This window comes from Ptychodera flava, chromosome 21, assembly GCF_041260155.1.
Source record: "Ptychodera flava strain L36383 chromosome 21, AS_Pfla_20210202, whole genome shotgun sequence".
NCBI lineage: Eukaryota > Metazoa > Hemichordata > Enteropneusta > Ptychoderidae > Ptychodera > Ptychodera flava.
This window is the reverse complement of record NC_091948.1, coordinates 32,497,204-32,616,038: the sequence shown is the minus strand read 5'-3', so window position 1 is coordinate 32,616,038 and position 118,835 is coordinate 32,497,204. Positions and strand designations below refer to the sequence as shown.

Below are 118,835 nucleotides of genomic sequence, written 5' to 3'. Positions count from 1 at the left end.
TAGAGCTTCCAAAAGCAGTTCACTGATTGGCTAATAAGTTAACTCATGAATATTTAAGTAGCTTTCCTTTTAAGGCGTTGTCGTAGACTGATCTAGAGAACATAAGAACAATCTATAGACATTGATATGGTAATTACTATTCAAAAAATATCTTCACTTGCAGTAAACAAGACTAATTGAATTCAAGGTCTTGGAGGAGAACGATCTTAATAAAGCTCTGGACTAATTAAAAGCAGGTTATAGGTTGGGAGAATAACCTATGTCACCGAAAAACTAGTTCATATGATGTTTTAAACCCAATTCCTCTATTAATTACGTTCAAAATGACTGTTCAAAAAATATCTTCACTTGCAGTAAACATGACTAATTGAATTCAAGGTCTTGGAGGAGCAAGACAACGACCTTAAAAATGTTATAAACTAATTAAAGCCAGGTTATAGGTGGGGAGAATAACCTATGTCACCGAACAACTAGTTTATATGATGTGTTAAACCAAATTAATCAATTACGTTCAATATGACATGTACAAAATTGCGGCCAGAATTATCACACGTTTGAAGCGTCATTTTCATATTATTCTACTTTAACAGGGATTGCATCGGTTACCCGTACGCCAATGTATTAAAAACATTATTGGCTTTGGACCGCCAAACGATTGATCTGAACGTCGTTTAAACTGTCCGCACTTATCAGTTTTCACTGTCTTGGGGTCTAATAAAAGTCAACGCAAGAATTCTTTCGTAATTGATAACATCAGCTTGTCCAGACGCTTGCTATCAAAACAATGAACAGGAAAACATTAGCTAACGCTACACGAAAATCTGGTAGGAAACAAAAGACAGCTGTAGTTTTTCATGTGATTTTTCCTTTCAAAGGATCAAGTGCAATGTCAGTATTCAGGTGCGAGTACAATATTTGATTAGCATGTAATTTGTCAAGATTCTCACTTTTATTCCGTCGTTTTTGCTTGCAAAAATTAATCTGGTCGAGATTAAGTTTCATGTTTTTCTCACTTCGTGATGCATAGTAATTTAAATGACGATCAACACTTACACTTAGAGCTCCTCATAGGTCTACCCGTTCCCCTTGGCGCATTTTGGTAGGCCCAATTAGCTTGTGACAAGTCAGGCAATTTATACCACATATGGTCATGTGGTACATTGTTCTCAGCGTACGTTTATTATCGCAACACCAATTGTTCTTATTCAATATGATATGGAAATTAGTAAACCTTAGAGTTTAATGAAGACTTCATTATCATATGAATACAGACGTAAGGTTTACTACTTTCCATATCAATGTACGCGTAAAGGTTTACTTATCTACATACAAACGAAAATCAAGCATCTGGCAGATTACACATGTGGCAACTTTTAAGGTATACAGTGACCTGTAATCTAAATACGACCATATAATGGTCAAAGGGGCGTTCCTTGGTATTCAAAATACCCGTGTGACGGCGCTGTTTTTAAAAAGCGGCCACCTGCTTAAAATCTGTGATTGGTTGGATTTTCTCTTTCAATGGTAACTGTGGCAAAATTGGAACAGGTGACAGTATACCTTTAATGAACTACCGAAATTACACTTCAATGACAACTTATCACCGTGTTGATTTTGAATGAAAATATGGCCTGATGAACTTGTGTACCGAGTTATTAAACGTAGTGGTATCTGACGAGCAGCACGGAGAATGGTAGCTGCAAAATTGTAGCGCTACGGTGAGGCGGTCGGTGATTTTTGGTTTTTGCGACTTCGCTCACCAGTAGCGCTACAAGGCCGATGGCCCTGGGGAGTATCATATAAGCGCGTCGTACTCGACCAGGCGTTTTGATGTGGAATGCAACATATTTACTGCATTTGGTCGTACCGATTTATCACTACTGAAGACTAAACAGTATACTGCACTAACTTTGTCATTTATGGGGTTTGGAATTTGTTCAAACACGACGATCGCGTTCCGAAACATTTCTGGGAGCCGTCATTACCAACTTCCGGTAATGGCGGCTCCCACAAACACCGACGCCCCACGCTCAATGTTTTCAGAACGCGATCGTCGTGTTTGAACAAATTCCAAACCCCATAAATGACAAAGTTAGTGCAGTATACTGTTTAGTCTTCAGTAGTGATAAATCGGTACGACCAAATGCAGTAAATATGTTGCATTCCACATCAAAACGCCTGGTCGAGTACGACGCGCTTATATGATACTCCCCAGGGCCATCGGCCTTGTAGCGCTACTGGTGAGCGAAGTCGCAAAAACCAAAAATCACCGACCGCCTCACCGTAGCGCTACAATTTTGCAGCTAGGAGAATGGTACTCTTCAACTTTTACATCAACTTTTGTAACAGGTTGTGGGGGCTATAAAGCGTTAGACACGGTTTTCTGCTGGAAATTGCTGATACGCAGTGTACGTGCGAAATTCTTCATCAGGGCGATGACAAGTGCATTCTTTAAATAGTTGTTCATCGAAGCCGTTATACATACAAAGAAGTTGCTGCAGCAACCTGAATTTAATGAAAGTAATCAATAATTGAAAAATATTGCCGTCGAAAAGGAATGACATTTGAGCGGAAAGTAATGGAATCCCACACTTGAAACTCGGTTCAAATGACAACACTCGGCGGGCGGGATAGACCCATTGCATCGAACGTTTCAAATATTGTCATGTCACATTAAACTGGCCTTTCAAAAACACGATGGAAGAAGCAATAACGATAACAATCACGCAGGGAAAATGTAAGAAAATAATTGAAACTACCCTGCCCGAATGGCCAGTATGATGTCCAGATATTCCACACATCCACAAGTGAATATTTCGCTGCTTTTCACTGGAGTTGTTTTAAGTTTCTCGCTTCGGGTAAGTCTCCATGCACCCGACACTGACACGCTTGATCCGGTAGACTTGCGTGTATTTTGAAGTACGCGACATCCTTGTATTTCAGTCAATTGTGCACTGTTCACGGCAGCAGTAAATCTTTCACTTTCATATTTGCCGTTAGGTAAAATCCTCTCTGTCATCCAGTTGTATAGCGTTATCAAACTGCGAGCAAAACCGTTCCACTTCGCTTGATTAAATTGTGTAGGAGATATACAAGTATAGGTCCATACTGGTGGCGTGGCCGATGCACAGTGACATGCACATGCATCATACCACGTGGCAAATTGATATGCACCTGGATGAGTGCAGTCAGTTTGTTAGCCAACGAGAAATTTGTATTAAACTATCTATTGTGTCAGAATTTCAATCCCTAATGACACCAGGTGTTTTAAGGCGCAATGCAAATTGATCATTCTTGAACTAGGTCATGATATTCAGGTGCAGCCAACGGAGCTATTCATCGGAAAAGCTATTCCAGGAGCATTTTTGAGGGCAGGGAAATTTAATTTTGCTAGGGCAGGGGACATGTTTTTAGGTGGTAGGGGAGCAAATTTTAGGGGTTTTTTGTAGGGCAGGGCGGATATCGACTGATTGTTTTGGGGACAGGGCTTGGCGAAAAACTTTTTGAGGGGAATTGTTTCCAGGGAAGGGGAAATTGGCAAGGTTTTTTTTCACCTCAGGGCGAGGGAGCTTCAAATATTTAACAGTGGGGAGGGGAAACAGGCAAAAATAAGTGGGGAGTGGGTAAAAATGAAAAGCTATTCCAGGAGCATTTTTGAGGGCAGGGAAATTTAATTTTGCTAGGGCAGGGGACATGTTTTTAGGTGGTAGGGGAGAAAATTTTAGGGGTTTTTGTAGGGCAGGGCGGATATCGACTGATTGTTTTGGGGACAGGGCTTGGCGAAAAACTTTTTGAGGGGAATTGTTTCCAGGGAAGGGGAAATTGGCAAGGTTTTTTTTCACCTCAGGGCGAGGGAGCTTCAAATATTTAACAGTGGGGAGGGGAAACAGGCAAAAATAAGTGGGGAGTGGGTAAAAATGAAGTTTGAGTGTGGGAGGGTAAGTCAAAACATTTTCTGTGGGAAGGCAAATTATGAACAGCTAATTAATTACCCTCTTGACTTAAAATTAGTCAGTTCACATTATTTGTCATGCACAATATATCTTATCATAGTAAGGACCTTTCTAAAAGTGCATTGTTCGTTGGCTGCACCTGGATATTTTTTCAAATTTCCTCTTTTTTTCGTGGTATAAGTAGGTAATTGTACAGGTTCTCTTGTGTTTACAATTCTAAACCTCACGGCTTTAGCTGGCAAGATGTAAACCGTACTCGGCCTTCCGCCTCGTGCGGTTTACAACATAGCAGCTAAAGCCGTGAGGTTTAGAATTGTAAACCCACTCGAACCCGTACAATTACCTATACATATCACACAAGGTGACATAATATTTTTGGTCAGATGTAAGAGATGTACAGCAATATTTTGTGTACTCTCAGTTGTAGTAGAATGTATCAATCTCTCTGCGCTACAAGGTCCGTATATTTCATCAGGTCAAAGCTCCATCAGGGCAAATCTTGACAACATAAAAATGTTTTGCTTATCGATTTTTCAACCGTGCAGGGTGACAAAGGTCAAACCTGTTATCCGGGCAACTTATGATAATACATATTAAACGAGTCTGGCTTAACAAGTATTCAACCGTACAGTGTGACCCCTTTACTGTTACTCGACCCCTTGCTCCATCAACAATGTTTTCGATATTAATTACATTGCAAAACTCTCTTGAAAAGTTTGAAAATTGTTCGGTTATAATTAAACGGTCAACTTCTCAAGATTACTACAGCCATTTTCACATAATTATGACCGGTCCTATTTGCTCTGTGGCTAGAAGTTTAATCACAACATGAACTTAGGAAAAAACGGTGTTGAATACATGTAGATACCAATCAATGCCTGTCAATCAATCCACAGATGAACACATTTGTTACTTCAAGTTGAAAGAGCATGTATTCAAGCCGTTTCGATTTTAAGTTTTTGATTAATTATGTTTTCGTTCTCGAGCCACCAACAACTTTGACATTTACAAGTGGCTTACATTAAAATGATTTATATTCTAGGCGATACCACTAGTCGACTCTTAAAGGCACATATCCCCTATAAAAGGGGGCAAGGCAATGGTGACATTCATTAAAAGTCACATTTACTTACAAGTTATCATCGTAAGTATTTTTGCAATCAAGCGATGCACTTACAATCAAAAGCTGATGAGACCTGGGGGAAAATGTTTTAGAATTTTCGTGCGTTGGTGACGAAACCTATGCCAGAAATGGCCGTTTGCGGGTTGAAACTCGCTATCAATCAAACACTAGCCTAGTGTAAACTTGACACCCCAATTAGGCGAGTGTTTATATAGTCCTCGTAATGTTGTCATTGTACATAGCAATCAGCACCTAGACCTAGTAATAGACGCCTAATATTAGACATTGTATTTTAATGACGCACCATCTCGTGATACAACGAATTGCTGACTCATCGTTATTTGTTGACTCTGCAAACTTATATTCATTGTCGGCAATGTTATTGCCACCCGGATTGCCATGTTGAAACATCACGCGGAATCACTCGTACATGTGTACAATCACGTCACTTTCTTATATTAAAGATACAGATGTGTAAATTGCTGACGTGGGAGATATTACAGAATAACTTAAATTAGAAAATAAACATCATAAAATCCTGTTCGTGTCATTTTGTACTAGGTGGAAAATATACGTTCGTTGGATGTGAGAAATTTAGGACTGTAACAATAGATTATCGTTCCTTTTTTCTTTTGTACGTTTCAAAGTCAATTATAATTTTATCGTTAGGGTATTTTATAATTGTCAAATTGAATGAATGAATGAATGAATGAATGAATGAATGAATGAATGAATGAATGAATGAATGAATGTACACAATCGATGCTATGGACAATTTTACTAATATGCAGTCGCCAAATCGTACTCAATTGATGTAAAGTGTGTAATGTTGTTCAATAGTACTTCGTTTCAGTCGATCGGTTGCATTGTTTTCATTTCGTTCCATTAAAAATGTATAAGTAACAACTATTTGAGTTTTGAAAACAGACTTTTAGTGCAGATTCGTAATTACTTAACTTTCGTTTTTCATGAAATGTGTTGTGATAAAGTATCGCAAGGATCAGATGGTTGACTCATTGACTCTTGGCACGAATGTAAGTATGAACGTATGGGGCTCCAGTGTGATTGAGTGTATGCTTGTATACGGTGTGTATTACTTTTAGAGTAAAGGTATTTCGGTATATAACGAAATCGAATGTGGCCTAGATAAAATGCGTGCCCTATTACCCGACCTACTCTGGTTCAAATCTCCTGACTCTAGGCTATTTCTCTTGATTGCAAACAAATTCGGGGACCCGAAAAAAACAAGCTTAAAATTGCGAAAATTAGGGAAATTGGTAAATTTCCCTCATTATAAAGCAAAACAGTGGTGCACTCATTTTGGGCAAGGTCAAAAAATTAAACCGGGATCAGGCCTAAAATTCGTTTCTGTAACATGTCCGTCAGCAATAGGGTATGTATGTCTGGCAGCTTTTTTGTCTTTTTTGAAACGAGAAAATATTTTCAAATATATAAGTGATTTTGAGCTTACCACCTCATCTCGGTGTAATCAAAATCACTACCTTCTTAAGCGCTACAATCCCTTACATCCTGGAATATTCATTTAAAATCCAATCATGTGAATCAACGTGTTATTTAATAACCGTGGAAGCGCTGTTATCTGTTATGGAAAGGTGAGGTTATACACAGGCGTACGGAATGTTTCCTAGATCGTCGTCGGATGGGAAGTGACTGACACTGTACTGTGAGGCCGAAGGCCGAACCTCGGTACTGTATATAAGAATACCGAGGTTCGGCCTTCGGCCTCACAGTACAGTGTCAGTCACTTCCCATCCGACGACGATCTAGGAAACATTCCGTACGCCTGTGAGGTTATGTAAACCCGCTACAACCTTTTGATGATCTGTACAGTAACGAGGTCTACCCCGCCACCTACATCTGCTCGTTCACAACCACATATTTCAAAGCATTGTTAGACGACAAAATTCCACCAAATATTGTACAAAACCAAAACTGCTGCTTCATGAGAAATCCTGCATAGTTTTACAGCAAGTGGCCCTCCGTAACTACCACAAAACAATACACTGAATGGAGGTACTCTACCGACGGACGCTCTACCGATCGGAAAACAGCGAGGAGTCGCTCCTTGTCTCTGCATGGATTCTAATAGCCAGGAATCCCACAGACTTTGACTTGCAGTAGGCCTAAGCCCTGTTTAAGAGTAGCAGTTTTCAAGATGTTGTCGTCACAAGATGCGGATTTATGCATGTATGCGCGACTTCCCTTGTCCGATCTTTGTATCCGAATACATTCAATTGGGTACTGTAATCGTGATCCGAATTTTCCCAGGATACTGTACACGTCAGAAATCGCTGGGTATAGGCATAGACATTCTCTCTCAGGACTACATACCAGACTGCCCTTTTCAGGGCCACTAGATTTTCAAAAGAGAGAACACATAAGGGACTGTTCGGAATCTACTGGGGGGGGGGCAGAGGATTTTCTATTTTCCTGGTGATTTTTTTCATGATCCTCTGGTAAATTATGGAGAGAATCTATGGTCCCCTCATCTTTCCTGTTTTTTCTATGTTCTCCGCAAATATATACATGCATGCTTACACACTAAGACATATACAGTCTGGCAAATTTACCACACTTTGCAAAAACAATACAGAGGTAATTTAATCAATGATATAACATGTTACCAAAATATTTCAGAGTTACCATTAAGAGGCCATAAAAAGCCTGTTTCGAAGGGACTGCTAGAAGGGAAGCCAAAAACGATAAAATGAGGTTATAAATTTCTGAAGAAAGGTTAATTATTCAACATGAACACCTCTTTTGTTATGTCCGCTATAAATGATCCATTTTATAGCCCTTTCCGTGATTATTTTGACGATTACTTTGTCCCAGATGTTGTATTTCAGTGGTCTATATCGCATATATATAAATGTTGCCAAGTTGTTTTTAACATTACATTAGCAAGAACTCAGAGGAAGAAATAATATACTAATAAGATACAAAGTAGCGTGTGTTCACTGACTATTTAAGTCGTCTCACTTTTTAAGAAGTACTCTCATATCGGTGGAAATGAATTGAAAAAGTTGACAAACCGTTGACTGTGACAGGTACAGACTTTTAAGGTGGGAGACTACCCGATGCCAGGAATATTGTAATTTTCTAGAAATCACATATGTTGTAGCTTGTAAAATGCGTGTTCGAAACAAATGTTATCTTGCTTAGTATTGGGTAGTCCACCGCCTTAAAGGCCTGTGTTGGCTCCAGATTGTCTAATCATAAAATTACCACCAAATTACAATTTCAATGGAAAACAAAAGACTATCACATCTCCACCATACTCTTACAGACTAGAACAAAGGCGATCCCAGGGATTGCGAACAGTTAAAGGGAAGTAAAAGGACCATGACCGTACTATTGGGGATTACTGATGACGCAGCCATTTGCATACACAGGGCGGGAGCTTTTGAATTCTCATAGCATCGCTTTGACCATATGATCAATATGAATAAGCATGATGGGCACTTTTGTGACATATGCAAAGAGGGGTCAAATAGTCGTACAGGGAACACATTTTGAAACATATGCGTTCTCCGAAAAAAAAAAAATATTTTTTCCGTTTATTTTCGACTCAAGTTTAGTCGCTCTATATTGACAGACATCATATGCAAGATTGAATGACAATGAACGCCTGAAAATGGCAAAATTATGGGATTCTGGGATCAATTACGGCACGTCCAATCTGTAGCGTGGCTTTTTTACATTTGCATACTAGATTTACGATAATCCGGCTTTTATAGGGTAACTTCCTGTTTAAAGGGACATGTGCTGTAACTTTTGGCATTTGTTCAGTGTTTAATTTTCTGTGTATCAACAATTGTTTCTTATTCTATCCCTACATAGAACACCCAATTGCAATGCTGTATTTAGCAACATACCAGTACAAATATACATAAATGACAATTGTTATTGTTGACAAATAAATTCTAGTCTGGACTTGATTCGAGATCTCTTTTCAACAATAACAAAGCTAACTGTTCACTGTATGGTCTGTGTTGACATGCTAAATACTGGACATTTCTTGAAGCTTCAGGGAGGAGAACAAGATACTGTAGTAGATGCATAAAACAAACCACTGTCAATATAACCAATTTTTGCAGATAAAGGAGTTTATACGCTTGTAGAGTTTATCTGCACGCTTGAGGAGTTATCTGTCACCCAGGTAGCTACTATAGTTCTCTTTCTTTATAGGCCAGGACTTCTAGGCAATGATCGAATTGATTTGTGATTTTTCAATGGTTTCCCCTATACGATTGTGGTATTTTTGTCTGGTCCATCCTAATTTTTCTATAGAGAAATGTGTCGTCCACCCTGAAAGTCCTCCGGGTCCGCCTGGAAATAAATTCGGAACACTCCCTAATACCTATATCTTAGTCCCTCCGCACGGAGGAAATTTAACCCTGTTACAGTCCCTTCCCGTGTGTGGAGGGACTGTGACTGTATGTAAAATTTCGTGACACTGTGCAGGAATGTTCGTGGTCGTATTGACAGTAAAGATACGTACGTGTTCAAGCAGATGGTTGAACACCAGAAGCGTGTAATTTGAATGGGGTACTTGTTTTATTTGACTTACAGAGATCCGGTTGTCGGTGTGTTTAGACAATCATAAGTTGCAAAATCACCTGTACAACCATCTCTATTAGCTCCCATGTTTTTGCACGATAGCAAGATAAGGCGATTTAGGTGTTCATTGCTATGTACAATGACAACACGACGAGGACTATATATACACGCGCCTAATTGGGGCGTCAAGTTTACACGAGACATTAAATCTTCGCTCGCCGATGCTGACATGTACACCTATTCATGACGCATGTTAATCAGTTGCGAAAAGCACTATCTATATGTATTTCGTGGCGAAGTGTAAATTAAGTTAGTTTGCCCACAGTATCAGATATTGAAGGGTTTATTGACGATGTGTTTTCTGCCCATCATTATGGTAATGCGGTGCTCACCGTCAATCCTAGACTTGCCCCCAGTCGCTTAGCCTGCCTCGTCAGAGCAATACTGTCCGGCTATCTTAGCACCAGCCTACCACCTAGCCTGACAGTCTGCTGAAGTCCATTCCTTCAGTTAATTATGTTTTGATATTTATATGCACACAGACTTGGAGCAAGTCTAACTCAATCCCTCAACATATAGGACTGTGGCTGACCCTTAGCTCCATGGGTTGTCCACATTCTGTCTCAGTGAAAAGATCGATACAGGTTTTGGCCCTGCAATGCAAGAGTACATCGGCACTTGACCGTGTGTACCTATAGACGTGCAAAGAGCATCAACGGCACGTACGGAAAGGTACAACGTTAGAGTGTAAGATTGCGACTCTATTTTTGACTGACTGCACTGGCAATGGTCCAAATCAAACAGTACTACAGGAGAAACTTTATAGGGTATATATATATTTCCGTTGACTTGTTCTTCTTTGAAGTCATATTATACCTGCACTTATCGTGAGGGCATATTTTCCAACCGTACTAGTGTACTAATAAAAGCCACAGGTTTTCATCTCTGTGACGTGTGCAGGTGCGCGATTTTACTGTAGCTAAAGAGTGTCGATCGACGTCGCTTTGCAGTGAATGCTAAGACACTTACCCGAGCATTGCAGCATCAATAAATAACATTATACTAGTAGACAGTGAAGTAATATCCCCAGAAGATTACTTTCTAACATTTGGATGCTGCACACCATCAGTGCGCTATAAATGGTCAATGTATTTCGACGTTTTGACTTTAGCGTCGGTTACGCTATTATGGCAGATTATTTGCAACACGCATGGAATACTCGTGTTGGCAAGCGATGAAGCAAACACTCGTCCTTCTGTTCACCATAATCTCGCCCCAAAACCGACTAAGACAGGTTATTTATTTGAATTTTTCAAATTTTCATTGGAGTACGACAAAGTAGATCAGTATTCATATAATTTTCTGGAACTATCAAGCTATGATCACTTGACCCAATCATTACTCGTTTTCCAAACGATCTCTTGATATTATTGTAGCGTGTCATGATCAAAGTCTCACTTTATAACAATGCTGCATTTCTTTTGCTGACGAAACTTAGAAATAAAGATAGACTAGTTTTACCATGCGTATACGTCAACGAGAAGCAGTCGTTTAGCAGTGGCAGTGGGTCATGAATGTCTTCTGTGGGGATTTGAGTGGGGATTTAGCCGAGCGGTTCTGTCTGTTGCTTCTCTGCCAGGTGACGGGATACCGTATGTTGTGAGTTCGAATCCGATTGGAAACCCCGTATATTCTGATCTGAATAAAACGTTTGCATCTTCAGAACGCACTAGCTGGATCGTCTTTGTCTCGAGACCAAGCGAACCGAAGTTGACCACGCCATGCATTTCACATTTCTCCTTCTTCCAGTGATATGCATTTCGACATGTTCGAGTGTCTGTTTTCATATGGAACGAACTTTAGAACTTCTCCACCGGTATTTCCCATTTGTATGAATCATGAAATGGCATTAGGTAACAGACAGACAGACAGACAGACAGACAGACAGAAAGACCGATAGATAGATAAATAGATAGATTGGTAAATTGTAGAGATAGAGACAGAGAAGATAGACAAGGAGAAACAGGGGAAAGGACGTAAAAATTGTTTGTCGCGTTCGTTCAGTGAAGTTTAAAATCGAAGGCGTTTACCAAAAGAACTAAAATGCAAACACTAAATTGTGAAAATGGAAATTCGAACTTTATTGTCATTGGTTTAGCCATGAAATGGTTTGATTACAATGTGACATATATCCCTTAAAAATCAGCGATATTTCAGCTGAGGCATTTTGAAGGCACGTCTGCAATACAATAGAATGGGGATATTGGCATTGATCGCCTTTCAATGACACCTCGCAGTGGGAGATATCCTTGTTTTTTGTGAAAATGGTCTTCCTTCAGTCACAGTCATTGCCACTGTGTTTCAGCTTAGGGAGATCCTTTCAAAAATTACATGTACCATTGGTAAATTGCAGTTAGTAAGCGATGTTAAAAGAGGAACGCAGTCGTCGCTACTAGCGTCTATTCTAGCATAAATATAATGTTTATCTAATTTGAATAGAAAAGGCTTACAACATGAAAGAGAGCTCGGCTAAAAAGCACGCGAATAACAATAGAGGTCTGGAATAATTTCGACTCTTTCTTTCGTTTCATGAATCCATCAACATCAATCAAATGTTGTTTCAACAAATTTCGCGACGTTCATGTCCATCAAATGTTGTTTAAACAAATTTCGCGACGTTTTCATCGCATTATTTAGGCAAAAATTGATCTAACCTTTCGCCAAGGGAGGTAGGCAGATCTCGTGACCCAGTGCAGGCCGTGGGATTCAAAATTATGATCAAGTGACTGTGGTTTAATGACCAGGCTAGTAAATACCTTACACTTAACGCACTTTAGTGCAGCAAATACTGAGTCTGAATCCTCACAAATTCATGTAAATCGAAGTCCGAATCTAAAATCTTTATCTGTGACTGAAACTGAACATCATTGAACGGGGTCCCGTCCCCTCTCCCTCATAATCACCAGCATGAAAAATTGGCGTCACTCCGAGACCTTCAATTCGTATCTTTTATTAATTCGGAAATAACTTTATACCTACACTTGGAGTATTTAAAATTGTTTGAATTCATTCTCTACTGCTTGATATAGATGTTTTGCTGGAAGTGGTTGAAGACTGTGAGAAACAATCACAATTATGGCCTGTGTTGTTTACTGAATTAGTAACCTCAAAACCTACAAATTTTCATGACGATTTTTTCTGACGAAAGATTTTGCCTGATTTGAAATGTTTGATGGTACGATTGTGATTAGCGAGGCTACGTCTGGATGCAATGCATTTGCACAAACTCTCGATCTTCATTTATGTCTCTCAACTGTCTTGAACAACCACAGCAACAAGACGTAAAGTTTCTCAACGAAGGATTGCCTGTTGGTTTAATGATGTTAGTGCCGAGGCAGCCAAAAACAGCGTCTGCGGGTAGAGAGACAGTGGCTGAAAACTAGACTTACAGCCCACAAACAAATATATAACCATGCGAAGAGAGCTGTAACAAAACTTGTTCATTCAGCAAAAACCACTTATTTCTCTTATAAGGTTAGTGACAGTCGTACATCTTAAGCAACTGTTGGGCATCACGCATAAATTACTTGGGTCCAAAAAAAGCATCCCCCAAAAGCCAACAACTTTACCTGCAGTACAACTTCCAAGGCGTTTTCTATACTTTTTTTCGTGAAAACGTTGAGACAATCAGAGCTAGTCTTGATTGTCAAAATATCTCCCAGCCTGTGAGCTCTGAAAGTTGCTTTCGATGTCTGCTTCTCAGTAACTTTAATGATGATATTGTAAAAAACAATATTCTAAGTTCCACCGCAAAGACAAGCAACCTAGACGCCATACCAATCGATTTGTTGATAGAATGCCTAGATACCGTGTTACTACACATCACACGGGGTATCAATCATTCCCTTGCATCTGGCACATTCCCTAATATCTTCAAGACTGCTCTTGTCAAACCACTGATGAAGAAACAATCTCTCGACCTAATCAACTAAAAAACTATAGCTACCTGTCTTAAACCTGTCTTCTTTGTCTAAAAACAGAATAATTCTATCACAATCTCACTTCACACAAACCTTTTGAAACCTTTTCAGTCTACATATATATAAACCACACCACAGTACTGGAACTGCTCCATTGAAAATAGTCAACGACATTATGACCTCCTTGGATTCTTCAAAAAATACCCTTCCCACTCTTTTAGACTTATCCGCCGCATTAGATACGGTCGGTCATGGAATCCTTCTCCACCATCTTGAACACCCTTTTGGAATGTCTGGAACAGGTCTACCATGGTGTTATTCTTACCTCTGAGGCAGAACTCAAACTGTAACTATTAAAAATAGCACCCAATCAACTACATGTATTTATTTTGGTGTCCCGCAAGGCTTAGTTCTTTGCCCTGTCCTATTTGTTTTGTACACAGACCCTCTTTTTGACCTTGTCAGACAATATTCATTAAATCACCACATCTTTGCCGATGACAACCAATTACACAAGGAAACTAAGCTCGATCAAATCACGTCAACCGTTGAATCTGTGCCAAGTCGTATCACTTGCATCAAGTAGTTGATGATATCTAATAAACTCCAATTGAATGACAGTAAAACAGAAGGAATACTTACATCTTCCACCAAGACCAACTGCGAAATCATCTCTCCGCACTTGATCTGTCTCTTTTGGATTACTGCAATTGTCTCCTTTCTGGTCGACCTAAACAGCTTGTAGACAAGTTGCAAAGAGTTCAAAATGCTGCCGCTCTTCTCGTCTGCGATACTAAATGTACGATCATGTCCAACCCCTTTCGCAAAAACTACACTGGCTGCATATTAGTTCTCGTATCCACTACAAAGTTGTATCTACTTCAGTTATGGGTACAGGACCGCAATATCTCTCTGAGCTTCTACATCAATAAGCTCCAAAAAGACAACTCCGCTCTTCCTCAGATTCTCGACTTCTCAGTATCCCTACAGTTTCCACAAAGACTTTTTGCGAGAGATCTTTCTCTTAAATTGGCCCTGCTTCATGGAACAAATCTCCTTCTGACCTTCGCAACTTCAAATCTGCCCTTTCCTTCCGACATTCCCTCGAGACATTTCTCTTTCATCAATAGTTTAACCTTTCTCGTTTGCCCATTCTCCAGTCCCAATGTTTCAACATTTCCTCTTACATACTGTACTTTGTCATTTTACGCCTCGAACTCTTTGTCAGATTAGGCGCATTACATGAGTATATTATTATTATTATTGTACTTGGGCCTCAGCCCAAGTACATTTGTTTTCATTCCGTGGGAAAAAACTCTGTAAGGTATAACCATTTCTGGCTGAGACCAGGGAGGGCAAAATGTCTTGGCTTCATCTTTCTTGGCATAATCAATGGCGTAATGATGCTAACTTAATGGAAGTGCTGCTCTCAGCCAGTCTTGAATAAGTGAGATGTGAATATTAATGCTTCTCTATCTGAGTTTTTGCCACAAAATCTTCTGAATATAATCAAAATGTGCATCGAAATGCAACAATTAATGCACCCTCCGTTTCCTAGGCGATGGCACGACCCTTGCTACACCCACTGGACGAGCCAAAGTGGGAGGGGTAATTTCAGTTTGGTCGAACAAGAGGGCTCGAGACCAGAATTTAACATTTAAACTTGAAACATGTTTAATCACTGACAAGATGTGGACTAGTGTTAACCGAAGTAAAATTGTGAAAAGGAAAGGTTTATATCCCGGACACAATGAAAAACATTACGACTGGAAACTGTACCCCAGTTGAGAATAGTAATGCCCACAGCGATGGAGAACACTTATCCTTGAGCTGAGAAAACCAGACCATCATTTCGAAATAGAGCTGCAGATTCGAGAAGTCGTTCAAAATAGCTAGGTACACCCCATAAAGGGGTGGTTTCGAGTTTTGAGGGCAATTTCGCCTCCTTCATATAGAAATCGTACGTTTGTTTTTCCAGGAGAACACACCATTTGACACAAAATTTGCATGTAAAGGGGTCTCCACTAAGCACGTGGTCAAATCTGGCATAAGAAACAATATGAAATGTTGGGTAAAGCCAGTCCAAAATAAACTGATTTGAACTTTTGTGTTTTGTAATTTATACCACTGCAGTAACATTACCTTTTTTTGACAACATCACACAATGTAATACGTTTTGAAACTGAATACTCCGACGTATTCTGTGTCTCCTTTGCTAAAAAATACGGTATGCCGATTACCATGTAAGGAGATGATGACGTCAAGACAGATTTGTAGTGTGTTTGGTCCTGGATGGTGCACGAAGTTTTGTCAAGGTAGCTTGTGTATTTATTTCCTAAATGGGAGAGATTAGGGTCGATCTAAACGAAGGCCGAAGAATGTTATGATCCTCTAAGCGAGCTGAACTCTAACGCGAATGGTTGGATAATTTGGAGGATGTCTAGAATGATCTCGTCTCATTAAGATTATTTGGCGGTCAGTATTGAATTTCAACTGCGTCACAAGTTTGCGAAATGAGTATTCCGTCGAACGGTCAACGAACGATATTTTAGAAATCTGGAGACATGGCACATCGCATTTTTATATTAATATTTTATATTTTACAAAAGATGTAAGAAGCAATGATTTTGTCGAAAATTCTGAAAAAAATATAGGAAGATTTGATCGCGAACACATTTTCACTTGGGGTCAACTAGCTCTGCGTACGATGCTGTGTGTTCCGCTACAGCTAATCGCCCCGCTCACCACAGCCCTGCAAAGACCCGTACGCGTACGTAGGGTCGGTGACTTCAAATCCATTTTGGGACTTGACGTAAAAAGCCAAATTACTGCCGAAATTCAGCGTTCTTGGGCCCAAGTCGTATCCCAGCCTACCTCAGCTACTCGATCGCTTCCAAAAATGACAGTCTTTTATTCACTTCTCGTATTACCGTCGATGTCGGCAACTCTCTCGCTAGCCCTGCGTACGCGTGCTGTGTGTTAGCTGTAGCACATAGCATCGTACGCAGGGCTAGGGGTCAACATGGGGTCGCAGCCATGTTGCCTCAAAACTTATTTCTGTCTGCACTCAAAACTCAAAAATGTCGGATATGAACCTGAAAAATCGATGCAATTTTGTCAAACTTCGGCGAAATTTCAGCATATAGACAAAATTTAATCTAGGTAAGCAGGGCTCGAAATTAACTTTTTACCCTGGTAGTCCCAGTGGGCTACCATTTTCTGAAGTTGGTAGCCCAGCGACAAGGTCTGGTTGGTAGCCCATGCATGAATGAAGAGGTTTTTTTTGTAAAGAATATTTTATTTATATCTAGACAATGAACGATTTATTTTCATGATTCTATCCAGTGAGTGAATTTTCTAGTCATTTGACATCAATACCTGCTGATCATGGCCTTAGGAGAACGGTATAGCATGTGTAGTGGACGACGGTGACGCCTCAAAGTTTGACGACCTATTCACACATACGCAGAGCTTTGATGTTCGCAATGACAACGACTTTTCACTCATACGTGTAAACATAACATGGCTAAAAATAGATTGGCTATGAATTTCAGGATGACAACTTGGTACAGTCATGTTCCTAATACTTTCGTGGCAATTTTGACTATTTGCCCCGGAAAGCTAAATGTGTGGATGGCCCGACAGCTTTTTCTTTGCAGTTTGAATAATTTTGTGTCCAATTGTGATTGATAAATTGTGACTAAATAAATATGAAAATGAATTTTCATTGGCCATCATTTCTCGAGCCTGTTATCCAAGTACATCAGTTCAGATATAAATGATATTTTATTGAAAGTTTGTCGCAACAAATTCGACATGTCCTTTCTGTGTCCAGCTGGGTTGACTGTATGATCGTCGTATAGCATGTGTAGTGGCGTCAGCGATCAACATCATGTCGCCCACTAAGTAATTTCCTGTCCCAGGCTTTGGTAGTCCGTGTGGGCTACCATTTCATGGACTTTGGTAGCCCCAGGGAAAAGTTGGTAGTCTGTGGACGCGGGACTACCACTAATTTCGAGCCCTGGTAAGGTAAATTTACTGAAATTTGATCGACAAATAATCCTGAGCTTGAACGTGACAGCTCGCCTTCTCCGGAAAGTCAAGCATCCAGCTGCTCATACCCAGTTGCCCATATGGCCAGGTTTATGAGATTGTTTTCAAGCGACGGCGGCAGACCGTACGGGGCTCTGGATATGAACCTACCGCCGGTGTAGCTGTAATAACTGTTGCGTTGTTTTTAGTGCCCACGGACGAAGTCCTGGGGGAGTTATAGGTTTGGTCATGTCAGTCCGTCCGTCCGTCCGTTCACGCAGATATCTCAGACATGCCCTAGTCAATTTCTTTCAAACTTTGCACAAGAATAGTACCCAACCCCATACAGATGCACGTCGATTTGTTTCACAATGCGATCGAATTTGGCCGTGTTAGAGGACTTTTTAGTTTACACCTCCATAGACTCCCATGTATAAGGCAGTTCTCCATAGACTTTCATGTATAAGGCCAAGAAAAATAAAAATTTAGTTTCTCATCGTATTCATATTGCCTAAAGGATGCAGTGACACAGTTTTTTGTCCCCACGGATAAAGTCCAGGGGGCTTATAGATTGGGTCATATCCGTCCGTAAGTCCATCAGTGAGTCCATCGGTTCACGCAGATATCTCAGACATTTTGACAAAATATCATGTGACCTTGGTGACCTTTGACCTCAAATATACATTATTGTCCATAACTCAGTAACCACAAGTGCTAAACCTTTCATATTTGGTATGATGGGACACCTTATGACGCCACATATTGTACCTCATTAATTATGCGCATATCTAATTTTGAGCGAGCCAATAGAGCTAGAGGTCTGATTTTTGGTATATAGGGATAAGTTAACAATATAATTTGTTTGACAAAACGTCACGTGACCTCAATGACCTTTGACATCAAATATACATATTTGTCCACAACTCAGTAACCACAAGTGCTACACCCTTCATATTTGGTATGATAGGACACCTTATGACACCATATATTGTACCTCATTAATTATGCGCATATCTTATTTTGAGCGAGCCAATAGAGCTAGAGGTCTGATTTTTGATATATAGGAATAACTTAGCAATACAATTATTATGACAAAATGTGACGTGATCTCAATTACCTTTGACCTCAAATATATATATTTGTCCACAACTCAGTAACCACAAGTGCTACATCCTTCATATTTGGTATGATAAGACACCTAACGACACCACATATTGTACCTTATTAATTATGCGCATATCTAATTTTGAGCGAGCCAATAGAGCTAGAGGTCTGATTTTTGGTATATAGGAATAACTTAGCAATACAATTATTTTGACAAAATGTCACGTGACCTCAATGACCTTTGACATCAAATATATATATTTGTCCACAACTCAGTAACCACAAGTGCTACACCCTTCATATTTGGTATGATGGGACACCTTATGACACCACATATTGTACCTCATTAATTATGCGCATATCTAATTCTGAGCAAGCCAATAGAGCTGGATGTCCGATTTTTGGTATATAGGGATAACTATAGGGTAGAAATCTAAATATGCCCATCTAAATATTAGGCATCTACCATCAAGAACAAAAGAAATTTGCTGTAATTTGAATATTTAAGGAGTTTAAGCAATTTCACTATAAATAAAGAACCCCTGCCTCAAACTCCACAAAAGTTGCTAGACATATTTTGCCGTTGTCATGCCATTGCTTCGTTTAATAACCAGTTAATCAAATGCCTAATTGACAGGAGGAAATTCAAGACCATATTTGAATAGTAGTATATATTGTCCTCAAAATTACTCTATCAAGGCCCAAGTACTCATTGCCTTCAGCAATACTGCCTTGTTACTATTATTATTATTATTATTATTATTATTGTTGTTGTTGTTGTTGTTGTTGTTGTTGTTATTTGAATAAACAGACAATATGGCCTTTGTCGTTCTTGTGAGGTGAGGTGAGTTGACGTGAGGTATGAAGCATACAGCTTTATCATAAGTACGGGCCGAAAGTAAGACTTATACTAGTAAAATGTGAATTTTAGTTGCAGTCAATACAGGAAGCTATAGTGATCGTCAATCGAGCGAAGTCTTACGCACTGAACTGGCTTCGACCATTTTTAGCTTCGGTGTTTGCACAACGAAGCGTCTTTTCAGTCCTGTAGTACAGTAACGCTCTCCCCAGTAGAGATTTTATGTCGAAGCGTCCCTCTCGTGGCCAAGGCGTGCGAAGGTCATTGACTCAGATCGTACGAGAAGCAGATAAGATATATTTTAATAGTTTAATTAATTATTGGTTAAGATTTCAATGAGAATAATAGAGAACGGGATATTCCATGGTGTGATCTTATTTAATCTTAAGAAACAATCAACGACTGGCGGGAAAATAACCGCGTGATAACCATTGTAATTATGTAAGATTTAGAGACGTATTTAACTTTGTAGAGAAGTTAGACTAGATGATTACAGATCAGACTTTTGACGGTGAACGACACGGTCGCCTCCTTGTAATACAGTATACGGTTGTGTTACAATCTACATCTTGCTGTGTCAGCTTTAGTTACTGAAAGCAATACGATCTAGACTGGTACCTCAACTCGTAATTCCCCTAAATCCAAGAGTGATATCACCGATGTCCCTCGTGGACGGACTGTGGCGAAACTAATATCCAATCAAACTTCATGAGGGGAGATAGTCACTGTTTCTACATGCCAATGCTGTTCGAGTAGTTTGACTCTAGTATTATCAGTGTCAACGTGATTCACATCATCCGACCGGCTAAGCATATTCATTAACTCCCCGAAATTCTGGGATTCTTTACATTGCGAGTTAGCATCGGCAAAGTTGTAACGGTTTGATTGACAGCATGCAGTTTCAAACAACAAACGTTCATTTCTGGCCAAAATTTTCGTCACCGACCTACGAAAATTCTAAGAAATCCTCCTAAGGGAGCCTTCAGTAATTACAGGGGGGTGGGCCGGGGGAATTTCGCGAACACCTGTACCGTAAAATGTGACCCTCCCCCCAATCCTCCTGTCTAAAATGTGACCCTCCCCCTTGTCTGACATTCTAAAACTTGACCCTCCCCCCCCACCCATGGCGGTATTCTCCCCGGGAATAATTAAAAAAGTATCAGCTAATTTACATAACAATTGGTTCAATTGTTATGTTAGGGACAAATTACAGAGGGGAGGGCTGCTGTTTTTGGAGGGACAGTCGCAATTTATCACGCAAGAATTTTGAAGAGATATGGTATTTCATACAGTTTAGGGAGGGTCACCATATTTTGTGCAACTATAAGAAGGCAAGATGTAGCTAATTTAGTGCTTCATCCAAAAATATCAAATCATAATACATGGAGTCTATCAGGCAAATTATTGACAATTTACCCCCACAAAACATGCTATATCTGTATTTTATAAATGTTTGATAATGTATTTAAATGTACTTTGCTTGAATAGGGAAGTAAAATGTGCATTTGTGTACAAGAAATTGATTTCTGAATTTCATCTAAAAATTTGGTTCACTATCCATGGTGTTTATCATGAAATTATGAATAGTTTTTTACAATAAAAAAATAGGTAAATCTTTGCATTTGTGTACTCTTGATTATTGACATTAATTTGCTTGATTAGACTAGAGTGGTTACAAGTCTATGGTTGTGTAAGAAATTTGATTTTGGGATTTCACCAATGTCATTCAATACACTATGCATTGGGGTATATGATGAACTATGAATAATTTTTTTTCAGTACAAAATTAGATAAATCTGTGCATTTATGTATGCTTGATTATTCACATTATTGTCCTTTATTAGACTAGAGTGGTTACAAGTCTATGGTTGTGGAAGAAATTTGATTTTGGAATTTCACCAAATGTCAATTCACTATACATGGCGGTGTGTGCGTATATTGTTGGTGATTTCCTATTTAGGAAATATCACACGGACAATCAAAGTTTTGGCCATAATATCAGCTTCTGTCAAAAGTGACCCTCCCCCTAAGATAGGTTTATAAAAAGTGACCCTCCCCCTTGAACTGTTTTCTAAAAAGTGACCCTCCCCCCAATTCCCCCGGCCCACCCCCCTGTAATTTCTGAAGGCTCCCTAAGGTCTCATCAGTTTTTGATTGTAAATGCATCGCTTGATTGCAAAGATACTTACGATGGAAAACTTGTACGTATATATATGTGACATTTTGCGTTCGATCAAGGCACAAAAGCCGCATTTACTGGAGCGTGAACCTGTGTGTTACCTCTTCCGCGCCCTCTTACACAATGAATGCCGCAATTGCCTTGCCCCCTTTTATAAGGGACATGTGCCTTTAAGGCTGCATTCTAAAAATGTTGATGATGTGTTAAAGGTATTTACAAGGATAGTCCTAAAATCACATCCTATAGAGGAGGGGTTGGGGAAGTGTAACACATACATTAACATTACTATGAAAATATCATTGGCTATAAGGTTCGACAATAACATATAACTTGCATTGTCGAACTTCGCAACACTTTGCGACACTCATACCTACCATTAACAGGTGAGTAAGCCATTCGAGTGTTACATATTAACAAGGAAGCCGCGGGGAGTGCTGCAATACACGACTTATTTGTAACGGCAGCTGGGATCTATTTGATGACCTGAAGAACGTTTTGTACATAGTTGGTCAAATCAAGAACCGAAGATACAACAAAGTATATTGACAGCACGGTAAGCGACAATACCTTGATGATTGGCACATTTACTAAATCTGACTTTAATTTACCAGTAAGAAGCTATTTAGAACGCAAAATAAGACACGGTTTTATGAGTGGAACAATAGATTTTGAACATCCGGAAATAGTTGCATGAACTTTGATTATGTATTCCCAAGTGATTGTCGGGATAAAGTGAAAACAATTTGGAATGACCTGGACAACTTACAAATACGAGCATTATGTACAGGTTTTCTATCATTTCTAAAATCGAATCAATCTGTCTAGAAAGTTTACAGATAAGCCGACCTGACGACCGTCGCTGATAATTGTAAACAGAAAGACGAGAAAGAGAAACTCGAATGCTTTATCATTTTGTTCTTGATTTTTTTCAATCTCATGGAGGAAATCGTTGAGATAGTAAAGAAAAATGTATCGAAATTCTGACATTTATATTGTTTGCAAAGCGGTTTACGCCAACACTGAAGGATTTAGAGTGTACGGCTACCATAATGAAAGCCTGGGAATGTGTGACTAAGACGAAACTTGGATTTTGTGAAATTCGACCTGTATGCAAATTCATTCCTACCTAGATTTACCGCTGCCAAACCCGCGGCTGCGTACACAAGATCGTGTCATGAGGACCGAATTTTGTTCTGTGGTTACGAGTTTTGGTTTCGTGATTCGTTGTGTAGAGCAAAAATCTATTGCACCACAAATTTTGGCCACCGGAAGGGCTCCATGACGTCATAAATTCAAAATGGCCGCCATTATATTACTAAACATATTAGAATACACTTCATTTAGGTAGTTATCAATATTTATGAATGAACTGACGCAAACATCAAAAATTACAAATATAAACATTAAATTGACGTAACATTATTATCATGATGACGTCATAAACCCAAAATGATTAACCAAATTTGAAATGTCCGACTTTATATTGTCTGATAATGTTAAAATACTGTTAATTTGGCAAGTTTTCAATATTTATCGCATAATCTGAAATTAGCACTCCAAATTACAGACAAAACATAACATTTGTACAAGATATTTATTACGATGACGTCATAAAACCAAAATGGCAACCCAAAATTACAAAATGACCGATGGTGTAGTTAAAGATGCCTAACACATTTACAAAATGATAGTTTGACTTTTTAAGGTGATATTCATTTTGTATTGATCATCCCTAAACTCAAAATAAAAGATACATGTAACAAAACTGAGCAAATAAACTCAACATAAGTTACGAACTATAATGAGATTATTTATTATTCTAACAAAGGTTTTGTTTGAAAAATTGAATCGATATAAAGGAAAAGAAGGCAACTTAACACATTCGTTATTTGTTAGTGATACGATATAGTGAGTAGATCATTGAGATCTCATGATAATGGGAAACATGGCGAGACACCGGATAATCGATAACCCTTTGACTTTGGCCGAGTGACCTGGGTCCCCGAAAAAAGGTTTTAACACGATTGGAACTAATTTGGGATAATCAGATTTTCATATTTTGCTAATTTCTCGAAAGTGTTAGGTGCCATATAGCTGAATGTTGCAATATCATAAATTTATCATGGAATCAAGTGTCTAATATAAAAAGAAAAGCAAATGAGATATTATTTATAGATTAAATCGACATTACTTCACCCTCCAATTATCCCAAATTAGTTCCAATCTTGTTTTTTGTGTTTGTGATTTGTCCCAACGGTGTTTCTTGACCAAAGTTGGGTTCCTCCATCAGTCACTTAAATGGTTTTGTATGAATGTTTAGTTTGATGGTAGCCATTGTTCATTAAAAGAGATACTAAAATTGTTATGTTGTTGTCTGACGTTGGCTTGGATTGTTGATCTCTTCGACAAGTACACAAAGGTTTATTGTCGCAGTACACCATAGACACTCGAGAAAAAAATTTCTCAAGGGTCTATGAGTACACACCAATTCTAGATACGTTTGTCAAACTACAGTGACCTTACACTTGAAATACAACAGAGGAATTGGAGTGCTCTGACATACAAATTGTTATATGAAATAGAGTTTACTTATCAGCAGACTACTGAGACTGCTCTCAATGACCAACGACTTTCCACGTACACTTTATGTCTAAGCATGACATTATTTCCAATTTTGTTTCTGCTGCTTTTAATACTGGTAAAATTACCATAGGTGAAACTATTAATATATTTCTCTTTTTTTGTTTATGATGTCAACTATAGTTATTTGTTTATTCAGCTAAGCACATTACCATATACTGTGTTGACAAGCTAAATCACGGCCCCTCATAAAGTTGTGGAGGGACCGTGGCTAAATAGTATGTTTCGACACGCTATAGGGATTAGAACAAGAACTTGCAAATGATATACAAACAAAAATTAAGAAGAAACCTTCAAACATTACTAAAACTGTCCCTGTAATCTCAAACTTTTGTGAACTTTATCGCAAGATTGCCCAGCTAGGCTTGGTGACTTTAAATCTTACCTGTCTGATAGAAAAGACATTTAACTCGATTGGAACTAATTTGGGATAATTGGATTTTCATATTTTTCAAATTTCTCAAAAGTGTTAGGAGCCGTATAGCTGAATGTTGCAATATTGCAAATTACTAATAAAAACAAGTGTGTAATGTAAAAAAAAAGCAGATGAGATTAAATTTGTAGATTAAATCTACGTTACTTTACCATCCAATTATCCCAAATTAGTTCCAATCGTGTTCATTTTAACCTAAAAGTGTGCTGACTGCATAATCACAAAATTATATACAATGTCGCTCCCGTCTGTAAACCTCAGCAGGCAGCCATGATAATAACTGGGGCACAAAAAACTATAATTCTTGCCCTGTGTTACGCAGAGGATTTTGAGTTGAGAATATATATAGGGGAACTTTACTCCTCAGCTTTAGCTATCTCGCTTGGTTAAGACTGAGCTGAGAGGTACCTACATAGAATCATGCTGACGTCCGAATAGATAAAACATTGAACGGCTTAAATTTAGTAAAATAAGCCACCTCGAGCACTTACGTTCTAACTAGTGCGTAGCTGAATAATGGCCTTGTTAACAAACAGAATGGGGTAGCGGGAACCAAAATGTCTACGACGTGGAGGAGTGGTGTGCCGAGGGGTTGTCTGATCTTGCATGGCATTCAGGTCGTCAAGGAATCCCCTCCAACGTCGATTCCTTCCTTTTTTTCTCAATTCTTTTCATCCTTATTCTCACCTATTGTTTATACCCGCATGTTTGCGCTAGTCATGTTATGAATACTTAATTGGTATGGGCTGTGACGTCAGCGCCGTTTATCTCCAGCATGATGGGGAATCTTAAGTATGTGCAAGTTAGAATTTGGCTTGAATTTTGATACCACAGCCCCTATCCAAAGTCAGATTGATATTATAACACCTGTATCAGGCACACGTCTGGAGCTACCCTTGATCCTTGTCACAATGAAGCCCAATGTTACTACCAGAATGTTCGTTCTTTCATGTTTTAAATTCACCGTATGTTCGTTCTTGGACATATGTCTAAGGCTGCCATCAAACAACTAGATCATTCGATGTTTTGAACTCAATTACACTATAAATAACATTCAACATGTACAATATGTTGCGGCCCGAAGTATCAAACGTTTGAAACGTCATTTGCATATCACTCAACTTTTACAGGAATTGCACTGGTTACGTATTATTATGCATTTATTTATTTACATTATAGTTATATTAAATGTCTTCATGATTCTGTTTGTCCATATCGTAGTGAATTTGGCAATCTGTATGTCACAGAGCCAAGTTTACATTCTGCTCATTATTTTAAACTTGTAAAATTACAGCTACGACGAACACAATTATGCTAAAACTTAATTGTTGCTTCCCAGTTTTGTGAAATGACTTCTTCCACGGAATCCATCACTTAGATACCCAGAGTGGACAAAGCACACTGAGAAGTATTTGGATAGGTGCAAGAGGAGTTAGACAAGTAACTGAAGCCCAAAAGTCAATAGTAGACGAGATACTAGACTTTTCAAGGGAGGGGTACACAATGTGTAGCGGTCAATTGATTAGATCCAATATGCGTTGCAGGTGTTTTTATGTTGACATCTGTTCACAAATCTTCATATATTTCTCCAACAAGTACAATTTACTATGCGCTTGGAAAGTTTAACTTGGCCGCTCGGCCAAGTACAAGGTAAAGAGTTGCCTAGATGGCAAAGTTTGGCAGGTGGTCGGAGTAAATTAGGACCACGACCTACTTTACGCAGACATCTAGCGATAAAGTTGTCACTCAAAATCACATGGCTGCACATGCCTTGTCACTAATTTCACATGACTATTTTTAACATCTCATTGACCTACAGGAACGTGTTGACCTCAAGACTTTATTCTGTATCTCAGATTGTTGTACTTGTTATATATGTATAATTACCGAAATCGACCAAAGTACCTGATCTACAAATCCTTGATCAAAACATGTCACCGCAAAAAAAATATCTGCGTCAAATGTATCAATTGATCAGAATCGGTATGTCTCATGAATTAGCGTGAAACGTTTGTTCAAAACACGTTTTCCTGACACACTGATCGCAGATGTTGACGTGATTCGTTCTTGGCTTAAACTGGAAGATGGCTCAAAATACCTTCCAGTTCCTGTATGTGTATTATTTGAAATAATCAATAAATCACGTTCCTCGAGACAGAAAAACAAGATGTACAACAATATTGTTTGTGTACTCTCAGTCGTAACAGAATGTATCAATCTTTCAGCTACAAATTCCTTATACTTCACAGGTGTGACTTTTCAACAGAAATAAGGTTAAATCTGCATCCAGGCAACTCGTGACTGCATAAAAATGTTTGGCTTATCGATTTTTAACCGTACAGCCTGACCCCATACTGTTACTCGACCCCTTGCGCCACCATTTGAATCTACAAAATCAACAATTTCTTCGATATGAATTACATCGCCACATGCTCTTGAAAAGTTTGAAAATTCTTCGGTTAGGGACGGACCATTAGATCTTGGAGGGGGTGGTCAAAAACAGAAAAAAAAAAATTTTCAGAGCAGAAAGTTAGGAAAAAAAAAATCTTCAAACTAGTTTGCAAAATAAAAAAAAAAATAAATAAGAAGACAAAGGCGTAAAAAAAAAATCTGCAAAAGTCTTTAAAATTTTGAATTTTTTTTAGATTTTACTGACAGAAAGCAACTTTCTGTATTTTTTAGTACATCCTCCCGGCACATTTTTAATTTTAATTTATACATTTAGAGTGACTGTATCCCTTATACTGGAAGTTGTGATTATCTTATCTTTTCAGGACTTTTGTATTCTGATCACTTGAAAATTATGAAATTATAGAACCTGTTTTCTACTTGTTTCCTGCGTACAAACCAAGCAGGTACACTAGGTAAAACATTGAAACTATGGTATCGTTGTCAAGACAGAAAGTTGTATTTGCCTTTTAAGATCAAGGTAAACAGATGCAGGCCAGTTTCATTTTTTTCACAGCATTTTATTGCAATGATGAATGCAAGAATGGGTGAACAAGTAGAAACATGTCAATAATGATAAAATAACATATCAAGTCATTATGTATTATTTTGCTTTTAAAAAGGCATTTTCTCAAAAAACAGCCTCAAAAAACAACAGCAACACATGTTTTAACATTCAACAATACACTACGTAGAATGCCATCTATCCAACAAATCCCAACAAAAAAACACACAAAAGGGTTGAACTTTGAAAGTTTCTCGATAGCAAATACTGAATAAATCTGCATGAATAATCGTTTTTGTGTAGCAAATTTCAAAGAAATTGGACAAGCCCTTTCAGAGAATACAGATTTTTTGACCATGAATGGCATAAACTGCCCTAAAAAGACAAATATTGAAATTTCAACACATCTATACACATCCAATCATTTGACATGCTGCTACAGAGAAATAGATGTTTTGATCAAAAAAGGGCAACAATTGCTCTAAAAACACAAATATGCAAATTTCACTATATTATTTAGCTTATTTTAGCTTCTCAGCTTGTCAAAATCAATTGTAAATCATGAGATATGCATGATGCTTGGTGGGTGAATGTAGGCATTTCACCACGCAGTAGAAAGGGAAGCCAGGAAACCAAAATAGTCAATTTTCAAAACTATAGGAAGCTACTGAGGAGCAAGAAGACCATGTTTCAGAGGAAGATGTGTAATCCGAAAAAATGTTCCCAAAGTGCCACCAAATAACACCATTTTATCTCTATTTTTCAAAAGCTCCAACAGCAGGAGGGGGGACACCCCCCTCCTGACCTCCCCCCGCAAAAATACTCCCCAAGTGCCACCAAATAACACCATTTTAATCTCTATTTTTCAAAAGCTCCAACGGCAGGAAGGGGACACCCCCCCCTAACCACCCCCCAAAAATACTCCCCCACCCCCCACAAAAATACTCCCCAAGTGCCACCAAATAACACCATTTTAATCTCTATTTTTCAAAAGCTCCAACGGCAGGAGGGGACACCCCTCCTGACCACCCCCCACAAAAATACTCCCCAAGTGCCACCAAATAACACAATTTTAATCTCTATTTTTCAAAAGCTCCAACGGCAGGAGGGGGACACCCCCTCCTGACCTCCCCCCGCAAAAATACTCCCCAAGTGCCACCAAATAACACCATTGTAATCTCTATTTTTCAAAAGCTCCAACAGCAGCAGGGGACACCCCTCTCCTGACCTCACCCCCCCCCCCCGTGGCCGCTTGTGGTGCTTGGCACCACATCTTTGCCCTCTTTATCTTCAGACAGCAACGAACTAAAAAAAAATTATAAATCTGAAAATTTACTCTGAAAAAAAAATTTGCACAGCTAATCTCAATTGGAAAAAAAAAATTCAGAATTTACAATAGTAAAAAAAAATTTTCACAATTTCATTGTGACCACCCCCCCCTCCCAAGGTCTAATGGTCCATCCCTTATAATCAAACGGTCTACTTCTCCAGACTAGTGCAGCCATTTCTACATTAGAATGGCTAATCATATGTGCTCTATGGCTAGAAGTTCCTTCGTAACACGAGCTTAGTAAGAGGGGGCGTTGAATACACGTAGATACCAATCCATTCATACGTGAATAACTTTAATACTTGAAAAAGCATGTATTCAAGTCGTTTCGCAAAGCTTTGTAAAGCTACTCAGTACACAACTAAACTGCCCATAAATAGAAGACCATCAGATGTTGATGGCGCATTTTGGAAGGGTTTTTTAGACCGCTGACGACATTTACAGTTGAGGCCATCATTCTTCGGTGGGGGAAGTTGGTATTTACCTACCAATTTAGCTAGGGATATTGCAATATACCAAGGGAACTTCCTAAGCCAAACTCTGTTTTCCTATCTAGAGAGGCAAGATGAGATCTAAACAAACACAGCGGGTAATGAGATTTTACAGCTGGCAATGGTGACCTGATAACTGGAATGAACCATTTTCATGTAGGTTCGTTAAAAGGAGACTGGATTGGGGAATGAAAACTACAAGGAATAAAACACGATGTTAAGAGATCATATCGTGCCTTGTCTTCTTTTTTGATAAATATTACACATAAGTAGGTTTCAAAAAGCTGCATGAAGTAACATCATTACAGAACATGGTATTTTGTACAGATCACCCCATGTACATTGATCATTCAAAAGCCGATCTTTACTGTGTGGTTCACAGGAGTCTAATTCAAAAGCACTCAGCGACTCATAAAAAGTCAACTTTACAGTCTGTCTTGAAAGCTCCATCGAAATTAAAGACAAGATGACAAAATTGTACAAAGCTACATGAAGTTGAAACTATAATGATAAATCGTTCAGAGAATAAATGCACCACAGACGGCACTTCAGCATGTCATCGCCCATGTCATTCTTAGTACATTGCCCAAAACATCCTGGAAGGCCACAATCAAACAGTTTGACATGACCTTCACAACTAGTAGCTTAATTTTTTGTGGGTGAAGAAACCTTTGACAGCAGCCAGTAAAATATTGACAAAATACCTTTTTAGAATACTTGTACTGTAAAAAACCAGCCGACAATCAGAACAGTGTTCAACATACTACACATTGAACTGAGCCACACATACAAATTCACTACCAAAGTTCCCTCTTACCAGCTAAATTACTGAAAGATAAAGCAGACAGTGGAGTACATTATGGTTCATCCCGGTATCAGATCACCATTGGTGACTGTAAACTTTGTTACCCGCTGTGTTTGTTTAGATTTCATCTTGCCTCTCAAGATAGGAAAACAGAGTTGGTATATTTCAATATCCCTAGCTAAATTGGGGTAAGGCCAGAGAAAAAAAAAATATTGTTCATCGGACTTTTTGGACCAAGTTCCAGGAGCGACGAGCGATTTTTTTTAGGCCGAAGGTAAACGCGGTTCTCTGGCATTTTTGCACAAATGCATACAAGGCAAGATAATTGTTTCCCTTTTTACCAGAAATATCTCAGACAAGAAACACTGATACTGGTAACTATATTTCTCAACAATAACATAGTGTTTGCACAACATATTCTGAGTATTTCAACATTCTCTCAGAATAAAACTGAAATGTACAGCAAATCACTGAAATCCAACAATTCAGTACTGTCCTTTAATATTGTCCCGGTTGAACCTAGCATCTGAGTTTTTTCATTTTACTTTGGCCCCATGTTTTGGCCTCTTTACCACTGTCTCTACACATTTTACACAATGGTTTAACAACACTGTACTGTGATCGGAGTAAGTTATGTAGTCACCATTCAGAAGGCTGTCTTGTACTCCACAATAGAAACAGCAAGCTTCAAATGATACTTTAACATCGACACAACCATGTGTTTTGTCATTGCCGCAAATTTTTATACTTTCGATGCAATTTTCATTCAATCGGATGCACCGTCCATCTGCTGTCACGATCTTGTTGAACAAATCGCCGAACGTAATATCAGGACAAACACTGAATAGCGTCTTTGGAACTAACTGTTGGCCGTCACGTCGAATGTTGGCGATCAAATTAATACTCATGATGTGACATGTACTAACCTTTACAAAACGAGGAAATTTCTGGCCAAATCGACCCACTTTGCGCCGTGATTCGCCAAATTCAGACGTCACAACAACGAGTTGGCGGTCAACTATTAAAGTCCAAACACGTCGGAAGTCTCATTCAAAATACCATGCCCGCGAAAACCCGACAAAGTGTAGGGCGCCACCAGCGGCAGTACCATAAATATTTGTAATGCGGAAGTAAGAATTTGCCGCGATCAAAAAAAAAAATCCAAATATTCCAAATTAGAAGAGGCGATTCCGATGAACAATTTATTTTTTCTTCCTTGCCTTATATCTTCTTTATGCTGTACCGGACGGTTGTGATTCCCATGCTGTTATCATTTTTAGAAGAAGAATGACAATTAAGAAATTCATTATCAGTCCGGGTCATTTCCAAAATTGGCGACGCTATACCATAATATCTTCCCCTATCATTAGCCAATCAGCGGCAAGCGCGCCATCAGTAATGCGTCCTTCGTTACGTACGCCATACTGTGTCGAACTCTCGCGCCGTATTCTGTCATAATGTCGAACAGTTGTGTGGCCACTCTGTCAAAACACATTTTCAAAATCGCGTACCATTTTTATTCTGGCTTAGACAACCAAACCCCATACATCGCTATGATTCCTGGACTCTTGCCTGAAGTCCTGCGAAATATAAATCGTGTATCTACACAGAACGTTCAGTAAACCCCATTTGTATCGGAGATGGCAGCGGTCACAAATTCTACCGTATGTCGAACAGTTGTGTGACCGCTCTGACAACACATTTTCAAAATCGCGTATCATTTTAAGTCTGCGTAGGACAACTACAAAATAGGTATCATTTTAAAACTCTGACATCGCTCTTCCTTCTTGCAAACCGCCATACGCGTAGCTACACAAATAACCTTTTAAAACAATAAGTTTTTAATTTCCTGAGACGAGGCGTATCTGGTAGATTCAATTCGCAATCTACAAGAGTATACAATCCAGCAGCCGTACTCTGAGGCTTCGCAGACCAGACAACGTCTGGAAAGGAGACGGCGGCTAACTTTACCAAATTATCACCACAGTCGCTTGGTGGGCTATTCAGCTCTGGGACTATTCGACCCATAGACGAGTGTACAGAAGCGAGAAACACCTCAAGTCAGGAAATGAAATGGCTATTTTCGTATAGGGATTGTGCCACCATGTCATCTTCGACGTTTGATTTTACCGTGAAAAGTAGCAAGTTCATCTATCTTGTAACCGTCGACCGTACCCTATCATTCTCAAAATTCATACCTGGTATTTAAATTGCTTCACAAACGCTCGTTTCGTGTGAGTTTCGGCCGCATTCGACGGACACATCGCTAAAACATAAGCGTGAGCAACATTCCGGTCACCTCACAGTGGACGTTGGGCACCTCCACTTTACTGACGTTAGCGCCGCGAACCCATGAGGGGTGACTGGAAGGCTGTTCATGCCTTATGTTTTGGCGAGGTGTCTTCTGAACTCGGCCGAAAATCACACGAAAATTCATACCTGATACTTCATCTGCTTACAAAATGCTCAGTTCGTGTGACTTTCGGCCGAGTTCGAGAGACACCTCGCCAAAACATAAGCGTGAGCAACATTCCGGTCACCTCACAGTGGACGTTGGGTACCTCCACTTTACTGACGTTAGCGCCGCGAACCCATGAGGGTGACTGGAAGGTTGTTCATGCCTTATGTTTTGGCGAGGTGTCTTCTGAACTCGGCCGAAAATCACACGAAAATTCATACCTGATACTTCATCTGCTTACAAAATGCTCATTTCGTGTGATTTTCGGCCGAGTTCGAGAGACACCTCGCCAAAACATAAGCGTGAGCAACATTACAGTCATCCCTCATGGATAGGCGGCGCCAACATCAGTAAAGTGGAGGTACCCAAGAGGTGACCGGAATGTTGCTCACGCTTATGTTTTGACAATGTGTCCGTCGAATTCGGCCGAAAATCACACGAAACGAGCGTTTTTGAAGCAAATTAAGTACCAGGTGTGAATTTTGAGAATGATAGGGAACGATCGACGGTTATACGATTGATGAACTTGCTAATTTTCACAGTGAAGTCGGACACGGAATATGACATGGCGTGGTTTTTATAGCCATTCTGTTTCCAGACTTGAGGTGTTTCTCGCTTCTGTACACTCGTCTATGGGTCGAATAGTCCCAGAGCTGAATAGCCCACAAAACGACTGTGTTATCACCTGGATTTCTGGGCAAAGATACTCATTAAATTCATTAATCATTTTTTTCTTTTATGCATTCTAAATCTAATGACAAACCACATAAAGACGTAAGAATCACATGAACTGATATAATACTAGTACATTCCCTTCAAATAGGTTGTTATTAGTTCAATTTTGCGCTCGTAAATATATACGGCTAACTATACCAAGAGTTCATGCGTGCCTTCAGCTGTTAATGCTCCTGTCCCTAATAGTATAAAATAGTAACAGACCATTCATCTATACGAAACTTGCACTTTTTACAAAGCCACTCAAAAAGAGAGCTTAGAAACTTGTAAGTGAATCTGCGTTCAGTGACATCTCTTTGACAGGTATAAAGAGGTTTATTGTCGCACTACACAGAATTTCTAGATACGTTTATCAAAGCGCAGTGACCTTTGCACTTGATATATAACGGAGGAATTTGAGTGCGCTTGTTTACAATTCATATTATGAAATAGAGTAAAGTTTACTTATCAGCAGACCACTGAGACTGCTCTCAATGACCAACGACATTCCACGTGCTCTTCATATTCTAAGCATGATATTTTTTTCCCAATTATGTTGCATCTTTATGCTGCTTGTAATACTCTTCAAGGTATCGTAGGTGTAACTTTTGATGTATTTTTTCTGTTTTTGTTTGGAATGTCAACGACAGTTATTTGTTAATTCTGCGAAGCACGTTGAGATAGACAGTATTCAGCTTGCAAACTACACGTGTAGACTGCATTCTTACGTGAATTCTGGGGTCCAGACTAGACTTCATCTTTAAACGGGAGCAATGCATTTTTTAAGTGTAAACACTGTATTGACAAGCTAAATAGTATGTTTCGACATGCTTTGGGGAGTTAACAAGAAATTGCAAATGATATAGAAACATAACATAATAATAAAACTCCAAACGTTGCTTTAACTATCCCTTTAATCTCATACTTTTATGAACTTCATTGCAAGATCGCCCAGCTAGGTATTACTGGAATTGCATTTTGGTGACTTTAAGGCTTACCTGTCTTATAGAAAAAACATTTTAACATAAAGTGTGCTAACCACATGATCACCCCATTCTATACATTGTCGCTCCTAGCCTCATGACTTACAAACAGTTCCTCACAGTATACCACCTAGCTACCTCCTTACTCTCTCTGGCTGTGTGAGAAATGACACGTACCTTATGTGTTCCCAGGACACTTCTTCATATTTTGTTTTATTCATTAATATTTATGAGTTCACACCTGGCGGAATATTTTCACTATATGATTGGGCTTTGAGTACAGTAATTCACTCTAAACGTGACCTTGAATTGAGTTCTGTACTCCGATACTTTTCCCCCTTGAGAAAGCCATAGTCAAAAATGGGATTTACATGTCAGATTTTCAGTCAACAAATACCAAGTTGCAAGTGATTATTTACTTCTCCTGCAATCAAGTCGTGAGGGGAGACTTAATTCTTCCAGCCATAGCTGCTTCTATAGTAGGAACAGGCGATTCCGATCCATGTCTGGGGCGCCCTCTAGCTTACTCATGTAAAAGTTGTCCGTCGCTGAATACTGATAAACTGTATATTGCATCTCAGAGTTGGGAATGCCAAACCGGGAAAAAGGGGAAAGAGCCCTTGTAAAACCTACAGAGGGCACCCCAGACAGAATCCCACAAATGGCAGGCAGCCGTGACTCAACGGATTTTGGTAATCCCCCCTGTCTAAGGGAACCACTACCAAGAAATGACAACATGTTATTTATGATGATGATGATGATGATGATGATGATTGTACTTGGGCCTCAGCCCAAGTACATTTGTTTTCATTCCGTGGGAAAAAACTCTGTAAGGTATAACCATTTCTGGCTGAGACCAGGGAGGGCAAAATGTCTTGGCTTCATCTTTCTTGGCATAATAAATGGCGTAATGATGTTAACTGAATGGAAGTGCTGCTCTCAGCCAGTCTTGAATAAGTGAGATGTGAATATTAGTGCTTCTCTATCTGAGTTTTTGCCACAAAATCTTCTGAATATAATCAAAATGTGCATCGAAATGCAACAATTAATGCACCCTCCGTTTCCTAGGCGATGCCACGACCCTTGCTACACCCACTGGACGAGCCAAAGTGGGAGGGGTAATTTCAGTTTGGTCGAACAAGAGGGCTCGAGACCAGAATTTAACATTTAAACTTGAAACATGTTTAATGGCTGACAAGATGTGGACTAGTGTTAATCAAAGTATTAAGTGTGAAAAAGAAAGGTTTTATATCCCGGACACAATGAAAAACATTACGACTGGAAACTGTACCCCCAGTTGAGAATAGTAATGCCCACAGCGATGGAGAACACTTATCCTTGAGCTGAGAAAACCAGACCATCATTTCGAAATAGAGCTGCAGATTCGAGAAGCTCGTTCAAAATAGCTAGGTACACCCCATAAAGGGGTGGTTTCGAGTTTTGAGGGCAAATTTCGCCTCCTTCATATAGAAATCGTACGTTTGTTTTTCCAGCAGAACACACCATTTGACACAAAATTTGCATGTAAAGGGGTCGCCAGTAAGCACGTGGTCAAATCTGGCATAAGAAACAATATGAAATGTTGGGTAAAGCCAGTCAATATAAACTGATTTGAACTTTTGTGTTTTCTAATTTATACCACTGCAGTAACATTACCTTTTTTTGACAACATCACACAATGTAATACGTTTTGAAACTGAATACTCCGACGTATTCTGTGTCTCCTTTGCTAAAAAATACGGTATGCCGATTACCATGTAAGGAGATGATGACGTCAAGACAGATTTGTAGTGCGTTTGGTCCTCGATGGTGCACGAAGTTTTGTCAAGGTAGCTTGTGTATTTATTTCCTGAATGGGAGAGATTAGGGTCGATCTAAACGAAGGCCGAAGAATGTTATGATACTCTAAGCGAGCTGAACTCTAACGCGAATGGTTGGATAATTTGGAGGATGTCTAGAATGATCTCGTCTCATTAAGATTATTTGGCGGTCAGTATTGAATTTCAACTGCGTCACAAGTTTGCGAAATGAGTATTCCGTCGAACGGTCAACGAACGATATTTTAGAAATCTGGAGACATGGCACATCGCATTTTTATTTTAGTATTTTATATTTTACAAAAGATTTAAGAAGCAATGATTTTGTCGAAAATTCTGAAAAAAATATAGGAAGATTTGATCGCGAACACATTTTCACTTGGGGTCAACTAGCCCTGCGTACGATGCTGTGTGTTCCGCTACAGCTAATCGCCCCGCTCACCGCAGCCCTGCAAAGACCCGTACGTAGGTTCGGTGACTTCAAATCCATTTTGGGACTTGACGTAAAAAGCCAAATTACTGCCGAAATTCAGCGTTCTTGGGCCCAAGTCGCATCCCAGCCTACCTCAGCTACTCGATCGCTTCCAAAAATGACAGTCTTTTATTCACTTCTCGTAAATAACCGTCGATGTCGGCAACTCTCGCTACTTTTAGCCCTGCGTACGATGCTGTGTGTTAGCTGTAGCACATAGCATCGTACGCAGGGCTAGGGGTCAACATGGGGTCGCAGCCATGTTGCCTCAAAACTTATTTCTGTCTGCACTCAAAACTCAAAAATGTCGGATATGAACCTGAAAAATCGATGCAATTTTGTCAAACTTCGGCGAAATTTCAGCCTATAGACAAAATTTCATCTAGGTAAGGTTTTCAAGCGACGGCGGCAGACCGTACGGGGCTCTGGATATGAACCTGCCGCCGGTGTAGCTGTAATAACTGTTGCGTTGTTTTTAGTGCCCACGGACGAAGTCCTGGGGGAGTTATAGGTTTGGTCATGTCAGTCCGTCCGTCCGTCCGTTCACGCAGATATCTCAGACATGCCCTGGACATTTTCTTTCAAACTTTGCACAAGAATAGTACCCAACCCCATACAGATGCACGTCGATTTGTTTCACAATGCGATCGAATTTGGCCGTGTTAGAGGACTTTTTAGTTTACACCTCCAAAGACTCCCATGTATAAGGCCAAGAAAAATAAAAATTTAGTTTCTCATCGTATTCATATTGCCTAAAGGATGCATTGACACAGTTTTTTGTCCCCACGGATAAAGTCCAGGGGCTTATAGATTGGGTCATATCCGTCCGTGAGTCCATCAGTGAGTCCATCGGTTCACGCAGATATCTCAGACATTTTGACAAAATATCATGTGACCTTGGTGACCTTTGACCTCAAATATACATTATTGTCCATAACTCAGTAACCACAAGTGCTAAACCTTTCATATTTGGTATGATGGGACACCTTATGACGCCACATATTGTACCTCATTAATTATGCGCATATCTAATTTTGAGCGAGCCAATAGAGCTAGAGGTCTGATTTTTGGTATATAGGGATAAGTTAACAATATAATTTGTTTGACAAAACGTCACGTGACCTCAATGACCTTTGACCTCAAATATACATATTTGTCCACAACTCAGTAACCACAAGTGCTACACCCTTCATATTCGGTATGATAGGTTACCTTATGAAACCATATATTGTACCTCATTAATTATGCGCATATCTTATTTTGAGCGAGCCAATAGAGCTAGAGGTCTGATTTTTGGTATATAGGAATAACTTAGCAATACAATTATTATGACAAAATGTGACGCGACCTCAATGACCTTTGACCTCAAATATATATATTTGTCCACAACTCAGTAACCACAAGTGCTACATCCTTCATATTTAGTATGATAAGACACCTTATGACACCACATATTGTACCTCATTAATTATGCACATATCTAATTTTGAGCGAGCCAATAGAGCTAGAGGTCTGATTTTTGGTATATAGGAATAACTTAGCAATACAATTATTTTGACAAAATGTCACGTGACCTCAATGACCTTTGACCTGAAATATATATATTTGTCCACAACTCAGTAACCACAAGTGCTACACCCTTCATATTTGGTATGTTGGGACACCTTATGACACCACATATTGTACCTTATTAATTATGCGCGTATCTAATTCTGAGCAAGCCAATAGAGCTGGATGTCCGATTTTTGGTGTATAGGGATAACTATAGGGTAGAAATCTAAATATGCCCATCTAAATATTAGACATCTACCATCGAGAACAAAAGAAATTTGCTGTAATTTGAATATTTAAGGAGTTTAAGCAATTTCCACTATAAATAAAGAACCCCTGCCTCAAACTCCACAAAAGTTGCTAGACATATTTTGCCGTTGTCATGCCATTGCTTCGTTTAATAACCAGTTAATCAAATGCCTAATTGACAGGAGGAAATTCAAGACCATATTTGAATAGTAGTATATATTGTCCTCAAAATTACTCTATCACGGCCCAAGTACTCATTGCCTTCAGCAATACTGCCTTGTTATTATTATTATTATTATTATTATTATTATTACACTTTATTTATAGTGCGTATTCTGATTACAGTAAAGTAATTGTAATTTCCATCAGAGCCCTCATGAAAAGAGAGGCAAAATATACAAACAAATAATCGAATAAACAAAAACGTATGGAATAGACGAATAGAATATGTCGAAGACAAAGGGAAAATAGGCTAGTCTAAGTCAGAGCCTTCATTACAATATTTCATGAAGAGATAACAATGCACTTTTGATTTAAACGTCGACAAGGCTTCACAGTCACGGTTAGTTTGGGGAATGGAATTCCAGATTTAAGTAGCTCGATATACAAATGATCTTTGACCCTTGCCTGTCCCAAACATTGGTGGGTAAAGGTTACCATTACGAGAACTACGAGTATTTAAACGATCCATTTCTGAGAGAGGTATGAATAGATCACTAATATAGCTTGGTGCGAGACCATTTAGGGACCGTTCAGTTTTTACGGCCGGGGGGCCGGCAAAATCCAGGGGGGGGTTCATCGTAATTTTGGAATCCGCAAAGGGGGGGGTCATCGCTTTTTCACTGGTAGGAAAGGGGGTCACCACATTTTCAAAAACATAATACCAACAATAAAGTTCACTTTATGCCATGGCCATGATCGACCCTCTTTACCGGCGGGCCGCCTTCGGCGGCCCACTACAATAAATATACATTATGTAATACCCATGACCCTCTTAACGGGCAGACGCCTTTGGCGGCCCACTCCAACTAGGTTTACTTCATGCGATGGCCATGATCAACCCTCTTTACCAGCGGGCCGCCTGCGGCGGCCCACTACAATAAATTGACTTTATGTAATACCCCACGGCAATCTTAATGGCCGCACGCCTTCAGCAGCCCTGTCCAGTAAAGTTTACTTTATGCAATAGCCATGATCGACCCTCTTTACCGGCGGGCCACATTTGGTGGCCCACTAGAATAAAGTTGACTTTACGTTATGGCCCAGGACCCTCTTAACCGGAGGGCTGCCTTTGGCGAACCACTCCAATAAAGTTTACTTTATACAATGTCCATGGACATAAGTTGTCTATGGAAATGAAGTTAAAAATTGCCTTACAGTCGTCCTAATTAACAGACGTTTCAATGGATGTGGCTGAGAAGTTTGTGCACTGGCCTTTCTGCTACACGAATAAAGTGTGCCGCGTACCGGAGTTCAAATCCAAACCATGCGGGTAAATTTGACATATGGGTTTTGGTTATTTTTCAGGGCGGGGGGTCATCAAATTTTTTCATCTGACAAAGGGGGGGTCATCTTTTTTTCACGAAAAATGCAGGGGGGGTTCTATATTTTTTTGAACACCGCCGACAAGATTTTGCCGCCCCCCCCCAGGCCGTAAAAACTGAACGCTCCCTTAAAGCTTTGAAAGTCATAACTGCACTAAAGTATTCAATACGTAAATCTATTGGCAACCAGTGCAAACTAACAAAAACTGTTCGAGAAGGAAAAGTCGTGTCAACTCCGAGAATTACCTTATCAGCCCTTTTCTGGAGTTTGTACAATCTTTGGAGATTGGTCTTAAACGTACTAGCCCAAACAATACAACAGTAGTCAATTACAGCAAGAACAAAGCGTTATAAACTAGCAAAAGAACACTCCTTTGAGGAAAGGGGCGTAGTCGTCTTATAACACCAATTCATGCAGACAAAGTCTTGCACAAATTATCCATGTGGTCATCCCAGCATAAAATGTTGTCTAATTGAACACCAAGTAGTTTGTGAACAGCAACACTGTCAATGAGAGTATCATTGATCTGAATGTGAAATGAAATATCAGAGTCGGCTAAGTGATACATTTTGGGGAGAGACGCAACAATCATATAATTATTTTGTTCCAATGGTGTTAATTGCCATGCTATTGTTATGAACCCAGTTTGAAATTGGAACAAGATCTCCATTCAGTCTCCCTCGACTTGTTCAATGTCAATTCCAGAAACACACAAAGTTTCGTCATCGGCAAACATATCTAAGCTTTCCATGTTGAGGCCAAGGGGAAGATCATTAATGAAGATCAAAAAAACAGAAGTGGACCCAAAATGGACACCTGAGGTACACCACACGTAATCGACAAAATATCGGAGTTTACACCTAAATAGATTACAAATTGGCTTCTTCCTGTAAGGTATGATTGAAACCACTTTAGTGACAAATCAGAAAGCCTGTAAACAGAAAATTTCTCAGCAAAATGTTATGATCAACAAGATCAAAAGCTTTACATAAATCTAAAAACAATACACCACTATACAATCCTAGATCCATATTCTATAAAAGCTGGTCAGTTAACTTGACTAAAGCAGTGTGACAATAGTGATATTGTCTAAAACCAGATTGCGAGCTGACAAAAAGATCGTTTGAATGCATAAATTGTACAGACTAATACAAACATGTTTTTCTAGTATTTTAGAGAGAACAGGCAGAAGTGAGATAGGCCTATAGTTGTTTACATCACTCTTAGAGCCTCCCTTATGAATCGGAACTACTTTAGCACATTTGAAATTTTCGGGAAATGTACCACTGGTAATTGACAAATTAAACATTTCTGTAACAGTTTCTGCAATACAAGAAACACCAATTTTCAAGAGTTTGGGAGAGACATTGTCATTACCAGCTGGTTTACATTCATTCAGTATAGAAAGCTGCTCTGTGACAAAATTAACAGAAATCGGAGGAATCTTAAAATTGTGGTAGCACCAATTTTTGAACTAACCCAGTTATCAATAAGACCCAGGTCAGGTGAAGCATTGAGGCTGGAATGATACTTATTAACAATACCTGTAAAATACGCATTAAAAAAGCTTGGCAATATTCTTATGATTGGTTAGCTTTTCACCCTTATACAAAATACAGGGACTTTGTGAACGAGAATTATCATGAAAGAGAATATCATTTATACAACGCCAAATAATAGACGGATTTTTAGAATTGTTCCTGAAAATGTCACGATAGTGCTGACGTTTTAGGAAATAGTGTGTACAACTCTATTTCTTAAAGATCTATAAAGTAGCCAATCATTGGGAGACGTGGATCAGGTAGCCTTAACAAGATGAAATTCCCGGACATGAATGAGATCAAGAATGTCCGGAATGAACCATGGCGGCTGTCTGAATTTTTTCACACGTTTCTCAACAAAAGGAGCATGCGTATCACATACCTGGTTGAAACAATTGATCCACTTATCAATGAGTACATTCACATCATGTATCTCAGAGAGATGTAGTCAATGGGAAGCATACAAATCACAAATAAATTATGTGTGGAAAAATTACCAAACTGTCTGCATTTTATAGAAATATGAGCACCTATAGTAATGTTGCAGGCATGAAAACGCCTCACAACACACACAGGATAGTGATCGGAAGTACCAACTTTGGGAACGCACACATGAGCAATATTCATTTGACAGGTTACATATATACTGTCAAGAAGAGTACCGAAGGATTGACGAGTGGGAACAGTGACAAGTTGCTCGAAAATCAGAGATTCCATTGCTTTATGAACATTGTGTTTCTTCCCCATGGGAGTAAGAAGATTTATGTTAAAATCCCCTAAGACAATGATATCTTTGTTTTCAAAATAGACTGATTCTATCACAGATTCAATATCTTTATCAACAGAGAGTGTTGAGCTGGGCGGTCGATATACACCGATAACAAGAAGAGGGAGTGCATTTTTCACAGAAATTTCAATAATGCTAATTTCGAGAGTACTAAGTTCTAAATCTGTTCTTCGGATACAGGAAATGTCAGAGTTGATAAATGCAAGAAGACCCCCGCCCGCTCCAGAAATCCTGTCTTTCCTTTGCAAATCATATCCCGACACAGTAAAGTCAAGGTCTTTTTGAGATTCAGAGAGACACGTTTCACCTAAAATCAAAATATCAAAAGGCTTGTTCACGTGAGAAAGCAATAACCTAAGTTTGTCGATCTTGTTAGTAATATGCTGAACATTCCAGAAGCCGATGCGTAGACCCTTGACATTGGTTAGTTCTTGGAATAGAAATGCACGAGTACACGTGGGTGAACTGATGTCGACTGTGTCTTGTCGATCGTTGCAAACGGCACTACTTTCTTGGCCGAGTTCCTAGGCATGAAAACATCACTTGGATTTATGGCCAGGTTCTCCACAGGTCCAACAGCGAATTTCTTCGCCATGTTTACACACTCTGGCAGTATGGCCCTGTTCGCCACAGTTGTGACATCTGATTTGTTTGAACCAATTCTGGACGTTATCCTGTCGGAAAAGACATCTCGATCTCACATGGCCAAATTTTCCACACTCGAAACACTGTGGATGTGACTGTCTATATGAACTTTGGCGATTGGTGTATCCATCGGTGACATTGCTGTTAGAGTGATTCCAGTGGTTCGTATAATTCACTCGTCGATTTCCACGTCGAGCCATCGGGCCTGCTGTGTTGACGTTACGTCGTGATACTGCCATGATTGATTAAACCAATGGATGCTGCTGAAACAATGCGTACGTTTATCCACCGAATATATCTGGCTAAGATGTGCATTCAGAAGCATTCGATGCAGACCCTTAAAACTCAGATGAATACCATCACGGTAAAGCGCAGAGGTGTCAATGGTGTTGTCTCGGAATTTAAAGGTGTTGTCGTTGTTAACAAAGATAGCGTTTTCTCCCTGACAAAGCCGTGACAAGAGCAGAGTTGACATCATCAATACATATTTGTAGATTTGGATCGTCCGTCCGAGGAGGAATACTCAGTACAGTAACGTGGTCATTCGATTTGGAGTTTGCAAATTTTATCAAGTTCTCATAGCTGGAAACTATATCGCCTGTTGACTTACCGTTGTTGATATCAATTGTCCCGACTTGGACAATGATTTCTTTGAAGTTATTGTTATGGTTTGCAAGTTTGGTGTGAATATCACCGACGGTGGCACCGGATATCGACTGAATAGCAGCTCGTTGGTTGGAAGGCGATATTAATCGCAGTATTAAGAATCACCAATAAGTATGAGTGTCTTTTTGGACGGAACACTGGTCTGATTCATCTGCATTACGTTCTTGGTGTACGACATCATCGATTTGTGTAGATGAGCATGTTGTTGCTGTAGGAACTTCCCGGGTTTGAATAGGTGCATTTACGCCTAAAAATCTTCCGAAAACTTGAAGAAGGAGACAATACCCTTGAGAAATTACACAACAGTTCTGAACAAATTTGTGCAACATTCTACCTTTTGTTTTACACTCTTTCGCCATATGCCCAATAACACCCAGATATAGCACTTCAACTGAGGTTTTGACGTACTTCTTTCGGGTCGGAGATGGCTGCGATAAGGAGTAAACAGAGAATTTGTGTACGTTGGAGATATTTGGAAACTTAAGCGGCAAATTCCTCTTCCTCTTTGTTGCAGAGAAGTAAGAGGATGAGATGAAAATGTTGATTTCAAATTGAGCGGGCATGGCTCTAGGCTGAAATCGATTGCTACAAGAACACATATTACTCATCCAAAATTGCGGTCAGGTATTCCAAAACGGAAAACGACTTTTCGGAGAGCATCTTCTACAGATGATGTACTAGCAGACTTCTCCAGCTCGTCAAACTTTTTTCTGTAACTCTGACAGTTGCAGTCGCATCTGTAAGCACATACAGGAAAGGCAGTCTCAGAATAGCACAGTACCTCAAATTTCTACAAGTTTCCAGTTATAAAAACTGCAACAGTGGGCATCACCTGCACCACCTTACTAGACTTTCCATCCCTCACAGGGAGAAATTCGTCCCACGTGGCCATGATCGTGACCACAGTTACTACATTTTCAATTCCCTCGCAGGGAAGACAGGGACACAACTGTGTCGGTAGACATCGCATGCACCACCTTACAATACATTGCATCCCTCACAGGGAATAATTCATCACACAATTCGTCATAATCATAATATAATCATTCTCAATTCTCTCGCAGGAAAGACATGGACACAATTGTGTCGTCATGGGCTAAAACAGTAAATGTATAGCTTGCTGTACGACTAAAATAAGTAGCCCACTGCAACACAAATTCTAATGGTGGAGAGCTATGTTGTGGTCTCTGTGATGTCTTAATCTTTACGGCCCTGATACGGGTTTTGCGGACCGAGGTTGTACGGCGGAAGGGCCCGAGCGTGCGAGGGCCCGTACGCTGTACGACCGAGGTCCGCAAACCCGTATCTGGGCCGTAAAGGTTTTATCATATACCTTATTGAACGGTTGTGATATGTTTCAGTATTTATCAATAAAATTTTGTTAAAGTTATGGGCGTAAATTAAAAAAAAAATGAGCCACGCAACTTTGCGGATTAATATGTACGATGTTGTCATTTGTTCTGTTGTGGAACGCGTCACGAGCTTGTTCTATGCGAACGCCAATGTCACTACAGAATGAGCACAGATGAGTAGTTGATCCTGCTCGTTAAAATACACTTTCTCAGCAAAACATTGAGAGGAGACTATCAAGCACTTGTTTTAAACCAATTTTGATCGGAATAAGATTCGAACTGTCTACAATTTGCTTCAAAACTACGAGCGAAGCGCATAGAAACGGGTTTGAATCTCGCGCTGACGTGCTTTCGAATGGAATGTACGTGGATAGCAACGCGCGTAGCAACGACAACGAAAAAGTTCGAAAAAGCGCGCACACTACCTTATTTGGGCAAAGTGTGCCTGGGCGTGATACGACAACTTATTACACACCTGTAAGAGCGCCTTTTCCCATAGGTTTACATGGGTACATGAAACTAGGCATATGATAAGACACAAAAATGCATCCACAATACGCGGCTCAGTCTGAAAATACACGTACCTGATCGGGGTTTTTTTGCCTGCGGTTTGCACATCTCCACTAACGTTGGTGGGCGCCATACCTGCAAAAGCACGTGTAGGGGAGCTGAGGGCCCGGTAATAATCTGTTCTTCCTGGTTGATGCATGTTTGGCTGCGAACGTAGCGACTGCTGGAGCTGGTTTTGGATTTCGGCACCATTTTACAAGTGGTATAGCTACAAACTGATGACGTCAAAGATATGCGTACTTATGGAAATGAGGTCAAAGGTTACGTTCTAAAAGGGGCGATAAATTATTTTAGGGGTAAGAGTTAGGAATGGGGGCTTGGAAACTTAGGGGGAAATGATTGAAAAGAAGGGTCCCAATTTTTTGCTATCTTCACTCCTTTCCCTCATTTTGTAGTATCCTATTACTCTATCCATGTTTTCTTCAGCCAGCCTGATACCTATGAGTAAGGCAAGGGTTGTTTAATAAGGAGAGCGAAACGTTATTTTTTAATTACGTTTTTTTTCACACAACAACAATTACCAGCTGCCGGGGGTTGAACCCAGAACCTCCAGCATGTGAACTACTACCTGTAACCTGTACTCCACGAGAACAAGTTGCGAGAAAGGGATGCAATGTTTCATATTAACGTTAGGATGATAATGCTAAGCAGGAACTGATTAATTTATAATGTTCACTTGTAATGATTTGAAAGTCTTTTACGTATTTTCCTTCTTTTATTGAATTTATGCCTCTGCATTGATTGCTTTATTGCCTGTCTTTATTTTTTTCTCTGCTTTGTCGTGTTTGTTGTGCAGATTTGTTATTCTTTGAATATTTTTCATATTATTTGTTGTATTTGCACCTTGAAAGTATAAAATTGTCACTTGTTTAGGATGTTTTATGTGTTGAAAACTTTGTGTTTGACATTTATTATTGAATTTGTCATTTGCTGCCTTTTAACGAAACGAAAGGTGTGTGTTCCGTTTTTGACAGGATACACTTTTATATAAAAGTGGTTTATCACTCAACATGTATGAAATGCAATATTTCATTGCTATTGTAAATGAAAACGTGAACAACAATTCGTTGGATATGCCACGGAAGTAACATAAAAATTGCACCCATCGACGAAGTGAATTAAGTACAAAAGCAAACGAAATTTGCTGCTAGTATAATGATTTAGAGTGCATATATTGTCACTAGCACGAACTTCGTCTGGTTTGTGCATTCCCAGTGTCACACATCAGCGGCAGTGGCCTCCCGAGTTGTAAACTTAGGCGTGATATTAGTTTTTAGACCGTCTCAAAACATTTGGCATAATATGGTGTTATGTGCAGAGTTGCAATGAATCGATGAAGGGGACTGTAAACTTGAAGGACAGAGAATTGAAATATGTTGAACGAGTAAAATCCACGCCTTAGCTTTATCGCCGAAACGCCTCCGCTACATGAACTCATAATAGTCTATAAAGACAAGTTGGAAATAAGTCTGAAGGTGTGAAGCCAATCCAAGTTCGCATGGCATGCATCCACATGCCTTCAAAGGTGTTGGTGTGGGCGAAGGTTTGAGGATCCACAAAATGAAGACAATGATTAGCGGTGAAATGTGAGAACTGAGGAGACTTGGACAACGAAGAATAAGCCCCCTACCATTCATCGGAATAATATTGGAACCTGTAGGAACAAATCGATAAAGCATTGGCATTACGTACGCCGGTCGACAGAAATTAAAAAGCAAGCACAAATATCGCGACCAATGACTCCAATCACCAAATGTCTGTCACTGTGTCTACTCAAGCTGCATGGACTTCCGGAACTTGAATTCATTATAGATGGTTTTTTGTTTACATCCGTGTATTCATAAATTTCCATAATACAGCCTGGCTAAAAATCTATTGGGAGGCATATGCAAAGATAAAGGAAACAATTTTATGGACAAAAAATTAACCAATCAATAACAGAGTTTGAACTAATGTACAGGTGTGATTTTCGGTCTGTAGAAGAAGTAATGCAAATGAAAACATACAAAGATTTTTTGGCCGTCATATTGATTATTATTTGCATTTGAATGAACTCTGAATTCTGTTATGTAACTATGTGCCATCTTTGGCAACGGCTATATTGAAGGGGGGTCAATATGGCCATTGCCGTCGGAGTCAGTTTGTACATGACAACAAATTTGATGAATAAAACGTGAGAGGGGACATATTGTACCCGGAATGAGACGGAATTATTTATTGCCGCGATCACATGAACTAACCTGTGAGTGTCTAATTTTGTCGGTTGCCTAAGTACAAAGTTAAGTGTTGCCTACTACGGCAATGTTTGACGGATGAAAAAAGTAATTTTTAATGAAAATGAAAATGAAAATAAGAAGCTTGCAGTGAAAAAAGAGAAGACTGTGCCTACTCATCATTACATTTTCCGTGTTTCCAGACCATGTAAGATATAATGCATTTAACGACGATAAAGTATGATAAGATTAACCACGGTCCCTACACAGTGGATTAACTCTCATATTCTTCTGCATCCCTGCAGGCGCATTCTTGCTGGCCCAATTAGCAAGTGACGAGTAAGACATCATCGCATCTGACATAATATTTTGGGTAAGATGTGCGCAATTTCAAAAATCTGATGATTAAAGTAATATTTTTTTTGTGTTTCAATTCGTGATCTCCAGTGTAAGGAATCTAACCGCAAAACTCTAAGGCTTTGCAGACCAAACAACGGCTGGAAGGAAGACTAGGACCTATTTCACCAACTGTTATGGGAATATATTGGTTCAGTCGACACAGTTCCTATAAAAACTGTAGGAGAAATTAACATATTCTATGTAAGAAACGGTCTAGAACTATTGAAGGCAAGAAAACTCAGAAAGTTCTAAAACTAAAAACTCAACTATAAATTAATCAAAGCTCAAAGTCAATGATTGTTTTAATACACACCTCCATTCCTGGGTTAGGGGTGAATTCATGTGTTATTTTGGCATCAAAGTACCACAACGATGTTGAGGCTTGTACACGTTTAGGCGTGTACTTATTCTATTGTATCAAGAGAACATGATAATGATCTTGTGTTTCAAGGTTAATGTAGAGGGTGCTCTAATGCAAACTACTTCAATTCAGTTCATCTCAATGCAGTGTCCATTGTCATTCGTTACATGGCTCCCCTTAATTGGAAGCAATTTACCTAAACTTATCAAAAGGGTCCCTAACTAATAAGGAAAAGAAAAGGTAAAGTGTGTCATTTTGCTACTTTCAAAGTTCACTATACTATCGAGTAATCGACTCAAATAAATTCAAAACAAATCAAATCAAATCATGGCTCCTCGACGGGGCTGCCTCGGTTAACAAGTTGCTTGTGGATTGGTATGTTGATTGTCCAATGCGCAGTCGAACTTTTGTCACAAGGCCGTCTTCTCCTGGAAAGGTTTCCACAACACGTGCTATTGGCCCCTGGCATCTGGGTGTTTTCTCATCAACAACCAAGACAATATCATCCTTCTTGAGATTTGATGTGGTAGCAACCCACTTTTTTGCTGTTGCTGGGTTGGTAAGAATTTAGTTTTCCATCTTCTCCAAACTTCGTCTGCAAAATACTGAACACACCTCCAACGACGATGGCAGTACATATCTGCTCTCTGTAAATTACCTGGAAGGGGAGGGGTAAAACCACCTTCGGCTTCAGTGTCAATTATTAATTGGCTTGGAGAAAGGGGTTCCACTGAGTTAGCTAAAATCACATCGTCGTAAATCAGTGGACGACTGTTGACTACCGCTTCTGCTTCTACGAGGAGGGTTCAAGTCGATAGGCGTGCTTTACCATTAGACTTGTCAGGGCGTTTCTCGCTGATCTGATCATTCTTTCCCAAACTCCTCCCATATGACTGGAGTAGGGAACGTTCATTTCAAATTTTTATCCAATCGCAGTTATCTTTCAGTATCTCTTGTCTAATCTTATCTTTATCCATCTCTGCTAGTGCGGCTGCTAGTTCTCTTTTTGCACCAACAAAGTTTGTTCCTTGGTCGGATTGCAACGGTACACATTGAGAAATGAATCTGTGCTCAATTTGTTTGCCGTTTCGATGTAGTTGGCGCATGAATTCAGGCAGGTGAATAGCACGCCATATCTCTTCTCTTCTTTTCGTTTTTCCTTCACGTAGAATGGACCAAAATAGTCCACTGCACTGCAGGTGAATGGTGGGGCTGGTTCTAGCCTGTCTTTCTGTAGATCTGACATTTGCTGTAATTGGGTAGGTCTCCGCAGCCTTCTGCATCTTACACATGTCCATATATTGGATCTCATGGCGACCGTGGACGCAATTAACCGATACCGAACTAACGTATTTCATTTTTGTCATGCTGCATCCTGGATGGCCTATCTTCTCATGGTAATGAGAAATCACTAAATTTATGACATTTTCTAGTTTTAGCAGCAACACAGGGTGGGCTATTTCTCGTGGAAGATTTGCTTGTCGAATTCTACCACCAACTCTAACAATTCCATTCTTGTCGAGATATGGATCAAGGTGATAGAGGGGGCTCGTCTTCTTCACATGATATCGAAGAGTCTTTGCTTTGTCCTCTTCCTTTCTTTTCGGTGAAAGCTTTCTTTTGCACCAATTTTTTTATGCATTGCTCTGCGTAGCACATAGTAGTCACAAATGGGATTTACATGTCAGATTTTCAGTCAACAAATACCAAGTTGCATGTGATTATTTACTTCTCCTTCAATAAACTTATTTAAGTTTCTGAAGGTGAGGGGAGACTTTACTTCTTCCAGCCATAGCTGCTTCTATACTAGGAACAGGCGATTCCGATCAATGTCTAGGGCGCCTTCTAACTTACTCATTTAAAAGTTGTCCGTCGCTGAATACTGATAAACTGTATATTGCATCTCAGAGTTAAGAATGCCAAACCGGGAAAAAGGGGAAAGAGCCCTCTAGCTTATTCATTTAAAAGTTGTCCGTCGCTGAATACTGATAAACTGTATATTGCATCTCAGAGTTAAGAGCCCTTGTAAAACCTACAGAGGGCACCCCAGACAGGATCCTGCAAATGGCAGGCAGCTGTGACTCAACGGATTTTGATAATCGCCACCTGTCTAAGGGAACCACTACCAAGAAATGACAACATATGGTGCATTTACGCTCAAAAATCTTCTGAAAACTTAAAATAGGAGACAATTCCCTTGAGAAATTACACGACAGTTCTGAACAAATTTGTCAACATTCTACTTTTTGTTTTACACGCTTTCGCCATATGCCCAATAACACCCAGATATCATATATCACTTCAACTGAGGTTTTGACGTACTTCTGTCGGGTCGGAAATGGCTGCGATAAGGAGTAAACAGAGAATTTATTTGTGTACGTTGGAGATATTCGGAAACTTTCTAGGCAAATTGCTCTTCCTTGTTGTTGCAGAGAAGTAAGAGGATGAGATGAAAATGTTGATTTCAAATTGAGTGGGCATGGCTCCAGGCTGAAATCGATTGCTACAAGAACACGTATAACTCATCCAAAATTGCGGTCGGGCATACCAAAGTGGAGAACGACTTTTCGGAGAGCATCTTCAAAAGACGATGTACTAGCAGACTTCTCCAGCTCGTCAAACTTTTTTCTGTAACTCTGACAGTTGCAGTCGCATCTGTAAGCACATACAGGAAAGGCAGTCTCAGAATAGCACACCTCAATCTACAAGTTTCCTCTCAAAATACTGCAACAGTGGGCATCGCCTGCACCACCTTACTAGACATTCCATCCCTCACAGGGAGAAATTCGTCCCACGTGGCCGTGATCGTGACCACAGTCACTACACTTTCAATTCCCTCGCAGGGAAGACAGGGACACAACTGTGTCGGTAGGCATGGCATGCACCACCGTACCATACATTGCATCCCTCACAGGGAAAAATTCATCACACAATTTGTCATTATCATAATATAATAATCGCAATCATACCAATCCATAATCCAATGACAGTAGGTCAGAATTCGTAAGACAATAGTCGTAAACATAGACACCAAACAGCACAGAACAGATAGTAAATAGACGGTCCACAAACAATGTCATATTCATGAAAGAAAAATATATGTACCTCTGCCCAGAAGACCAAGAAGTGATGTCAGGTGTTTCGAAAATAGTAAGCGCATCCTGCCTTAAATGTGGCACCCGCCATATATCAATCTATAAGTCAGATAGGAAGTGGTCACTAACTACGGCCCAATGACACCGATGCCATCAGTGATCTTTTGTCGAAGAGATATTGTATTTATCTACCAGCGTGCGATACCTGCCAAAAAGCATTTCAATGTAGAGACAAGTCTTGCTCTGGTGTAACCTTGATTTAACAGTTTGTACGAGAGATGGCGATTTCTCTCTACAAAATCACCATATGAACTGCATGCTCTAGCATATCGAATAAGCTGGGAAATCTATACCCCATAAGCTGGTGAGAGTGGAATATTACTTATGAGGTGAGGAAAATTGATGATACTAAAGTTGAAATCATCTCTCTTGTCATAAAGCCTAGTAGAAAGATGACCATTAGAGTCAAATTCAAGTAAAATGTCCAGATATAAGGTAGAAAAGGCCGTTTCTGTAGTTTCTTTAATCTCCAATTCTGGAGGATAAATCATAGCGAGATATTTACTGAATTCAGAGTTATTCATTGAAATAACATCGTCTATGTATCTATATGTTAGATTGAAAGTTCGAGCTACAGAGACCTTTTTCTGTTTGATTAGGTTCTGGATAAATTCTGCCTCGTATGAGAACAGAAATAAGTCTGCAAGAAAGGGAAGACAGTTAGTGCCCATAGGAATTCCTATACACTGCACAGTAAGTGAGGCTACTCACAATTCTGCATGATCACTACACACGGAGATCACTCTCTGAACTGAAGCAAATTTCTTCTGTACACAGAACAACTCGGTCCATATTTCAAAATTCTGGCAACATAGTTCTGATGATTATAACATTCTGATTTCTCACTGTGAATAATGAGAAGATCAACCCCTTTTCCGCGGAGGAGATAGCAATTTCGTAATTTTGTCGACGTAAATTTTTGACAGCCATACACAATATTTTCAAGGAAACTAAGGGAATAAGTTGCATCTGTGTTGGCAAAAGAAAGAGTATTGATTTTTTTTAATGTTCGTAACAAAGGAAATTTGCATGTCTGACAGATGGTATGATCAGACCATCTTAGTTGCTGATAACTTTATCTTGACAAGTGTGCAATTTTTAGCACCTCCAAACATCGACTTCTCATTCAAGTTACTCTTGAATTTTAAACATAATCAATAATTTTGGAACATAGTTTAAACAAATAATCCTGAACTTAAATTGTAAGTTAAAAATTGTTAAGAAACTGATAAAATTGGAAAAGCCTTTAGCAAAAAATGTCTGAGTGAATAAATCAAGGGGAATTGTGGGTAGCCTCACTTACTGTGAACTGTTGGCAAATGTGTCCTCCAAATTCTACAAATATGTTGTCGATGAGGAAATCAAGCATACTGATAATGTCTTTCTCGGTATAAAACAATTTAGCGTTAGTAACATTTAGAATTATACCCTAATACTACATATTTGTAACGGCATGAACCGTTTTTGTAGAGAAATGCTTGGTTGATGATGTTTTTCAAGCGTTCTTTCAATTTATTATGTGGTATTGTGGTATACAATGTGGATAAATTGAAAGTTTTAATAGATGTTATTTTTGAAACAGATCTTGATTTCAAATTTTTCAAGAGTTCCTTTGAATTTTTTAATATCCACATTTGATTTATACCACTCTGAGAAAAGACAACATCAGAGTATGCTTGAAGTCCCCGTTTAACAGTTCAAAGAACAGAAGTCAGTATCTTCGATAACTCTGTTGTTGAACATTTTGAAGATCCTGCGATAAACCTAGCTTTGTAAGGTGTTTTGTGGAGCTTTGGTATCCAGTATAAGCTAGGCAACTCATTATGGTCATCCTTTGTTGAAATATTATAATTATCCATGAATGACTTATGGTTTGCCAAAACATCAGATTTGCTGAACATTGATTTTCTGTAAGTGGAGTTGGTGGAGGTCTTAGTTACACCAAGTTTGTCTATAAGACATTCAAAATAATACTCCTTACAGACAAATACAATGTTATTGGCAGCTTTATCAGCAGGAACGACAACATATTTATCATGGATATCATTCAAATACTTAACAGCATCAGGATCTTTAAAAACAGAATAGGGTCTTCTGCAAACATGTGATCTTCGTCGACCAATACGGCCTTGCACTATTTTCCTCACAGATTTGACCCATTCTGACAGTGTGTCCAGCTCTACATCCTCCCTTTTAGCCCATTTTCTGGCATATTCTTCAACAGAGTCAATGATGATCTTAAAATTATAGTTCAAGTTGATCCTGCGAGGTTCTCTGAACTTGGTTCACAAAATAATATCTTACGAAGGTGATGATGTTTAACTAAGTTCAGTGATGACATGGCCAACTGGAGTATATTTGAAGGGAGATGTAGAGCAGTCACAGGATGCCGGTGTTTGAAGGAATTCATCAATTTTTAAGTGCTGCAATGCCTTATTGTAATTGAATATTTTATTGGAGATTGTCTTTATGTATTGATATGACAGAATAGGTACAGACTGGTTCTTAGAGTATACAGGTATAGTTGATGTAACCTTTTTGTTGTGAAGTATATTGCTGATATTAATGGCATCAATTCCTTTGTTAGTAAATGGAAGATGTATGAAATGACGATGATCATCAGTCATAGGTTCAGCACGAACAGGCTTGTATAGTCTGTTTAGTGCAATATCACCAATAATACTGACCAGTCTGTACGGTTGTTTGTTCGGATCTGTCAAAGACAATCCCAATGCATAGGCATGCAACCTTCTCAAGTCCTTGATGGAAAGAGCAAATAATGAAGTACGAATGTGATGGAGACCCAAAGGCTTCTGCAATAAAAGAAGCAGTTCATGAAATTTGTCATGGCAATTGGGGGTATATGCGTCAAATTTAGGCCGATGGTAACGCCTATATGACTACATCTTCTACGGACAGAAGACTCAAAAAGGCCTTTCTGAACAAGCAGGACTTGAGAGATGGCCTATATCTTTGATGTTGTCATTACAACCATAAGGCATTGCGGTACCTAACTGTCTAATCCAGTGGTATTCTCTCTGTCTACGGAATGGTGAACTATGTGTGGGGCTGTTGGTTGGATGGTATATTTTTTAAAGAATACGGACACGCATAGACAATGTGGAGTGATCGTCCTGGTTAAAATGCGTATAAAGTTGCACATCCAAAGATCGATTCACATTTTTTCACATTTCTTTAGAAAAACTTGGATTAAACGTCAGAATTCCATGGTTTTTGCATACATATGACGTTAGTAAGCATCGAAACGATCTGATAAACTTAGTTTGAGTTCAATCGGAATCTCGGAAGCTAGAAACCCTAACCCTAATTTTAGGGTAAGGGTTAGAATTAGGGTTGGGTTTTAGTTGACCTACCTGAACTCGTATCTTGTTTAAATTCCACAAAACACTTTATCTACCAATTACTAAGATATCCTAAAATATTGGACGCAAAGGTCAAAGGTTGTCTTCAATAACACCGGAAATGTGCAAAACTCAGATCTCTATGATGGAAGTGTCTTTCGGCAGCCAGTTTCTATACGCAGGAAGAATACTTGATTCTTTGGATGTTTCCGCAAAAAAAATGAAATAAACTTGTTAATTATGATTTTATTAGCATAAACAAAAATAAAAATGATGAATTTCGTGTGCGGACGATGTTCCACACAAATCCTATGGCAGAGAAAATTTTAAATAACTTTGGTAATTTTGGGGGGATTTTAGAAAAAATAAAGCCTTTTTGAAAAGAGTACACAATAGCAAACAATCCTACGTGGGGAAAGGAAAAACTCTTTCATCGTTCTGAAAACCCTAACTTAAAGGCGCCCTTCTCAATCCCTGGTTCTCATATTAGCAAATATGTCAACAGCCCATTAACAGTTTGTCATTCTTTTGTTTTCAATTGAATATTTTATCTAGGAAATAATATTTATATTAGATAAATCTGATAATTGAGTGGGGGCTTTAAGCCTAAGCCTAACCCTAACTTAAGCCTAAGCCTAACCCTAACTTAACCTTACCCTAACCCTAACCCTAACTTAAGCCCAGCCCAAAACTTAACCCTTACCACAAATTAAGAATTAGATTCCGAACCCTAACCATCGGAAATACATTTGAACAAACAAATAAACAAAAAACAAATATATAAACAAGTGAATAAATAAACTGCTCTTTATTGACAAATAAAACAAAACAGCTTTTCATTGTTATTTTGTTAAAATTAACAACTAAACAAACACGAACATATACTCACAAACAAACAAAGAAAAAAATATACAAGCAGGAAGAGCTCCCTCTCATAGAAGGAAAGACTTACGTCTAACCCTAACCCTGACCCTAACCCTAACTTAAGTTATAGAATCCTGACCCTAACCATCGGAATTACATATAACTCTAACTTATTCCTAACCCTCATCCTAGCCATAACGTGAACTTAAAAATTATATTACGAACCCTAACCATAAGAACTATATAAAAAACAAACAAACAAACAAACAAATATATAAATATATAAATAAATAAATAAACTGCTCTTTATTGACAAATAAAAACAAATAGGCTTTCGCTGTTATTTTAATAAAAAAAAACAAATAAACAAACACAGACATATACACACAAAGAAACGCAGAAAAAAATATACAAGGAGGAAGAGCTTTCTGTCAGAGAGGGAGAGACTTGCGTCTAACCCTAACCTTAACTCAACCCTAACTTAACCCTAACCCTAACTTAAGTTTTAGAATCCTGACCCTAATCATCGGAAATACATAGAAATAAGTACTACCAAAGTCACATTTTTCGATCGATTTCTGCAAATTTTGCACTCATCATGTCTAAATTGAATCAATTGAAGTTTACTGAGCAAATTTTGAGTCATTCCCGTCATGCAAAAATGAACTTTCAGAACCTTGAATTTTGGTATCCTAACACGTGCCCAAATTTTTGGCCCAAATATTGATGTTGTTAGGGTTGTGTCCACAGTTCGCTTTATGAGCAAGGAGGTCAACCAAAATTACCGAACTGGTTGCTAAGTTATCAATGTACAAGATATGCAAATTTTGAGGTCAAAGGTCAAAGTTCAAAGAGCCCGGTACAGGCTAAATATGAGTCATTTTTCACATTTGTTAGAAAAAAACGTGGATTAAACGTCAGAATTCCATGGTTTTTGCTCACCAATGACATTAATAAGCATCGAAACGAACTGATAAACTTAGTTTGACTTCAATCGGAAACTGGCAAGCTAGAAACCCTAACCCTACTTTTAGGGTTAGGGTTAGAATTAGCGTTGGGTTTTAGTTGACCTTCCTGAACTCTTATCTTGTTCAAATTCCACAAAACACTTTATCTACCAATTACTAAGATATCCTAAAAAATTGGACGCAAAGGTCAAAGGTTGTCTTCAATAACACCGGAAATGTGCATAACTCAGATCTCTATGATGGAAGTGTCTTTCGGCAGCCAGTCTCTGTAAGCAGGAAGAATACTTGATTCTTGGGATGTTTCCGCAAAACAAATGAAATAAACTTGTTAATTATGATTTTATTAGCATAAACAAAAATAAAAACGAAAGAATTTCGTGTGGGGGCGATGTTCTACACAAATCCTATGGCAGAGAAAATTTTAAATAACTTTGGTAATTTTGGGGGGTTTTTAGAAAAATAAAGCCTTTTTGAATAGAGTACACAATAGCAAACAATCCTACGAGGGGAAAGGAAAATTTCTTTGATCGTTCTGAAAACCCTAACCTAAGCCTAACCCTCACTTAAGCCTACCCTAACCTTACCCTAACGCAAACCCTAACCCTAACAATAACCCTATTCCTACTTAAGCTATAGAATCCTGACCCTAACCATCGGAATGACATATAACCCTAACTTATTCCTAACTTTTACCCTAGCCATAACCCAAACTTAAAAATTATATTGCCAACCCTAACCATAGGAAATATATATAAACAAAAAACAAACAAACAAACAAATATATTAATAAATATATAAATAGAAAAATAAACAGCTCTAACTTAACCCTAACCTTAACCTTAACCCTAACCCTGACCCTCATCTTGATCCTGACCTTAACGTGATCCTAACCCTAATTTTAGGGTTAGGGTTAGAATTAGGGTTGCGTTTTAGTTGATCTTCCTGAACTCGTATCTTGTTCAAATTCCACAAAACACTTTATGTACCAAATACTAAGATATCCTAAAAAATTGGACACAAAGTTAAGGTCAAAGGTTAACTTCAATAACACCGGAAATGTGCAAAACTCGGATCTCTATGATGGAAGTGTCTTTCGGCGGCCAGTCTCTGTAAGCAGGAAGAATACCTGATTCTTGGGATGTTTCCGCAAAACAAATGAAATGAACTTATTAATTATGAGTTTATTAGCATAAACCAAAATAAAAAACGAATGAATTTCGTTTGGGGGCCATGTTCGACACAAATCCTATGGCAGAGAAAATTTTAAATAACTTTGGTAATTTGCAGGGATTATAGAAAAATCAAGCCTTTTTGAAATGAGTACACAATAGTAAACAATCCTACGTGGGGAAAGGAAAAACTCTTTGATCGTTCTGAAAACCCTACCTTAAACCTAACCCTAACAATAACTTAAGCTGACCCTAACCCTAACTTACCCTAACTCTAACCCTAACCCTAACGTAATCCTAACCCTAACCCTAACTTAGGCCTAACCCTAACCCTAACTTAACCTAACCCTAACCCTAACCCTTACGTAATCCTAACCCTAACCCTTACTTAAGCCTAAGCCTAACCTTAGCCCTAACCCTAAACCTAGCCCTTACCCAAACTTAAGAATTATATTTTGAACCCTAACCATCGGAATTACATATAAACAAACAAAGAAAAAACAAACAAATTTATAAATAAATGATAAAACAAACTGCTCTTTATTGACAAATAAAAACAAAACAGCTTTCGTTGTTATATTAATAAAAATAACAAATAAACAAACACAAACATATACACACAAAGAAATGCAATTAATTTCAAGCAGGAAGTGCTCCCTGTCATAGAGGGAGACAATTACATCTAACCCTAATCCTAACTTAACACTTACCCTACACTAACCCTATCCCTAACTTAAGCTTTAGAATCTTGACCCTAACCATCGGAAATACATAGAAATCAGTACTACCAAAGTCACATTTTTCGATTGGTTTCTGCACATTTTTCACTCATCACGTCTAAATTGAATCAATTGAAGTTTACTGAGCAAATTTTGAGTCATTCCCGTCATGCATAATTGAATTTTCAGAACCTTGAATTTTAGTGTCCTAACACATGCCCGAACTTTTGGCCCAAATATTGATGTTGTTAGGGTTGTGTCAAGAGTTCGCTTTATGAGCAAAGAGGTCAACCAAAATTACCGAACTGGTTGCTAAGGTAACAATGTACAAGATATGCAAATTTTGAGGTCAAAGGTCAAAGTTTTAAGACAACGTTAAAGGCTAAAAATGAGTCATTTTTCACATTTTTTTACAAAAACGTGGATTAAACGTCAGAATTCCATAGTTTTTGCACACGAATGACGTTAGTAAGCATCTAAAAGATAAGATAAAGTTACTGTGAGTTCAATCGGAAACTGGCAAGGTAGAAAACCTTACCCTAATTTTAGGGTTAGTATTAGAATAAGGGTTGGGTTTTAGTTGATCTTCCTGAACTCGTATCTTGTTCAAATTCCACAAAATACTTTATCTACCAAATACTAAGATATCCTTAAAAATTGGACACAAAGGTCAAAGGTTAACTTCAATAACACCGGAAATGTGCAAAACTCGGATCTCTATGATGGAAGTGTCTTTCGGCGGCCAGTCTCTGTAAGCAGGAAGAATACCTGATTCTTGGGATGTTTCCGCAAAACAAATGAAATGAACTGATTAATTATGAGTTTATTAGCATAAACCAAAATAAAAAACGAATGAATTTCGTTTGGGGGCCATGTTCGACACAAATCCTATGGCAGAGAAAATTTTAAATAACTTTGGTAATTTGCAGGGATTATAGAAAAATCAAGCCTTTTTGAAATGAGTACACAATAGCAAACAATCCTACTTGGGGAAAGGAAAAACTCTTTGATCGTTCTGAAATCCCTACCTTAAACCTAACCCTAACAATAACTTAAGCTGACCCTAACCCTAACTTACCCTAACACTAACCCTAACCCTAACCCTAACGTAATCCTAACCCTAACTTAGGCCTGACCCTAACCCTAACTTAACCTAACCCTAACCCTAAGCCTAACCTTAGCCCTAACCCTAAACCTAGCCCTAACCCAAACTTAAGAATTATATTCTCAACCCTAACCATCGGAAATACAAATAAACAAGCAAAGGAAAAACAAACAAATTTATAAATAAATGAACAAACAAACTGCTCTTTATTGACAAATAAAAACAAAACAGCTTTCGTTGTTATTTTAATAAAAATAACAAATAAACAAACACAAACATATACGCACAAAGAAACGCAAAAAAAATATACAAGCAGGAAGAGCTCCCTGTCATAGACGGAGAGAATTACGTCTAACCCTAACCCTAACCCTAACTTAACACTAACCCTACACTAACCCTAACCCTAACTTAAGCTTTAGAATCCTGACCCTGACCATCGGAAATACTTAGAAATCAGTACTACCAAAGTCACATTTTTCGATCGATTTCTGCAAATTTTGCACTCATCACGTCTAAATTGAATCAATTGAAGTTTACTGAGCAAATTTTGAGTCATTCCCGTCGTGCATAATTGAATTTTCAGAACCTTGAATTTTAGTGTCCTAACACATGCCCGAACTTTTGGCCCAAATACGGATGTTGTTAGGGTTGTGTCAAGAGTTCGCTTTATGAGCAAAGACGTCAACCAAAATTACCGAACTGGTTGCTAAGGTAACAATGTACAAGATATGCAAATTTTGAGGTCAAAGGTCGAAGTTCAAAGACACCGGTGCAGGCTAAAAATGAGTCATTTTTCACATTTTTTAGAAAAACGTGGATTAAACGTCAGTATTCCATAGTTTTTGCACACGAATGACGTTAGTAAGCATCGAAAAGATAAGATAAAGTTAGTTTGAGTTCAATCGGAAACTGGTAAGCTAGAAAACCTAACCCTACTTTTAGGGTAAGGGTTAGAATTAGGGTTGGGTTTTAGTTGATCTTCCTGAACTCGTATCTTGTTCAAATTCCACAAAATACTTTATCTACCAAATACTAAGATATCCTAAAAAATTGGACACAAAGGTGAAAGGTTAACTTCAATAACACCGGAAATGTGCAAAACTCGGATCTCTATGATGGAAGTGTCTTTCGGCAGCCAGTCTCTGTAAGCAGGAAGAATACCTGATTCTTGGGATGTTTCTGCAAAACAAATGAATGGAACTTGTTAATTATGATTTTATTAGCATAAACCAAAATAAAAACGAATGAATTTCGTTATGGGGCGATGTTCGACACAAATCCTATGGCAGAGAAAATTTTCAATAACTTTGGTAATTTGCAGGGATTTTAGAAAAATAAAGCATTTTTGAAAAGAGTACACAATAGCAAACAATCCTACGTGGGGAAAGGAAAAACTCTTTGATCGTTCTGAAAACCCTAACTTTAACCTAACCCTAATCCTATTTTAAGCGTAACCCTAACTCTAACTTAACCTAACCCTAACCCTAACGTAATCTTAATCCCAACCCTAACTTTAGCCTAAGCCTAACCTTAACCCTAACTTAACCCAAACCCTAAACCTAGCCATAACCCCAACTTAAGAATTAGATTCCGAACCCTAACCATCGGAAATACATATAAACAAACAAAGATAAAATCAAACAAATTTACAAATAAATGAATACATAAACTTTTCTTTATTGCCAATTACAACCAAAACAGCTTTTCACTATTATTGTATATAAAATAACAAATAAACAAACACAAACGTATACTCAAAAACAAACAGAGAAAAAAATATACAAGCAGGAATAGCTCCCTGTCATAGAGGGAGAGACTTACGTCCAACCCTAACAATAACCCTAACTTAAGCCCACCCTTACCCTAATCTAACCCTAACCTTAACCCTAACCCTAACTTAAGCTATAGAATCCTGATCCTCACCATCAGAAATACTTATAACCCTAACTTAACCCTAACCCTAACCCTAGCCCTTACCCCCACTTAAGAATTATATTCCGAACCCAATAAACAAACACAAACATATACACACAAAGAAACGCAAAAAAAAATATACAAGCAGGAAGAACTCCATGTCATAGAGAGGAGAGAATTACGTGTAACCCTAACCCTAACCCTAACCCTAACTTAAGCTATAGAATCCCGACCCTAATTTTAGGGTTAGGGTTAGAATTAGGGTTGGGTTTTAGTTGATCTTCCTGAACTCGTATCTTGTTCAAATTCCACAAAACACTTATTTACAAATTACTAAGATATCCTAAAAAATTGGACGCAAAGGTCAAAGGTTAACTTCAATAACACCGGAAATGTGCAAAACTCGGATCTCTATGATGGAAGTGTCTTTTGGCAGCCAGTCTCTGTAAGCAAGAAGAGTACCTGATTCTTGGGATGTTGCCGCAAAACAAATGAAATGAACTTGTTAATTATGATTTTATTAGCATAAACCAAAATAAAAACGAATGAATTTCGTTATGGGGCGATGTTCGACACAAATCCTATGGCAGAGAAAATTTTAAATAACTTTGGTAATTTGCAGGGATTTTAGAAAAATAAAGCCTTTTTGAAAAGAGTACAAAATAGCAAACAATCCTACGTGGGGAAAGGAAAAACTCTTTGATCGTTCTGAAAACCCTAACTTAATCCTAACCCTAACCCTAACTTAAGCCTAAGCCTAACCCTAACCCTAACCTAACCCTAACCCAATAATTACTTCCCTGTGTGAGTATTTGCGTTTGGCATCACCGTTGTTTCTAAACTAGCCTGAGCTGTGATTGAGAACGATGTATTCATACCTACTACAGCCATTCATTGAAAGAAGGCTTGTTTAAGCAAAGATTACTACCTAGTTTTAAGCTTGTTGTGCGGGATTGTGCTATACAGTGTAGAAAAATCAAGTGAGGAGATTAAGCTGTACATGCTGTTGTGGGTTTCTAAAGTATTCAATAATTCTTTACACTTCTTTAATGTCCATATCTGATTTATTCCACTTGTTTCATAAACCTCGTAACAAAAGCTTACCAGACCAGATATGGTGAATAAAATCATGGTCAAGAGTTGAGACAAGCGCTCGGTTGTTCATCTGCAGGAATCAGCTGTGGAACGTTGTTTATAAGGATTTTTGTGAATTTTTGGAATCCAATATAGTCAAGGTAGAACCTTGTCATCATTTGTCAGCTTGATGCCATTTAATACTGATGAATGAATCTGAAATATTCCCTCTTTAGATGAGGTTGAGAGACAGAAGGTGGTATAATACTCTCACCTGAATAAATTTTCAGTTCATTCATCAAACACTGAATGAAGTATTGTTTGCTGACAAAATGATGTTATTCGAAGCCTTATCTGTAGGAACAACAACATATCTATTATGCAGTGCATGTAGACATTCACGTATGGTGAAGCCATCAAAGGAAGATGGGGTGATGATGACAATGCCTGAAGAACGATGATGTGAAATGTGTGATCGAACTTTATCTCTGGCTGTGCGTAATCATTCAGAGAGACACTCAATATCTTCTTCTTCTAAGCCGGCCAACGTCTTTGCGTAAGCTTCGGCAGTATGCATAATTATTTTTGAATTATAGTTCAAGTTTATAATGGGTGGCTCACTATACTTAGGGCCCAACTGGAACAGCTGGCGAAGTTTATCGTTTGTGACGGTGTTTAGGTCACCAGTTATTATATGACCATAAATTTTGTTACAAAAAGAAGATGACATGCAATCGCAATGAAATGACAAGTGTTGTATAGCTATGCGCCCGAAGGCCGCACTGAAAAGGATATGTCTGATATATTATAGTTATGCGCCCGAAAAGCGCGCCGAAAAATGCAACTGAACGATGAAATTCGTGGCTATATAGTACGATGAATTTTATGCAAGTATGACCTCGTGTTGTAATTCAAATAATCGCAATCATACCAATCCATAATCCACTATCACTAGGTCAAAATTTGTAAGACAATAGTTGTAAACATAGACACAAAACAGCACAGAACAGACAGTAAATAGACGGTACACAAACAAAGTCAAATTCATGAAAGAAAGATATATGGACCTCTAGCCAAAAGACCAAGAAGTGATGTCACGTGTTTCGAAAATAGTAAGCGCATCCTGCCCCACATGTGGCACCCGCCATATATCAATCTCTAAGTCAGATATAGGTAGTGGTCACTAACTAAGGCCCCATGTCAACGATGCCATCAGTGATCATTTGTCGATCTACCAGCTTGCGATACCTACCAAAAAAAACCCGTTTGAATGTAGAGACAAGTCTTGCTCTGGTGTAACCTTGATTTAACAGTTTGTACGAGAGATGGCCATGTCTCTCTACAAAATCACCATATGAACTGCATGCTCTTGCATATCGAATAAGCTGGGAAATGTATACCCCCATAAGCAGGTGAATGTGGAATATTACTGATGAGGTGTGGAAAATTGATTATACTAAAGTTGAAATCATCTCTCTTGTCATATAGCCTAGTAGAAAGGTGACCATTAGAGTCAAATTCAAGTAAAATGTCCAGATATGAAGCAGAAGAGGCCGTTTCTGTAGTTTCTTTAATCTCCAATTCTGGAGGATAAATCATAGCGAGATATTTACTGAATTCAGAGTTATTCAATGACATAACATCGTCTATGTATCTAAATGTAAGGTTGAAAGTACGAGCTACAGAGACCTTTTTCTGCTTGATAAGGTTCTGGATAAATTCTGCCTCGTATGAGAACAGAAATAAGTCGGCAAGTAAGAGAGCACAGTTAGTGCCCATGGGAATTCCTATACACTGTTGGAAAATGTGTCCTCCAAATTCAACCAATATCTTGTCAATGCGGAAATCAAGCATACTGATAATGTCTCTTTCGGTATAAAACTCTTTAACGTTAGTAATATTTTTTACAAAATATGTAGAATTATACCCTAATACCACATATTTGTAACGGCGTGAACCGTTTTTGTAGAAAAATGCTTGGTTGATGATGTTTTTCAAGCGTTCTTTCAATTTATTATGTGGTATTGTGGTATACAATGTGGAAAAATCGAAAGTTTTAATAGATGTTATTTTTGAAACAGATCTTGATTTCAAATTTTCCAAGAGTTCCTTCGAATTTTTTAATATCCACATTTGATTTATACCACTCCGAGAAAAGACAACATCACAGTATGCTTGAAGTCCCCGTTTAACAGTACAAAGAACAGAAGTCAGTATCTTCGATAACTCTGTTGTTGAACATTTTGAAGATCCTGCGATAAACATAGCTTTGTAAGGTGTTTTGTGGAGCTTTGGTATCCAGTATACGCTAGGCAACTTATTATGGTCATCCTTTGTTGTAATATTAAAATTATCCTCACCCTCATTGAGCATTTCATTAACATGGTGAGCCCATCGCCAAAGTCAAAAACAGGGTAAACCCCGTATGAATCCGCCGCCTCCCATCCCCTAAGAAACTGACCAGTCCTTTGTGAACATTTCTACATCATTATGACTGATCCTATATGTTGTCATGAAGTGGTAGCGTTTGATGGTCTGCTCTAACTTCTACATATACCGGTACATATACTCATATATACATATACTCTGACACAGGTGCAGCTTTACGGCATGACTTCTTTATTGCAGTCTGTAAGCTCAGGTCCAGCTCTAGCTCATTCTAACCTTCGGAAGCCTCATTGGGTCATTTATACCGTTAACTAATGCTTATACCAATGCTAATGTTCACCTGATTAGTTAATTATTGCCAAATGATTTCCAAACATACATTCATTGGCTGGTGTATGAAAACTGATAGCATCTTCACATCTTGGGTATGGATTATAACAGCTTGGGTATGGAATGTAGCAGCTGTGGTCTCTGGCAAACACGTTTGTAGCATGGTAATTATCAAATTAACTATCAGAAAGATTACATTGAAACTTAAGAGCATTAAAGAAAGATTTCATTCCAATAAGGAATTACAAAATGATGGAAGAAAGGTTCTTGATAACTTCTAATTGTCAGCTGCATTACATATGCTTTGTGACAAGAAGATTCGTCATAATATGATCTCAGGGAAAAGAGGCATTGAATATATGTAGATACCGAACATATACTTAGGATTGCACTATTATATCTCTGGAGGGGTGGTCAGATTCAAGTTGTGAAGTTGATTTTTTCACCCTCAACGACACCCAACATTATATGAAGAGTCACAGTGATTCAGAATCCATACTGCACTGTTCGTTCGGAAATATTATCTCAAGTGATAAGGCAAGGATCCGAACAACAGTTCTAGAACTCAGTGAACTCAAAGGATAGGGTGTTATAATTTGAACCTACATGTATTTTCATATATCAGTGGTGGCCAGACAGAAATAGGACAGAAAATGTTATATTTTTGTACAAAGTACGAGTTATCCATATAAGGTGCATCTTGAACCCAGATGCGAATCGAGAACGTTCGCATTCTCGGTAGTCATGGTAGAACTAGCAAATGCAGTTGATAGATACGATCCTCACAATATAATTCTCAAAATTGTAATTGAAAATTTTCAATGCACAAACATATATTGAACATTTCCTCGTAATCATGTTTTACTTGGAACATGTTTCTTTAATTAAGAGCTAACCACTGCTATCTCTACGCTTAAGTAAGCAAAATTATGCATTGATGTTGAATACAATAAAAGAAGATTACAGGAATTATTCAGGATGATTCCATTTTTAGAAAAAAAAGTTGTTATTGATAGCTTTCTCAAAAATCAGTTAAAGATTTTTTTTTATTTTATAGACTAGCAAACAGGAAGGCGGAACTCGATCATTATCGGATAATGGGGAAATGCACTAACGTCCGGTTGGTCGTCAATGTATACTTCATGTTGACGTTTGTTGGTTTGATCATTACCGTCATGTACATCTCAGAAACGATGCCAGTGATAGAGTAAGTTTCCTGGTTATTAATAATTTACCTTAGGTGTCAGGAACACGATTTGAACTAATTTTGGATAATTGGATGATGAGGTAATGTCGTTTCAATGTTAAAATGTAACCTCATCTACTTTTCTTTTTCAGTTAGACACTTGTTTTATGAGTATTTCATAATATCGCAACATTAAGCTATACGGCTTAATATGAAAATATGAAAATCCAATATGAAAATCCAATTATCCCAAATTAGTTCCAATCGTGTTCAGGATGATTCATCTTATTGTAAAAGAAGTTTAGGTCCTGGTAAACGGCCAGTGTTATAGAGAGATCGATCTTTAAATCATCGCTCAAGTGTATTCTCAACTACTAAGCCGCTGTCTGTATCTGTTACCTATGAAGTTTGTGGAAAGACTTTGAAGTCTTCTTATTCCATCCTGACTATCTACTATGAGTCTTAAAATGTTTATTTGTATGATATTGAAGCAAATTTCAGGATAATCAAATGTCAAATATTGAATGTCATAAGCAAGCGTATAGTATAATATAGTGAAATGACTTTATTTAGTTACTTGAACTAAGTGAAAGAATGTTCGTACATAGACTCGCGGGTTACCGCTACATCAGTCTCTTGTTCGCCATGGCTAAACAATTCTATGCACAAAACAGCCAAACATACTACACACTTACAATGTACACATAATCATATAACAAACTCCAACAGCCAAGATATGAACGAAGTGTGGCGTTAATTTCCCTTTATTGCATGATTACATGATTTGCCATATCAGTAACAAAGCATAATGAAAACAGAACTATTCAACTTCAGTAGTAGTCTATCACTATTTTTTCACAAATGCTCAAATAATTTGTGTCTGACATAGCCCATCCAATAATTTGAATTGTTTCAATCATTGTTAATCAACAATGCATCTAGCAGAAATTCTTTTTCGATAATATCACCCGACCAGTATTTAACCTCTGGTTCTTAAACAGTAATGCTTAAATCGAATCTTTTTAAAGAAACGTATAGCTGACTTGCAAGGCTTACTTTAGTGTCCTAGCAAGATGTGTACTTAACACTGATTGGACAAAAATCAAATAAGAAAATACCGTGCAAACTACATTGACAAGCAAATACTATTCAGCTTACTTTGTAGAATAGCACGATTGATTTACTAGAAACTTCGTTTTTTCTCACCTGTTTATTATAGAATCTTCATACCAAATGTTCTTTTTTCATTACAGATCGTTTCCGACATTTCTCCGCAAGATACAAGCGTATCGTGACATTTTCGCAGTGAAACACGCTCCGTGTAAGGAACCCAAGACAAAAATCGTGTTCCTGAAAACTTACAAGACGGCAAGCACTACAGTATCAGCAATGCTGATGAGATATGGATATTATCACAATTTATCCTTCGTGCTACCTTTGAAAAGTCCAGTTTTTTCAAGAGTGAAACCTTTCAACAGGAACATGATGAAGGAAGCTGTACCTCCGTTGCCAAGCAGCAATGGTACTTATGACGTCCATGCAATCCATGTCCCTTTCAACAAGTCGGAATTCGCCGCCGTAATCCATAATGCCACATATGTGACAATAATCCGACACCCAGTATCACAATTCGAATCTACATTTGGATTTTACAAAGCTGCAACGAGAATAAAATCTCTCCGAAAGGATTCTATGAATGGCAGTAGAGATCCCTTATCAGTATTTCTCATGGATCCAAAGAGGCACTATAACAGCCTCAGGGAAAACTTGAAAGTTGTTCTACGAAATAGGCAAATATTCGACTTTGGGTTAAAAGCTAAGGATTTTGACAATGACACCAGAGTCGGGCAAATTATCGACGCTGCTGCAAAGGAATTCGATCTGGTAATGATTTCTGAATATTTTGACGAATCTCTTTTGTTACTGAGACGGTTATTGTGCTGGAAATTCGATGATATACTTTACATCTTACAGAACAAACGATCTGGAAAATTGAGATTTTCGCTGGACGCCTGGAAATCAAAGCAAATTTTAGAATGGAACAAAGCAGATTACAAACTTTACAAACATTTCAATGCCACGTTTTGGAGAAAAGTCGCCGAGTATGGTTCTGGGTTCCAGGACGACCTTAGAAAACTAAGACGCATGTTGGACGATATTAGATCAGATTGTCTCGATGTAGGTCGTCATAAGATAGCGTACCAACACCGTCGTAACGTTACCATGTTAAAAAAGAATGCAACGTCTTATTGCAAAATTATGAACTGGGATGCAGATGTCGGCACAGCCGTTTTACGCAAACGACAAATGAAAAATAATTCATCATCAAGTTAATAGAGATTGTCGATGTTGCTGCATATTTTGAGATTATAACGTCAAATATATTTCGTTTTACATCAGTTTGGTGGCAAAAACGCAGTGCTCATATTGATCGAGAGACGCAAATAATAGCAATATATCGCGATATACTACTATAACAGTTTGAAAACGTTCACATGGCCTATAGCATGCATTGTTTTTTCTAAATCCTGAGTATCTATAACCATTTTATTGAGAAGGGTATTACGGATTTATTCATTTCATAAATAAAGGAAATGATTGTAAAATTTATAATGACATTAAAACAGAATTGTACGCATTTCGATTTGCCTAAATGTATTTTTAGAATTATGAGAACGCACGGAGCGCGCTGGAAACTGTACCCGGCGGTGCAATTTATGGCTGAAATGAAATTTACGCAATTGATGGTTGCTATAATATTAAAATGAATTTGTACTCCCTTACAATCAAAACCATCATTTTGTCTTTCCTGCTTTTGAGCCTTTCCAAAACAGGGTGAAACCCCGTCTAATCCATCGACTCCTAAGTCCGGAGAATCGTACTATTCCCAAATGTGAGATTCAGTCCGTGCGTCGTTTGCTGTGGTGAGGTGACAGGTGCAGCCAACGACGCAATGCACTTTTAAAGTGGTCTTTATTATGACAAGATATATTGTGCATTACAAGTAATGTGAACTGACTAATTTTAAGTCATGGGGGTAATTAATTAGCTGTTCATAATTTGCCCTGCCCCTGAAAACTTTTCGACTTGCCCTCCCGCACTCAAACTTCATTTTTCCTCTCCCCACTTATTTTTGCCTGTTTCCCCTCCCCACTGTCAATTTTTGAAGCTCTCCTGCCCTGTGGCCGTAAAACTTGCCTATTTCCCCTGCCCTGCAAAAATTCCACCTAAATTTTGTCATTCCATTTCCCCTGCAGACATGGAGCTACCCTACCCTGTGATGAAACAACCTGTCGATTTTCCCCTGCCCTGTGAAAAAATTTCCCCTGAAAACATAATGGCTCAACTTCCCTGTCCCCGTTTTAAAAGTAGCTCCCAGGGACAACCAACCGATATCAACCCTACCCGACAAAAAAAACCCCTAAAATTTGCTCCCCTGCCACCTAAAAAGATGTCCCCTGCCCAAGCAAAATTAATATTTCCCCTGCCCTCAAATATTGCTCCTGGAATAGCTTTTTCGATGAATAGCTCCGTTGGCTGCACCTGAGGTGACGCTTCTTTTAAAATGTCAGTCAACGACACAATCTCCGTTTAACTGTGTGCGAACCTATGTACATTACTGCCGATCTAATGACATTGCTATAATATTTAGTAAAGTGCGGTCTTGAGACTGGCTCATTTATCGAACCTTTAATGAAACCGGTGAGGTTTTGAAAGACATATAGCACTCATTGAATATCAAACAGAGTGAAACTAAATGTCTGATTCAAATATTTGTACACGCATCTCTTTTCACGTTTGGCTCAATTAGACCAGTAGGATCAGGTACAAATGGAATCGAATGAAGAATGCGCCATACGGATTGACATATTGAACTCAGAATCTGGTGACTCTGTACATTAATTAAGTTTTAAGCACTGTGAAAGATTTAAACTTTTACTCGGCGAAAAGGCAAGTCCTGCATTATTTAGCTTTGGAACGGCAGCTTGGCTCTATTTGATGATCTGATGACTAGCGTTTTGTGCATCATTGGTCAAATCAAGAACTGAAGATTAGATAGAGTAAACTGAGAGCAAGGTAAGAGACAATACCTTGATGATTGGAACATTCACTAAATCTAACTTGAACTTAACACTGAAGCTATAGAGAACGCAAACTATAACACCGTTTTATGAATGTACCAAAAGAGTGTGTACAACCACAAACAGTTGCATGAATTTTTATTGTGAATGTTCATGTAATTATCGGGATAAAATGAAAACAATTTGGAGTGACCTGGGCAACTTACAAACGAGTATTGTGTACACTTTTTTCTGTTAATTCTACAAACGACTCAATCCACGTAGAAATGGCGCAGATAAAACGACCATACTACTAATAAACATCAAAAACAAAAGAGGACCTGAAGCAGAACCTCTGTCGTTTTCCTTTATTTTTTATCTCATGAAAGCGATTATAGTGGTGGTAAAGTAAAAGAGTATCGAAATTTTTGTATTGGTATTGTTTGCAGAGCGATTACGCCACAGGCGTTCTGTGATGCAATTGAGAAATCACCTCATGGTCCTGCTCTCGGACATTGTCCAGCTAAAATAAAACGCCTATATGGATTACGCCCATATTAAAGGATTTAGGGTACACCATCCATAATGGTTGCCTGAAAATGTGTGACAAAAGACAGAAACTTGGATTTTGTGAAATTTTACTCCTTTGCAAATTTACACTAACCTAAATTTATCGCTACCAAACCCGCGGTTGCGAACCCAAGATCGTGTCATAGGGGTCGAATTTGCTCTTTGGGTTCGGTTTTGGCGTAGTCCGTCACGTCCTTCCGTTGTTCTCACTGAACGGATTCAATTTCTCCCAAATGCAGAGCGAGAAAGCATAGTTCTCGCAGCTTGATTGCGAGAAAGTATGTATTCTCTCTTTCTTCTCGCAATAAAGCGAGAAAGTGTCCATTTCTCGCATTTCTCGCAAATTTCTGTACTAGTGAAATGTTTCCATTTTAGTATGTCTCATGGCCGTTTCCGGCGGTATATTATACAACAATACATGTAGTTGGAAGTGTTAATGTTTAATACTGTGAATTTTAGGTAATATTTTTGTTTTTTTCTTATGGAGTTTAAGATTTCATATACTTCGTATTTTCTTTCAAACAGCAGTCGCCATCTCTGTTTTCGTGGAGTTGTCTGTTCTCGATTGTTTCGTAACTCCAAAATATTCGTCTGAAGGAAGATTTCTCAATATGTGTTAACGATGCTGCTTGTTGATAGAAAATCGGTATTTTTTCTATTTCACAATCATTATAGCGCACATTCAATCCTAAGAGGGTTAATAAAGCCCTTAGTATCCTATTATATGTATGCTGTTAAAAATTCAGGTATTGCGATGATGAATGACATTGTACTATCAAGACAACTCATGTTTTGTAGGAATTGCAATAATCAAGGCTTGTCTCTAGTTGTGCGTCGAATTTTCCGTAACTGTGACTTTGGCTGTTCGCATCAATGATACAAAAATAACGATTCTTTATCGTCGGAGAAATCCGAAAGACCTTTTACAAACGTCTGCTTAAATTGTGAGGGTAGTAGAGGGGAATATAAAGTTTTGCTGCATGTACAAGGAGGGGGGCTGAAAATGTTTTGGTCCCCTTATTTTGTACATTTTCCTATTCTTAGTTAGGTATGTAATTTAACAAAAAAATTAATAACATTTTATGTCATCAAATAGTTTTATGTTAGTAATAATTAAACAAAATCTAGAATCATTTTATCGCATTTCAATTTATGAACGCCATTGAATTTTCTATAGAAAAAAAACAAGTAGACCTTACATGGTGGCAGAAGCTGCAATTGTTGATAATTTATTAAATATTCCTACGCATTGTCTTGTTATGTAGGTCATTCTTCTCTACTTAACCTTCGCACCTTCACACTGTTTCTGGACTTGCTCTGTGAACATCTGCACGGTTCGGACCAACCTCAAGCCTGCAAGCCAAAGGACTTCCTCACCCATCAGTGTGTCTTCGACTCAAGCCCCTTGAGACTAGGAATTTTGTGCCGTCCCAGCTGAGATACGTAATTTTGCTCGGCATCGTTATTTGTTTTACTTACTCCTAGCTTTAATTGTTAGTTTACATTTATTTTAAGTAAAATCGCTGACTTCACCACCTTCTTTCTGTTGTAACAGTATGTGGATACATACCACTAATGCTCACAGCAACGTGTCTGTGAATGTTCAGAGCGTCATATACTGTGCAAAGAACAGTAATTTCCTTGCCAAAAATGATGAAAAATGAGGATTTTCGATATTGATATCCTTTGGTGACCTGTGGGAACTGAGTCAAGGTACGTTTGAAAACCTATTGTTCTGCATTCAGATTTATTCGATCTGTATGCAAACATTCCAATCTGTCATCTGTATGTAAATCAGAAGCTAAAATGCCTCAGTGCCACGACTGCCCAAGGAAGAGAGCTGTGACATTCACACACGGCGACTTGTACCTGTGCCTGGAGTGCAAACAGAGACGCTTTCCAACAGCTAGAAAGAAAAGTTCAGACGACGCTGCCAATGCAACAACTCCAACAGATACTGCCATAATGCATATCAATAACCAGCTAACAGACATTCATACTCAGCTAAGATGTTTGCCCGCTATTCAGTCTGCAATGCAGGAAGTTCAAGAAACACAGAAGACAATATCAACGTCACTAGAATTCTTCAACAACATTGTTGAAGAATTGAAAGGCAAGGTAGAGTCACTGGAGACCAAAAATATACAATTGCTACAAAGAAATGAAAACCTGGAGAAAAGATTGACAGAGCTAGAAAGAGAAGTTGAGGAATAAATCAGTACAGTAGAAGGGGAAATCTGGAACTACTGGTATCCCTGAAATCCCTGACGAGAATATCGATAACGTGGCGATGCAAGTACTGAAAAAAAATCGACGGAGACATTGTACAAGAAGACATAGCAGTAATACATCGAGTTGGACGACAAGATGCACAAGCTCAAGAAAGAGGCGACACAGAACAGCGAAACCAAGACCAAGACCGATTATTGTACGATTTACAAGGCGACAGAAACGTGACAAGATATATTAGGACAGAAAGAAGATAAAAAACACGACAACCGGACATGCCGGGTTACACAGTTAAGAATAATATTTTTGTTAATGAGAATTTGACAACATATAGACACAATTTACTTAGACAATCCAATGAAAAGCGGAAAGCTTTGAGATGTAAATTCTTATGGTCACACAAGGGAATTATATATGTGAAAAAAGATCAAGGTATGCGGTCAATAGTGATTCGTAATGAGAGAGACCTGATGAAGATAGTTTAGACTTGAGATATGTCCAAAAAAAATTGAAATAGTTATCTAAAATTTTTGAGTGATTTAAGTTTAGTATGGATACTTTTGTAAATGAGATTATCCAGAGAGTTGAATGTATGGACGCTCCCATTACTCCCTCCTATTTCAATGACACTTTTAATTCCAAACTCGATCAGTCTTTAGCAATTTCCCATGTAAATGTACGCTCACTGAATAGAAATTTCGAAGATTTCAAACTTTTGTACGAGGACTTATTGAATGAGAAGTTTAAAATGATAGGAGTCTCTGAAACCTGGAAATGAATGACAGTGTGACATGTCCAATCTTAACTCTTATGCACTGGAATACAACTGTCGAGAAATGGGAAGGGGAGGTGGTGTTGCTGCTTACATCCATAGTTCTCTAAAATATAAAGTATTATCTTTTCGAGCGTTGCACTCGGAGTCACTGTGGCTAGAAGTTTGTGATAAAAATTACTCTTTCATTATAGGTATCATATATAGAAAACCAAATACAAGCATAAGAGAATTTGAAATAATATTTTAGAAGTACTGGATAGCATCAAACTTGACAAAACACATTGCATTCTAATTGGTGATCTAAATATGGACTTCTCAAAACAAGATAATAGTGTAGAATAGTTTTATACGAAATTGACATGTTTAGATCTTAAACAGCTCATTTTAACGCCAACACGAATTACAAATACCTCCAAAACTTTTATTGACCATATTTATACCAATATAAACCATTGTCCACTCTACTCTGGTACTTTAGTTGGAGATATCTCCGACCATCTACCAGTGTTCACAAAATCTTTGAGAATATCTACACCAATAGTAGTGTATCTCAGACCGATACAGTATTTTGTAGAAGTTACAAGAATGTTTCTCCAGATAATTTCAGACAAGAGCTGTCAAGACAAACTTGGAATAAGGTTTACATGCATAATGATGTAAATGAAGCTTACAATAATTTTCTTTCAATTTTTATTGAATGCTGTAATAGACATGCTCCAATAGTATCACGGTCACTTAAATCGGTCTTAAAACGTAAACCATGGATTATTAAATCAATAAGAAAGTCGATTTACAAAAAACACTCTTTATATGCTGAGGTTATTAAATCAGGTCATGAAATGAGCAAAGTCTCAAAGTATAAACGTTATAGAAATGCACTGACAACAGTTTTAAGGTCTGCAAAACGAAATTACTACGCTACTCTTTTTAGGGAAAATCATGGAAATTCAAAGCAACTTGGAATACCATCAATGAAGTGCTTGGCTCTCGTAACAGAAAGCCATGTACTTGTTTGCCTGACCAGCTCATTGTTAATGCAGATGAGGGTACTCCGTTAACTTACAATCACCCTCAAGATATTGTAGATGGTTTTAACAAGTTTTTTACGGGTATTGGTCCAAGCTTGGCGAGTAAAATTTGTAGCTCTAGTTCTTCATATGAGGAGTTTCTCTCACACCCCTCAAATCAGTCTTTTTTTCTATTTCCTACATGTGAAACTGAAATTGTTAGTCAATTGAACAGGTTTGACATGAAAAAAGCTGTTGGTTTTGACAATGTGTCTGCAAAACTGTTAGTCAATGCTGCAGAACACATTTCTGGACCTCTTTGTTATATTTTCAATCTTCTTTTACAAGTTGTCGATTTCCAAATGTCCTAAAAGTAGCCCGAGTAGTTCCAATTTTTAAGAAAGGGTCAAGAGACATTCCTGGAAATTATCGACCTATCTCTGTGCTACCACTTCTTAGCAAAATCTTGGAGAGGATTGTAAATAATCGATTAGTTACGTTTTTAAATAAGTATAATCTCCTCTACAAACATCAGTATGGATTTCGAGAGAAACACAGTGCAAAACTGTCATTGATTAATTTACTGAACAATTTGACGCAACAAATTGACAAGGGAAATACTACAATAGGAATTTTTTCTAGACTTCGCCAAAGCGTTTGACACCATTGACCACTCTATTCTTTTATTCTTTTAAATCTCGATGTCCACCCTAGACTTAATCTTTGGATCATTGACTCTCTTGTAAACAGACCCCAGACCGTTCGTTATCAGAAAGCAGTCTCTGACTTTCGTTCTACCTTTACAGGTGCTCCGCAAGGTACTGTTCTTTCACCCATTCTTTTTACCCTTTATACAAATGACTGCACTGGCAGTGAGTCAACTCCACTTATTAAATATTCTGATGATTCCGCCCTTGAAGACTTGTCTAATTCCGATGATGTATATTTTAGGGAAGTGGCCAAATTTGCATATTGGTGTAAGGCAAATCACCTAGATCTTAATGTTAAAAAGACAAAAGAGATGGTTATAGATTTCAGAAATAACCCTCCAGAAATTCCAAGCCTTTCCATTGATGGTACCAGGGTGGAACGTGTATCCGAGTACAAATATCTAGGTACTATTTTAGACGATAAATTTGATTTTAAAGCACAAGTTGACTCAATAAATAATAAATGTCAGTCACGAGTATATTGTTTGCAGAAACTGCGCTCACTTGGTGTAAGTCTGGATACTTTAAGAAATTTCTATTGCAGCTTTGTAGAATCTGTCCTAAATTTTTCATTTTTATGTTTGTTCGGGGGTTTAAGTGTGAATTGTAAAAATGTTTTAGGCAGAGTTGTTCATGTGTGTAGTAAAGTCGTCGGTGAAAAGCAAACAAGCCTAAATGAATTATACACCTGTAGGATCAGAAAGAAAGCCAACACAATAATAGATGACAAGCGTCACATTTTATCTGGATTTTTTGAATTACTTCCATCTGGTCGCCGGTTTCGTGTACGAAAGTCGAAAACAAAGAGAACAAAAAACAGTTTTATACACAGTGCAATTAACATTTTAAACAATACAAAATGAGAACTTTTAAACTTGTCATATGTTAAAGTTATTTTTACATATGTCCTTGTGTGGCTGTCTTTTTTGTCATTCGTGTATGTGTATGTATTTGTATAGTTTTTCTTTTTATCAGTCTTGTAATTACTTTTATGTATTTTTACAACCACGTTTTTAATTTCTCTGTACAGAGATAATAAAGTTGTCTTGAATCTTGAATCTTGAAACAAAGCTCCATAATTATGGTGTCAGAGAAAACCCCATTCGTTGGTGTACTGATTATTTAAATCAGAGATTCCGATATGTTTCAGCAGATGGTATTAGTTCTATGAAATTGCCAGTTACGTGTGGAGTGCCTCAGGGATCAATACTTGGACCGACCGACCCTGTTTTGATTTACATAAAATGACCTACCTAATTCATCTGACTACTTTGATTTCCGACTGTTTGCAGATGATTCGAATCTTTTCCACACATACTCGAGTGATACGAATGTATAGACCTTTCACTAGTAGAAAACCAGTTGAGAGATGTAACCTGTTGGTGTGATGCTAACAAGCTCACTATAAATAGTAAGAAAACCACCTATGTATTTTTTCACCAGAAACTTAAATCGTTGTAGTTACATGGTCATATTTGTGTTAAAAGTGTGCCTTTAATTCAGTCTGATCAAGCGTCATTTGTTGGTGTAAATATAGATAAGAACCTTACTTGGAAACAACATATTACTAGAGTCAACGCACTAATTAGAATGAAGGCAGGAATTATTTTAGAATAAGAAATTTTGTACCACATAATGTATTAGTATTACTTTATAAATCATTTATACAACCATACATTATATATGGTTTAGAAGTATGGGGAAATACGTATTCACCCTATTTAAATTCCATTCTTATCACGCAGAAAATGTGTATGCGAACAATAACTTTTTCTTGATTAAGAACGCCGTCATTACCTTTATTTTTTAAATTACGCATCTGAGATGTATATGAGCTTTACAAGCTGCTTGTTGGTAATTTTGTGTTTGATTTATATCATCAAAATGTACCACATCCCATGATAGACTATTTCCAAGTTGTGGATCATTGTTATGACACCCGTCAAAAAGTAGGGATGAATTTAACATTGCCGAAAATGTACACATGTAAAGGTCAATCGGCAATTTCGTACACGGGTGCTCAATTATGGAGCCAAACTGAATGTTTTTTAAAAAACACATAGTCAGTACAGGGAGCTATGGAATGGAATAAGTTGAAAACAGAAATCAAATCTTCTGAGACATTTGTCTCTTTTAAAAGCAATTATTTAAAACAATATTGGGAAGAATTTAATTTCTGCTATTCCTGTTAAATTTGGCAGTTGTTATATGTGGTTATTTGTATTTTCACATTTAAAAATTGTTTTTGTGGTTTTGTATATATTTGTTGTAATGTCGAGGGCCCTGGGGGAGATAAACTCTTTCTAGAGTTTACCAGGCTACCCTCATTAAATAAAGCAAAATAAAATTAAAAAAAATAAAATAAAATAAAAAGGGGGTGTTGGCAAGCTGAATACTGGACAGTTCAACATGCTGTAGGGAGTGGAACAAAAATCGAAATTGTAAAAACTGAACAAACATATTGTCTCAATTATCAATGTTAATACAGCTACTGCCTGCTACTGCTACTGCCTTAGGGCAATGTCACTGTGACTTGATACCGGCAGTGACAGAGAAAGCTCTGACTCTGATGTCGTTGAAGAGAAGTCACAGTGTGGGTCTCAATGACGCTAATCACGACAGTGAAACATACTTGTATACATGATAAGGGATGAGAGTACCGCAATGAAGACCAGGACAGACAAGACTATGTCGGCTTACACTGATAAATCCAAGTCTATTGATGCATTTTAAATAAATAAATTTCAGAACCTGACTTAGGAATATAGCTCTATAAACTGCTGGTTAACAGGAATTGTCGAACATCTTCACGTACTGCGCAATACATGTTTATTTCTTATCTTCGTGCATCCCTTATAAATATGCGGCGATCATATAATATAGGGAGGGGGACATAAAAAAATTTTGATCATCTAGATGGTGTGACTTAAAAATGTTTCAGGATTTTGAGGGGCGGGGGTCTGAAAAAAGTAGGATTTCAATCGCGATAGCTCCAGCCTCCCCCCTCCATTATTTGCGAACGCAGCCTTACTTGTTATTGTGTAATACTTCTATGACGTGCACGTTGGTGCGGTATTCAATGATTATGAGGAATGGAATTCTCACAAAATGTTTGTGAAGGTACGTAACTCTCTTTGCTATCCGTTTCCCAGTGCATATTTAAACTTAGATGCGAGTACGCCTCAGCATTGTGAATATGAGTGTGATGTTTTTTCATTGTTGCTGCAATTGTACATAACAGTTTCCCGAGCTACTCTAAAAGCTATGTCAAAATACAAAATACACAACTCACTGCAGCCTTATTAACGCGTCACCACAAAAAGAAAAGGGTAAATGCAAGCACCTGACTTTGGCAGTGTCTACAAAGGAAACCTCAGCAACACGACACATTAGAGAACATTCAGTAATTTTGACAAAGTGGGCCGAAGGAAATTGAGGGTGGTCCATCATGAAAAATGTGACCCCCCCCCCCCGATACCCCTTTCTAAAATGTGATCCCTCTCCTCCCCTTCCCAAACTCAAAAGTTTGAAATGTGAGTATAACCTTGAGAGAACTGCTGACTTCGTTATATTACAAGCAAAGATATTAAAGGGACATTTGCCGTAACATTTGGTCATACTTTTTCTTGTTTTATTCTGTGTATCAAAATTTCTTTCCCGTCCAACTCCCTTTAGCATGTTAGTATGCCAAGTATTATGCTTGTTAAGCTCATACACATGTCATGTATTATTATCGTTGACAATGAATGCTTCTCCAGATTTCAATGGAATTTTCAACGATAACAATGCCGACTGTAAAAATATAGGATGCATTAATAAGCTAGAAGACTGGACAGAAATTAAAGAGAGGGACCATTATTTTTTGTAGATTGGCTGCAATTTTTCGTAGATTGGCTGCAATTTTTCTTGCAAACATTTTTGAAGCGTCATGAAATTTCACACATGCCTTTGGTCACCATTTTTGGGGCAACTATTAGACGCCATGATGTGGTTGATATAGTGGTTTGTCATGGTCCGTACTTATCAGATCATAATACATGGAGTCTCTGAGGCAATCTCGCAATTTTTCCAAACAAAAATAAGCTACATCTGTACTTTTTGATAATTTATGTAAATACACTGTGTTTAAAGTTGAAGGTAAAAAGTGCAAATTTGAATTGTGGATTTTATAGTAAATATTGACTCGCTATACATGGTACACTGTAAAGTTAAGTGTTAAAGGATAGAACACAATTAAAACGCCTTTTTGTAACACTTTTTGAACGCGTCTAGACGTTCAGAAATTTAACACTACGTGTTCAACCAACGTTCAATTTTTGAACACACGTGTGCAGATTTTGAACGCTACGTATTCATCAGACATTATATTGAACACCATGGTGTTCCATATCAGAACACTCATTGCACATAAAATGTGTTCAAAAAATTGAACGCATTTACGCGTTCAAAGGGCTGTAACACTTTCTGAACGCATGGACGCCGTTCAACGATAAGTGTGTTAAAAGGCTAGAATACATGATGCGCGCTTGTTGGACACCTTTAATTTTGGGCGTTCAGGGGGTGTTCAAGCCTGGAAATAACATTACAGACCACAGTGGAGATCTATGTCCTAAATATCAAAGCTGTTAAATAAGCAGTTTGAAGAAGAGTTTTTAAAGATTTTTTGACCAAAAATTACAAAAAATGCCATGAATATAAAAATTTGAATATTTCATCACAGTTAGCACAAATTTGACTAGGGTCATTATTAGGGACATGTTTACCAAATATTGAAGACTTCAGTAAAAGAGAAGAAGATTTTTACCAAAAAATAGCAAAATCAGCCTCAAAAACATAATTTGCATATTTCATCATAATTAAACATATCTGATTAAAGTAATCCCTGGGGACCTGTAATCCAAATATTAAAGGATTCGTACAGGCTGTTTGAAGAAAAACCTTGTTATGTACAAATTTGAGTACAATGCTACACATCCACTTATTTAGCTGACAGCAAAGCTTAAAACCAGTTGCTAAGAACAAGAAACGCGTTCAGCTAAAATACAAAATAATCTTAGGTTTGATAGCAGGCTGCGATCAACTACATGTTACAGGGGCATAAGCTTTCAAAAACGTGAAGTCTCCTTCATCAGATGCAAGGGGGAATGAAAAATTGAAGCAGAAAGTGACAGAAAATTCAGAGTGAAAATTTCAGAAAATTAAGTAATTCATAGTGACATTTTTACTCTAAATTTTCTGTCGCTTTCAGCTTTAATTTTTCATTCCGCCCTTGCATATGATGAGGGAGACTACACGTCTGTGAAAGCTTATTCTCCGGCAACATTTAGCTGATCATAGCATGCTACCAAGCTTAGATTAATTCAGAACAAAAATACAGAAACTTATCAAATTCAGTTACTGACCCTTGGAAGTTTCAATCTACATTAGAGGTGAATTTGGGTTCTTAAAGCGCAGTGGTCGTCGCGCTGCGCGTGCGTGATTTTTTTGTTGATAAACATAAATTTTTGTAAACATAAGTCTTCTCAACTTCAATAGGAGTGAGATGGGAGCAGTCCCCCACTTTGTTAAGGCCTTTGTAAGACTCAAAATCATGCAATAGTAAAATATTAAGATCGGAAACGAACTTCAGTGGTGTATTTCTATCTATAAACTCATGTAAGGTACGAACATTGAGACACTACACTCGGCACATTTTATGTCGCTGAGTTTACTGCACGCAGGCACAGTGAACAAAAAGGTTTGATCCCGCGCGATCACGCTGGATGTACACAATGCTATGTACAGTACAGTGAAAATACATAACTAAAATGATCAACATTGCCTATATATGTAGACCAGCGACAAGCACAATGCCTACCACAAAAATTACACTCAAGACCATGATCGGCAAGCCAGAGCAGGACACGGGAGATGTTGTTGGGAGACGGTCACCGCGTTGACGTACACGGATATAGAGAATCCGGTCCCACAACGTACCGGCCGGCCCGCGACGACTTGGCCCACAACCAACTGTTGATCACCATGTCTTACTTCTCCTAGTATTACGTGGTAAGAAATAGTAAAATGACAGGAAACAATAGACAAAACGAGCGGGTTTTCGCGGCATTTGGCAGGAAAATTGCACGGCTACACCATGCATAGACGTATCGAGAGATCCTGTGCCCCGGTCCTGTGCACGGTCATGGCAGTGATCCAACCGCTAGCTGGTGTAGGCCTACCGGTGCTGGGCAAACTTCGTTGTTGTACCTCCTGATTGCCGGGTAGGTCTGAATCCTCTTTCAAGTGAGATAACCCCCACATAACAAGAAGACCTATGAAAGGTCCTTCGCTTGACTTGATACCTGTACTCCGAATTCTCGTTTGCACCCCAAAACGGGGTAAACTTTGTAGTTGAGTTGGATTCTCCACAGCCGAGTGTAGCGCGCCATATACCCGGTTTGACACGGACGTTCATACAGACCACGGAACGGAACAGATGCAGAGATGCTTCTTGCTGCAGCGGGCATTGCTCTGCAAGCTGTAGATTTCTGTAGTTTGAGTTGTTGTCTTTGTACAACTTGTTGTACTCCTGTCGGGCCTCTTGAAATGAAAGCTCTCGTCCTTGCTAGCGATGTCGAAAACTAGAGCCCGGTCGTTGATAGTCTGTTGGCGTATACATGCGTACGTCTAGCTCTATGGCTCGAGCGATAACAGCAGCCGAGCCCCATTCAACTGATTCAAGAAAATCATGAGCAAATGTGATCTCAATCCAGCGTGCAATTATTGTTCAATATTCAGCAGATATTTAACTTAGATTAATTGACCTTTTATTGCGTGTTACATTTGGTTTGTTGGTATGCTTGTGACAGATCAGCCGCCATTTTAACAAGTGGCAATACAGCAAACATTACAATCAACCCGTAACATGTGCGGCGTTCTTGGATTTGTTTACAACAGAGGGGGACCCCCTTAGGAGGATGCGCAGCGCGACGACCACTGCGCTTTAAGCTTGGTTCCAGACAGTTACCTCTTCTGTAAAACTCTTCGATTTTCAGTCAAGTCCATTATTTTACATCCTGAAAATAATGCAACAATAGGTGATATGGCGAGAAGAGACTTTAAATGAAAGACAAGGGGCTGAGGGAGCCTCTTTTCAATACTGTTACAAAATATTTGCTTATTCTTGTCATCAACTCATTAAAATAAAAAAGCCAAACTCTCATATGCTGAAACAATACAGTGTATACTCTACGATGTTTAACTGATGTTTTACGTGCGATTGTGTCTACCAAAAGACATGTGTTAACTGTGATTACGCAGCGGTACTGTGCAAGGCGTATCGATCGCGCTCGGTCAAGGGTTATCTCTACAGTGTTTTGCGATGACCCTTGACCCGAGTGAGATCGATCTATAGGCCATGGCCAAAAGTATCACTGCGTATTCACAGCTAGTTGTTGGTATACCAGCCACTGAAAGAAAAAGGGTTTCTTCACGTAGTTAAGCTATTTCATAGTACAATACAATTAATTTCAAAGGATAATAATACAGATGCTTCAAAATCTAAAACCTTTTACTATTTTGGAGAGAAAACTTACCCTTTCTGGTCTTGTTTCCGCACGATCACGACTTCAGCGTGCGCTTACAAGAAAAATGTCGCAACTTCCGTTTTGATGCATCATGGGATAAGAAAAGGCACCAAACTTGAACACCAAGTGTTTAGAAGTAGAACGCCTCTTGCACGCCGATGTTAAAATTAAAACGTTCATGGTGGTTTTCTGATTGTCTTTTCAAATTTTCAAAATTTCAACCCGTAATAAACGTGTAAAACTATTTTTTATACTTCCTTCTTTAGAAAAACCATGCTTTCAGCAATTTTAGACCGGAAATATTTTTTACTTAGTGTGAAATTTGTCATACCAAAATCCGTGTACGTTTACCGGACAACGAGGCAGTAGTAAAGTTAATATAGCCATTGTAAAGTAAAAAACACAAAAGATTGTTAACTGTTTCAGAGTATTGTAAAATTTCTGTGATGCTGAGTTTTGAACACTTGAAGGAGATGGTTGTTAACACATCGTGTTCAGGCTTAGAACATCACTGTTAATAATATGAACACTAGTGTTATCAATGTGAACACTAGCCGTTCAAATTTGAACACCGACATGTACATTTTGAACGCGTAAAGACGCATCCAGCGTCCGCTATTTTTACAGTGTAGTTTATGAGAAAACTACGAACAGCTTTGTCCAATATATAAGCTTAACAAGCAATATTTCTGCGGGAGTAAGTAAAATAAGTAAAATAATTGACAATAATGATCTTATTCTTTTTAATCAAAGTGATCGCCCCTGAAACGAAAGCGGTAGTAACATGCACAGAATGGCAATCGACGTTAAGAGTATTGTCAGAACAACCATCAAGGTGGAACTCCGCAAGTGTGGGATGATGGGAAATGCACTAACAGTCTGATCCTCAAAATATTCTTAATGTTAATGTGTGTATGTTTTATACTGACCGTCAAGCACATATCAGGCACGATGTTAGTTAAAGAGTAAGTTATCCGGTGTTAAGGTATCGAGCACTCAGCTAATAGGCAGTGTACAGAATGCACGAATTTTAGTTCAACAACGATATGTCGTCAACCGCTCAGCTCCTCGTCTAAACCCCGTACTGGTAAAGTCTGGCTAAAATTGACTTTGAAATCTTCGTGCCCTGATATTTTTATATTTCTGGCTACACTATCCTTTAAAGACGGATATAAACGTATTCAATTTTCTTTAAGGAATTGAGAAGACAACAAGCGTTCAGTTTGTTCCTACCAGATGGACAGTACTGGCAATATCTTCGAGAAAGACTGCCAAATGGATCATTTTAATTCTGAAACAATCCAAGTATTTAGACATTTGCAAATCAATTGAATACACAAATTTGCAACCACACAATGGGTTCTACAGATAAACCCTGTCTAAAAAGATTATAAGAAGTTACTTGTGGGGCCGACACAAGGTATGTCTTGTGGCGTGTTTGGGCCCCTCAAGATTGGGGCAAGATTAAATGAGTTACCTATGTAGGTGAATTCTTTGTTAGACTGTTAATTGGTCACCCATTTTGTGGCCCACTTTATGTATTTCACAGTTATGAGCATGTTAATCATTGTAAGGAAATTTGTTTGTGTGTCAGTTTATTGGTCACCAATTTTGTGGCCTAATTGATGTATCTCACCTTTACAACTTTAATTTTATCACAAGTGTAAGTAGGTTAGTTATTGTTTTGTACTATGTTTGCGTGTCATCAATTAGTGGCCTGTTTGATGTATTTTACAGTTACAGTTTCTCATTAAATGGTCACCCATTTGGTGGCCCATTTCACCCACAAAGACATGAGTTGGGTATTCCTTAATTTTGCCGGTGTTGTAGCTGGCCGGGGCACAGCATCACTGCCATTGATGTGGGCCTTGTCTAGCATTGACAGCGTTTGCAGGGGATAAATAATAATTGTCTAGTAAAAGCATAGGTGTGTCGGAAATAGAACTATTTAGTCATATGCGCCACATCAGATATAACTTTACTGCATGTGCAAAATATCTTAAAAGTAGATAAAGATGCATTGAGCTTGGAGCTAGTAACAATGGAAAACTTCCTTATTTCATTTAATTATGGCAGAATTTTCAGACGATTATCTTATCATTTCAGAACGTTTCAAGCGTTGTTTCTTCGAAAGATACAAGCGTATGGTGACATTCTGGCCAAGATATACGCTCCGTGTCCCGAAACCTAAGACAAGGATCGTCTTCCTGAAAACTTACAAGACAGCGAGTACCACAGTATCTGCTATGCTGATGAGATACGGATATTATCACAATTTATCCTTCCTACTACCTTTGAAAAGTCCGATTTTTTCAACAGTAAAATGTTTCAATAGGAACATGATGAAGGAAGCTGTACCTCCGTTGCCAAACAGCAATGGTACTTACGACGTCCATGCACTCCACGTCCGTTTCAACAAATCGGAATTCGCCGCTGTAATACACAATGCCACATATGTGACAATAATCCGACACCCGGTGGCACAGTTCGAATCTACATTCGGATTTTACAAAGCCCCAACTACAATACAATCTCTCCGACAAGATTCTATGAATAGCAGCAGAGATCCCTTATCAGTGTTTCTCATGGTTCCGAAGAGGTACTAACACATCAGAGGAAAAGTAAAAAATGTTTTACGAAACAGGCAAATATTTGACTTCGGATTAGATGACCAGGACTTTGAAAATGACACCAAAATCGGGCAAATTATCGACGCTGCTTCGAAAGACTTTGATCTAGTAATGATATCTGAATATTTTGACGAATCTCTTTGTTACTGAAACGATTTTTGTGCTGGGAATTCGAAGATATACTACATCTTACAGAACAAGCGACTGGAGACGTTGCGATATCGGTGGACATGTGGAAAGCGAAGCAAATTTTAGAATGGAACAAGCAGATTACAAACTATACAAACATTTCAATATCACGTTTTGGAAAAAAGTTGCCGAGTATGGGTCCGGGTTCGAGGATGACTTGAAAAAATTAAGAGGCATGTTGGACGAGGTTAGATCAGATTGTCTCGAGGACGGCCTTCACAAGATTACTTATAAAAACCGTCGTAATGATACCATGTTGAAAAAGAATGCAACATCTTACTGCAAAGTTATGAACTGGGATGCGGATTTCGGCATCATGGCTTTGCGGAAACGACAAATGAAAAATGATTCTCTTTCAGATAAATAATAAGCTTAAACAAACACACAACTTGATGATTATATATGAGAAATTTTTCCCGCAACGAAATGTACGTTGATTATACAGCTATACATATATTTTATACTAGTGTACCACTATATTTGACCTGCTCGCCACTTATTAGTTCTATTTGAATTTTTCTTTGTTTTCTATAATCTAGAGCGGTAACTAAAGTCACATGCTAGTTGCCTGAAGCACCATATCTAGAAAACAGTCCAAATGAAGACATTTCTCTTTGAGTATTTTTCGCTTCCGTTCTCAAAGTTGATTTTTTCCATGATAGCTATGATCATCGCCCCTGTGTCTTCCATGGACTCTGACGAGGGCAATCTTCCGTGGTATAGGTTTTTGTACTTTCAGAGAATTACTTCCTCATCACAAGAGCATTACGCCAGAATAAAATACGAGAAGGGGACAGGGGTGTTATGAGAATACGGTATAACCGTGATATTAATTCATATAAAAATGTGTTTTCTGTGATATAACTAATGGAAATAGAATAGAAGGTTCTAAAAAAGTGTAAGTTAAGTGTCAGCCGGTTTGGAACAAGGTAGGCGGACTTCAAGGAAACATATGGATATATCGATGGCAAAAGTGAACGTGTACACAAAGTCATGGCTTGTGAATAGCACAGCAAGATATAAACGTTTGGTAGAAGTTTATGTATTACAAGAAAAGCAAGTAGATGTCTTTTGTTTCCTAAGAAGAAAAAGGAAGATGGTTATACCAAGGTAATATTCAATTATAAGTCACTAAAAAATCCTTGGTCAAGCCTTCTTTGTAAAGAGTGGTCTTAAATGATAATATTCCATTCGTGAGTCTGGGAACCTATACATGTGACTGCCGATCCAATATCAAGAATTGCAGGTTTAACGACTTGTAATATCCGATATTACCATATCATCGAACTTTTTAAATGAAATTTCAACACTTTGTGTCAATGTTTCTCTGTAATAAATGTGTCACTGTACCAAGAGGTTTCCATGAACATTTTTTCTCAAGTTTTATTTGTATTTGGTGCCTTCTCAAGTATACAAATGTACAGATGTCTGATTATGCAAATGGTGTTTAAAATGACAAGTGTTCTACAAAATACGGCCAATCGTTGAGACCATTAGTTCTTCTTTAAGAAAACGTTCAGTACATTTTTCATTCAATATCTTTGTCTTGTATTCTGCAAAGGTACCTATATTTATAACTATGTTTATCTCCCTAAACGAATTAATACTGCTAGTTTTCAATCGGTTTCGAACTCACAACACACGGCATCCAGTCGTCTTGTGATGAGGCAAGAGACAGAACCGCTTGCCAAATCCACATCCTCAAAAACAGTGGTTCAATGACCGTGATAATTATTTACGGCCTAGGGAGTTAGAGGAATTTCATCGGAAACTCAAATTTCGAGTACCCCCCGCCCCTCCAACCATGATGAATATGAGTAACACCCCTCTCTAACTCTGACATTTTGACTGACCCCCACATAGAACAGTGAAAAACCAATACATGTATTTGTGAAATTTACAAAAGACAGCAATAGCAAAGACCTTTTAAATGCTGATGTATCCCGCTAGATTATCATCAGTTGAAAAAGTTAAACCAGCAAAATGAAATCCAAAGTCACAACAAAATACAGATATGAAAGCTCACGCTGAAACAAGTATCTAACCATACAGTATATTGTTTAATTTGGATGGGTATCATGACAGGGTTTTCACTAGGATATTTGACTGGGCAGAATTCTAAATTACAGGAGGAAAACATGCAAGAGGCTGAGGAAAGTGTCAGAGGGGGTTTTCCCTATCTTTTATGGACTATTTTGAGATATTGGTGTGTGGAATGGTGCAGTCTGGTGCGATCTGAGGGGTGTGTATAATTTGTTTTTACTATGTAAAACTGTTAGAACACCCAAAGGGGAGACCACGAGAGGGTCGTTTCCCCTCTCATATCGAAAATTTGAGAAATTGGTGTGTGTAATGGTGCAATATGAGAGGGTTTCAATTTATTTTGCACTCAGTAAAACTCTTTGAAAATGACATTGAACGCTGATGTTTTATTACATCTTTTGCATGATCAATATTTGAGTTACAATATTCACAAACCGAACAACGAAAATACATTTGTAAAAAAACTGTCCTCAGTTTGCCAGAAATTGAAGACAAATGAATATGCAGGAACGGAAAATCTGTGACCTTATATCATTTCTCCGGCTGCCAGCTTTTAATGAAAAGCCTGAATATTGTATGTTTAAAAGTCAAATGGATATTGAACTGAGGTCAAATAAAATACATGTTTCTGTGATAATAAAGTCATAAATTCACAACACTTCAGTTTTGTCCTAATTCTCGTGAATTTTTTCAAAATTGATGAAGTTTATGTTACAGCCTATCTCTTTACTGTGTCTTTCTTCTCTTCCCCTTGTTTCTCTTGCCTTTCTTCTCATTTTGTCTCCAACTTGCTCTCCATTCAAATTGCTACGTCTTCTCCCTCGGAGAAGAGGGTTCCTCACTAGATATTTGTGTACCGACTGATAACTCCGTAGATGCACTAACATATTTTCTTTTCGGGTCTGCGACACTTTTCTCCACATGTTGCTGTAGTTGTCCGGTGCTTAAACTGGTGATTTTATGTTGAACAGTGTTGACAGCTTTTGTTCTATCACTCATGCCTCCCCGGGCTCTTGGTTGTATACGACAGTATAGCAACAGGTTTTCCAACCATATCTAATCTCTCGTTTCCCGGCTGCCCCTGACCAGCCATTGTCGCTCGATTTTCACTTGTCACGTGAATTTGAACCTTTTCTTGCCAATTCACCTGAATACGTCTGACTTTTCCACACCGCCGACACATACAACACTTCGCTTCTACACTGTAAAGTTAAGTGTTCAAGGATAGAACACCAATTAAACGCCTTTTTGTAACACTTTTTGAACGCCTCCAGACGTTCAGAAATTTAACACTACGTGTTCAACCAACGTTCAATTTTTGAACACACGTGTGCAGATTTTGAACGCTACGTGTTCATCAGACATTATATTGAACACCATGGTGTTCCATATCTGAACACACGTTGCACAGGAAATGCGTTCAAAAAATTGAACGCTTTTACGCGTTCAAAGGGCTGTAACACTTTTTGAACGCATGGACGCCGTTCAACGATAAGTGTGTTAAAGGCTAGAACACATGATGCGCGCTTGTTGAACACCTTTAATTTGGGGCGTTCACGGGGTGTTCAAGCCTTGAAATAACATTACAGACCATTGATATTCAGTAAAATTATTTTATTCTAAAAATACACAAAACATTTCGAGAGTAAAATACAATAATTTACTGTAAAATGGGTAATTAACATTGCAACTTTGTATGTAAAGTTTGTCAGACGAAAAAACCAACAGTGTTAACACCTTCCTATCAAAAACATAAGCAATAAAAATCACCATATTGTGGATTACGTTTTATGTTCATACTTGTTTAAACGTACAAAAATCATCTGAAAAAGCTCAAAATTTGGCTTATTTATTGTCTTGAAAAGACGTATATGTATGAAATGCATACTCCATTTTTGTAAGATGGTTTCTCGAAAGACATTTCCTCTTACATAGACAATAGTAAATTTTGAAGAAAAAAGAAGTTAGTCAAGGCTTCTCTGGTGCACATGGTATATAGTTGTCCACACTAAAGTAAACACAGCATGTCAAGTTGTCAAAGTGTCACAGTAAGGCCAACATGCAGAAAGTGGGGAAAGTGGGTCCTTGGCTAGGTAAAACCTATTTTCTTGTCCAACAAAGTCCTTCATAAACAAAAAGGTTTGTTTGTTTGTAATATATTTAAATAAACCCTGAAATAAATGGGTGACATTTCAAAAATATACTTCTCAGAAATTTAAAACATATTCGTAAAGTTTCAAATTCTGGTGTACCCTGCTATTAATTTTTATACAATTTTTTTTTACCAAAAATGGTAAAAATCACCCTTAAAATGAAAACAATGTACATTTCATCATAACTTGAATATATCATATTTTGGTAATCCCTAATGTCTTAAAATGTCTGAAATGTCTTTAATGTCCTAGAAATACAAAGTTGCAAATTTCTGCATAATTTGAACAATCTGAAATAGACTATCAGTAGAGATCTACGTCCTAAATATCAAAGCTGTTCGATTAGCAGTTTTGAAAAAAGATTTTTTAAAGATTGTTTGACCAACAATTACAAAAATTGCCATGAAATATAAAAATTTGAATATTCCATCACAACTAGCACAAATTTAAAGAAGGTCATTTTAAGGGACATGTTTACCAAATATTGAAAACGTCAGTAAAAGAGAAGAAGATTTTTGCCAAAAATAGCAAAATTAGCCTAAAAAATATACATTTGCATATTTCATCATAATTTGAACATATCTGATTAGGGTAATCTCTTGGGACCTGTTATCCAAATATTAAAGGATTCGTACAGGCTGTTTTGAAGAAAAACCTTTGGATGTACAAATTTGAGGACAATGCTACACATCCACCTATTTAGCTGACAGCAAAGCTAAAAACCAGTTGCTAAGTACAAGAGACGTGTTGAGCTACAATACAAAATAATTTACGGTTTGGTAGCAGGCTATGATCAACTAAATGTTACAAGGGCATAAGCTTTCAAAGTACGTGAAGTCTCCTTCATCAGATGCAAGGGGGATGAAAAATTGAAGCAGAAAGTGACAGAAAATTCAGAGTGAAAATTTCAGAAAAATCAGTAATTCAGAGTGGACATTTTTACTCTGAAAGGTCTGTCGCTTTCAGCTTTAATTTAAATAAGGAAGACTACACGTATGTGAAAGCTTATTCTCCGGCATTATTTAGTTGATCATAGCATGCTACAAAAGCTTAGATTAATTCAGAAGAAAAATACAGAAATTTATCAAAATTCAGTTACTGACCCTTGGAAGTTTAAATCTACATTAGAGATGAACTGATGTTCTCAAGCTTGTTTCCTGACAGCTATCTGTACACTCAACTTCTTCGTTATCTGTACCACCAGCTTCTATAACAACTCTTCGATTTTCAGTGAAATTCAACTTTTTACATCCTGAAAAAATGCAACAATAGGTAATATGGCGAGATGAAACTCTAAATGAAAGACAAGGTGCTGATTAGGTTAAAGAAAAGGGGAGACTTTCATATACTGTACTCTTCAATACTGTTACAAAATATTTGCTGCTTCTTGTCACGAACTGATTAAAATTAAAAAAGCCAAACTCTCATATGCTGAAACAATACATTGTATACTCTACGATGTTTAACTGATGTTTTACATGCGATTGTGTTTACTAAAAGACATGTGTTAGCTGTGATTACGCAGCGGTACTATGCAAGGCGTATCGATCGCGCTCAGGTCAAGGGTTATCGCTTCAGTTGTGTTGCGATGACCCTCGACCCGAGTGAGATCGATCGATAGGCCATGGCTAAAATTACCACTGCGTAGTCACAGCTAGTTGTTGGTATAGCAGCCACTGAAAGAAAAAAGGTTTCTTCACGTAGTTAAGCTATTTCAAGGTACAATACAATTAATTTCAAAGGACGATAATATAGATGCTTCAAAAATCTAATACCTTTTACTATATTGGAGAGGAAACTTACCCTTTCTGGTCTTGCTTCCGCACGATCACGACTTCAGGGTGCGCTCACAAGAAAAATGTCGCAACTTCCGTTTTGATGCATCATGGGATAGGAAAAGACACCAAACTTGAACACCAAGTGTTAACAAGTAGAACGCCTCTTGCACGCCGATGTTAAAATTAAAACGTTCATGGTGGTTTTCTGATTTTCTTTTCTAATTTTTAAACTTTCAACCCGTAATAAACGTGTAAAATTATTTTGTATACTTCCTTATTTAGAAAAAAAATGCTTTCAGCAATTATAGGCCGTAAATATTTTTCACTTAGTGTGAAATTCGTTACACCAAAATCCGTGTACTTTTGCCGGACAGTGAAGCAATAGTAAATTTAATATAGCCATTGTAAAGAAAAAAACACAAAAGATTGTTAATTGTTTCACAGTATTGTAAAATTTCTGTGATGCTGAGTTTTTGAACACTTGAAGGAGATCGTTGTTAACACATAGTGTTCAGGTTTAGAACATCATTGTTAATATCATGAACACTAGTGTTAACAATATGAACACTAGCCGTTCAAATTTGAACACCGACATGTACATTTTGAACGCGTAAAGACGCGTCTAGCGTCCGCTATTTTTACAGTGTACACTCTCTTCCCAAGTGGCCAGGTTTGAGGCAGTTTGAGCAGCGGTTGACATGCCGGCTTCTGTTTGTTGCATTGAATTTTCCAGTATGCTAAACAGAATTAACACCAAAAAATTCCCCACTCTAACCTAGCATTCTGGAGGTATTGGTTTCTACAATTTCGTTACATACACATATGTATCACCATTGTCAATTTTTGTGAGCTTAGTATAAATTCTCAATTTAGCTCGGATTATTTTCCTTATTTTCATGCCTAGGTCGATGCATTTCTGTTGAATCACGTCATCTTCGACAGATAGCGGTATATTTCGCAGTCTGTTTGCATTGAGATGAACGGGTTTTCGTCAAAGACTGTTATACACCTGCTACGTAGATTAATGCCACCTGTTAGCAGAATAATTCTGTCGGCATCGTCCGTATAGCCTCCAAAAAACTTTAATTCTTTTATTCTACAAACATTTATACCACATATCACATAAATTAATTAGAGGTACCGGTAAACTTACTTATAGACTACATAAAATTATTTCAGCACGTTAAATTAAACAGAAAATGGGAATTATATCGATATAACTGATAAAATTAATTCTAGACTACACAAAATTAATTCCAACACATAAAATTAATTTTACAGATTACGTTAATCAGCAGTAAAATAGCAAATTAATTGCATAATATTAATTTTAACATATGTAAATTAATGTAACATAATTTTCACGAGAACGGACCTCCATATTTTCCATTACAACGTGGTCACAGCTTCCGCCTTGTCTACTCATGCTCCCATTAGTATGTTTGAATTATTACGGACAGTTCAGAAAATCTAGTTTGGTACTCGTTATATAGTCAGCTGTCCTTAAGGTAGTATGCACCTCGAAAGTGAAAGACTTAAACTTTTGCTCTAACTTTCCTCAAGGAATCTTTCAATCATTCTCTTTCAAAATCAAGAATAAAAATAGGGGGTCACCGTGCAAATTTTGGTACTAGAGAAACAAATTACCCAAGATTTATCGATATTAGAAATTCAAAATGGCCGCCATCCCTGTGTTAACTCTATGGAGAAAAATAAAAATTTCGAATTTCGAAAAACTAAGCCGGTGAAAAGTTTTCTTTCACCAAGAGCTTTAAAATGAACCCCCACATGTGGTATATCAGAAGAGAATTGTAAAAGTTTGAGAGTCTGAATGTCTGTCCCTGAGGTGCGTTCTACCTTAAACGCACTGTAGCTCTACCAGTATTTCGAAAAGTTGACACAAGAACAATTTACTCGCACATACATATTCAGGAAAGTTTACAGCGGTGGCTAATCCATCTATCTAACACTGATAGAAGAAAAAACAAACAGGTAGCAGCAAAGCATCAGCATCCCCACCCCGCGGCGTGTATGTGTTTGCGTCCTACCACATTAGGAACATGATATATGGTCTATTATGAAGTTTAGCCATATCCTTTAATGATGGGTGGTTTCGTGTTTCTACGTAGAAATTAAATATTATATCTTTTGAGGGATGATGATCAATTTTAGAGGCCACCATATTTTTCACTTTAAATAACTTAGCATTTTGTAAATGCAAAAATACTACCGTTGATTATATTTTCAGTATTTTCCACTGCGCGATGTACATTCTCATTCGATAAGATATATTGCCATTAATTATCATATTAGCACTAACTAGATATAAAGGGAGCAGACTCTTTTATTAAAGAGCATAAGAGCATTATTCTCATAATTTAACTTACTCCCACAGAAAATGCGACTTACATTCTCTGGAAATCATTCATGAACTGAGTCCAAATCGCTCATATATTGTCTCATACAGGAGTTACATGATTAAGTCTGACATCGTATGCAGAGTCAAAGGAGGAGCTGGTTCAGAGAGATTGAGAACTTCACAGAGTGCTTGGAGGATTTTGGATCTCAAGTAAACAGGCCAGGATATGAACAATACAACGACAAGTCAGTTGTTGATGTTGTTATTTTTTTAAAATAACATTAAACGCTGATATTTTTATTACATCTTTTGAATGATCAATGTTTGAGTTACAATATTTACAAACCAAACAAGGAAAATACATTGTGTGAAAAACTGTCCTCGGTTTGCCAGAGATTGAAGACAAATGAATATGCAGGAACGGAAAATCTGTGACCTTATATCATTTCTTCAGCTGCCAGCGTTTAATGAAAAGCCCGAATATTGTATGTTTAAAAGTCAAATGGATATTGAACTGAGGTCAAATAAAATACATGTTTCTGTGATAATAAAGCATGAATTCACAACACTTCAGTTTCGTCCTAATTCTCGTGAAATTTTGCAAAATTGATGTGTGAACTTCATGTTACAGCCTATCTCTTCACTGTGTCTTTCTTCTCTTCCCCTTGCTTCTCTTGCCTTTCTTCTTATTTTGTCTCAAACTTGCTCTCCATTCGAATGCTACGTCTTCTCCCTCGGGAGAAGAGGGTTCCTCACCAGATATTTGTGTACCGGCTGATAACTCCGTAGATGTGCTAACATGTTTTCTTTTTCGGGTCTGCCATACTTTCCTCTACATGTTGCTGTAGTTGTCCGATGATGAAACACATGATTTTATGTTGAACAGTGCTGACAGCTTTCTTTCTATCGCTCATCATGCCTCCCTCGCTCTCTTGGTTGTTATTCGACAGTATAGCAACAGATGTTTTAACCATATCTAATCTCCAGGCTCGCCCTAACCAGCAGTTGTCGCTCGACTTTCACTTATCAAGTGAACTTAAACCTTTTCTTGGCAATTCACCTGAATACGTCCGACTTTTCCACACCGCCGACACACTACTTCGCTCCTACACTCTAAGTGGCCAGGTTGGAGACAATTTGAGCAGCGGGGTGATATACCTGCTTGTGGGTGTTGCATTGAATTTTTCCGTTCTCTGAAGAGAATTAACACCACAAATTGCTCATTTTAACCTGCCATTCTGGAGGTATTGGTTTCTTCAGTTTCTCTACATACACATATGTATCACCATTGTCAATATTTGTCAGCTTACCATAATTTTTTCATTTAGGTCGGATTATTTTCCTTACTTTCATGCCTAGCTCGATGCATTTCTGTTGAATAACGTCATCATTGACAGAGAGCAGTAGGTTTTTCAATATTATCTTGTTGTTCTGCTCTCTTTGCATTGAGATGAATGGGTTTTCGTCAAAGACTTAAATTGAATTATTTCAGCTCATAAATTAAATGAAAAACGGAAAATTATATCGATATAAACTGATAAAATTAACTCTAGACTACACAAAATTAATTCGAACTCAAAAAATTAATTTTAACAGATAAAATTAATTAGAAGAAAAATAGCAAATTAACTCAAGATAGACGTAAAAAATTAATTTTATGCTACATAATAGTAATTCGAGCATGTAAGATCAATTTATAATATGTTTAATTAATTCAAGGATTATACAAATTAATGTGTCAGAACTGTTAAAATTAATTCGAGGCTACATAAAATTAATTTTAACACATTAAAGTTAATGTTACGTAATTTTGACCGGAACGGACCTGTATATTTTCCGTTACAACGTGGTCAAAGCTGCCGCCCGCTCAAATCATGCTTGCATTAGCAAGTTCGAATTATAACCGACTGTACAGAAAATTCAAATTATAAGCTGTCCTCAAACGCTCTTTAGCACTACCAGTATTTCAAAAAGTCGATACAAGGACGATTTTACTCGGACATACATATTCAGGACAGTTCATAGTGGTAGATAATTTGTCTATCTAACACGAATGGAAGGACAGACAGACGGGTAACAGCAAAGCATTAGCACTCCCCAGCCCCCCTCCCGGGCGTGTATGTGTTTGCGCGTCCTACCATCCTCCTAATTAGGAACGTGACGTACAGTCATATATAGTTTATCCATGATTCCTTTGATAAAGGGTAGTTTTGTGTTCCTACAAATAAATGGAATATCTTTGGAGGGATGATCAGAATAATCATCTTAACAGGCCCCCATATTTTTCACTTTAAAATAACTTAGCGGTTTTGTAAACGCAAATATACTAACGTTGATTATGTTTCCAGTATTTTCCACTGCGGGATATACATTCTCATTCTGACAACCCTGATAAGATCTATTGCCATTCCTTACACATTATCACTGACTTCATATCAGGGGGAGCAGCCTCTTTGATTAAAGAGCATAAGACCATTATTCTCATAATTTAACCTACTCCCACTGAAAATGCTGTCCTTAATTCTCTGGATATTATTCATGAACTGAGTCCAAATCGCTCATATATTGTCGCATACAGCAGTTTCATTAAATCTGACATCGTATGCAGAGTCAAAGGAGGAGCCGGTTCATAAAGATTGAGAATTCATACTTCACAGAGTGCTTGGAGGCATTATGACATTAAACTCGTCCAATAATCATTTCCATTCAAGGTAATACATTATCAGGTCCATGGGACATTTGTGAGTTACAAATTTAAGTAGGACCATCCTGAACCACTCATACTTAGTGGTGGTACCAGGTGTCCGGAATGGGTAAGCGTACCCTGCTCGCAAGGATAAGAACAACACAACGACAAGTCAGTGAAACTAAGGGTAAGGAAGGAATATTTTTAGCCAAATTTACAATCAAAGATCAAAAATGAGGCAGAAAATACCACATTTTGGTGGACAGGACGAGTTATTCTTGTAGAACGCATTTACCAATGAAATAGAGATCGAGAATTCGATATTGGTATTTTGATGGTTATGATAGAAGTAGGAATTGTGATGGATAGACGTATGTTGTAATTGTATCCTGATTAATTTTTAAAGTGGACAATTGTTACCAAAAAATAAACATCCAATGATTTCATTTTATAATTCTTGAGCTGGAACATGTTTCATTGATAAGGGCCTAAATACTGCACCAAGACCTAGACCAACACATTTGAGCAGCCGAATTTCTGAAATGCGTTTTTAGGGAATATATTTCAAATGGCGCCATGGGAATTCTCCTAGATAATTAATTGTTTTAGAAGAGGTGCAAGAAAGTTGTCCTTTTGCTTTTCCGTGAAAAGATAAACAGCCTTTTTATTTTACAGACAACCATCAAGGTGGAACTCCCAAAGTGTTGGATGATGGGGTATGCACTAACCGCCTGATCCTCAACATATGCTTAATGTTAACGTGTGTATGTTTTATACTGACCGTCATGCACATATCAGGCACGAATCAAGTTAAAGAGTAAGTTACCCGATGTTAAGGTATCGAGCACCAAGCAAATGAGCAGTGGTACAGAATGCACGAACGTTAGTGCAACAATGAAATTTCGACAACCGCTCAGCTCCTCATCTAAACCCGGTAACTGTAAAGTCTTGAAAAAGAAACGGACTTTGAAATATTCGTGCCCTGATATTTTTATATTCCTGGCTATACTATCCTTCGAACACAGACATAAACGTCGGCAGAAAAGAGTTCCTCACCAGATATTTGTTTACCGGCTGATAACTCCGTAGATATGCTAACATGCCCCATGTTGCTGTCATTGTCCGGTGACTAAACTAATGATTTTATGTTAAACAGTGCTGACAGCTTTTGTTCTAACACTCATGCCTCCCTTGCGCTCTTGGTTGGTATACGACAGTATAGCAACAGGTTTTTCAACCACATCTAATCTTTCTTTTCCCAGATCCCCCTGACCAGCAGTTGTCACTCTACTTTCACTCGTCAAGTGAACTTGAACCTTTCCTTGGCAATGCACCTTAATATGTCTGACTTTTCCACACCGCCGACACAACACTTCGCTTTTACACTCTCTTCTCAAGTGGCTAGATTGGAGATAATTTGAGCAGCAGGGTGACATACCTGCTTCTGTTTGTTGCATTGAATTTTTCCGTCCTCTAAACAGAATTAACACCACTAAATTCCCATTTTAAACCTGCCATTCTGGAGGTATTGGTTTCTTCAATTTCTTTTAATACATATCTATCACCATTGTCAATGTTTGTCAGCTTACCATCAATTCTCCATTTAGCTCGGATTATTTTACTTACTTTCATGCCTGGCTCGATGCATTTCTGTTGAATCACGTCATCTTCGACAGATAGCGGTAGGTTTCACACTCTGTTTGCATTGAGATAAACGGGTTTTTGTCAAACACTGTTATACACCTGCCACGTAGATTAATGCCAGCTGTTAGCAGAATAATTATGTCGGCATTGTCCGTATAAGCTCCACAAACCTTTAGTTCTCTGGATAACCGTAACTCAACACTTTTAAACTACATACCACATAAATTTAATTCGAGGTACAAGTGAAATTAATTTTAGATTACATAAGTTTATTTCAGCACGCTAAATTAAATAGAAAATGGAAAGTTATATCGATATACTCATAAAATGAATTCTAGATTACACATAATTAATTCCAACACATGAAATTAATTTTACAGATTAAATTAGTTAGCAGAAAAATAGCAAATTAATTGCATATAATTAATTTTTACATTTTAAAATTAATAATAATTTTCACGAGAACGGACTTCAATATTTTCCATTACAACGTGGTCACAGCTTCCGCTCTGGCAACTGATGCTCCCATTCGTATGTTTGATGTATTACGGAGTGTAGAGAAAATCCTATTTTGGTACTTTTCAAATATTAAGCTGTCCTCAAACGCAGTTGACACAAGAACACTTTACTCGGACACACATATTCAGGAAAGTTTACAGTGGTGGCTAATTGATTGATATCTAACACTGATAGAAGGAAAAACAGAGAGGTAGCAGCAAAGCATCAGCATCCCCACCTCGCGGCGTGTATGTGTTTGTGTCCTACCGCCCTCATTAGGAACATGGTATATGGTCAATTACTAAATTTAGCCATAGTTCCTTTGATGAAGGGTAGTTTCGTGTTTCTACGTAGAAATTGAATATTATATCTTTAGAGGGATGATGAGAATGATCATTTTTAGAGGCCACCATATTTTTCACTTGACAATAACTTTAAAAAAAATTAAAAAATACTAACGTTGATTATACTTTCGGTATTTTCCACTGTGGGATCTACATTCTCATTCGATAAGATCTATTGCCATTCCTTATCATATTAGCACTAAATTCATATAAGAGGGAGAGGCCTCTTTTGTTGAAGAGCATAAGAGCATTATTCTCATAATTTAACTTACTCCCACTGAAAATGCTGTTCTTATATTCTCTGGAACAAATTGTCGCATACAGGAGTTACATTAGGTCTGACATCATATGCATAGTCAAAGGAGGAGCTGGTTCAGAGGGATTGAGAATTCATACTTATAGAGTGCTTAGAGGATTTTGGATGTCAAGTTAACAGGCCAAGATCTGAACAACACAACGAGAAGTCAATGAAACTAAAGGTAAGAAATACGGCTAGTTTTCAATCGGGTTCGAACCCACAACATACAGCATCAGTCGCCTAGCGGAGAGGCAGAACCGCACGGCTAAATCCCCACTCCCAATAAAGATTGGTTCAATAGCCGGCTAAGTTTTAACATTTTTCTGACTGCGACCGCTCCACACGTTGTAGAGTTCGTGAAGCACTCACGCACATACGCTCACTATCACACATCGCACACACAAACTTTATCGAAGCGAAGCAATGAATACAACGCTATAACTGGGTGAACAAGTAGTCTCGGGGACAATTCTGTCCACCAGCAGAACGATCAACCAAGGTTAGAAAATACGGCTAGTTTTCAATCAGGTTTGAACCCACAACATACGGCATCAGTCGCCTACTGGAGAGGCAGCAGAGAGAACCGCACGGCTGAATCCCCTCTCTCAATAAAGAGTGGTTCAATAGCCGGCTGTTAAGTTGTTACATTTTTCTGACTGCGACCGCACCACACATTGTAGAGTTCGTGAAGCACTCACGCACATACGCTCACTATCATACATCGCACACATAAACTTTATCAAAGCAAAGCAATGAATACAACGCTATAACTGGGCGAACGAGTAGTCTCGGTGACGATTCTGTCAACCAGCAGAACTATCAACCAAGGGTAGAAAATAAGGCTAGTTTTCAATCGGGTTCGAACCCACAACTTACGGCATCATTGGCTAGCGGAGAGGCAGCAGACAGAACCACACGGCTAAATCCCCACTCTCAATAAAGAGTGGTGCAATAGCCGGCTATTAAGTTGTTACATTTTTCTGACTGTGTTGTGAAGCACTCATGCACATATGCTCACTATCACACATCGCACACACAAATTTTATCGAACCGAAGCAATGAATACAACGCTATAACTGGGCGAACGAGTAGTCTCGGGGACAATTCTGTCCACCAGGACAACCAAGGGTAGAAAATACGGCTAGTTTTCAATAGGGTTCGAACCCACAACATACAGTATCAGTCGCCTACCGGAGAGGCAGCAGACACAACCGCACAGCTAAATCCCCACTCTCAATAAAGAGTGGTTCAATAGCCGGCTAAGTTGTTACATTTTTCTGACTGCGACCGCTCCACACGTTGTAGAGTTCGTGAAGCACTCACGCACATACGCTCACTATCACACATCGCACACACAAACTTTATCGAAGCGAAGCAATGAATACAACGCTATAACTGGGCGAACGAGTAGTCTTGGGACAATTCTGTCCACCACCAGAACTATCAACCAAGGGTAGAAAATAACGGCTAGTTTTCAATCAGGTTTGAACCCACAACATACGGCATCAGTCGCCTACTGGAGAGGCAGCAGAGAGAACCGCATGGCTTAATCCCCACTCTCAATAAAGAGGTTCAATAGCCGGCTGTTAAGTTGTTACATTTTTCTGACTGCAACCGCACCACACGTTGTAGAGTTCGTGAAGCACTCATGCACATATGCTCACTATCACACATCGCACACACAAACTTTATCGAAGCGAAGCAAGGAATACAACGCTATAACTGGCGAACGAGTAGTCTCGGGGACAATTCTGTCCACCAGCAGAACTATCAATCAAGGGTAAAAAATACGGCTAGTTTTCAATCGGGTTCAAACCCACAACAAAGGGCATCAGTCGCCTAGCGGTGAGGCAGCAGACAGAACCGCACTGCTAATCCCCACTCTCAATAATGAGTGCTTCAATAGCCAGCTATTAAGTTGTTACATGTTTCTGACTGCGACCGCTCCACACGTTGCTGAGTTTGTGAAGCACTCACGCACATACACTTACTATCACACATCGCACACACAAACTTTATCGAAGCGAAGCAATGAATACAATGCTATAACTGGGCGAACGAGTAGTCTCAGGGACAATACTGTCCACCAGCTGAACTATCAACAGAGGGAAGAAAATACGGCTAGTTTTCAATCAGGATCGAACCCACAACGTACAGCATCAGTCGCCTACTGGAGAGGCAGCAGATAGAACCGCACGGCTGAATCACTCAATAAACTATCAATCAAGGGTAAAAAATACGGCTAGTTTTCCATCAGGTTTGAAACCACAACAAACAGCATCAGTCGCCTAGCGGAGAGGCAGCAGACAGAACCGCACGGCTACATCCCCACTCTCAATAAAGAGTAGTTCAATAGCCGGCTAAGTTGTTACATTTTTCTGACTGCGACCGCTCCACACATTGAAGAGTTCGTGAAGCACTCACGCACTTACGCTCACTATCACACATCGGTCACACAAACTTTATCGAAGCGAAGAAATGAATACAACCCTATAACTTGGCGAACGAGTAGTCTTGGGGACAATTCTGTTCACCAGCAGAACTATCAACCAAGGTAGAAAATACGGCTAGTTTTCAATCGGGTTTGAACCCACAACATACGGCATCAGTCGCCTAGCGGAGAGGCAGCAGAGAGAACCGCACGGCTAAATCCCCACTCTCAAAAAAAGTGGTTCAATTGCCGGCTAAGTTGTTACATTTTTCTGATTTCGACCGCTCCACACATTGTAGAGTTCGTGAAGCACTCACGCACATACGCTCACTACCATACATCGCACACACAAACTTTATCGAAGCGAAGCAATGAATACAATGCTATAACTGGGCGAACGAGTAGTCTCGGGGACAATTCTGTCCACCATCAGAACTATCAACCAAGGGTAGAAAATACGGCTAGTTTTCAATCGGGTTCGAGCCCACAACATACGGCATCAGTCGCCTAGCGGAGAGGCAGCAGACAGAACCGTACGGCTAAATCCCCACTCTCAATAAAGAGTGGTTCAATAGCCGGCTAAGTTGTTACATTTTTCTGACTGCGACCGCTCCACACGTTGTAGAGTTCGTGAATATTTTTAGCCAAATTTAAGATTTAAGATCAAAAATGGACAGAAAATATCACATTTCGGCGAACAGTACAAGTTATTCTTGTGGAACACATTTAGCAATGAAATAGCGACCTCGAGTTCGTTATTTGTATTTTGTTGGTTGTGGTAGAACTAGGAATTGTGATCGATATACTTATAGTAATTTTATCCTTATTATTTTGTAAAGTGGACAATTGTTCAAAAAATAAACATCTAATGATTTCATTTCGTAGTTCTTGACCTGTAACATATTTGTTTGATAAGGGGCTAACCACTGCACCAAGACCTAGACCAACACATTAGAGCAACCGAAATTCTAAAATGCATTTAAATGGAATATATTTAAAATGGCCCCACGGGGAATTCTCCAAGGTACTTAAATTTTCAGAAAAGGTGCAAAAAAGTTGTTCGTTTGCTTTTACGTAACGTTACGAAGAGTTAAGTCATCGGCGAAAAACAACAAAATATTTTTAGAATACCAATGTCTTTTTGCTTTACAGACAACCATCAAGATGGAACTCCGCAAGTGTGGGATGATTGGGGAATGCACTAACCGCCTGATCCTCAACATATTCTTAATGTTAACGTGTGTAGGTTTTATACTGACCGTCATGCACATATCAGGCACGACGCAAGTTAAAGAGTAAGTTACCCGCTGCTGAGGTATCGAGCACCCAGTTAATGGGCAGTGGTACAGAATGCAGGAACGTTGGTGCAACAATGAAATTTCGTCAACAGCTCAGCTCCACGCCGATACCCCGCACCTGTAAAGCCTTGAAAAAGAAATTGACTTTGAAATCTTCGTGCCCTTATATTTTTATATTCCAGGCTATATTATCCTTCAAACATGGACATTAACGTGTTCAATTTTCTTTAAGAAATTGAAAGGACAACAAGCGTCCAGTTTGTTCCTACCAGATTGAGAGTACTGGCGAAAGACTGCCAAATGGATCATTTTAATTCGAATTATATTGAATTCTGAAACGACCAAGTATTTTGGCATTTGCAAATCAATTGAATACTCAAATTTGTAAACACATTTTCGGTTCTACAGATAAACCCTGTCTTAAAAGATTATATAATAATTGTCTAGTATAAGCATACGTGTGTCGGGAATTGAACTACTTAGTCATATCCGCCACGTCAGCTATTACTTTATTGCATGTGCAAAATATCGTAAAAGTAGATAAAGATGCATTGAACTTTGAGCTAGTATCAATGGAAAACTTCTTTATTCTTTCATTTGATTATTGTTGAATTTTCATACGATATTCTTATCATTTCAGAACGTTTCCAGCGTTGTTTCTTCGAAAGATACAAGCGTATCATGACATTCTCACCAAGACGTACGCTCCGTGTCCCGAACCTAAGACAAAAATCGTCTTCCTGAAAACTTACAAGACAGCAAGCACGACAGTATCAGCCATGTTAATGAGATACGGATATTATAACAATTTATCCTTCGTACTACCTTTGAAAAGTCCGATTTTTTCAACAGTAAAATGTTTCAATAGGGGCATGATGAAGGAAGCTGTACCTCCGTTGCCAAACAGCAATGGTACTTATGACGTCCATGCTACTCATGTCCGTTTCAACAAGTCGGAATTCGCTGCTGTAATACACAATGCCACATATGTGACAATAATCCGACACCCGGTAGCACAGTTCGAATCTACATTCGGATTTTACAAAGCCGCAACTACAATACAATCTCTCCGAAAGGATTCCATGAATAGCAGCAGAGATCCCTTATCAGTGTTTCTCTTGGATCCGAAGAGGTACTATAACACCCTCAGGGGAAAGGTAAAAAATGTTTTACGAAACAGGCAAATATTTGACTTCGGATTAGACGTCCAGGACTTTGAAAATGACACCAAAATCGGGCAAATTATCGACGCTGCTTCGAAGGACTTTGATCTAGTGATGATTTCTGAATATTTTGACGAATCTCTTTTGTTACTGAAACGATTGTTGTGCTGGGAATTCGAAGATATACTTTACATTTTACAGAACAAGCGACCGGAGACGTTGCGATATTCGGTGGACATGTGGAAAGCGAAGAAAATTTTAGAATGGAACAAAGCAGATTACAAACTATACAAACATTTCAATATCACGTTTTGGAGAAAAGTTGCCGAGTATGGGTCCGGGTTCGAGGATGACTTGAAAAAATTAAGAGGCATGTTGGACGAGGTTAGATCAGATTGTCTCGAGGACGGCCTTCACAAGATTACTTATAAAAACCGTCGTAATGATACCATGTTGAAAAAGAATGCAACATCTTACTGCAAAGTTATGAACTGGGATGCGGATGTTGGTGTAGTCGCTTTGCGGAAACGACAAATGAAAAACGATTCTCTTCCATATAAATAATAAAAAAACACTGAACTTGATGATTACTTGTGGTTTTTCCCTGCAACGAAATGTACGTTGACTATAGCGCTTTATGTACATTGTATACTAGTGTACTACTATATTTGATCTGCTCGCCACTTATTGGGTCTAAGTGATTTTTTCTTTGTTTTCTATAACCTAGAGCGGTTACTTAAGTCGCATGTTAAGTTGTTTGAAGCACCATACCTAAAAAAGACAGTTCTAATGAAGATATTTCTCTTAAGTATTGTTCGCTTCTGTCTCAAAGTTGATTTTATTTCATGATAGCTATGATCATCGCCCCTGTGTTTTTCAGCGATTCTGACGAGGGCAATCTTCCGGTGTATAGGTTTTTGTACTTTTGTACTTCATCCGCGCTTTCCTTACATACGGGCAAAGAAAAGTTTACAAAAATAACACGGTCCGATCACGCCTGAATAAAACACGAGAAAGGGACTGTGGTGTTATGAGAATATAACCGTGAAATGCGTATAAAATATGTGTTTTCTGTGAGATAACTTTCGGAAATAGAATTATAGAAAGTTCTAAAATGACTTAAGTTAAGTGTCAGCGGGTTTGAAAAATGGTAGGCGGACTACAAGGAAACATATGGACATATCGATGACAAAGTGAATTTCTACACAAAGTCATGGCTTGTCGATAGCAGAGCGAGATATAAACGTTTGGTAGAAGTCTATGTATCACATGGAAAGCAAGTAGATGTTTTCTGTTTCCGTAGAAGAAAAGGAAGATGGTTATGCCAAGATAATATTCAATTTTACGTCACTAAAACATCCGTGGTCAAGCCTTCTTCGTAAAGAGTGGTCGCTAATGATAATAACTACATTCCTGAGTCTGGGAACCTATACACATGTGACTGCCGATCCAATATCATGAATTGCAGGTTTAACGACTTGTAATCTCCGATATTATCATATCATTAACTTTTTAAAACAACGTTTCTCTGTAATAAATGTGTCACTGTACCCAGTGTTTACTGTCAAAATGTTTTCTCATTTTTTAATTTGTATTTTGTGGCTTCTCACGTAGACAAATGTACAGTTGTCTGGATATGCAATTGGTGTTAAAATGACAAGTGGTCTACCAAAACATGGCCACTCGTTCTGACCATTGTTGTTCGATGTCACTTTTGTCCTAAGGACAGAGTCTCAGGCAACCATGTTTGGAACCATGTCTGAAGAAGCATTTGACTCTAAAAATAATATGATTATTTCAGTTTTTAAATAGATGGAAGACTACCTTGTAATGAAAAATGTCGCCAATTTCTTCGTAAATGCACATGTGATAAGTTGAGGTTATAAGATTAGAGTTAGAACGAGAAAATTTCACGTTAGCCTCTAATTTTTTTTAGAAACACACCACGGAAACATTTTTCAAATTTTATTCAGCTCATATTGTTTTATGATAAAGCGACTTACAATCTCCAATACATAGCAGGGATTGTTTAAGTAAACATTTTTACATACCTGAAGAGCGTATTCTTGGAAAATTCAGTTTACAGGACAATGTCAAACTATAGGCACTTAGTGGATAGCTGACCATGTAATGAAGATACGCAATTATATTGCCTTCATAATCAGTGGTAAGACCCAAAAGTTCCCAATTTGTGCACTTCTTATGGGTGCATTAATCTCGCCATATCATAGACATCCAGTATGGTGACACGAATTTTGAGTATATTTTCAATACGGCTGCTCTTGGGCCGTCTTGCACCCGAGCTGTGTCATATTGAACAGAGCCTGAACTAGTTTAACCTTGGTACCTTTAAGTACGAGATCAATGAGCGGAGACATGATCAAGTTTTTTTGAAAATTAAGAACAGGTATTACCACTTTAATTTATCATCCCACCAATGCAAATTATTCATAATACAAGGACATAATTGCCAACCTGTTATTATAAACATAAAGTCAATCTAATAGCAAATTATAGAAAATGCCGTTTCACATCCAGCAACCTATGCCCAACAATTTGGCTAATACTAAGACAGTGAACGCCCTAAAAATGCAATACACAATTGTCCAAAAGCGGTGCTACTATCCTTTTAGATGCCTTTTCTCTCTTTCAGACTTTTACTGAACTACGGTACATGTAATTTTGGACCAATGCTTGCACCACTGCCATCACTAATACAAAGTTACATTCACAATGGTTACACCCGACGGTATTTTCTTTTCGTAGGAGTCATCGATAGTTTTGATAAAATATATGTTTCTAGAATTTTAGGAAGGTACCGTGGGCCAGTGGTAACGGACTCACTATCAGAGGATGGTGAGTTCGAGACCCAATTCCAAGACCCGGTGGGTCCAGAGTAATGGACTCACTGTCAGAGGACGGTGAGTTCAAGACTCTTGTGCCCCTGAGCAAGGCACTTTACTCCTCAGTGCTCCATTGAGGGTTAGTCGGTTATGCTTACGCCATTCTGTAATTGGGCTGATGCCCGGTGGATGATGGACTAATATAAAAAATAGCGTCAAGGACACTGAAGCTCCTCAAGTGTGAGGCCAGTTGAAGTAGTTGGTTGTTGGTAAGCAGTAATTGACTTTGAGGCATGGGGTTTGGATACGGGATACACAAGATTTGTGTTAGATACATGTAATTGTATATACGGCATGATTTGGCGCATTAATATAAAAATAAGTTGCATACATTAACACCAATCTATCCTGATGGAGTATGTGGCGGTTTATTATTAGGCAACTAGTAAAGTGTGTGCGCCATTTACTGCATTAGAATGCAGGAGAGCCACCGTAATTTCTCTGTCAGCACTCTAGTGAAAATTGCTTCATTGTGTTTTTCAACATTTAAATTTGTAGTATACAAGTGAATTGCATTTCACATTGATCTGCTTGACCAGAAAATTCATCAGCCTTTTGCTTAAGTAGGTTTATATCTTCTTGTGTATATTGGCCAACTCTGAGACGATTAAGTAATTCTGCAAAATGTTTACCATCTTTCTGTCTGCACAGGCGCAATAGAGAAATAAATATGCAAAAAAGATGAAAGGCTACAGTAGTATTTGTGAAATCGAGCTCAAAGGTCATCGAAGTCATGTGACATTTTGTCCAAAAAAAATTGTATCCCATAGTTATCCCTATATACCAAAAATCAGACCTCTAGCTCTATTGGCTTGCCCAGAATTAGATATGTGCATAATTAATAAGGTACAGGATATGGCACCATACGGTCTCCCATCATACCAAATGTGAAGGGTGTAGCACTTGTGGTTATTGAGTTATGGCCATATATGTATATTTGGGTTCAAAGGTCATCCAGGTCACATAATATTTTGTCAAAAAAAATTTTATCTCATAGTTATCCCTATATACCGAAAATCAGACTTCCAGCTCTATTGACTGGCCCAAAATTAGATACATGCATAATTAATGAGTACGGCATGTGTCATCATTAGGTGTCCCATCACACCAAATATGAAGGGTGTAGCCCTTGTGGTTACTGAGTTATGGAGAAATATCTATATTTGAGGTCAAAGGTAATTGAGGTCACGTGACATTTTGTAAAAAAAAATTGTATCCCATAGTTATCCCTATATACCAAAAATCAGACCTCTAGCTCTATTGGCTTGCCCAAAATTAGATACATGCATAATTAATGAGGTACAGGATGCGTCATCATTAGGTGTCCCATCATACCAAATATGAAGGGTGTAGCCCTTGTGGTTACTGAGGTATCGACATATATGTATATTTCGGGTCAAAGGTCATCAAGGTCATGTGATATTTTGTCAAAAAAAACCTGTTTTCCATAGTTATCCCTTCATACCAAAAATCAGAACTATAGCTCTATTATTAAGCCCAGAATTAGGTATGTGTATAATTAACACAGGAAGTGGCTGGTCAAGTGACATTTTGTCGAAAAACTTTGCTCCAATAGTTTTCTCTATGTACCAAAAACACATTGAAGTTGACAGCCAGTTAGAGTGAAATCTGATCAAGCTGCAAAACTTAATTAGCCAAGGTATTGTGTATCAGCGATTTTTACGACATTAACAGCTGGGCTTGATGTGGTCTTGTTTATATCTTTAATCAGCTACACCTCTCAGTTACACATCATACCAGGGCCATTCTACTGTACACCAGACAGAGAAACATAAACAAATCACTACACTTGGCAATGTCATGTATCTTTCTTTTTTATTCGTGATGAACAAATGAGCTTGAAAGTTCAGGAAGCTTTTGAAATTTTCGCTTGTCCAATCTCAGTGAATCTACATATTAAACAATTTTGGGAATTCCTGACAATTGGACACAATGATAAGTTATCTGCTGCTTACAACGGTCTTATCATTGCAATCCTAGTTCTTATGAATCGAATCATGAAATACTGTGAGGGAACATTCTCATCACAGTATACCTCAAAAATGGAACGAAAGAGAAAGTACTAGAGCTGTTACAACTTTAAAAATACCTTAAAGCTAAAAATAGAAAAAATAGTGAAAAATTTGTCTATATGGTATAAATGAAATGAGCTACAGGTAATAGAACACATCAAAATCATGTTTGCAAAAGGATGCCTTGTAACAAACTGTCTTTTTTTACGTTTTATTAGAATCGTTATGTTGAAAAGGTTCTTGCAGTGCACCATTGAGTCCAATCAGGAACTCCACGAATACATTTACAAATGTATTTTGAACATGTAAGTTTATATGATGCTGGTCTAGCTGGTCAATTCCCAAAGCTACCTGAACTTTCATGCTCACTTGTTCATCACAAATAAAAATGAAAGATACATGACATTGCAAAGTGTGGTGATTTGTTTATGTTTCTCTGTCTGACATTCATGGACGTGGCCCTGGTTTGTTGTGTAACTGAGAGCATGTAGCTGATTAAAGATGTAAACAAGACCACATAAGCCCTGCTGTGTTAATGTCGTAAAAATTGCTGATACACATCTATTAAAACAACACCTTGGTTAATGAAGTTCTGCAGCTTGATCACATTTCACTGTAATTGGCCACCACCAGTTTATCACATGACACATGGACACACAATCGGAAGTTAATTGGCCAAATCGTGACAGAAGGAAGTAAAAGTTGACGCCAAATCTTGACAGAAGGAAGTTGACGCCAAATCTTGACAGCAGGAAGTAAAAGTTGACGCCGCCATCCTGGTTTTCAATTCTAATAGCTCCTCAGTATATAAAACTGAGGAGCTAAAAATTGTATTGATACGTCTGTCATTTATGATAAATGCCATCAAACTGTGGGATCTTTTCGATTATCATTTGGAAGTTATTGGTCTATAAACAAGAGATGATAGTCAGACTACTAAAAATACACAAATCAGATGTTGATTTCTCGTGTACTCTATTTAGATTGCAACATAATTTACAACGGTGGATTTGAATGGGAATAATAACTCACGACCAGCAAACTGTGGATAGACTAGAAAAATGTAAAACATTTCACATGTTTGGTTTAATAACACGAAGTTGGGCTATAAGACATTCAAAATAATACTTGTTACAGACAAAAACAATGTTATTGGCAGCTTTATCAGCAGGGCTGATAATGTATTTGTAATGGATGTCATTCAAACACTTAACAGAATGGGGTCTTCTGCAAACATGTGATCTTAGTCGACCAATACGGCCACGGGCTATATTTTCCTCACAAATTTGACCCATTCTGACAGTGTGTCTTGCTCTATCTACATCCTCCCTTTTAGCCCATTTCCTGGCATATTCCTCAACAGAGTCCATAATGATTTTAAAATTATGGTCCCAGTTGATCCTGCGAGGTTCTCTGAACTCGGGTCAACAAGATAAGATCTTGCGACGGTGGTGGTGTTCAATCAAGTTCAGGTGACCAGTGATGACGTGGGCAACCGGAGTATATTTGAAAGGAGATGTAGAGTAGTCACAGTATGCCGGTGTTTGAAGGAATTCATCAATTTTTAAGTGCCGCAATCTCTAATTGTAATTGAATATTTTATTAGAGATTGTCATAGTGTACCGATATGACAGAATAGGTACAGACTGGTTCTTAAAGTATACAGGTATAGTTGATGTAACTTTTTTGTTGTGAAGTATGTTGCTGATATTAATGGCATCAATTCCTTTGTCTGTAAATGGAAGATGTTTGAAATGACGATGTTCATCAGTCATAGGATCAGCACGAACAGACTTATACAGTCTGTATAGTGCAATATCAGCAATAATACTGACCAGTCTGTACATTTGTTTGTTCGGATCTGTCAAAGACAATTCCAATGTATAGGCATGCAACCTTCTCAAGTCCTAGATAGAAAGAGCTAACAAATAAGGAAGTACGAATGTGATGGAGACCTAAAGGCTTCTGTTCATAATGGAAGAATTTCATGAATTTTTCACGGCAGTTGGAGGTAGATGTACTTAATTCAGGCCGATGGTAACGCCTATGTCCATGACTACGTCTTCTACGGACAGAAGATTCAAAGAGGCCCATCACATTCACTTCTAAACAACCAGGACTTGAGAGATTGCATTAGACAGTGGCTTATGATGAACAAGGAAATAGATGCTTTGTGAAATCGCGAAATCACGAAATGACAACATTTCCACAACCCCCAATTTTTTTTTCAATAAAATCTAATACTTAAATAATGTCCATGACCACAGCCGTTGGTTTACTGGGTTTAATGAATGGATTAGGTACGTAATGGAATATTTTGAAGTGACTTCAATCACGGTCAAACTACAAAGTGATACATGGCGAAATCATGGGCCGCCATGGAAATATCAGTATGAACACGTATACTCCCACAGTCACTACAGTACCTGTTTAGTCAGGGGAGTTGAAGCTTCACAAGTCTCTCTCGAAATAAAGCCATAACATTTTGGAATTGCGGTTTTTAATCTTCAAACACTAGCTGTTGAAACGCAGCTATCTGTTGGCGGGTAGCGTGCGTAGCTATGCGGTGGCGAGGTTGACCTTTGATCCGCAAAGCTCTGCATGGTAGGGGTGGTTTTCGCCCGAGTGCTCATGGGTTGAATGAGATGAACAATAGCGGCGGATACAAACGCTTCTCTAACATAGATAGAGAAAAGTAGGCTTTGCGGAAGTTTACAAGCGCGGCTGGGCACATCGTGTACCTAGGCGAGGTGGGTGTGCTTGAAAACGAAGATCAATGCCTGTTTTGGATTAGTGTGTTACCAGCGTTATACGGCCTCCAATCACAGCCTTGCAGACTGATATAGAAAAAACCGCTGCAGGCTCCTCAGAAATACGGCGGGCAGGTTCTCCGCCGAAAACAGCCGATTTTGAATCCAAAACAGGCATTGATCTTCGTTTTCGAGCACACGCACCTCGCCTAGGTACACGATGTGCCCAGCCGCGCTTGTAAACTTCCGCAAAGCCTACTTTTCTCTATCTATGCGAGGGAAGCGTTCGTATCCGCCGCTATTGTTCATGTCATTCAACCCGAAAACCAGCCACGCCACCGCATATCCCGCCAACAGATAGCTGCGTTTCGACAGCTAGTGTTTGAAGATTAAAAACCTCAATTCCAAAATGTTATGGCTTTATTTCGAGAAAGATTTGTGAAGCTTCACAACTCCCCTGACTAAACAGGTACTGTAGTGACTGTGGGAGTACGTGTTTATACTGATATTTTCATGTAGTTCGACCGTGATTGAAGTCACTTCAAAATATTCCATTACGTACCTAATCCGTTCATTAAACCCAGTAAACCAACGGCTGTGGTCACGGACATTATTTAAATATTAGATTTTATTGAAAAAAAAATTTGGGGGTTGTGGAAATGTTGTCATTTCGTGATTTCGCAAAGCATCTATTTCGTTGTTCATCATAAGCCTTAGACAGGTACCGCAATGCCTTATGGTTGTTATGACAACATCAAAGATACATCCAGTGGTGTTCTGTCTACAGAATGGTGAACTAAGTGTGGGGTCGTTGATTGGATGGTATATTTTTTTCAAGAATACGGACACCCGTAGACAAAGTGGAGTGATCTCCTTGGTAAAAATGCTTATAAAGTTCCACGTCCAAAGATCGATTCACTCTACTGCGGTGTCCATTCATTCTAAGATCGTAAGCTATTTTCTGTTTCAACATAAATGAGCCCGCACAAAGAAACACTCAATTCCATAGATTACGTTTTTGGTAGTGCCATTCAGAGGTTCCAGACATCTGGTAGAATTAGGTTGTCCCTGTCAAACTACTACTGAACTGTAGTGATGAGCATACTTCAAGTTTTGCAATTTTTAATGCCTCACTTTGTGACGGAACCTGTAAAATCACGAACTGGAGATGATTGTAAACAGTCAGTCAGTAGCAATTTGCATAGGAATAATTGTCTGGAGCATTCTCCCATTCTGTGATAAAAATTGCCCTCTTATTGCTCTTATCTTTTGACCTTACTACAATTGACCCAATTTGTATAACAATTTATCAATCAAAATTCTGTACATCAACTTTGTTGACCATGTGAATAGGTTGTTACACTGCACAATTAACGAAGTACAGGGTGACATCAGGATCAAAGGTCAGCAACCACAAAATTTAATTGTGCATATTCGTCCCATATCGGCCATTGTTCAATAGACACCAGCCCTCTCGGACTATGTATAGGATAAGATATAGCCACAGTTAATCTGCAGAGATATAGGGTAGGTCAAAGGTCACAGAAAATTCTGAAAAAAATACTTAAAAGCTCTCAAAATTGACATGGCTTAAAACCTTGCTAATTGCAATGTAGCAACCTGGCCAAACAGTCTACAAAGTTAATGTATAGAATTTTGATTGATCAATTTTTATACAAATTAGGTCAATTTTAATTTTAATGATCACTGATGGCATCGGTGACATGGGGCCTTAGTTAGTGACCACTACCTATCTGACTTACAGATTGATATATGGCGGGTGCCACATGTGGGGCAGGATGCGCTTACTATCTTCGAACACCTGACATCACTTCTTGGTCTTTTGGCCAGAGGTCCATATATCTTTCTTTCATGAATTTGACTTTGTTTGTGTACCGTCTATTTACTGTCTGTTCTGTGCTGTTTTGTGTCTATGTTTACAACTATTGTCTTACGAATTCTGACCTAGTGTTATTGGATTACGGATTGGTATGATTGCGATTATTTTAATGTCAAAATCCGAACTGTCTGCAAGATAAAGGGTCTAAATATTATTGATGTGGACTAACACGTTGGGGAAGGGTAACTGTTTTTTGTGCATGAAAATTGGGGAGGGTCACTTGTCTTACCAAAACTTTTGAACGGTCACTATAATAATATTTACGATTTAATTTCTTCCCCTTCCCTTAACCACACATGGGCGCTGTAGTAACAGGACAATGGGGAGCGAGTGGCGCGAGTAATAAATCAGATCGGCTGTCTCTTTTGCTGGTTGTTGGATTTATTTCACTCTATAAACTTGTTTCTTTATTTCTTTATTTTTGAATTAATTTTTCAGTTTTCGCGATTTCGTCGATTATAATTAGCCAGCAAATTCACCAATTGATCCAGGTTAATAGTTCACCACTTTTGTAGCTTTCAAATAGCTGCAAGATTTTGCCAATGAAAAGGGATGCTGAGATATGTTGTGCATAGCAACAGACCGATCGTATGGATTCATTGTGCATGCAGATGTAACAACCCCCTCCCTTTGCGGATTTACCCTTTACACTTTCATTATCCTGTCACAGAGTTGACTGTCACTGAAGTGAAGTTGCATACATTAACAAACCATAAATGAAGACTGGACCAAATGTTTTCTTTAACCCCATGGTATTGAAACACTTTAATGGAGACAAACTTTACACCCAATTTATTATTGGTACTGAGATTGGAGAGAGAGAACCAGTTGAAGTTTGGTTATTAAAGAGGAACAACATATTGTAGTTGGATATTGGGACTTGCAAATGTGGACCTCGTTTGTGTTTGGGTATTGCAGTTTGCATATTTACGGAAAAAAGTTTGCAACTGGTTGGCATTTGGTTATTTTTGGTTTCCATTTTCACATTGGTAACACGGACAGTTGGCACGAAAAATAGCGTAAGGACACTGTGCTCACATTCTGTTGGAATTGGTCCAGTCAAGAAAAATTTAAACCAAAAAAAAAACAAGAATGACAAAGGCAAATAAGGTCTGCAACTTAGGTACTGGAGGTCATCTTTAGGAACATGCATATCAACTTCTATAGCAATGGGACAAGCAGATCCTACTTACATAAGCAAATGTCAACAAAAAAAATCAGCCAGAGAGGCTTGACAAAAAAGATGGGAGAGTGGGGGAAAATAATGTACAAAGGATCGGGTAAGAAAAATTACCGTCAATGACACTAGGCTCACATTTATTTCGATGTGGCAGGCCAGAGTAAGTTTACTTAACTAAGTTTATCCCTGGGAACATCTATACCAAGTTTCGAAGCAATCAAATGTGTGATTTCTGAGAAAATGATTTTTTGACCACAAAATTGCCCAAAAAATACTAATATGAAAATTTCACCATAATTTAAAGACACTCAATCAAGTATGCTTCTAGGTACATGTATACTAAGTTTCAATGCAATCAGAATGGTTAATTCAGAGAAAATGATTTTAGAGCAAACATGCAAAAATTGCCCAAAATAACAAATACAAAAATTTCACCATAATTTTTTCACATCCGACAAAGACAACCATCAAGATCAAGAGTATCAAGTTTAAAAGCAGTCAAACAACTACTTTGGGAGAAAAGTATTTTTTGACCAAAATGAGAAAAAAATGGCCCAAAAAATACAAATATCAAAATTTCACCGTAATTTGAATAAATCTGACAGAGACCAACCCTAGGATCATACATAATAAATTTCAAAGCAATGGGGGAGCGCTTTCAGAGTAGATTTTTTGACCAAAAACAGGAAAATTGCCCACAAAATACAACAAAATTCAACCACAATTTGAACAAATGTAACATAAGTCACCATAAAGAACCTGCATACCAAGTTTCAACCAAATCTGGCCTGTGGTTAGAGTTTTCGCAATTTGCAGGATTTTCCCATTTTTACCTAATTTGCAAATTTTTGACAGTGACATGTTCATTTGAACCAATTCACATCTCCACCCCTGGGTGCACCTGTACATGAAATACTACGAAGGTAGGTGCTGCGGTTTAGGAGTTTTTGATGTGGACGGACATGCATCTACACATACATACATACAGACAGACAGACATACAGACAACTTCGACCTACCATATAAGGTCTCTTTGGTACATATACATTTACCAAAGGTGAGCTAAAAATAATGATACCTTACCAATCTTCTAACACCCCCCCCCCCCCCAATATCAAATTTTCCTCCCCTTGGTATTGACCGTGTTTACACATAGACCCTCGCTTGTTCTTGAGGGTCTATGGTTTACATAAAGAGCTACCATGGCTAGATGACAGGAAATGTAAAATTTATATTTGAACTTTTTTCAACTTTAATACTCTTAAACATGATCCTTGCAATTGGCCCTGTGAGTTCTTAATGGTATCAGTGCTATCATTCCAATGTAAACAGCACTTAAGTTAATTATAGGTAGTGAAATGCCTTCCACTATGGGGGGGGGGGGGGGGGGGTGATTTTGACATCTGAAATTATCCTGGGTCCAAATTTCTTATCAGTTCTTCTGTGTCTCACATGGAAAAGTTGTAAAATGTGTCCGCAATGAAAAACTAACCTAAGCTTTGTTTTCTGGATCAAATGTTACTACAAACTGATGTTCACAGCCTTCAACACTGTCTCACAACATATCCTGTGTTGGTATCAGTTATTTAAGAAAATTACCTAAAATTTACAAATTTGGGGGTTTCCAACACTTGGAGCAGATATCTAATATTATATTATTATATAACATCCCTCTGTACTTTTATACCAAATTACAAAGCTGTCAGACAAGTATTTTTGCAGAACAATTTTTTTTGACGAAAAATGTCTTTAGAGCGTAAATTTGCATATTTCAGGACAATTTCCACATATCCAACTATTGTCATCCCTGAGTGTCTGTATACCAAATATAAAAGCCGTCTGTCCAGGGTTTTTTAAAAAAAAGATTACAATTTTTTGACCAGGTGTAAACATCAAACCCAATTTGAGAACAATTGGGCCGGCAGTTTCAGAGAAGAATAGTTTTACTTAAAATGAGGAAAATAACAAAAAAATACCAAATTCAAGATACTTTCATGATATACATAAATCTGTATAAAGTCCACCTAAGGTACTTGCTTACTAATTTTCAAAGCAATCAAAACAGCGGTTCTTCAGTTATTAATTTTTGACTATTTTCACATTTTTAAGCTCATTTGCATAATTGGGCCATGCAACCTTCTTTCGAAGAAAATCCCGTCTATACCCCAGGATGCATCCACAATACCAAATACCACACTAAAAAGTTCAGTGGTTCACGAGTTTTTGATGTTGACAGACATACTTTAGGCACATACACACATACATACACACACCACTGACCTCACCGACCTCAGCTAAGATGGTAGGTGCTGTGGTTTTGGAGTTTTTGATGTGGGCATACATACATCCGCACACACACACTTACATACTAACATGCATACATACAGACGTATGGATGCCGCCAACTTATCATAAAAGCTCTTATGTATATATACAAATACCAAATATGAGCTAAAAATTGTGTTTCCATAAACATTCCTTCAGGAAATACTGGTAAGGAAGATTGTAGGGAACCTTTTTTATTCGGATGTGCCCCATCAAATACAACAAAATCTGGCAAAATCATGCATAATAATTAAGGCAAAAATGGTTTAGGGACAGAGGGCTTTAAATTTGCA

General features: G+C 38.2%; 2 protein-coding genes across 2 annotated transcripts; both read left to right on the top strand.

The window, feature by feature from the left end:
• The first annotated feature begins 22,268 nt into the window (after positions 1-22,268).
• On the top strand, positions 22,269-69,658 carry LOC139121004 (galactosylceramide sulfotransferase-like). The gene is made up of 3 exons (XM_070685582.1): positions 22,269-22,364; positions 66,892-67,041; positions 68,274-69,658. Exons 2-3 carry the CDS (start codon positions 66,932-66,934, stop codon positions 69,352-69,354), a joined length of 1,191 nt encoding a protein of 396 aa, XP_070541683.1. The 5' UTR covers positions 22,269-22,364; positions 66,892-66,931; the 3' UTR covers positions 69,355-69,658.
• Positions 69,659-105,163: 35,505 nt separating this feature from the next.
• LOC139120964 (galactosylceramide sulfotransferase-like) lies at positions 105,164-106,015 on the top strand. The gene has a single exon (XM_070685551.1). It carries the CDS (start codon positions 105,164-105,166, stop codon positions 106,013-106,015), a length of 852 nt encoding a protein of 283 aa, XP_070541652.1.
• The last annotated feature ends 12,820 nt before the right edge of the window (positions 106,016-118,835 follow it).

What these genes read in the sequence shown, in the direction of transcription:
- LOC139121004 (XM_070685582.1), top strand. Translation starts at nt 66,932, where the DNA reads ATGGGGAAATGCACTAACGTCCGGTTGGTCGTCAATGTATACTTCATG. An exon ending in GAAACGATGCCAGTGATAGA is followed by an intron (nt 67,042 to 68,273) that starts GTAAGTTTCCTG and finishes TTTTCATTACAG; the next exon opens with ATCGTTTCCGACATTTCTCC.
- LOC139120964 (XM_070685551.1), top strand. Translation starts at nt 105,164, where the DNA reads ATGAAGGAAGCTGTACCTCCGTTGCCAAACAGCAATGGTACTTATGAC.